The sequence below is a fragment of the Lycium barbarum genome, chromosome 11, assembly GCF_019175385.1.
Source record: "Lycium barbarum isolate Lr01 chromosome 11, ASM1917538v2, whole genome shotgun sequence".
NCBI classification, from domain to species: domain Eukaryota; kingdom Viridiplantae; phylum Streptophyta; class Magnoliopsida; order Solanales; family Solanaceae; genus Lycium; species Lycium barbarum.
Window position 1 is genome coordinate 112,352,835 of NC_083347.1, and position 144,179 is coordinate 112,497,013.

Sequence of the window (144,179 nt, forward strand, 5' to 3'; positions counted from 1 at the left end):
GTTTTGTGTCGTATTACAACTTCTTCTTGTGACTTTTATCGCTTAATTCATGAAGTAACCGTCGTATTTGAACTTATGTCGTTACATTTTCATGTGTATAGGTACGATGACGACAAACGATGGAAAATGTGCTTGAAATGATTGGAAGTCGTAGCAGATGTCGATTGGCTGAGGTGACGAGTCGATGACCGCGAAGGGCGAACTAAAAGGAGAGTAATCGATTGCAGAACCTCGCTTTCCTTCTGCATCGCGGAAGGATCGCGAGAAGCTCCAGAAAGTCAGGCCATCGATCCGCATCGCGTGAAGAAAGCGGAACAACCAAACTCAATCATCAGATTCCGCGATCGATCCGCATCGCGGGCTAAAGGCGAGAAGCTGCAGAACATCGCGCGATCCTTCCGCGATGCGGAAGGAAAGCGGGACTCTGCGGATGTTTCCCCGATTAGACTAGGATTTGGACTCCTTATTTATTATTTTTTTACCCTAGCCTATATATACACGTTTTTATAGCTGAGAACGGTATTCTGGGATTATTGAAGGATTTGTAAGCCACCGTTCTCCTTTTTCTCTCTCTAGGTTATTTTATTTTTCATCTTTTTCAACCCTAGTTTATTCATGGCTTCTATTGTCTATGATCGAACCATGGGTAGCTAAATCTCTTAATTCTAGGGTTGTGGCGAAAGACTTGAAAGTTGATTTGATGACAGTTATTATCTATTGATTTTCCATATTGTGGGTTGCTTATTTATTCTTGGTTTTAATTGTTTGATTATCTGGCCAATAGTTAGACACTATCTGTGGTGCGTGAATTGAACTTGAGAAAGGGAATTCACGTACGTAATAAGAATAAATAGAGTTTGTTCGATTTAATCGTTTCGTTACTGAGGATAGAGATATACCCTTTAGCCCTACTTAGTTGAATACGGAGAAATAAAGGCGTTCTTGTTACATCTAATGACCATAGAGATATAGGCATTAAAGTAACATCTACAGGCTTGTGAGTAGTTCGAGAGAATATCATAAAACATAATTAACCTGTCAACTAGTAACCCCGGAAATAAAATAGGTGGAATTGTCTGAAGATCAACTGGATTGTCAAAAGCCATAACCCTAGATCTTTCTCTCATCTAATAATTCTTACAGTCCTTGTCAACACAGTCCCAGTCATAAAAACACCCATCATAAATTGTTTACTTTTCAAGTTTTAGTTTAGTACAACAAACAATCTTGGTTTTCACTTTCTTGAATAGTTTCATTCGAATTTGAATTAGTTTAACAGTAGAATCTAAGTCTCTGTGAGATCGATATCTGGACTTAACAGTCTATATTACTTGTACGGCCACGTATACTTGCGTGTGCGTTTGGGAGCAACAAGTTTTTGGCGCCGCTGCCGGGGACTTAGAAAAATTTACTGTTTTTCTAATTTGAGTTTGTTTTTCTATTCAAGTCTTTACTTTTTTTCGTTGTTCTACTTGTGATTCTTCAGGCTTCTCTGGTTTATGCCAAGCACTAGAAGTTCAGGACAACCGTTAGTTGATTTTGATCAAGAAATCGAGAGAACCTTCCGACGACAGAGACAAATGGCTAACGAAGCAGCAAGACTTGCTCTTGAACAGGCAGAACGGGATAGAGCATGCAAAGCAGCTGCGAGGGCACAAGAACAATGCTAGGCCAAGTCTGGCGACCATTGCTAAAGCTATTGTTAGGCCTGATATTACTGGAAATTTTGAGCTAAAAGAAGGAACAATGCGGCTGGTGCAACATACGTGCCAGTATATGGGTAAATCTAGTGAAGACCCGCATAAGCACTTGATGCAGTTCGTGGAGTTGAGCGAGAATTTCTAATATAGAGATGTTCCCGATGATTATGTGAAGCTGTCCTTATTTTCATTCTCACTTATTGGCGAAGCGAGGGAATGGTTGACGAATCTACCTGCCGGTTCTATCACTTATTGGGAAATATTATCAAATAAGTTTATCGACAGATTCTTCTCACCCAAGAAGACAAAGGAGTTGCGGGGAAGAATTGCTAACTTCACTCAGAGAGATTCCGAATCTCGACCACACGCTTGGGAAAGGTATAAGGGCTATCTGCGAGATTGCCCCCATCACATGCAGCCAAAGGAGATCATTGGCAACTATTTCGTAGAGGGTCTTAACCATGAATCAAAGGCCCTACTAAATGCGTCAGCTCAAGGTCAGATATTAAACAAAACATATGAAGAGATGGAAGATCTCCTTGAGATGATGTCTCAGGGTCATCATGAGTATAACGAGACCAGCAGGGCGTTACCACAAAAGGCTGCGGGAGTTCTTAAAGTTCATGATGTTGCAGCCATTCAGGCTGATATAGGTACTCTTACTAATGTGATGTTGAGGGTGTTTCCTCAAGCTCAACAGATTCAACCAGTTCAGCACATTCAACAGGCAGCATGTGTAGGTTGCGGTGAACCTCATGATTACAACAATTGTCCATTGAATCCAGAGTCTGTCTATTTTGTGGGGCAGCAGAATCGCATTGGCAATCGGGGAAACTATTATGGGAATAATTACAACACTCCCTTTGGAAAGCAGGATTTCCACAAGCTGAACAATTATCAACAACCTCAAGCTCAGCCAACTAGCAATTTAGAGGAAATGATGAAGCAACTCATAACACAAAATCAGGCGATGCAACAGCAAAATCAGAAAATTCAGAGTGAGATGCAGAAATCGATTCACGAGCTTGAGCGTCAGATGGGGCAGATGGCTCTTATGCAGAATGTCAGACCTCCGGGTGCTCTTCCGAGTGATACTGAAAAGAATCCAAAAGAATGCAAAGCAGTCACCTTGAGAAATGGTAGAAAGCTAGAGGAAGTGCCACCGAAAAAGAAGAACACAGCAGAGGCAGAGCTTATCCCGGCTAAGCGAGCTGAACCAAAGCAAACAGTCGCAGAGCATCATGTAGAGGAAGTGGTGCGACCACCCCCTCCCTTTCCACAGCGACTTCAGAAACAGAAAGCGGACTCGGCTTGCAGAAAATTTCTTGAACTCTTAAAACAGGTACACATCAACATACCTTTGGTGGAGCTTCTGCAAGAAGTCCCAAAATATGCAAAATATATTAAAGATGTGGTCGCGAACAAACGGCGTTGGACAGAGTTTGAGACAGTTGCACTTACTGAGGAGTGCAGTTCTAGAGTGAGGAGTAAAATCCCGCCAAAGATGAAAGATCCGGGCAGCTTCACAATTTCGATTACGATTGGAAACATTGAGGTTGGGCTAGCATTGTGTGATTTGGGTGCTAGTATTAATCTGATGCCCACCTCTGTGTTCCGGACGTTGGGTTTGGGAGAGCCTAGGCCAACCACTATTACTTTGCAGTTGGCTGATCGCTCTCTTGCTTATCCTAATGGTATTATTGAGGACGTTCTTGTGAAGGTAGGCCCATTTATTCTGCCAGTTGATTTTGTGATACTTGATTATGAGGCAGACAAGAGTGTTCCTCTCATCATGGGGAGAGGCTTCTTGGCTACTGTTGATGCTGTGATCCGAGTGAGAGATGGAAGATGTCCATGACAGTTAATGGGCAAGAGGCGACTTTCGATGTGTTTAAAGCCACCAGACTTCCAGCCCATTATGAGGAATTGAAGATGATTTCTGTGGTGGAACCTGAGCTCACAAATGCCGAATTGGATCACTTCCTAGCCTCGCGAGACCCTTTGGAGACAGCTTTGGTGTATGGGGAAGATCTGATGATTGATGCTGAAGTGGAGGAGTGTCTTAGCATTCTTGACACTTCATGTGCGTATCTACGAGCACATATACCGTTTGAGGAGCTAGACAGACCAGAGTCATGGAAGAAGCCGAAACCGTCTATTGAAGAGGCGCCCGTTCTTGAGTTGAAACCATTGCCTCCTCACCTTCGCTATGCTTTCTTGGGTAGTGGAGACACATTTCCCGTAATCCTCTTTGCTTATTTGAATGATGTGCAGGTGGAACGTGTATTTCGAGTGCTAAGAGATCGAATCTGAGCCCTTGGGTGGTCGATAGCTGATATTCGGGATATTAGTAGCTCGTTTTGCATGCACAAGATTTTATTGGAGGAAGGCAGCAAACCCAGTATTGAGTGTCAGAGGCGACTGAACCCGATCATGAAGGAGGTGGTAAAGAAAGAGGTAATCAAGTGGCTTGACAGCTGCATTATTTATCCTATCTCGGACAACAATTGGGTGAGTCCTGTACAATGTGTTCCGAAGAAAGGGGGCATAACTGTGGTGGAAAATGTGAAGAACGAATTGGTGCCCCAACGAACTGTCACGGGCTGGAGGATATGCATCGACTATCGCAAGTTGAACAACGCCACCAGAAAAGATCATTTCCCTTTACCCTTCATGGATCAGATGCTCGACAGATTGGTTGGGCATGATTATTATTGCTTTTTGGATGGTTATTCGGGTTACAACCAGATCATGATCGCGCCCGAGGATCAGGAAAAGACCACATTCACATGTCCATATGGCACGTTTGCATTCCGGAGGATGCCTTTCGGTTTGTGCAATGCTCCAGGTACCTTCCAGCGATGCATGATGGCTATCTTCACCGATATGGTGGAAAATTATGTAGAGGTATTTATGGATGACTTCTCTGTCTTTGGAGATTCCTTTGATGACTGTTTGAACCATCTGGATGCCGTGTTAGCGCGCTGTGAAGAAACAAACTTGGTACTCAACTGGGAAAAATGTCATTTCATGGTTCGAGAGGGAATTGTTCTTGGACACAAAATATCGGGTAAAGGAATAGAAGTCGACAAGGCGAAGATTGAAGCAATTGAAAGATTGCCACCACCCGTTTCAGTTTGGGGAGTGCGCAGTTTTCTTGGGCATGCTGGCTTCTACCGACGGTTCATCAAAGATTTCTCTAAGGTTGCTAACCCACTGTGCAAGCTTTTAGAGAAGGAGGTGAAGTTTGTGTTCAATGAAGCCTGTCTGACGGCTTTTGAGGAGCTGAAACGAAGGTTGGTGTCTGCTCCTATTATCGTAGCACCCGATTGGTCTCTACCATTTATTCTAATGTGTGATGCAAGTGATTTTGCTGTGGGCGTTGTCCTTGGTCAGAAAAAGGAAAAAATCTTTCACCCTATTTATTACGCCAGCAAAACACTTGATGCAGCCCAGATGAACTATACTGTCACAGAAAAGGAGTTATTGGCGGTTGTCTACGCCTTTGACAAATTCCGATCATACCTGGTGGCCACGAAGGCGATTGTTTACACTGATCACACGGCAGTTCGTTACTTGTTTGCAAAGAAGGATGCAAAGCCAAGGCTTATTCGTTGGGTGCTGCTGCTTCAAGAGTTCGACATCGAGATTTTAGATCGAAAGGGCACAGAAAATCAGGTGGCAGATCACTTATCGAGGTTAGAAGATCGGGAATGAGACTTTTCCGGACGAACAGCTTTTTGCTCTTAAATCAGCTGAGGTGTCATGGTATGGAGACATGGTGAACTTTATAGTGAGTGAGCTTTACCCTCCTGGCGCTAATCACGAGAAAAAGAAGCGGATTCTGCATAACAGTCGTTTCTATGTGTGGGATGAGCCCTACCTTTACCGGGTTGGCACAGATCAGTTAATCAGAAGATGTGTTCCAGAGGAAGAGGTCCCAACGATTCTTGAGAAGTGTCATTCATCACCCTATGGAGGACATCATGCTGGGGACAGAACAGCTGCCAAGGTACTTCAGTCCGGATTCTACTGGCCAACTCTGTTCAAAGACGCTCATGAATTTGTTCGGTCATGTGATAGCTGCCAGAGAACCGGAAATATTTCCAAGCGTCATGAAATGCCTTTGAAAGGCATCTTGGAAATCGAGTTGTTTGATGTGTGGGGTATTGACTTCATGGGGCCCTTTATACCATCCAAGGGAAATAAATACATATTGGTGGCTGTAGACTATGTTTCGAAGTGGGTGGAGGCCATTGCACTTCCCACCAATGATGCTAGTGTGGTGGCGCGATTTCTGAAAAAGAACATTTTTACGAGGTTTGGGACCCCGCGGGCCATCATCAGTGATCAAGGTACGCACTTCTGCAATCGGCTCTTTGATAAATTGCTGCTCAATTATGGGGTGAAACATAAGATAGCGACTGCTTATCACCCTCAGACGAGTGGTCAAGTGGAGGTATCGAACAGGGAAATCAAGAGGATTTTGGAGAAGACTGTGAGTGTAAGTAGAAAAGATTGGTCATTGAAGCTTGATGATGCTCTGTGGGCATACAAAACAGCTTACAAAACTCCGATTGGTACATCCCCTTATAAACTCGTTTTTGGAAAGGCATGTCATCTACCAGTCGAGCTTGAGCATAGAGCATATTGGGCGATCAAGAAGCTGAATCTCGACATGGTTCAAGCTGGAGAGAAGAGACTGTTGCAGCTGCACGAGTTGGAGGAATTTCGCTATCATGCTTATGAAAACGCGAAAATGTATAAGGAGCGCACCAAAAGAATTCATGATAGGCGCATCCAATCTCGTGACTTTGAGCCGGGGCAGTTAATATTGCTGTATAACTGCAGGCTGAAGATTTTCGGTGGAAAGCTGAAGAGCAAATGGTTCGGACCATTCGAGGTAGTTCGCGTGACTGCACATGGTGCTGTCGAGCTCAAAAGACCCCACTCAGATGAGACATTCTTGGTGAACGGACAGAGAGTGAAACATTACTACGGGGAGGCCACTGACCGCGCCAAGACCACCATCGATCTAGAAGAGGCTTGAGGAGAGCCTGCGTCGTGCCGCGACGTTAAATCAGGCGCTACTCGGGAGGCAACCCGTGTGTAAAAAAAAAAAAAAGTGTCGTGCCACGACCCTAACTAAGGCGCTTGATGGGAGGCAACCCAACAATTTGTACTGTGACGATCCCCTTTGGGTCCCACTACTCAAGGTATTGTCTATGCCAGGGTACAGCCAGTCCGCACAGGGGCTTGCCCCATTATCCCTCTTCACGCTGCAGCGCTACGGGGTATCGAACCCGGAACCTCTGGCTCCTTTACATTCCCCAAAGGGAATCGCCTCTTACCAATTGAGCTGCAGCTCAATTGGTAAGAGGCGATTCCCTTTGGGGAATGTAAAGGAGCTAGAGGTTCCGCGTTCGACCCCCCGTAGCGCTGCAGCGTGAAGAGGGACGAGGCGAAGGCCTTGGGTGGACGGGCTGTACCCTGGCATAGACAATACCTTGAGTAGTGGGACCCAAAGGGGATCGTCACAAAAAAAATCAGCTCAATTGGTAAGAGGCGATTCCCTTTGGGGAATGTAAAGGAGCCAGAGGTTCCGGGTTCGATACCCCGTAGCGCTGCAACGTGAAGAGGGATAATGGGGCAAGCCCCTGTGCGGACTAGCAGTACCCTGGCATAGACAATACCTTGAGTAGTGGGTCCCCAAAGGGGGTCGTCATAAAAAAGGCGCCTTTTTTGTGACGATCCTCTTTGGGTCCCACTACTCAAGGTATTGTCTATGCCAGGGTACAGCCCGTCCGCCCAAGGCCTTCGCCCCAACCCTCATCACGCTGCAGCGCTACGGGGGGTCGAACGCGGAACCTCTGGCTCCTTTACATTCCCCAAAGGGAATCGCCTCTTACCAATTGAGCTGATCGTCACATGTACGATATAAGTCACGTTTGTTCATGTTGCAGGAATTGAGCGGAAACGAAGAAAACAGACAAAGTGCCCAGTGATTCGCGCAATAGACCCGCGATGCGGTCAAATCGCGCATCACAAACTCAGAAATGCCCAGTGATTTGCGCGATCGACCCGCGATGCGGGCAAATCGCGTGGAGTTCTGCAGCTTCGAGCGATCGACCCGCCATGCGGACTGATAGCGCGGGTCGACCCGGTTTGTAAATTTCTTTTCCGTAATATAGGGTATACACGGCCCCCTCTCCTCACTTTCATTACACAACAATCCCCAACTCTTCCCATTCTCTCTAATCCGAAAAAAAATATCCACCCCCCCCCATTCCCTCTCTCACACCAACAACTTCAAGTTGTAATCCATCCCACATCAACACCACAAGGTAAGTGTCATCTTCTCTATTTTCTCTCTCCTTGTCATTGTGTTGGTATGTGTAAAGTAGGGATATGGGTATGGGCGAATTGTGGGCGGGGATTGGTATTGCTTGTGTAATAGGTGTGAATGTGGATAGAATGTGACTCCCATTGCATAAAGGAGGTTTCTCCAACCCCCTATTGTTACTCAAAGTTAAGGGACGATGTTACGCCCACAAGGTGTTCGATAGAAGTCCTGAACCAAGTTTTTGTGAAATTATGAAGTCTTGAGTAGCAATGGAACATTAACCGAGCCTAAGAACCCTTGTGATAGTCATCTCACCATCAAATTCGAATTGTAAAGGAGGATTGGAAAATAGTGATTCCTGTTTCGTCCTAAGCAACATGACAATCGCGTATTTTGTTTTTGTTTTTGTTTGCTAGGTCTTGTAGGAGTAGTTAACTTCTTTTGATTTTTCTTTTCGCAATATAGTTTGAAGTAAGTGTGGGGTTGTTTCACGACCCCGTCATGACTAACCTAAACCTCTCGTTTGGTAATGCGTTGTTTTGCAGGCAAAATGGTTCACGGCAAATCCAAGGGCAAAGCTGTCGCCTCCTCCTCCTAAGGTACAAAACGAGGGCGAGCACAAAACCCGCCCAAAGAGAAAAAGGGGCAAACATCCGGTAAAGGCAAGCATCCCGCAGTTGTTATTACTCCAACAACTAAAAGGACAACCAACCCCCGTCTCTCGGGGGAAAGAGCAGAGTGGTATGCGGGGTTTGACACCTCGAAAGGGTACTACCATGAGCGGGCAATCAGTCGAGCCCCTTTGAAGAGGAATTTTCGGGATATCCACGACCGTATAGTTGCCATGGGATGGATATCTGTATTCGAACAACCGGGGCCTGTGAACATCAATTTGGTCATGGAACTTTATGCTAGCATACCAACCCGTCTGCCTCGAGAGTCTGTGCACTTTCGGCAAAATTGGGTGCCATTAACGGCATCAACCTTGTGCGGGGCAATCAGAGTCCCGGATGTGCCTGTCGAGCCCTTACTAGAGTTCATCAAAAGGCCGGATTATCGGGCTATCCGGGAAATGCTGTGTGGAGCCAACTCAAAAGCTCAATGGGCCCGATATTCAGGACCTATGCGGAAACACCGAAGTATGAGCATGAGAAACTTTTGTAGAGAGGCCCGAGTGTGGCTGCGCCTCCTAAGTGCGAGAATAATGCCACTTGATCACTTCTCGGAGGTACAACGGGAGAGAGTGTGCATTGTGTACTTCCTGATGACAGGGCAGCCGGTAAACATAGGGTATTGGATGCTACAGGAAATCCGCCGAGTGCGGGCTGGGAAGTCGAAAAGGCTAAGTTATGGGAACACTCTCACTTCCTACCTAATGCGGCTCGACGGTGAGTTAGCGTACTCTACTGATAGAGTACTTGAGGCGCCCAATGAACCTCTTGATATCTCCAATGTCATGGCCCTAGCAAGCGTATCTGGACATCACTTGACCCCGGCGGAGGAGAGGTCTGCCTAGTCAACCGTACTAGCTCAGCTGTACTCGGGGATGATGGTTGCAAGTGAGCACTTTAATGTTGATCTCACCAGGGTCTTTATTGATAACCCATACACTCCACATTCTCGGGCGTTGGTGGGAGAGCTATCTCAGTTACCCGCGGACGAGGACGAGAACTCGGCTGATCGAGTAATGACCGCATTGGAAGAGGAGGAGGAGGCAGAGTCGCTGATGCAAGGCGACGACAATGAGGATGAAGAGGACGCCGAGCCAGATGAGGGTGCGGCCGATGATGAGGACTTCCTTGATGAGGACGACTAGGCCCTAGTGGGCCCCAGGGAGTATTTCTTACCTCGCTTGTGCTTTATTTGTTTTCAAATTTACATGCATTGAGGGCAGTGCATACCTTTAAGTGTGGGGTGGGGAAATACGTCCCTGGTTTGTAACACTATGTTTTGAGGTTGCGGATGATGACTAGAATGCCGTAGGATTTTTTTTATAGGATTTTTTTTTTAATTTTGCATCTTAGTGTCGAAAAAAAAAAACGAAAAAAGTTGGAAAAATTCAAAAAGATTTTATTTTCTTTATTTGTCTTTGTTAACTTCTTAAGCCCCTCATTAGTAGGCATTCATCATCCACCCCCTTTGGTTTTCTTATGGCCTCGGTTCTTTCCCGAGGGGGGGACTTTGAACCGGGCGTAGGTAGATTTTTTTTTTAGTCATAGGAAGGGCTGTTCCTGATGACGGGTGGATGACAACCTGCTTGAGGGAAAATCAGTCCGTATGCTAGGTACATTCAAATGCTAGGTGCACGGGATAGGTAAAGTCTTGGCATATGAGCGATCTTTAAATGTTTTATGAAAGCATGTCGTGAACTTGTATTACTTTTCTTGGAAACACTTGAAAATGGTTTTTGTGTTGACTCGTATGATCCACTTGGCATTGTTGATTTCCATTGTGTTTGATTGTTTTGAGGGACAATCGGATCCTTCTTGCGTTGATTATGTGCCATGTGTGAGTAAGGTTTCGTTTTTGAATCCATGTTTGGTATTGACATCTAGAACTTGCCCTGTGTGTGCACAAAGCGAAATGAAGTTTGGTTGAGCCTAGAAAGTGATAGAGGCGTTTCTTTGATTAGTCACTAAAAAGCCTCAAAAGTTATCCTACCAGCGTGCAAATAACACCCTAGTTAACCCCGTTGAGCCGTTAGCCTTTTCTTTGATAGCAGTTAATTAGCCTTACCCCTTCGTTCTACAACACTCAATGTTTTATTCCTTCATTTACAGTAGAAGGTAGGATAGCTATGAGATATCCGACTTATATCTCATCCCATCAATTAAATGACCCCGATTTAGAACTTTTAATACCTAAAATATTGAGAATTCTTTAATTTGGTCTTTTTGCTTTTGAGTCAATTGGTTTTATAACGCATTACATTTTTTTTTTAGTTTTATATCAGTTTTTTAAAGAGATCTTTATTTTACATGTAAGTAATATGAAAATAAAATACAAAAAAGATCGCATGATTATTTGCTTATATTCCAGGTACAAAGAGTTATGTTGAATTATTTCCCTCGTGATCTTCAGCTAAACACATTCAACCTTTAATTAATTGATATATATACTCTTTTCCAGAATCTATTTTCTTAAATGGTTGAAATATGGTTGTTATATTGCAATATGAATTGTGATCTAGTTTTTTAGAATCTAAGTATTACAAGTATCATTAATTTAATATGTACTTGAGGAAATCGATGAGAGGTATAATAGAGAGAAGCAAAATTCGGTAACTATGATTTCGACTTTGCCCAACTTTAAAACAACATTTTCCAGCAGCTATTTCTGGGACTCCAATTGGTAGGTAGAGTAGTGAACTTGTTTTATCTTTCCAATTTTTGTTTAGGTTTCCCCTCTACGCAATGATGTACTATTGCCATGATCTTGATTGTACGTACCTAAAAATCTTCTGTTGACAAGACTTATGAAATTTCAATTGTTCCATCATTTTATGAAACTTCCTTTTTAGTTATTCTAAGGGATGTCAGTTTCATTAGCTTATAGATACATCAATTCCTTGTTGAAGAAACAAACAAGTAACCAATGTGGATACGCAGCTATAGCTACGCGGGATAAGGTGGGATACCTCACGATTAAGTTTGAGATTAACTTTATATTCTATTTGGTAGAAGGTATATATGCCTTCCACCAAACATAGTATAAAATTAATTTCAAACGTAATCCTAAATATCTCACTTTATATCATCAAACTTGGGATTATTTTATCCTACCTCCCAGATGGGATAAATTAGTCTCAGGACTATAATCCCGAAATAATTTAGTCCGCGTACCAAACTACCTCTAAGACTCAAGGTTATAATATTAGTTCCTTTATTTCAATTTATGAATCTTATTTTACTATTTATTCTGTTTTAAAAAGAATGTCTTTTTTAATATTATATATTTAGTAAGTTTTTAATTTCAACATTCCGGTTATGTTTTTAATGGCACTCTTTTATAAGAAGAACTAACTTAAATGACCGTCTATCCAACAGTGCAAATTTGAAACAGTCGACGGATATAATTTATAGATATTCATGTATAATATATGTATAATGTATGTATACCAGCTAGGAAAGGTAAACACTGAATCCAACCGACTATTTGTGTAACAAAAATTACAGTGATATGATGGCATAATTTAAGATGACGTGATTCAAATTGTATGTGCCGTATATTGCAATTAATCAGCTGATAATTGGCATACCTTCTTCAGGGCCTCGGTGTAAACTATTATATAATGCGTAACTCCCAAAGAAAAGAACATTTTTTTGGCTCCATACAATTTTGATATCCTTATTAAGGCCGCATAAATTTGAATTTGCATCGAGAAATTCAACATTGAGAGTAAAATGTTTCTTAATAAAAGCGATTCGGTGAAGTTGGATGCATGGCTTGTATATATTACCAATAGTGATATTTTTAATTAATTTTTAGGATTTATGTTATAATACTTATACACTAACAGGTATAGTTTATTATAGACATTTATATGCAATCATCTTATAATAAATGATCTGTTTGTACAAAGAGTTTTACCCTTTTATAACTTTATGCTATCACATCACGATTTTAAAAAGGGAAAAAGTTGCTTTTTGTGATTGTGGGTACGTAAACCACTAATGAATTTGTTTCTCCACAAAAAGGAAGAACATTAGCATTTTTTTTTTGTGGCTTTTCTGAATATCCATGGGGTAATATTCTGACTCAACAAAAAAAAAAAGAGAACCTTTGGCTTGAAATGGGGAAGAATAAAAAAAAGAATTCCGTCTAGACTACAATGGATTCATGCCAAAGTAGTCATGCTATGATAAATGAGCATAATCGAAATTTTAGCCTACTGAATATAAGTACCAGATAAAAAATGCACAGCATATATAGATCTTCCACTCTACTGAGATCGAGAAAAAAAAAAAAAAACTACTCTTGGAAAAATCATAAATAGTTACTCTCTCCGTCCCAATTTAACTATTTTAGTTTGTCAGGACATGAAGTTTAAGAAATAAAGAGAAACTTCTAAATTTTGTAGTCTTTTAAATCTTCTGGCCCTAAGCTTGCCATGCAGAATGTTAAAATTAGAAAACTTACTAAATATAGAAAGCGATACTCTTTTTAGGACAGTCTAAAAAGAAAAAATAAGACACTTATTGAGATGGAGGGGGTCCTAACGAAATTGAAGAAAAGTGAAAAGAGAGGATGAAATAGAAACTTTAATTGCAAGCTCATGTGGGTGAACATTTCTTCCCATGCTGTATGTAATTAACCTTTTTTAACACACATTCCCATAAGCATACGCCTACTCTTGATATGCATAAGTTACAAACTTATACATCATATATTATAGGAAAATGGGCCAAAAAATATATACCTTTGAACAATTTGAAATAAAATAACTTTGTCCTCCATTTCACTTTTGGAACAAAAATGCCTTTGTTGTTAGTATATGCATATGGGAATGTGTGGGAAAAGGTTAATTATATACGAGCATGGGAAGAAATGATGTATGTAGTCGTGAATCGTGAAAAATACATAAACTTGCAAGTAATGTTTTATGTCTCATCTTCTCTTTTCACTTTTCTTCAATATCTTTTGAAGTAACAACTTGTGATTTTCGTGTAAGTAGTTTTTTTCTCGATATCAGTAGAGTGGAAAATCCATATATTTGCAGAACATTTATGATCTGGCAGGTAGGCTAAAATTTCGATTCTGCAATTGCATGCTAAAGGTCTAATAGTTATTTGATGTTTGGGGAACGTTTACACATATCCGTTGTAGTCTAGTTGGTTAGGATACTCGGCTCTCACCCGAGAGACCCGGGTTGAAGTCCCGGCAACGGAAAATTTACTTTTTCCCCGTTTCAAGCCATAGGTCTTTAGGTGTCAGATTATAGTCCTGGATTATAATTCTCGGACTAATTGAGATAAAATGACGGGGTGGGTATAAATTTATCCTCGATATCCCATGAACAGGGTGGGTATAAATTTATCCTTGATATCCCATGAACCAAACGACCCCTTAGTATATGCATGCGCCTACTGTCATCTGAATCAAACTTCACACATGTTCACGATGAAACTTGTGATGTAGCCAAGGCCGACTGCATAATAGTAGTTTATAATTCCTCAAGAATGGTTTGTCCTTATAACATGTAGGGGTCGTTTGGTTAAATGTTAAGAGATGGAACGACGTACAAAATTTGGATTAAAAACTGGACTGACTACTGCTATTGTAGAGATACAAAGATGTTCGTCAATTCAAGAAATAGGAGGTTGTGGAGGACACGAATTAGGGTAGAAGATTAGTCGTTTATCATATTAGTTTGTTACTGTTACTTTTCTTCATAATGCTTATTTATAGTATTGTGCCATGGCTCCTTTACTTTCGTCGATTCTTATCTGACCTTTTGTCCTACTTTTTCTTGAGCCGAGGATCTTTTGGCTTCCCTACCTTCCAAGGTAGGGGTAAGGTCTGCGTACTCTATACCCTCCCCCGATCCCCCTTGCGGAATTACACTGGATGTGTTGTTGTAATCTCAGTTCTACAGTACACCAGTACTGATAATTATCACAGCAAATTCAGAGAAGCTAACTCAGATTTATCGCCACTCGAAAAATCACTAAGTTATAAGACCAAGCCTGTATATAGTTGCCATTCATTTCCTTTTTCCTAGGCAAAACTTGATTTCAACTTTAGCATATAGATCATACATGTTAAAAGAACTTATTTCAAAGCACCAGTCAATTCCGCTTTGGGGCCACCCCCGACTCTACAATTATTTTAGGGGTATGGAGTTTGAGAAAAGAAAGAACTCAGACATTCCAAATAGCCAAATAGGTGAAAAGTTGGATATTCTAAATCAATGCTTGCCTTTGGATAATAAAAGGGCTATATTTACCATTTCAAAACAAGCCATTTTACAAAAATTTCCCAGTAAACTTATATACAAGCAACCTGACAAAGATCCTGCTTATATATGTCAAACGAGACAGTTTTGTACAAGAACAAACTTCTATGATGCCATGTGAACAACAATCATGGTCAAACTGCGAGCCATAGTTCTGCTAACGCAACATTACATGATGCAAGAGCTTTTAAGAAAGGAAACTCGAGAATAATTATACATTATTTATTAGTAAGTCACAGTACACGAGATACACGATGACATCGTTCATGGATGAGCAACTATACATCTGCCCACGACGAGATACATTATTTAGTGGTTAGTTAAAAGGACATAAAGTAGTACTTCTATGTGTGTAGTACAATGCTGAGATGATTTTTTCACATTGAACTCCTACCTGAAACCTGGCACTGGGACAGCCACAAATCTATATGTTCAACAATCTTTTCCCTTACTTTCCGAACTGCATCAGGGGAACTGCAGTTTTTGGCGTCACCTGTGATATCAAAGTATTGTCATGAAATGTGTCACGGTTCATTGTTTCATAAGGAGGAACTTCACAAAGCATCATGTCTAAGACAAGTTGAAGATTAATACACAAAGCCATGCTGGACATTGCTGGTAAACTTTGTGAAATGATGTGCAAAGAAGCTTTCTAATATTGGAATGACAATATGATACCACAGCTAATCAGATTGATGTTCTTATAATGTGTGGAGACTGGAGGCTATATTCAGACAATTGTCCCATTTGATGCTAACTTTGACTAATTTTATTTGGTTAGCAAACTAACACTATCCAGCTATTGTTGTGAGATTGTTCAAGTACAGTCTTACAAAAGTGTGGATATTCTGCCATCACTAACTAAGAAAGTTGCAGAAATTAGAACCCTCAGGATCAGTAAAAACTCTTCTTGTACAGTGCTGATATGATCAAACAAATTACAAACTTATGAAAAAACATAAAAATTGGAATTTTGATCATTTGAGTTTTTTTAAAGAGTCAAAATGCTTTACTAATGAGCAAATACGGATCAAAATTTACAATACGGGTATCTGAACTAATCACATTTTACAAGCAAACCTCTACCAGTTATTTATACTAAATATCTTTTAGTATGGTATGATGCAACAAGAGCGATCTTTTTGTGTTCCTCAAACCCCTTTCAATGCCTAAAACATTCTCCTATTCCTCCCAAATTGCCAAAAAGATAACAAAGTCACTTTCCACACTGCTTTTTTTGAAACCTTTCCAATTCCCTTTAGCCTCTACATTGCAATTACTCTGACACCATCTCTAATAACACCCAATTATATGTCAAATAACAAAAAGACATGGTCAAAGCTGTGAAGAAATTCACGATTGCACTTAAATACGGCTTGCATCTTCCCCACACTCGTTACACAAAATCTGCTTGCTCCTTCTAAGATTAACCACACTAAAAATTTCCTTCTCTTGTCATCCGCTTAGGATAATCTTACGTGATAGGATTTTACATTTCTTCCATTGAAATTCACAATTCATTTCTCATTGTATTGAAAGTGCTACCTATGTATGCAGTAGTTCAGAGTCACAGTTGAGAACATAATTAGAGTTTAAAGAAAATAAGAACAATAATTGCTGTAAGAATATTCATGTCCATCATACTAGTGGATATGCCAAACCAGTAAATTCTACACGGTTAACATCGAGATCGGATACATGCATACCTTCAGGGACTAAGGGAGATTGGGGGCAGCCCCGCATGTCAGTTCCATGGCCACAGTTATGGCAAGAGATTATGTATGAAGGCACTGAAAGTTGAAAACAGGTCTCAGAAACAAGAAAAATACTTGCAGTACAACAATTTAAAGTGAGTGGTCTAGCCTCAACAAAATTGTCACTTTCAGAAGTACTTTTAGCATAAGCCATTTTGTTTCTGAGAGAATCATATGACACAGTCATTATACATAAGCCAGCCCCGTTGATACTAAAATCAAGAGGCAGATAAATGAATTATCAATTGTTGCAGACGAGTTCATAGTAATAAGTATGAAGTTATGAATCACATTAGCAGATGAATTTTCAATAAGGGTAACAGCTTCCAAACCTTAATTTTTAAAACTGGACTGTGTTTCATTTTACTTTCCAAACCTTTACTCCTTACATGTTTATTTATTTATTGAAAGGTGCATGGTCCATTTTACTTTAAAGGAATTAAAACAAGCATTAATAAAGGCTGAGCATCTGTCATGGTACAATACACTGCCATCTAGTTTCACTATTAGAGCAGCCTAAAACTTACTCTCTAGGGAAGAAGTCTGTTTGGATGCATGTCGCCAGGGGTCCTGTGATCCATTTGTGAAGATAATCTTTGACCCTGCCAAAATAAATTTTTAACATAATGAAGTTTGTAATTCCATAAATATTCCACATTGAAGAAAAGATTAAATGAAGAACTAAATGACTGTTCATCCAACTAGAGCTCACACCCTCTCCGACATTGTTTTTCTTTTAAGAAAAAGTCTAAGCCAAAGGGAAAATGGCGTGACAAAATACCTATGGAAACAAAGACAGGTCAAAGAAATGTTCTATTCTTTGATTGAAACAGGATAATACTGTTCTACAATCACGAAACCCACCAGCACATGCAGATCAAGTTTAGAGCCTAGAGGACATAAACAACATAGGATAGAATGAGAGGTTATAGGGACCCTAAGAACTAGGTGTTACTCGTATGAGGGAAAATCCCAAATGCCAGACATTGCGTCCAATTAGATATTGAGTCCAATCTGAGAGTAATCAACCCCAAAAAACAATGTTTTAATATTTTCAAAGATAAAACATACACCTTCCTTTAAATGGTTAAAGAGACTGACCATACTCTAGAACACAACCATTAATATATCAAGTATTTACGCCCCCCCCCCCCCCCCCCCCCCCAAAAAAAAGTTGGGTTGAGGTGGTTATTTGCTTTTCTTTAACCAATAAGACAAGTAATAAACTTAAGCCCATAGTAATGTCATGTCATCACTTTGTAAAATGATCAGGGTTTGCTGTGAATGTTAGGACCGTTGGTTTAGCTATCTAATGTTTACAGCAAAGCACGACTGATTTACATAAAACAACAAGGGTAATGAATATAAGATGCACCCGAGTGGACAGCTGATTCTTCCTTCTTTTTCTTTTAAATAACTCAAGCATATCCAATTAACATATATATCAAATCAGGAGGGGAAAAAAAGGCAGAAATGAGACCGCTAGAAATAACTAGCGACTGATTACCAGCAATTTTGGTGCCTCCATAGTACAAGTTAGTTGCATCAACATCAGGATAGATACCGGCTCCAAAGACATTCCGGCACAGGTCCAAATGGTATCTGCACGGATCAATTATTGAATTATGAAGTCAGCTCACCAGAGGGTCACACTGGACTAAACAAGTGGAAATGGCTTAGTGAACAAAGCAAAGAAATATTGGATAGAGACGTTCAAGAGTAAGATACGTGCCTGGTATCAACTTTAGAAGAGCGAATACTATCATTCGAGGGTGCAACCTGAAAATATGCAACTTCTGTGCAGACCTGGAACCACCACAAGCGGTCAGAAGTATCACCATTTACAGCAGTGCTTTTCAGATTTTCCTGATCGTATGTTTTGACGCTGACCCCAAAAGTCTTAACATAGTACTCCTTCACATAGGTGGCATATGCATTCTGCAGATAAGAAATACAACAAACACTCAAACATCCATGTGAATATCTACTTATGCTGTCTCCAATATAGGAAATATACACTGTCAGAACCTAATCAAGTGTTCTTTTGTTTAACTACTGGTTCTAAGAAAATACAAAAGCATATCGTATAAATATGGGTATCTAAACAAAACTTCTGTTCCTTGCTGAAGAATTCTCTTCATGAATATTTCTGACAGGCTTCCTAAAGAAATATGTCTATGAATTTTATTTTGTTTGTTCAAGCCAGTATCTCCAAAAGCTGAGTTACAATGCCAGTGCAAGTTCTATTTTTGTCTTTGTATTGTATACAAGATCAGCTTGTGTAAAATTATGAACAAAGGTTCTCCTTTCTACCAAAATGAATGCGCTGTTTCACTTTAGACAAGTGAAATTTGATAATGTTTACCACAACTACCTAAACAACTTTTAAATTTAACCCTGGAATGCAGAAAGTTTGAATATTGAATCTTATTTTACCTTTCCCTAGTTAGTAGATTAATCAGTCCTGATTTCACTTTAAATAATGGTCAAAATAATGGTCAAGTCAGCTTTTGGAGAAAAATAATCAGTCGGGGTCGGGTCGGGGGGTTGCAACAAACAAAACCATACCACTAAATCTTTCCCAGACTTCTTTGCTTCAAGTAGCGGGATGCATAGTCTGTCTGGACTTCCATATTGAATCTAAAACGTCGAAAACTTTCAATTAGGAAATGTACGAACTCATTCAATAGAGAATATCGTATGAGTGTTTCATACATACTGCTGTAACTGCAGCATCTGCCACAAAGTACAGGAAGTCTCCATCATTTCTCAGCTGCAAGAAAACAGAAGTTCGTCTGTTAGACTAATAAAATAGAGCAAAATAACTATGTATCCTCTCCTTAATTGAGAACATGATGTAACATGTTTATTACTGGGTCACCAATTAGATCATACCTTGAAAGCATAAAAATATTTGGTTGAACAAAATTGTTTCTTTCGACGACAAAAATAAAAGGACTATCTATTATAGCGGTTCACATGACATATTTAACTCCATATGATTCAAAGAGTAATTTGTTTTATTTCTTACACACATCTGGTGCAAGACGCAAGATTCAAAAGTTCTCTTTATATTCTTCTTCATGTCTAATCAAATTAAGATACAAAAACACAAGGAATATAATGAAAAGAGCAATGCAGTGTGATAATTAGTTTCCAGGGTTAACAAAGATATCATCACCCATATGCTGCTTTAGGTGATCGAGAATACGATATCAGAGAACTCTTCTAGAAGAAAGTAAAGAAATCATAGAAAAAACCACAACCAACATGGAAAACACAAACAAAAAGTTAGAAGTTTGATACCTCATCAGCCTCAAACAACGCTTTAAGGTCTTTGCGATTTGATGCAAGTCTTGATTCTACTAGTTGGGTAATTTCTTGCAACACTGCTTTACATTCTGGACCAGCAGATTCACCAACCTATAGTAGGACGATCAGGAGTCAAATTTACTGATCCTTAAGAAATTGTGTCCGAAAAATCCAAAACAGAGCCACAAAAGCAAACATTCTAAAGTCACAGTGTCTCAATTTCATGGTGTTTGGGTCTATTCTCTTGTAAGCTTTCTTTTGGGACATATTCTCTTGAAAGTCTTTCCTTTTCTAGCTTATCCAGCCTAATGTTTAGACATTTCTTGTAGGCTCCTTCCATCAGGAGCATTAAAGTTCCGCCTGAAATTTGAAGGCTTTTGAATGATTTACGTAATTTTAATACTGACAATAGCGAAAGTGCTCTTTTGGAATAAGCAATTATCGAAAATATTTTGGTATTAAGGAGGAATATAGGCTATACGTGTTATAAAGTACATAACCTTATTATATAGCCTGTCACTTTCAGACTTGTATAGGAATTAGAGGGCTTTATTCTCAATGATCGTCTTCCTCCTTTGGTGATTGAGGACAGCTTGTGGTTCCCCCCCCCCCCCCCCCCCCCCCGTTTATTTTATTTCTCTCCCTTATATTAGTATCATTAATTTTTTAAGGAATATTCTAGTAAGCCTGTTTGTCCGGAAAACAAAACAATTACTACAAACTAAAGTAATTCTTTCTGGAAAACAAAACATAACCATAAGCACAAAATCGACCTTGGGCCTAACTCAACCCCAAAAGCACGAGGTGATGATTCTCCAATACCACATAAAGAGCCAAATCACCCATCCACAACCAATGAGGTAGTTTTGGACACCCCCACCGCCCCCCCCCCCCCCCCAGACACACCCAGGCCTGCCAACTGGAGCGTTGATAACATAATATGGGCTCGGGTAGCAAAGTATTGGAATGGGGTTTGAGGCTCGGCTGAGGGCTTGGCTCTGATAACCACGTAAAGAAATGAACCTTGGGCCTAACTCAACCCCAAAAGCTAGCTTGCTCATTTAGTGAGAATTGCCCGAGACCATATAAGGAAACCAAGTCCCCCGTCCAAAAACAGAATAAGACAAAAAGAAGGGCAGCCCGGTGCACCCAGCTCCCGCTATGCACGGGATCCGGGAAAGGGCTGGACCAAAAACAAAATGTTTTACAATCCAAAAGACCACCTAAGAAAGATAGAAATATAATAAAGAACATCCAAAAAGCTTTCCGTTGTATAACCACCTGATCCTAATAAGAAGAAAACATCCATAAATATAAACAATCACAGAAGCACAATTTTACCTGTTTGTCAAACTCTGAAAAGCTGTAAACTGCTTGAACTACTGCAGAGCTTGCAAGGCTTCCACAAGTTAGGTGAGGAAACTTCAAGCGGAACCATGCACTGAGGGCTCCTGAGTATGAAACACCAAAGACAAACCATGGGTTTTCAATATTGGATCTGTTGAGCTTCACGTTCAACGACTCCTGCAACATATCAGAAATATTATCCACCGAAAACTAATCATGCAAAGGGGTAAAAAGCGGAGTTGGGAAGTGGAAAATAAATCAGGGATGTAACATAGACTTATATGTACGCATCTAGATACGATGTGGTTAGCTTTACGGTGCCAACTAAAGGCTCATCAATTCACGTGCCCCTAAAATAAATTATTTTGTTGTCATTTTGAACATACATAAGATGCATTCACCAACAAGAACCAGACTACCCCCCTAAAATATGGGTCTTCAGATGTTAAGTAAGTTCTAGGCCAAGTTCTATAATCCCAAGGCATGTTATCCATGGCGCCGCAAAATTTGGAGGTTGGCTTATCCCAATAATATCATGCTATCAGATTAGAGATAGTAGTTAGAAGTGGAAAACAGTCAGGTTGGATATGGCGGGTCGAAAACGGGTTAAACAAAAAGGGATAAAGTATCCGGCGCGCCCATATTTAACACGGATTAAAAATGGGTTAACCGATGGATAATCAGGTGAGAACACAAGGTAAAAGCCAAAATAAGCTTAAGACTCCCAAAGCAAGAACTCATGAAAAATAAAAAACCAGACAAATGGGTATTGATAAAATGGATATCCATATTATCTATCTGGATGTCCATTTTTAGTGGATAATATCTATATTTGATCCTTTTTTAAAAAGTCAGTAATCCAACCCATGTCTAATGGATCGGATGGTTACTTTTTTTCTTAACCATTTTGACAGCCCTATCGAGGTAATCCCACGAGCTATCGAGCTGGATGGTAAGAAGTGACAGGCTTCGGATTGATGAATATTACCACAGGCTTCGGATTGAAGAATATTACCACAGATAAAGGAAATAGGATTAAGTTGCCGACCTGATAGAAATTCCTGAAAGCTGCCAAGTCAAAAAGTGCCTGTTTTGATGACAAATATTTCAGATTCCCAGTTGTTAAGGATTTGAAGGGTGAACTCTTCCCATAATACCGATGCTCAAGAGTAACGACAGCAGCTCCAAACTTCTTCGCTAAAACCTGTTAGACATGCAAGGTTCAGAAGTTTCAGGCGGAGTACAAATTACCGTCCAGTCCTCAAACCAAACGTAAAAGTAAGTCAGCTTATGGTTTTAGGCTTTTAGCCTTCCATTGCTCTACACGACAAGTCATTGTCACAGCCAGAAGTTGTTTGGATTCAAAATAACCTCAGTATAAAATCTGCATTCTTACGTGGGTGCTCGGTTACCATTTTTGTTTCTAATATAAATAAAATCATGTTCCACATCACTCATGTGGGAAATCCTGTAGTATTTTACACGGGACATGATGCGGAATACGAATACTTGTATTAGCAATAAAGATATGAGCATCTGAAATGACAAATTTACCCCTACACCTTACTTTAATTACAAAAACTGAAAACATGATTGTGTTAGATAATAAGAATTCCTAATAATTTTAGATTTACAGTAACTTAAAACTTGTAGAATGGCACTTCTTGAATTTGGTTTCACAAAGATTATTATTTTAGAAGTATTTCAGAAACTGAATGGACCATTTGGTTAACACTTTGATAACCAACCGATGCTTACAAGCTTTTTAGTGGTGATTTCAGAAAGGGCCAATCTTCGTTCTCAATTTTCAAAACCTTATCAAAAGTTTCATTTGACAAAAAGAAAAAAGTGTGAAGAGGGTTACTATTACACCTTCACTGAGTAAGATTTTATCCGACCATAATATACTTTAAAATAACAAGGAAGTGATGTATTATATGAGACTGTTTTTTTTTTTTTCTTTTTTTTTGAAAGACAAACTGCAAAATGCACAAAATATATGGGAATGGTTGCCAGTAAACGCCTCCTTGAAAAAAGAGACATGGATTATCAGCAAAACATCCACTTGTGATTTTGATTTAAGTCTCTCATGACTCAAACAAGCACTAATCTTTCTCCAGTTTAAAACTATGGACACACCCAACAAAAACCAAACGCACATTTTACATCCAGCATTAAAATTATGAACCGAAAGTCCAACCAACATTTCATATGCACCAATAATCCAATTATTACTACACTCCTTGTATTATAAATTTATATTCCCTACACAACCTAACATTGAACCAAAAGAGGGGAAGGGACATGACAAAAACTGATGGTCCTGAGAAACAAAATAAAGGGATAAAACAAGAATTTTAAGAATGCCATCACTAGGAATAGAGTAGAGTATCAGAAGTAAAGACTATCAACTTACACTGAGGTAATCGTTCGGTATCCCGCTGCATGCAGTTTCTCCACAAATTTTCAAAAATATCGGTCCATCAGGAATCCGGAAATAGTCAAGAAACTCATAGTACCTCTGTCCAAATTTACGATGATCCTACAAATTGCAGCAGCAAGTTATAGCTATACAATGGACCGATCTACTGTAACAAATGCAACTTTATGCTTTAGCCATCTTTTTATCTTAAACTATCTAGTAAATACCCAAAGAAAAAAAAAAAAAAACATCATTGTACAAAATCCCCTGCCCCAGGCTCCCTCTCTCGCTTATTTTCCACATTGTTTGTCCCTCAATCAGTACAAAATCATAACTTCTTACAGCAAAAACAAAAATTTATCTAAAGAACACATTTTTATTACTAAAAACTACAATTTCCAGTATATCTCACGACTTTTCCCAAGAAAAATGATGAACCCAATTATGAAACAAAATATTTCAAATTCAACTTAACAAACTCTCTTTCCTAAAATTACAAACAGATGTCATAAAAGGGTTCGCTGTGCAAAAGCGATACACAATACAGCTCCAGATGAAGGAAAAAAAATAAAAAAGGAAGAGGAATATTACGTAAGAAGACAGACGATCAAGAGTCTGATTGAATCCAGAAAAAAAGATTCTATCTAGCAATGCACACAATTATGAAACAAAATTCAATATAACCCAAGAAAATTTCCATAAATCAAATTCAACGTTGTATATAAGCTAATCATTCTTAACAAACTATCTTTCCTATGAATACAAATCGATTTAACAAAAGGGTTCCCTGTCCAAAATCTATACAAAAAATTACAGTTCCTACATCAGTACAAAATCGTAGCTTCTTGTTACAGCAAAAGCAAGAATTCGTCTAAAACAAACATTTTTATCACTTAAAACTACAATTTCAACGGTATACCATGGCTTTTTCCACTTTCAAAAATGCACAAAATTCAATACAACACAAGAAAATTTCCAGATATCTAACTAAGAGCCCGTTTGGATTGGCTTATAAGTTGCTTAGAAGCTGTTTTCAGCCTTTTTGAGTGTTTGGCTGGCCAGCTTAAAGTCATTTTGTGCTTAAAATAACTCAAAAAAATAATTGGGCACATTTGACTAAGCAAAAAAAAAAGTAAGTTAGACTACCAACTTATTTTTTTTAGCTTGCAGCTTATAAGCATAAGCCCATCCAAACAGGCTCTAAAAGGTTGTCTATAACATATAAGCTAATCATCCTTAACAAACTCTCTCTCTCCTAAGAATACAAACACATTTCACAAAAAGGGTTCCCTTTACAAAAGGGATGTCAAATTAAACGTTGTATATAAGCTAATCATACTTAACAAACTTTTATTTCCAAGGAATACAAATATCAAATTAACCCTTCTATATAAACTAATCATACTTAACAAATAAAATACAAATAGATTTCACAAAAGGGTTTACACACACAAAAAAAAAAAAAAAAAAAAAAAAAAATACGTAAGGAGAACAGAGATCAAGAGTCTGATTACGTAACCCAAAATCATAACTTGTTGTTACAGCAAAAAAAAAAAAAAATTAGTCGAAAGCAAACATTTTTATAACTTAAAACATGGATATCATGACTTTTTCCAAGAAAAAAAAAAATTCTCAATATGCACATAATTAAGACAGAAAATTTCAATACAACACAAGAATTTTTCACTATATCAAATTAATAAAAGGTGTATATAAGCTAATCATACTTAACAAACTTTTTCCCCCAAAAATAGATAACAAAAAGATAGGTCTAGATGAACAAAAAAAAAAAAAAAAGAAGAAGAAGAAGAGGAATATTATTATTACGTAAGGGGAAAAGTGATCAAGAGTTTGATTGAACCAGTGTTCTTCTTTTGTCAAGTACTTGCTTTTTTGTTGAAGAAACTGAGAGGTTGAGATTGCGTTTGAGATTGTAAGAAAGCTTGAGAAGAAAGCAACAACTAGTGCTAAGGTTGTTAACTTCATCATTTGGTTTTGTTTACTCTGGTCGTTTTGGGGCAACAAATTGAGGTAGCTTATACTTATTACATATCAAACCAATTTTGAGGATGACAAGTCTGATACATAAAATGGAAAAGGGCCTAAAATATACTTCTAACTAGTAAATTTGATCCATCCACTTTTTGGAACCTAATATATTTCGGACATTAATTTTTGGGACCTAAAATACCCTTAACATTAACTTTTAGAGTCTAAAATACCTCAGATGTTAACCTTTGGGACCTAAAATACCCCTAACATTAACCGTTAGGGCTTAAAATATCCCTATTTTTAACGGACTCATTTTAAAACCTAATTAACAATTTCATTTATTGCGTGGCAGCTTCTCATTGGTCGCATATGGATTTTTATTTAGTTGGGTCGCTGGAGCGAGTTTAAAAATGAAATCGGGTTATTATTGGGATTTCCGTTAAGACAGATATATATTTGAAAACTTTAATGACGGGAGAGGTATTTTTAACCCAAATTTATAATGGAGGTTATTTTTAGCCTTTTTTCTCAAAGTAGAGAGATATTTTTGACCCTTTTCTTAAAACTACGTGCACATTAATATAGTTTTTTCTTTTTCTTTTTAAAGTGACAATGAGGTTAAAGTGACAATGAGAGTTCAGATATGTCTTATGCGCAGGTATAACTTTTTTAATAACTAGTAAATATGTCCGCGCAAATCGCGAATGACTTATTAATTTACCAATGATCCTTCTCTAATGTTTGAAAATTACAAATAACAAACAATAGATTCTTGTAAAATTTAGAAAAATTGAGAATATTCCAACTTAAAGTTAAAAGTAAAAATAATAAAAGATAGATTATCATAAAAATCATAAATTTTGAGGATATTCCAACTTAAATTGAAAGCTAATGAACGATATAAAGTACAACAATTTTTTTTTAAATCTTCTATAATTATCTCAGGGTAAAATGTGTCCTAGATGTATATATGTATACATTGTTGCTTTTACTACTATTCATAGGCGGCAGGCAGCTGGTCCTTGACATGCCTGCTTCGTGCCGAGGGTATTTCCGAAAATTCAAGGTTTACATACTTTAAAGGTGATGTATTATATTGCCTTATCACCTGTACATGCATTGTACCATTTGCTGACAGTCTAGGGGCCATTTCACATTTTAATGCCACGCGCCTGATTTGTAGCAGCAGAAATTTCTGCTTCCTCATCAAGCAGGTCCCACATTGAAGTAACTTTTTTGTTTTCATTTTATAATGGATTACTACTATTTTGTATCTCCATTTGCAGATTTTCCATATTATTAGTATCTTTGTCCGCGATTCGCGCGGTTCTTTTATGAAAAATACAAGTGCATTTATAAAAAAAAATTGTGGTTAAATTTAATTTGATATAAAAGACGAAAATTTTTACTAACTGCGTTAATCTATTGCTTTTTCGCTTTAAATAAAAAATATTAAATTGAATTGACTCCTCAATTATTTTTTCTTATTTCCCTTTGCTCCCTCTTCTCTATTGTCACTTTCTTCTATAATATTTTCTTCTTGATTTCCTTTTCATCCCTCCTTATTACTCCTTCAATTTACCTCATTTAATTTAATTAATTTTAATTTTGTCAATTGTGTGAAAATTTACATCATTCTATTAAATTTGACAGTTACTATATAAGCATTTTAAATAGGAGATGAGAAAGTTCAAATATGAGGGAAAATGCAAGAAAAAAAACCATAATTATAATATAATTAATACAGTTCTTATAATTGACTCACAACTTTTGTAGGTAAAAGGGAACCTGATGTAATACAAAACCATTATTCTAATATAATGTATACTACAATCTTATACTCTAACCCAAATATGCTAACTCATTAAATTATAGGACGCTATAGGCTCGATTAGTAACTAAAAGTAGGTAAAATGAGAAAAGTCTGTTACAATTTGGATGTCCTAATTTCTCTCGTTTGTCCAATTATCTCCGCATCAAAAGCTATTTACTTCTCCTATTGATACTCGAATAAGAACTCAAATTGTAAGAGGAAGAGATTCGCAGATGCAATATTCAGTATTTTACTTGAAGCAATTTGCATCCAAAATAGTCTTTCCCTCGAAAGGCTCGTGCCCTTTAAAATGAGTTACAAAGACATAATAGAGAATTTCTCATCTTCTTGAAACATTTAGAATACTAAAACATATCTGTGAAGTCAAGAATTTGCATAACTCATAGTTCAAAAGGAAGAAAAATATTAGCTAGCAATAATCATGCCACTATGAAAAGTTACATCACCCTTTTAGTTCAGTCACCGATCTCAAAGAAAAGATACTGCTTTAAGCTTAATTATACTCATTCGCAGATATAGAATTCAAATGCAGACACTTGTATGGCCAGGTTGAAAATCCAACTTAGTGTGTTTCTATTTAGACAAAGGCATTATTCTTGAATATGATAAATTCTGAGATGTGTTGACATACCTTTAAGTAGTTGTATATCACTTTTGAAATATAGGAAGCAAAACTCACCTATAGCATATCAATGACATCTAATAATGGTTGATTGAATGGATTAATTAAACAAAGATAGAACGAAAGCCCATATAATCATTTACCGTCTTCTCCACCAAATACATAGTCTTCTCCACCAAATACAACCCCACGACTATCTAGCACAAAGCTAATGCATCAACATTTCTGCTATAATAGGCATAATTTTTTTTATGACAAAATTGAAGAGTGTAATAACTTTGAATGACCCAAAACATAATATTCTATAGACAAAAATCTGCCATATACGTAGCACATACACAAATCCCATTGAATTGTTAGTGTTCAAATGATAATTGTAACAAATGATAAATGAATTAGAATTTACATAAAACACTCAAACGTTTTTCGGAGCAAATGAGGCAAATGTGTACAAAACTTAATGAGAAGATAAAACTACTCCTGTGTTTTTTCTCAATATGTAGGGTGTTGCTTACTAAAAATTAATATCGTCAGTATTTTTAAAAACTAACAATAAATAGTCAATTTAGCAACATCACTTACCTCTAATAAGTGACATATTATAAGGGGAAGGGAAAAGTTCAATTAATATTACTAAGAGGAAGGAAAAGTTGAGTAATAATTATGAATTTTCATTACAGTAAAATAGAAATAAATAGGAGAAGCGGAGAAAAAAGAATACAATCATTGGCTAAAGAAATGTGCTAAGTCATTTTGTTGAGAGTAAAAAATGAGAAAACTGACAAATGAGATGAATTCCTCACATTTTAAGAATCATCACTTAAACGGGATGCATACTTCAATTGAAGATCAAAGGAAACAAAGTCAAGAACTTTAAGAGTTGTTAACAATTGGACTATGATATTAAAAGTAAATTAAGGATGATGGAAAATAAAGAAGAGAAAACGGGAAGGGGAACAACTTACAAAGTGCGTAATTCGTAACTTCCGATAGTGTTGCCATGAAATTCAAGAACCAAAAAACGTATTCACATACTATGTTTTAGACATAATTACAGAAAGCTTTTAACATAATTTCTAACCAAGGAAAAAGAAGAAGGAAAAGACAACGAAATGAAAAAAAGTAAAACTACTTCGACATCTTTTTCAAATTGAATTGCACTGTTCACAATTCATTTGTGAAATATTCAAATGCTTCCACTTATTTGGAAAGTTTACAAAATCTTTATGATCAATTCTTTTATACCCTTTATCATCTCTATTCCTTTCTCCTTTAACATATATACAATATCAAACCCAAAATATCATAATATCATAAGTTAAAGGCAAAAAGAGTTGAAAATTCTTACAATAAAAATGACCTGAAAATTAAATAACAACAATAATAATACTTAATATTATTATAAAAAGAGTTCTTTGCTTACCCCTTCATGTCGAAAATTTCCATATTCATTAGTGTGGAGGAAAATTTGATACCTGGAAAATGAAGATGACGCAATAGTTTAAAAAGAGGAACATACTATTTATGACAAAATTAAGTATTTGAATTTTTTTCTCAATCAATCAACTCTATCTAGAAGAGAATATAATTTTATCGACAATATTTTTCAAATAAGATCAAACCTTTTGGTATTTAGATGCTTTGAGAAATAGTGTTAATGAAAGCTAAACACCTTAATTATAAGAAGAAAAAGAAGATACCTTTAAATGTGGTAAATTCTAGCAAGCCATGTATTATATTTTTGGGATGCGAGTCAAGTATAGTCGAAGGAGTACCAAAACACATCAATTTCTGTATGTAAATCACGAAGCAACTCATATCCTATAATCATAGCATTACATGGATAAGAGCTCTCTTTTAGAAGTCTAAATAAAAAGGAAAGAAAAAGAAAAGACACTATTCCTGATTTGTTATTCTTTTCTCTTTTTTGTAAGCTGCTCATCATCCTTGTGCTTCAGTTGTATATGACAAACTTGTATATGAAATCAAAGGAGGGAACGACCCATAGCCTCAAATGATAAGAGAAGCATTCATTTTGGGCAACAGTTTGCAGGCAAGCTGTAAAAAAAGTGACTAAGCTGTAGAAATTGTTAAAATTAGTACATATATCAAAGGTCCAGTATCAATTAGTACATTGTGTTAATTATTGATAATGTTAATTAGAGGGAGGAGGAAGAGGTATACGTTTTTTTTTTGGGGCCAGAATTGCACGTCTTGCTACATTATTTTATCTATTAATACATAATGAATACTTATTAAAGGGAAGTAAATGCTAATTATAGGAAAGGTAAGAGATAATAGTCTTTGATCTAACCTTTTCTGTGACGGTTATGATAGATTTATATTATTATGAAAATTAATAAGGTGGTTTTTTGGACTTCTTAAGAGGGATATAATTTCAATAAAAGGGATTAAAAGCAAGAAAAATTCAAAAAAAAAAAAGGAGAAAATAAATAAATGTGTTTCTAGGTCATAGAGAGGTGCCACATCACCTTGTCTATGCCTAGCTTTATATTATATATAGATTATTTATTACATGTCATAGTCCTATTGAATGAAATTAATTTTTTTTTCTCTTTAATTAAATTTGTCCCGACCCAACATACACAATTTTGTCATAAAAGATACAAATTATTTTATTTGTTCACCACAAAAACAACAAAAAAAATATTGTTTTATTTGTTCAAGTACTGCTCTGTGAAGTGTGTAACGGATTTGCTGAAGAAGTTGAGTAGTTGAGATTCCGTTTGTGATTGTAAGCAAATTTGAGAGGAAAGCAACAACTAGAGCTAAACCAATTAACTTCATTCTGTCGTTTTGGGGCAACAAATTGAGGTAGCTTACTTAGATATGTATCAAACCAAATGAACTAATTTTGAGGATGATGATAAGAGAAAAATACCATGAATAAATTAAATTGTTATTTAATTTGAATTCTAATATTTTTATATTTCTTTGTAGAAAATGCCATGATTTTGATAAGAAGATCAATATCTCATCAATTTCCTTTCTGGTATATAGAAGAGCCCTAAAGCAGCTGGAGGTCGTCATTCCTGCTTTAGGGGCTCTTTCGAAATATCAATAATTAACAACTTTAAGGCTGTTGTACCAAATGGTGTTGTTCATGTACCTTTTCTCCGTTGGACGGAACATCTAACTAACACTTGCTTAATGACATGTATGTCCCCTAAAAGAATGTATATCGTATATGATGTCATCTTTTCAGAGGTCTATTTTTGCCCCTAATTTGGGCTTTTATAACTTTTCTTACCTTGTGCGTTTTGACTCAGACAAATAATTTCCTAGCTCTTTTTCGTAATTTAAAAAATTCTTCATAACTATGTTCACTGCAAAGATTTGTTCCTGTGGGCCCCACTACCTACTCTTACCCGATGTCATCTTTACATATGTAATGTCTCTAACTTTCTTTTATGTTTTTTCCTATTACACCTCGTCTTTGGTATACGTTAAAGTTTCGCTTTAAGTCGGGCACCGTAGATTCAATTGGAAATCATTGGAGGATTATGTACAAGGACTATGGGTGTATCTCGGAGATGTATAAGTCCTTAAACATGTTTGAATAATATTACAAAGGTTAGACGTTAAAAGAATCGAAGAGAATATGTTTCCTCGGAAAATTGGATGAAGACCATTGAACGGCCCGTGAAAATGCTGGTTGGCCACCGTGAATTGGAGGCAGTGGAGAGGAGCCACTAGGCCGCTTTCACGGCCAGTGAAATTTTTCACGGTCCATGAAAGTGACCGTGAAATTGAGGCAGTGGAAAATTTCTCTTTTGTTATAATTAAAGGGCCACAACCTTGGGTTCATTTATCACCAAAAACAGATCCTTCTAGACCCTCTAAGCTCTCTCAAACACCCATAAACATTTCAAATCATCCCAAGCTATTTCCAAAGAAGATCAAACATTGAAACCCTAAGCTAGTTCATGGAGGAGATGTGTTCTTGCTTCTAGTTGAGATTGTGGTGGATAAGCTTTGGAGTAAATTGTGTGAGGTAAAGTTCTTCAAGTGATAAGGAATGATTCTCACTTTATTTCTTATTTTTGGTTGATATGAAGGCTTAGCAAGTCTTGAATGTGAAAATAGTTATGGAAGAAAGGTTATAAGGTGTTGGGTTGTAGTTGTTGGCTATGGATGGAATTTGAAAGGAGGATTTGGGATTAATTTGAGTCTAGTTTGCATATAATCTCTTGGCTATGATATTGTTGATATTGTTAGTGATGTTTGAGTGTTGTTTGAAGATTGGTAGAAGTAAGTAATATAGGGGAAATGCTGCCAAATTTTTGTTAGCTCACCTACTAGTTTTGTTTGACCTTATAAGCATTTCAACAACTTAACCTTAGTATGAATCGTCTTGAATATAGATTTTCAAGCTCGGGAGGAAAGACATTGAGTAGTTAAGGAGACGAGAAGGTATGTTAAGGTTGTCCCTTTCTTTCTTATGGCATGATCTCATTGATACAAACCTATACGAATGATACCCATAATGTCCTTAGTCCTAGAAATGCTAAAAGCTCATGGTTCTCGATGTTCTTGTGATACTGTTGATATTGTCTCATGATTATGGATCTTTATCTTATGATTACTGATCTTACTCATTGATGTTAATCTCATCTTATGGTCCTTGTTCCTTCAAGGTGAGATATGATGATGATGATAGTTCCATAATGATAATCGGAGGTTTACCGCCTACTCTTGATATGCATAAGTTACAAACTTATACATCATATATTATAGGAAATTGGGCAAAATTTATATACCTTTGAACAATTTGAAATAAAATAACTTTGTCCTCCATTTCACTTTTGGAACAAAATGTTGGAAAAATATGAATAAAGAACACTGGATTGGAGGCTTAAAACACGTACGAAACGCTTTCCTAAAAATGATATTTGCTCCCTCTTCTCTGCGAGATTGCTATGAGATTTATGCAAATAGTTTTAGTGGATATGACAAACCTTTAAATTTCTGCACTAAGCAAATAGTGAAGAAATTCTATAGGAAAGCAAAAACTTGAACTTGATCTTTTGGAATTGGAGAGAAGAAATATTTGCAAAAGGTTTGAGAAGAAGAAAAAGTTACTTTGCAGAGAAAGAAAAGTAATTTCTGCAAAGTAACGTTTAGGTCTTTTTATAGATAAAGTATTTAATAACCAACACACCCTTTGATAAAAGCCACATCCTTTCACTTAATTTTTTAAATTTAAAATAATAATAATTATATTTAAACAAATCCCAACACAAAGATGCCTTCGTTGTTAGTATATGCATATGGGAATGTGTGGGAAAAGGCTAATTATATACGAGCATGGGAAGAAATGATGTATGTAGTCGTGAATCGTGACTCAAAGCATATGAACTTGCAAGTAATGTTTTATGTTTCATCTTCTCTTTTCACTTTTCTTCAATATCTTTTGAAGTAACAACTTGTGATTTTCGTGTAAGTAGTTTTTTTTTATCGATATCAGTAGAGTGGAAAATCCATATATTTGCAGAACATTTATGATCTGGCAGGTAGGCTAAAATTTCGATTCTGCAATTGCATGCTAAAGGTCTAATAGTTATTTGATGGATGGGGAATGTTTAAACATATCCGTTGTAGTCTAGTTGGTTAGGATACTCGGCTCTCACCCGAAACCCGGGTTCAAGTCCCGGCAATGGAAAATTTACTTTTTCCCCGTTTCAAGCCGTAGGTCTTTAGTCCTGGGATTATAATCCTCGGACTAATTGAGATAAATGACGGGGTGGGTATAAAGTTATCATCGATATCCCATGAATAGGGTGGGTATAAATTTATCCTCGATATCCCATGAACCAAACGACCCCTTAGTATATGCATGCGCCTACTGTCATCTGAACCAAACTTCACACATGTTCACGATGAAACTTGTGATGTAGCCAAGGCCGACGCATAATAGTAGTTTATAATTCCTCAAGAATGGTTTGTCCTTATGACATGTAGGGGTCGTTTGGTTAAATGTTAAGAGATGGAACGACGTACAAAATTTGGATTAAGAACTGGACTGACTACTGCTATTGTAGAGATACAAAGATGTTCGTCAATTCAAGAAATAGGAGGTTGTGGAGGACACGGATTAAGGTAGAAGATTAGTCGTTTATTGTATTAGTTTGTTACAGTTACTTGTTACTTTTCTTCATAATGCTTATTTATAGTATTGTGCCATGACTCCTTTACTTTTGTCGATTCTTATCTGACCTTTTGTCCTACTTTTTCTTGAGCCGAGGATCTTTTGGCCTCCCTACCTTGGATCCAAGGTAGGGGTAAGGTCTGCGTACTCTATACCCTCCCCCGATCCCCCTTGCGGAATTACACTGGATGTGTTGTTGTAATCTCAGTTCTACAGTACACCAGTGCTGATAAGTATCACAGCAAATTCAGAGAAGCTAACTCAGATTTATCGCCACTCGAAAAATCACTAAGTTATAAGACCAAGCATGTATATATGCATGCGCCTACTGTCATCTGAACCAAACTTCACACATGTTCACGATGAAACTTGTGATGTAGCCAAGGCCGACGCATAATAGTAGTTTATAATTCCTCAAGAATGGTTTGTCCTTATGACATGTAGGGGTCGTTTGGTTAAATGTTAAGAGATGGAACGACGTACAAAATTTGGATTAAGAACTGGACTGACTACTGCTATTGTAGAGATACAAAGATGTTCGTCAATTCAAGAAATAGGAGGTTGTGGAGGACACGGATTAAGGTAGAAGATTAGTCGTTTATTGTATTAGTTTGTTACAGTTACTTGTTACTTTTCTTCATAATGCTTATTTATAGTATTGTGCCATGGCTCCTTTACTTTTGTCGATTCTTATCTGACCTTTTGTCCTACTTTTTCTTGAGCCGAGGATCTTTTGGCCTCCCTACCTTGGATCCAAGGTAGGGGTAAGGTCTGCGTACTCTATACCCTCCCCCGATCCCCCTTGCGGAATTACACTGGATGTGTTGTTGTAATCTCAGTTCTACAGTACACCAGTGCTGATAAGTATCACAGCAAATTCAGAGAAGCTAACTCAGATTTATCGCCACTCGAAAAATCACTAAGTTATAAGACCAAGCATGTATATATGCATGCGCCTACTGTCATCTGAACCAAACTTCACACATGTTCACGATGAAACTTGTGATGTAGCCAAGGCCGACGCATAATAGTAGTTTATAATTCCTCAAGAATGGTTTGTCCTTATGACATGTAGGGGTCGTTTGGTTAAATGTTAAGAGATGGAACGACGTACAAAATTTGGATTAAGAACTGGACTGACTACTGCTATTGTAGAGATACAAAGATGTTCGTCAATTCAAGAAATAGGAGGTTGTGGAGGACACGGATTAAGGTAGAAGATTAGTCGTTTATTGTATTAGTTTGTTACAGTTACTTGTTACTTTTCTTCATAATGCTTATTTATAGTATTGTGCCATGGCTCCTTTACTTTTGTCGATTCTTATCTGACCTTTTGTCCTACTTTTTCTTGAGCCGAGGATCTTTTGGCCTCCCTACCTTGGATCCAAGGTAGGGGTAAGGTCTGCGTACTCTATACCCTCCCCCGATCCCCCTTGCGGAATTACACTGGATGTGTTGTTGTAATCTCAGTTCTACAGTACACCAGTGCTGATAAGTATCACAGCAAATTCAGAGAAGCTAACTCAGATTTATCGCCACTCGAAAAATCACTAAGTTATAAGACCAAGCCTGTATATAGTTGCCATTCATTTCCTTTTTCCTAGGCAAAACTTGATTGTCAACTTTAGCATATAGATCATACATGTTACAAGAACTTATTTGAAAGCACCAGTCAATTCCGCTTTGGGGCCACCCACGACTCTACAATTATTTTAGGGGTATGGAGTTTGAGAAAAGAAAGAACTCAGACATTCCAAATAGCCAAATAGGTGAAAAGTTGGATATTCTAAATCAATGCTTGCCTTTGGATAATAAAAGGGCTATATTTACCATTTCAAAACAAGCCATTTTACAAAAATTTCCCAGTAACTTATATACAAGCAACCTGACAAAGATCCTGCTTATATATGTTAAACGAGACAGTTTTGTACAAGAATGAACTTCTATGATGCCATGTGAACAACAATCATGGTCAAACTGCGAGCCATAGTTCTGCTAACGCAACATTACATAATGCAAGAGCTTTTAAGAAAGGAAACTCGAGAATAATTATTCATATTCATTACTAAGTCACAGTACACGAGATACACGATGACATCGTTCATGGATGAGCAACTATACATCGCAACTATACATCTGCCCACGACGAGATACATTATTTAGTGGTTAGTTAAAAGGACATAAAGTAATACTTCTATGTGTGTAGTACAATGCTGAGATGATTTTTTCACATTGAACTCCTACCTGAAACCTGGCACTGGGACAGCCACAAATCTATATGTTCAACAATCTTTTCCCTTACTTTCCGAACTGCATCAGGGGAACTGCAGTTTTTGGCGTCACCTGTGATATCAAAGTATTGTCATGAAATGTGTCACGGTTCATTGTTTCATAAGGAGGAACTTCACAAAGCATCACGTCTAAGACAAGTTGAAGATTAATACACAAAGCCATGCTGGACATTGCTGGTAAACTTTGTGAAATGATGTGCAAAGAAGCTTTCTAATATTGGAATGACAATATGATACCACAGCTAATCAGATTGATGTTCTTATAATGTGTGGAGACCGGAGGCTATATTCAGACAATTGTCCCATTTGATGCTAACTTTGACTAATTTTATTTGGTTAGCAAGCTAACACTATCCAACTATTGTTGTGAGATTGTTCAAGTACACTCTTACAAAAGTGTGGATATTCTGCCATCACTAACTAAGAAAGTTGCAGAAATTAGAACCCTCAGGATCAGTAAAAACTCTTCTTGTACAGTACTGATATGATCAAACAAATTACAAACTTAAGAAAAAACATAAAAATTGGAATTTTGATCATTTGAGTTTTTTTAAAGAGTCAAAATGCTTTATTAATGAGCAAATAAAGTCACTTTCCACACTGCTTTTTTTGAAACCTTTCCAATTCTCTTTAGCCTCTACATTGCAACTACTCTGACACCATCTCTAATAACACCCAATTATATGTCAAATAACAAAAAGACATGGTCAAAGCTGTGAAAAAATTCACGATTGCACTTAAATACGGCTTGCATCTTCCCCACACTCGTTACACAAAATCTGCTTGCTCCTTCTAAGATTAACCACACTAAAAATTTCCTTCTCTTGTCATCCCCTTAGGATAATCTTATGTGATAGGATTTTACATTTCTTCCATTGAAATTCACAATTCATTTCTCATTGTATTGAAAGTGCTACCTATGTATGCAGTAGTTCAGAGTCACAGTTGAGAACATAATTAGAGTTTAAAGAAAATAAGAACAATAATTGCTGTAAGAATATTCATGTCCATCATACTAGTGGATATGCCAAACCAGTAAATTCTACACAGTTAACATCGAGATCGGATACATGCATACCTTCAGGGACTAAGGGAGATTGGGGGCAGCCCCGCATGTCAGTTCCATGGCCACAGTTATGGCAAGAGATTATGTATGAAGGCACTGAAAGTTGAAAAGAGGTCTCAGAAACAAGAAAAATACTTGCAGTACAACAATTTAAAGTGAGTGGCCTCAACAAAATTGTCACTTTCAGAAGTACTTTTAGCATAAGCCATTTTGTTTCTGAGAGAATCATATGACACAGTCATTATACATAAGCCAGCCCCGTTGATACTAAAATCAAAAGGCAGATAAATGAATTATCAATTGTTGCAGACGAGTTCATAGTAATATGTATGAAGTTATGGATCACATTAGCAGATGAATTTTCAATAAGGGTAACAGCTTCCAAACCTTAATTTTTAAAACTGGACTGTGTTTCATTTTACTTTCCAAACCTTTACTCCTTACATGCTTATTTATTTATTGAAAGGTGCATGGTCCATTTTACTTTAAAGGAATTAAAACAAGCATTAATAAAGGCTGTGCATCTGTCATGGTACAATACACTACCATCTAGTTTCACTATTAAAGCAGCCTAAAACTTACTCTCTAGGGAAGAAGTCTGTTTGGATGCATGTCGCCAGGGGTCCTGTGATCCATTTGTGAAGATAATCTTTGACCCTGCCAAAATAAATTTTTAACATAATGAAGTTTGTAATTCCATAAATATTCCACATTGAAGAAAAGATTAAGTGAAGAACTAAATGACTGTTCATCCAACTAGAGCTCACACCCTCTCCGACATTGTTTTTCTTTTAAGAAAAAGTCTAAGCCAAAGGGAAAATGGCGTGACAAAATACCTATGGAAACAAAGACAAGTCAAAGAAATGTTCTATTCTTTGATTGAAACAGGATAATACTGTTCTACAATCACGAAACATGCGGATCAAGTTTAGAGCCTAGAGGACATAAACAACATAGGATAGAATGAGAGGTTATAGGGACCCTAAGAACTAGGTGTTACTCGTATGAGGGCAAATTCCAAATGCCAGACATTGCGTCCAATTAGATATTGAGTCCAATCTGCTTCATCAAAAAAAGATATTGAGTCCAATCTGAGAGTCATCAACCCCAAAAAACAATGTTTTAACATTTTCAAAGATAAAACATACACCTTCCTTTAAATGGTTAAAGAGACTGACCATACTCTAGAACACAACCATTAATATATCAAGTATTTACCCCCCCCCCCCCCCCCCCCCCCAAAGTTGGGTTGAGGTGGTTATTTGCTTTTCTTTAACCAATAAGACAAGTTTAAGCCTATAGTAATGTCGTGTCATCACTTTGTAAAATGATCAGGGTTTGCTGTGAATGTTAGGACCGTTGGTTTAGCTATCTAATGTTTACAGCAAAGCACGACTGATTTACATAAAACAACAAGGGTAATGAATATAAGATGCACCCGAGTGGACAGCTGATTCTTCCTTCTTTTTCTTTTAAATAACTCAAGCATATCCAATTAACATATATATCAAATCAGGAGGGGAAAAAAAGGCAGAAATGAGACCGCTAGAAATAACTAGCGAATGATTACCAGCAATTTTGGTGCCTCCATAGTACAAGTTAGTTGCATCAACATCAGGATAGATACCGGCTCCAAAGACATTCCGGCACAGGTCCAAATGGTATCTGCACGGATCAATTATTGAATTATGAAGTCAGCTCACCAGAGGGTCACACTGGACTAAACAAGTGGAAATGGCTTAGTGAACAAAGCAAAGAAATATTGGTTATAGACGTTCAAGAGTAAGATACGTGCCTGGTATCAACTTTAGAAGAGCGAATACTATCATTCGAGGGTGCAACCTGAAAATATGCAACTTCTGTGCAGACCTGGAACCACCACAAGCGGTCAGAAGTATCACCATTTACAGCAGTGCTTTTCAGATTTTCCTGATCGTATGTTTTGACGCTGACCCCAAAAGTCTTAACATAGTACTCCTTCACATAGGTGGCATATGCATTCTGCAGATAAGAAATACAACAAACACTCAAACATCCATGTGAATATCTACTTATGCTGTCTCCAATATAGGAAATATACACTGTCAGAACCTAATCAAGTGTTCTTTTGTTTAACTACTGGTTCTAAGAAAATACAAAAGCATATCGTATAAATCTGGGTATCTAAACAAAACTTCTGTTCCTTGCTGAAGAATTCTCTTCATGAATATTTCTGACAGGCTTCCAAAAGAAGTATGTCTATGAATTTTACTTTCTTTGTTCAAGCCAGTATCTCCAAAAGCTGAGTTACAATGCCAGTGCAAGTTCTATTTTTGTCTTTGCATTGTATACAAGATCAGCTTGTGTAAAATTATGAACAAAGGTTCTCCTTTCTACCAAAATGAATGCGCTGTTTCACTTTAGACAAGTGAAATTTGATAATGTTTACCACAACTACCTAAACAACTTTTAAATTTAACCCTGGAATGCAGAAAGTTTGAATATTGAATCTTATTTTACCTTTCCCTAGTTAGTAGATTAATCAGTCCTGATTTCACTTTAAATAATGGTCAAGTCAGCTTTTGGAGAAAAATAATCAGTCGGGGTCAGGTCGGGGGGTTGCAACAAACAAAACCATACCACTAAATCTTTCCCAGACTTCTTTGCTTCAAGTAGCGGGATGCATAGTCTGTCTGGACTTCCATATTGAATCTAAAACGTCGAAAACTTTCAATTAGGAAATGTACGAACTCATTCAATAGAGAATATTGTATGAGTGTTTTATACATACTGCTGTAACTGCAGCATTTGCCACAAAGTACAGGAAGTCTCCATCATTTCTCAGCTGCAAGAAAACAGAAGTTCGTCTGTTAGACTAATAAAATAGAGCAAAATAACTATGTATCCTCTCCTTAATTGAGAACATGATGTAACATGTTTATTACTGGTCACCAATTAGATCATACCTTGAAAGCATAAAAATATTTGGTTGAACAAAATTTTTTCTTTCGACGACAAAAATAAAAGGACTATCTATTATAGCGGTTCACATGACATATTTAACACCATATGATTCAAAGAGTAATTTGTTTTATTTCTTACACACATTTGGTGCAAGACGCAAGATTCAGAAGTTCTCTTTATATTCTTCTTCATGTCTAATCAAATTAAGATACAAAAACATAAGGAATATAATGAAAAGAGCAATGCAGTGTGATAATTAGTTTCCAGAGTTAACAAAGATATCATCACCCATATGCTGCTTTAGGTGATCGAGAATACGATATCAGAGAACTCTTCTAGAAGACAGTAAAGAATTCATAGAAAAAACCACAACCAACATGGAAAACACAAACAAAAAGTTAGAAGTTTGATACCTCATCAGCCTCAAACAACGCTTTAAGGTCCTTGCGATTTGATGCAAGTCTTGATTCTACTAGTTGGGTAATTTCTTGCAACACTGCTTTACATTCTGGACCAGCAGATTCACCAACCTATAGTAGGACGATCAGGAGTCAAATTTACTGATCCTTAAGAAATTGTGTCCGAAAAATCCAAAACAGAGCCACAAAAGCAAACATTCTAAAGTCACAGTGTCTCAATTTCATGGTGTTTGGGTCTATTCTCTTGTAAGCTTTCTTTTGGGACATATTCTCTTGAAAGTCTTTCCTTTTCTAGCTTATCCAGCCTAACGTTTAGACATTTCTTGTAGGCTCCTTCCATCTGGAGCATTAAAGTTCCGCCTGAAACTTGAAGGCTTTTGAATGATTTACGTAATTTTAATACTGACAATAGCTAAAGTGCTCTTTTGGAATAAGCAATTATCGAAAATATTTTGGTATTAAGGAGGAATATAGGCTTTACGTGTTATAAAGTACATAACCTTATTATATAGCCTGTCACTTTCAGACTTGTATAGGAATTAGAGGGCTTTATTCTCAATGATCGTCTTCCTCCTTTGGTGATTGAGGACAGCTTGTGGTCCCCCCCCCCCCCGCGTTTATTTTATTTCTCTCATCATTAATTTTTTAAGGAATATTCTAGTAAGCCTGTTTGTCCGGAAAACAAAACAATTACTACAAACTAAAGTAATTCTTTCTGGAAAACAAAACATAACCATAAGCACAAAATCGACCTTGGGCTTAACTCAACCCCAAAAGCACGAGGTGATGATTCTCCAATACCACATAAAGAGCCAAATCACCCATCCACAACCACAACCAATGAGGTAGTTTTGGACACCCCCCCCCACCCCCCACCCCCCCACACACACACACCCAGGCCTGCCAACTGGAGCGTTGATAAAATAATATGGGCTCGGGTAGCAAAGTATAGGAATGGGGTTTGAGGCTCGGCTGAGGGCTTGGCTCTGATAACCACGTAAAGAAATGGACCTTGGGCCTAACTCAACCCCAAAAGCTAGCTTGCTCATTTAGTGAGAATTGCCCAAGACCATATAAGGAAACCAAGTCCCCCGTCCAAAAACAGAATAAGACAAAAATAAGGGCAGCCCGGTGCTCCCAGCTCCCGCTATGCACGGGATCCGGGAAAGGGCTGGACCAAAAACAAAATGTTTTACAATCCAAAAGACCACCTAAGAAAGATAGAAATATAATAAAGAATATCCAAAAAGCTTTCCGTTGTATAACCACCTGATCCTGACAAGAAGAAAATATCCATAAATATAAACAATCACAGAAGCACAATTTTACCTGTTTGTCAAACTCTGAAAAGCTGTAAACTGCTTGAACTACTGCAGAGCTTGCAAGGCTTCCACAAGTTAGGTGAGGAAACTTCAAGCGGAACCATGCACTGAGGGCTCCTGAGTATGAAGCACCAAAGACAAACCATGGGTTTTCAATATTGGATCTGTTGAGCTTCACGTTCAACGACTCCTGCAACATATCAGAAATATTATCCACCGAAAACTAATCATGCAAAGGGGTAAAAAGCGGAGTTGGGAAGTGGAAAATAAATCAGGGATGTAACATAGACTTATATGTACGCATCTAGATACGATGTGGTTAGCTTTACGGTGCCAACTAAAGGCTCATCAATTCACGTGCCCCTAAAATAAATTATTTTATTGTCATTTTGAACATACATAAGATGCATTCACCAACAAGAACCAGACTACCCCCCTAAAATATGGGTCTTCAGATGTTAAGTAAGTTCTAGGCCAAGTTCTATAATTCCAAGGCATGTTATCCATGGCGCCGCAAAATTTGGAGGTTGGCTTATCCCAATAATATCATGCTATCAGATTAGAGATAGCAGTTAGGAGTGGAAAACAGTCAGGTTGGATATGGCGGGTCGAAAACGGGTTAAACAAAAAGGGATAAAGTATCCGGCGCGCCCATATTTAACACGGATTAAAAATGGGTTAACCGATCAGGTGAGAACACAAGGTAAAAGCCAAAATAAGCTTAAGACTCCCAAAGCAAGAACTCATGAAAAATAAAAAACCAGACAAATGGGTATTGATAAAATGGACATCCATATTATCTATCTGGATGTCCATTTTTAGTGGATAATATCTATATTTGATCCTTTTTTAAAAAGTCAGTAATCCAACCCATGTCTAATGGATCGGATGGTTACTTTTTTTCTTAACCATTTTGACAGCCCTATCGAGGTAATCCCACGAGCTATCGAGCTGGATGGTAAGAAGTGACAGGCTTTGGATTGATGAATATTACCACAGGCTTCGGATTGATGAATATTACCACAGATAAAGGAAATAGGATTAAGATGCCGACCTGATAGAAATTCCTGAAAGCTGCCAAGTCAAAAAGTGCCTGTTTTGATGACAAATATTTCAGATTCCCAGTTGTTAAGGATTTGAAGGGTGAACTCTTCCCATAATACCGATGCTCAAGAGTAACGACAGCAGCTCCAAACTTCTTCGCTAAAACCTGTTAGACATGCAAGGTTCAGAAGTTTCAGGCGGAGTACAAATTACCGTCCAGTCCTCAAACCAAACGTAAAAGTAAGTCAGCTTATGGTTTTAGGCTTTTAGCCTTCCATTGCTCTACACGACAAGTCATTGTCACAGCCAGAAGTTGTTTGGATTCAAAATAACCTCAGTATAAAATCTGCATTCTTACGTGGGTGCTCGGTTACCATTTTTGTTTCTAATATAATAAATCATGTTCCACATCACTCATGTGGGAAATCCTGTAGTATTTTACACGGGACATGATGCGGAATATGAATACTTGTATTAGCAATAAAGATATGAGCATCTGAAATGACAAATTTACCCCTACACCTTAATTTAATTACAAAAACTGAAAACATGATTGTGTTAGATAATAAGAATTCCTAATAATTTTAGATTTACAGTAACTTAAAACTTGTAGAATGGCACTTCTTGAATTTGGTTTCACAAAGATTATTATTTTAGAAGTATTTCAGAAACTGAATGGACCATTTGGTTAACACTTTGATAACCAACCGATGCTTACAAGCTTTTTAGTGGTGATTTCAGAAAGGGCCAATCTTCGTTCTCAATTTTCAAAACCTTATCAAAAGTTTCATTTGACAAAAAGAAAAAAGTGTGAAGAGGGTTACTATTACACCTTCACTGAGTAAGATTTTATCCGACCATAATATACTTTAAAATAACAAGGAAGTGATGTATTATATGAGACTGTTTTTTTCTTTTTTTTTTTTTTTGAAAGACAAACTGCAAAATGCACAAAATATATGGGAATGGTTGCCAGTAAACGCCTCCTTGAAAAAAGACACATGGATTATCAGCAAAACATCCACTTGTGATTTTGATTTAAGTCTCTCATGACTCAAACAAGCACTAATCTTTCTCCAGTTTAAAACTATGGACACACCCAACAAAAACCAAACGCACATTTTACATCCAGCATTAAAATTATGAACCGAAAGTCCAACCAACATTTCATATGCACCAATAATCCAATTATTACTACACTCCTTGTATTATAAATTTATATTCCCTACATAACCTAACATTGAACCAAAAGAGGGGAAGGGACATGACAAAAACTGATGGTCCTGAGAAACAAAATAAAAGGATAAAACAAGAATTTTAAGAATGCCATCACTAGGAATAGAGTAGAGTATCAGAAGTAAAGACTATCAACTTACACTGAGGTAATCGTTCGGTATCCCGCTGCATGCAGTTTCTCCACAAATTTTCAAAAATATCGGTCCATCAGGAATCCGGAAATAGTCAAGAAACTCATAGTACCTCTGTCCAAATTTACGATGATCCTACAAATTGCAGCAGCAAGTTATAGCTATACAATGGACCGATCTACTGTAACAAATGCAACTTTATGCTTTAGCCATCTTTTTATCTTGAACTAGTTTAATCATTCTTAACAAACTATCTTTCCTATGAATACAAATCGATTTAACAAAAGGGTTCCCCCAAAAATAAATAACAAAAAGATAGGTCTAGATGAACAAAAAAAAAAAAAAAAGAAGAAGAAGAGGAATATTATTATTACGTAAGGGGAAAAGTGATCAAGAGTTTGATTGAACCAGTGTTCTTCTTTTGTCAAGTACTTGCTTTTTTGTTGAAGAAACTGAGAGGTTGAGATTGCGTTTGAGATTGTAAGAAAGCTTGACAAGAAAGCTACAACTAGTGCTAAGGTTGTTAACTTCATCATTTGGTTTTGTTTACTCTGGTCGTTTTGGGGCAACAAATTGAGGTAGCTTATACTTATTACATATCAAACCAATTTTGAGGATGACAAGTCTGATACATAAAATGGAAAAGGGCCTAAAATATCCTTCAACTAGTAAATTTGATCCATCCACTTTTTGGAACCTAATATATTTCGGACATTAATTTTTGGGGCCTAAAATATCCTTAACATTAACTTTTGGAGTCTAAAATATCTCAGATGTTAACCTTTGGGACCTAAAATACCCCTAACATTAACCTTTAGGGCTTAAAATATTCCTATTTTTAACGGACTCATTTTAAAACCCAATTAATAATTTCATTTATTACATGACAGCTTCTCATTGGTCGCATATAGATTTTTATTTAGTTGGGTCGCTGGAGCGAGTTTAAAAATGAAATCGGGTTATTATCGGGATTTCCGTTAAGACAGATATATATTTGAAAACTTTAATGACGGGAGAGGTATTTTTAACCCAAATTTATAATGGAGGTTATTTTTAGCCTTTTTTCCCAAAATAGAGGGGTATTTTTGACCTTTTCTTAAAACTACGTGCACATTAATATATTTTTTTTCTTTTTCTTTTTAAAGTGACAATGAGAGTTCAGATATGTCTTATGCGCAGGTATAACTTTTTTAATAATTACTAGATGGCCTATAGCACGGGCTCAACACTTCGGATTATAGTGTATCTATGTATATGTAGTTGTGTTTAGATAGTGATAATATATATATATATATACACACTGCGTTCAAAATACGATTAATATAACATTGTAGTTTGTGCTCCGTATCTAAAACTTTATTATATTCATGTTTGCTACGAAAATTTCTTAATACTTTTTAAAAGAGAAGAATCGTTTAAAAGAAAACTATTTTCCTCTCTTTGAAATAAAATAATAGCAATATTTAAGCATCAGTTGATACTTTCAATTTTAATTCGATTAATTTAAAGGTGTATAATACTTATTATTTTTTTATCAAATTTTGACTTGGATAATTCTAATTCAAATTATTAAATTAATTTTACATGTTTAAAACGAAACAAAGTAGAAATTGATTTTCTATTTAAACGAAGAAATGCTATTTTTTAATCTTTGGTAAATATTCTCGGTTTAACTCATTTTACTTGTCATGTTGTCTTTTGCATGGTTTTTTAAGGAAACGTGAATTAGAATTATAATTTGACTAATTTACCTTATTCATTATTTGATCTTCATTTGATATTAATATCTTTTCACATTTATTAGAGTAAGAATGAAAAAAAAAAGTAATTAAATTGTATCTTATTTTTTAAATATATAAATTTTAAGTATATTTATTTTAGTAAACATAACAAATAAATGATATGGCGGAATAGCAAATACAGCAATTAAATATTTTGAAGAAAAGTAATAATACGGGATTCATGTTTTTTGCTTGCAATAATTTCATTTGCTCCCACTAATGGGTTGATATGCATGTGGCAATGAATCCACTATTATTGACTTGATGAGGATACTTTGGGAATTATATGAATATTGTTTGATTTTTTAATATATAAGGTGCACCTTTTTTTTTTTGACGTTGCCTTTTTTTTTTTTAATATGGGATTCACTTTTTTTTTCATGAGTTTGGAGAGGGTGGGGTCCACCTTTTTTTCATAAGTTTGGAGAGGGTGGGGTCCACCCTTTTTTTTTTTTTAAGAGTGACTGACGACGAAGCATGGGTAAACCGATACTTCTATATAATAGAAAAATAGAAATATAATAAAGTATTTATATCTACCTTTTAGAAGAGTTGGTAATATAAACTATAAAATGTCATTTTTTTACCCTTAAATAAAAAAGTGGGTGTGACCACAAAGGATTTTTTTGCCCTTAAATAAAAATGTAGGACTGAACACGGACGACGATCTTGCCTCTATAAACCGGCTCTTCTATATAGTAGTAATAGTAAAGTAATACATATAATTTTTTTTATCAAATTTTGATTTGGATAATTCTAATTCAAATTATTATATTAACTTTACATGTTTAAAATGAAATAAAGTAGAAATTTGATTTTCTATTTAAATGAAGAACTATTATTTTTTAATTTTTAGTAAATATTTTTTGTTTAACCCATTTTACTCGTCATGTTATTTTTTACACGATTTTTTAAGGAAACGTTAATTAGAATTATAATTTCATTAATTTACGTTATTAATTATTTGATCTCCATTTAATATTATTTTTTCTTTTATGACATTAATCTCTTTTCACATTTATTAGAGTAAGGGAAAAATGAAAAAGTAACTAAATTCTATGTTATTTTAATATATAAGTATTTTACGTATGTTATTGTACAATAATTTCATTTGCTCCCACTAATGGGTTGATACGCACGTGGCAATGAATCCATCATTATTGATTTAATTGTTTGATTTTCTAAGCACTTTTTTTTTAACATTGTTTGTTTTATTAATATGGGATTCACTTTTTTTTTTTTAATCTTGCTTGATTTTGTTAATATGGGGTTCACTTTTTTTTCCCCATGAGTTTGGATGTGGTGGGTTCTACTTTTTTTTTTTCTCTTTTTGTTTTTTAATACTGGTTGATGTTTAATATGGGTCCATGAAGAACTTCTATTTTTTAATTTTTAATAAATATTTTTTGTTTAACTCATTTTACCTGTCATGTTGTTTTTTACAAGATTTTTTAAGGAAACGTCAATTAGAATTATAATTTCACTAATTTACCTTATTAATTATTTGATCTCCATTTAATAGTATTTTTTCTTTTATGACATTAATCTCTTTTCACATTTATTAGAGTAAGGAAAAAATGAAAAAGTAATTAAATTCTATCTTATTTTAATATATAAGTATTTTAAGTATGTTGCTGTACAATAATTTCATTTGCTCCCACTAATGGGTTGATACGCATGTGACAATGAATCCATCATTATTGATTTAATTATTTGATTTTCTAAGCACTTTTTTTTTAACATTGTTTGTTTTTTTAATATGGGATTCACTTTTTTATTTTTATTTTTAATATTGCTTGATTTTGTTAATATGGGGTCCACATATAAGTATTTTAAGTATGTTGCTGTACAATAATTTCATTTGCTCCCACTAATGGGTTGATACACATGTGACAATGAATCCATCATTATTGATTTAAAAAAAATATTGCTTGATTTTGTTAATATGGGGTCCACATATAAGTATTTTAAGTATATTGTTGTACAATAATTTCATTTGCTCGCACTAATGGGTTGATACGCATGTGGCAATGAATCCATCATTATTGATTTAAAAAAAAATATTGCTTGATTTTGTTAATATGGGGTCCACATATAAGTATTTTAAGTATGTTGTTGTACAATAATTTCATTTGCTCCCACTAATGGGTTGATACGCATGTGGCAATGAATCCATCATTATTGATTTAAAAAAAAATATTGCTTGATTTTGTTAATATGGGGTCCACATATAAGTATTTTAAGTATGTTGTTGTACAATAATTTCATTTGCTCCCACTAATAGGTTGATACGCATGTGGCAATGAATCCATCATTATTGATTTAATTGTTTGATTTTCTAAGCACTTTTTTTTTTAACATTGTTTGTTTTTTTAATATGAGATTCACTTTTTTTTTTTTAATATTGCTTGATTTTGTTAATATGGGGTGCACTTTTTTTTCCCGTGAGTTTGGATCTGGTGGGTTTCACTTTTTTTTTTTTTTTTTTAATACTGGTTGGTGTTTAATATGGAGCCCAATTTTTTTTTTTTTTAATATTAGTTGTTTTTAATATATATGGGGCCCATAATTTATTTATTTTTAACTTGGAAGGGACGACGAAAAAGGAGCCGGTTGGACGATGAAAAAGGAGCCCAACCGGCTCTTCTAAATAGTTAGAATTTATTACATGTCATAGTCCTATTGAATGAAATTAAATTTTTTTCTCTTTAATTAAATTTGTCCCGACCCAACATACACAATTTTGTCATAAAAGATACAAATTATTTTATTTGTTCACCACAAAAACAACAAAAAAATATTGTTTTATTTGTTCAAGTACTGCTCTGTGAAGTGTGTAACGGATTTGCTGAAGAAGTTGAGTAGTTGAGATTCCGTTTGTGATTGTAAGCAAATTTGAGAGGAAAGCAACAACTAGAGCTAAACCAATTAACTTCATTATGTCGTTTTGGGGCAACAAATTGAGGTAGCTAACTTAGATATGTATCAAACCAAATGAACTAATTTTGAGGATGATGATAAGAGAAAAATACCATGTATGAATTAAGTTGTTATTTAATTTGAATTCTAATATTTTTATATTTCTTTGTAGAAAATGCCATGATTTTGAAAAGAAGATCAATATCTCATCAATTTCCTTCCTAGTATATATAGAAGAGCCCTAAAGCAGCTGGAGGTCGTCATGCCTGCTTTAGGGGCTCTTTCGGAATATCAATAATTAACAGCTTTAAGGCTGATGTACCAAATGGTGCTGTTCATGTACCTTTTCTCCGTTGGACGGAACATCCAACTAACACTTGCTTAATGACATGTATGTCCCCTAAAAGAATGTATATTGTATGTGATGTCATCTTTTCAGAGGTCTATTTTTGCCCCAAATCAGGGCTTTTATAACTTTTCTTACCTTGTGCGTTTTGACTCAGGCAAACAATTTCCCAGCTCTTTTTCGTAATTTAAAAAATTCTTCATAACTGTGTTCACTGCAAAGATCTGTTCCTGTGGGCCCCACTACCTACTCCTACCTGATGTCATCTTTACACATGTAATGTCTCTGAATTTCTTTTATGTTTTTTCCTATTACACCTCGTCTTTGGTATACGTTAAAGTTTCGCTTTAAGTTGGTCACCGTAGATTCAATTGGAAATCATTGGAGGGTTATGTACAAGGAGTATGGGTGTATCTCGGAGATGTATAAGTCCTTAAACATGTTTGAATAATATTACAAAGGTTAGACGTTAAAAGAATCGAAGAGAATATGTTTCGTTGGAAAATTGGATGAAGACCATTTTCACGGGCCGTGAAAATGCTAGTTGGCCACCGTGAATTGGAGGCAATGGAGAGGAGCCACTAGGCCACTTTCACGGCCAGTGAAATTTTTCACGGTCCATGAAAGTGACCGTGAAATTGAGGCAGTGGAAAATTTCTCTTTTGTTATAATTAAAGGGCCACAACCTTGGATTCATTTATCACCAAAAACAGATCCTTCTAGACCCTCTAAGCTCTCTCAAACACCCATAAACATTTCAAATCATCCCAAGCTATTTCCAAAGAAGATCAAACCTTGAAACCCTAAGCTAGTTCATGGAGGAGGTGTGTTGTTGCTTCTAGTTGAGATTGTGGTGGATAAGCTTTGGAGTAAATTGTGTGAGGTAAAGTTCTTCAAGTGATAAGGAATGATTCTCACTTTATTTCTTATTTTTGGTTGATATGAAGGCTTAGCAAGTCTTGAATGTGAAAATAGTTATGGAAGAAACATTATAAGGTAAGGTTATAAGGTGTTGGGTTGTAGTTGTTGGCTATGGATGGAATTTGAATCTAGTTTGCATATAATCTCTTGCCTATGATATTGTTGATATTGTTAGTGATGTTTGGGTGTTGTTTGAAGATTGGTGGAAGTAAGTAATATAGGGGAAATGCTGCCAAATTTTTGTTAGCTCACCTACTAGTTTTGTTTGACCTTATAAGCGTTTCAACAACTTAACCTTAGTATGAATCGTCTTGAATGTAGATTTTCAAGCTCGGGAGGATAGACGTTGAGTAGTTAAGGAGACGAGAAGGTATGTTAAGGCTGTCCCTTTCTTTCTTATGGCATGATCTCATTGATACAAACCTATACGAATGATACCCATAATGTCCTTAATCCTAGAAATGCTAAAAGCTCATGGTTCTCGATGTTCTTGTGATATTGTTGATATTGTCTCATGATTATGGATCTTTATCTTATGGTTATTGATCTTACTCATTGATGTTAATCTCATCTTATGGTCATTGTTCCTTCAAGGTGAGATATGATGATGATGATAGTTCCATAATGATAATCGGAGGTTTACCGACCTTACGTCACTCCGATAGAGTTATAGTTTTTCTTTGGGCTCTCAAGCATGCTTATATATATATATATATATATATATATATATATATATATATATATATATATTTTATTTTATTTTCTCACACCAAGCCGGGCTATAGTCGGCCGGGTACGACTATATATATATATATATATATATATATATATATATATATATGTATTTATTTTCTCACACCAAGCCGGGCTATAGTCGGCCGGGTACGACACCTATTGTGCACACCACTGCAGTTGGGTACAAATAACACCGAGCCTTGTTATGACCGAGTACGGATGACGAGCCTATATGGCCGGGTACGGTATTATGATATATGTATATGTATGAAAATGTTTTTTTTAAAAGGAAAGCATGCATGTTATCCGCCTTAAAAGGCATGCAGATGTACAGGTTCTTTTATCTCATATTTCTTTCATATCTTTATTATGTTGTTATTTATGTCTTACATACTCAATACATTATTCGTACTGACGCCTTTTTTGTTTGTGGACGCTGCGTTCATGCCCGCAGGTAGGCAGGTAGACAGATCAGACCCTTAGGCTGCTTCCTTAGCGTTTGTATAGGAGCACTCCACTTGTTTCGAAGTTGTAGTTCAGTTGGTACGATTCTTTTGTGTATATATGGGCATGGCGGGGTCTTGTCCCGTCCTTATTATATTATGCACTCTATGTAGAGGCTCGTAGACAGATTCGTCCAGTAAGATGTCTTGTGATCTTCTCAGTCCATATTTTGTTATATCATTTTGACAACCTTGTCGGCTTATATATATGGGCATAGTTTGATGACCTATATACGTGCATATATCTCTTGGGCTCATGTCCCTTATAGTTTATGATATCACTTAGTTAGTCTTATGGCCCACTCAGGTATGATTATGTGATGTATGTATGTCATGAGGTGCTTAGTAGGTTAGCTCCGGTGCCCGTCATGGCCCTCTAATTGGGTCATGGGATTTCCGTTCTCCATATTGTTCTTTTATAGCTAGGCAACAGGGATAACTTATTCCAATTAACCAATTTTCACTTTTAAAACATAATGATCTGATAAGTGATAATCATGTGTTTGATTCATTATCTTTTTTATTAATATTAAAATATCTTGTTGCTAATTACTCCCTTCGGATAAAAAAAAGTGTCCACTTAGCCTTTTTTTCTTGTATCAAAAATAGTGTCCACTTATCAAATCAAGAAAGAATTAACCTTATTTTTTCAGATTTGCCCCTATTAAGTGCTATGTGATCAAATCCAATACATATTTAATTCGTAGCAGTTTAGTCAATTACTATTTTTTTCTAGGAGTTAATATTTTCTTAAGAGGTGTGCAAATGGCTAAGTGGACACTCTTTTTTATCCGGAGGGAGTATTGTTTAGTCTTTGTAATTTAACAAAGGTTTGATTAGATTAATCATTAGTCGTTAAAAAGATTTATTTGAATTTATATAAGAAATTTAGCATAATGTAAGTTTCATTAATCATTAAGCTTTATTTGAATTTAAGAAATTTAGCCTAATGTTATTTTCATTAAAACATACTACTCCCTCCATTCACTTTTACTTGTCCACTATGGACTTTGCACACCCCTTAAGAAATAATATTGAAGTGCATATTTTACCATGATACCCATATTAATTAGTATATAATTGTATTGGAGTTGGAAAATTATTTGGAATGAGTATTTAATGCTAAAGGTAAACACAGGAAAAATAAATTACTTTTCTCTTGATATGCGAAAGTGGACAAGTAAAAGTGAAAATCTATTTTTGGAATAGTGGACAAGTATAAGTTAACGGAGAGAGTATTTGGTTTAAACCAAAAACAGAGATGTGTAATTTCACCATGTTAAAAAAAAAAAGTGTAGTAGAATCCTATATATTGACATGTATATTCTATTATTATTTATCATGAATTCTTTTAGAGCTAAATTCAGAGTGCTATAACTTTTTTGTTAAAACATAAAATAAATGAAGATCTTAATCAAAATTTATTTATTTGACTCTTGAATAGTAAATTGGACTATTATAATTTTGGAGTAGATGTAAAATTTTAGAGAATAGATGATGTTTTAGTGATGTTGTCTGGATTATTAAAAATAAAGGACTTCTGTTTTAACTAACTATAAAGTTGTGGTCTGAGATCTTTTTAAAATGTGGCCCTTGAATAAGTAACAACAAATGTTCAATGTTTGTTCATTTAATTTATCTTTTGTTTCCTTAATAACATATTAAAACAGATGTTGAGACGGTAGTAGGTATTTAGGTTCTTGAGATTAATGTATATTTAAGATTTATATTTAAAAATCCAAAAAATAATTATATTTTTCTTCATGTGGATACTGATGAAAGATAAATTTGATTGGATAATGATGTAAGCTTAAAATAAAAAGTGTTCAATCCCTCTTTCAATTCAAGCATTTCAGACGGTTTTTAAAAAGAAAAAATTAGAACTATTTTTGTGTTTGGACATGTATTTAACTCGGAAAAAAGTTGAATTTTCATGAGTAGGAAAAAAATTCACTTCAAAAGCTCATCAAAATCACTTTCTTAAACTTGAAATTCCTCTTCAAATTCTATTAGTTTTTCTAAAAAAATCAGTCATATGATCAAAATGATGCTTTGAATTTATATGAAAAAAGGGTAGCTAAATTGTTGGGCTGGTGCTATCACGAGCTAATGCCATCTAGTAAAGAGAGATGTGGCAAAAGAGATTGGGCAATTCGCAGGAATGCCCTTATTTTGGGGTGATCTTTAATTTTAGTCCTTCGCCTAATACCATGAGGTTTGAAGTTTGAACTCCAGTTCAGTTAAAAAAAAAATTATAAGGCAGAGTTTTGTAGTAAAGTTAGGCCTACAGGCAGAATTTTACCTTCACGCAAAATTAAGGCAGAGTTTTGAAGGCAAAATTCTGCCTTTCGAATCCAAACCGTTGCCTTGTGATTTTTTTTTATTGAATTGGGATTCAAACTCAGAATCTCGAGATATTAGACGAAGGATTAAAATTAAAGACCACCAATCTGAGGGACAAAAATTAAAGACCAAAGACCACCCCAGAAGAAGATCAATCCGCGCAAAAAAAAATAAAAGGGGGTTCAAGTACATTTTATAAAGGAAAATATCCCACAAAAACAAAATGCTAAAAGAAAAGAAGAATGAGAAAAACGAAGTGCTGCAATGATTGAAATAATTGTGCAAATTTTTCTTAAGCGTGGGACCCACCAAATTGAAACAAAACTTTAAAAATTAAAAAGGAAAGACTCAAATGGTAGAGAATAGAATGGAGATGCAGTGAATCTACACCCATGTCAAAATCAAATCCAACTTGTCAACTTGGAAAGATTTGCTGTGACTTGTGAGCACAACCTTAAAATGAAAATAAAAAAATTGCCAGATTTAGAGGAAGCCTTAAGTTACACGGAAGATTTAACTAATAGTGACCTTTTAGTTGTGAAATTAGTATAGATGACTTGTGGGAATCACATCAAATTAAAATCTAATTAAATTTGGGATTAAGAAGATTGAGTTCAAAATGTATTTTTTTCAAACTTCTTAATCTTTTATAAAATAGAAAAAGATCTCAACTTAATCAAAAAAAAAAAACCCACCAGCCCCCCTTCTTCTCCTCCTACCCCTCCGCAGCCCCACCCTCGCCGCCCTCTCCCACCCCCACCAAAAAATTTTTTTAAAAGAAAAATTTTGATATTTTTTATTTGTTTTTTCACCAGCACCCCCTCCTCCTCCTCCACCCCCACACCCCCCACCATCCTGGCCCAATTTTTTTTTTTTTTAAAATTAATTTCTTTATTTGTTTTTTCACCCCCCTCCTCCTCCCAACCCTCGCTCCGCGCAATCACCCCCTCCCTCTCCCCACCCCCAATTTTTTTTTATCAGTCCCCACTCTTCTTCCTTCCACCCCTCGCCCCCCCCCCCCCCCCCGGCCCAATTTTTTTTTTTAAATTTTGTTATTTTATTTGCTTTTTCACCAGCAACCCCCCCCCCCCCCCCAAATTTTTTGTTTTAAAAGTATTGATTTTTCTTTATTTGTATTTTCAGCCCCCCCCCCCCCATCACACCCCCACCCACAAAAAAAATTTGATTTTTTTTACCGGTCCCCACTCCTCCTCCCACCCCTCCCCCCTCCCCACCCCCACCCCCTCCCCCCATAAAAAAAAATTGAAAAGTTTTTCTTTTTGTTTTTTTGCACCCCTCACCCTTCAAAAAAAAAATTGTTTTAAAAAAAGAAGTATTGCTTTTTTTTTTTATTTTTTTGCACCACCAACCGCCCCCCCACCAACCCCCCCCCCCCCCCCCCCCCAAAAAAAATGTTTTTTTCTTGAAAAGAAGTTTTGAATTTTTTTTTTTTTTGGTTTCTTACTTCTCCCACCCACAACAAAATGAAGTTTTGATTTTTTTTTTTTTTTTTGGTTTCTTGCTTCCCCCACCCACCCCCAAAAAAATTAATTTTGTTTAAATGAAAAGTATTGGAAAGTTTTTATTTTTGGTTTTTTTCCCCCCCCTCCCCCCCCATATCCCCCTCCAAAAAAAATTTTGAAAGGAAGTTTTGATTTTTTTTATTTTTTTTTTGGGTTTAGGAAAAGTTTGCCCTCCTTTTAGGGGGTTGGCTTCTACATTACCAAAAAAGCTCTCGTAATAGCAAAATATATAAATCTCTCTTTCAATAAACGGATTCGATCCACATTTCTTGTGCCGAATTCTTACGTTACCTAAATCAAATATCGTTTATGTATTAATAGATACACGAGTACATAGCTAACCAGTGATCATCAATTGCTCCTTTATATAACATATTCATATATTTTTTCCCTTTATCACACAAGCACAAAGATATAGCCACATATCCTATACCTCATCCACAAATTTAATTGATTATCCGAAACCGGGGTAGACAATCGTGTTTCATGATACTCATGTAATAATTTTAAAACTCATTGAACCTAAATTACATAAATCAGTTATGGTGTCGAAGCGAATTCAATGAATTTGTGGATAGATATACAGAGTTAATTCCTTGGATGGTCACCCAAGTTTAGAGATTTCCTACAAAAGTCACTTTTGTTTCATTTAGGACATTAAAGTCATTGAAGTATCACTATTCTCCTCAAAAAATACTAAACTCAAAAGCCTCATTCTCTCCTAGTTGGCATGCCACGTCATTAGAGCCCCATATATTTTTTAATAATAGACTTATTTAACTCATTAAACTCATTTAATCAAATTCATATTTTATATCTAATCAACTATGACCCGGTTAAAAAGCGGTAAAGGAACAAACAAGCATGTAATCTATATGAATTAGAATTAAAAGAGAGAATTTTTCTAAAACTATAGATAAGTATTAAAATTTAAAATAAAAAAATTGTTTAGAGCTTTATTTTAATATATTGCTAGGTATTAACATGATTAACATGACAAGTTGGAATAGCTATATCATAACATGAAATAAATTAAGAATATTTTATATTTCATATAAGAATAATAATATAATATTTCAAAAGAAAAAAATAAGAGTTATAATAAAATATTTTAAAATAAGTATTATAGTAATGAAAATTCTATATCTTTTGCATGAGAAATAAAAAGAACTCGATGGTATGAAAAAAAAAATGCCAAAAATTGCACACTACATATATAAGAATAGATAGCTAAAAATAAAGAGAAAAAATTTACACTAACTTTATTTTTTAAATATACGATTTAATTAGATGTTTTAAAAGTTAAACCAATACGAATGTAATTTTGTGTTATCTGTGTAATTATATTTTAATGTGGAAAGAATATGTTGTTTAATGTGGAAAAAAATATGCTATTTAAAAAAACTTGAATTTGAATAGAAAGATTAAATTACTTGAACTTTAATTTAAATTGAAAGATAATATATTTGAATCGAGATTAAAAAGAATTTAGATTTGAAAAAGTGGCTTAATAAAAAGTATGGTTTGATTCTTTTGCCGCTTCTTAACCATGTGATATTTAATTGGGTATAAAATATGAATTTGATTAAATGAGTTTGATGAGTTACATATGTCTATTATTAAAATAAAAAAATGAAGCTTTAGTGACATGGCATGCCAACTAGGAGAGAATGAGGCTTTTGTGGTGTTTAGGTACTTTTTGAGAAAAATAACGATACTTGAGTGACATTATTGTCCTAAATGAAACAAAAGTGATTTTTGTAGGAAATTTCCTAAACTTGGGTGACCATCCAAGGAATTAACTCATTTCTTTAGTTATTCGGTGTAGGAAATTATTCTAGTTCCTATTTTTATTTAAATAGCGAAATTCTTCTTCTTGAATATTTCTTCTATTTTCTTATTAATGGATAAGAATATTTCCATGAGTTGTACTAACAATATGGAGTAACTTTGAGAATGACAGATCTTGAAATTTCTATATAATAGTATGGAGTAACTTTGAGAATGACGGATCTTGAAATTTCTATATAATAGTAGTAGATATTATTTTTCAATTTCACATGATAGAGCTGAGGCTTTATATTTAATTTTTATCCACTTTACAGTTAGATGTTATTTCATATGTTAACATCTATCTATTTTATACTACATATTAACGTATTACTAATTTTGTAATCGAGAGAGGCGTAAGAGGTAATAACATTAATATTGATATGGATAGATGTTAATATTTATTTAGTAACATCTATCTCGTTTATGTTATAATTAATTTTACACTTATTTGTAATCAAGAGAGGCGGATAGTGTAGTAATTAGTTATAGCAAATAAAGTAACCGAAAGGGACTTACTATAAATAACATGTTTTAGTTCAAGCATATATTTATGGTTCTTTAATATTACTACTTTTTAAATTAATTTGTATAACCGAAAGGAGTGCAATTGATTGTTCAACTTAAGTAATAATATATAAATGTAATCGTGAGAGGCATTTATACATTTATGAGAAATAGAAATTGAAGATTAAAGAATTTACTTTATAATAGAAATATCAAGTGTAGTCAAGATCCCAACACCTTTTATTCTATTTGTGAAAAACTAAAATATATCTCCATTGCTCTATTTACGTATTTTTAGTTAATTAACTCACAACTCAACTCTTTTTTATTCTTTCAAATAGTAATTAAACCAAGAAATGTCTGTAGAATAGATAATCAATCTCTGTGGGTTCGACATCTTTCTATACTATTATTTGACAGAGTACGAGTTAAAATATATATACGCCATGTTAGGTTCAAGGTTTCACCTATTAATTTTGATGATAACAAACCAACATAATTATTAATAAAAGAACATTTACTTGTGGTAAATTTATTTTTGGTATAGGTTTATTTGATGAAGAAGGATTTGGTGAAGATCTAATCAAATATGGAAAATAAGATATTACGAGATGGAATTATGGAAGAAGATGTGAAAGAAAAATACTTACTCAAATCAAGGTGCAAGAATTATGGAAAGAATATTTACTACGATCCTATGGAAGAAAAATATTCTAGAAAAGGAAAAGATCGAGATCAATTTGTTACTTAAGGAAGGTCCACAATCTATGGAGTATCAAGATATGCCAAAAGTCTTAAGTGCACAAAAGTGTTCATGTTCGGAGTGATCAAAGTCCAAATGCTAGAAGACGAATGTGATTACATTCAAATTAATATAAATCAAGATCCAAGGTGAAATGAAGAGGATCTTGAAATTCTCTTGGGTTGCTTAAATAAGATCTCGTATTTGTACAAGCTAGAAGAAGAGTTCAGAGAAATTAATTGGAAGAATGTTCATTATGTTGGAAAGAAGATATTTTATAAAAAGGAAGAGATATTATAAAGATATTCAAATTTGAATATTGTTGACACCCAATTTTATCCCACTTTTCCTCTAAATAATTTCTTTACGCTTCCTAGTCATTAATAATTAATTTTTACTTATTAGCGTAATTATTTCCATTTCTAATATAGCTATTTATATTGGTAGTACCATTATTACTACTCTTATTAGTAGTATTAGTATTATTATAATTACATCTCGTTATTATTTTAATATTACTAAGACGTTATTGTCGTTATGCGAATTAGTACATTTATAGTCTATGTTACCACTATTATTAATTCATTAGTAGTTTTATATGTAAATTTTCTAGTTTATAATTTTATTTTTTGCCATATTACATGTGGACACCCAATTTTCACCTAATAAACCGAGTCTTTTAAATTTTAAATTTTTCGAGTCCAAGGCGGAGTAAGGATGCCCTTAAAAAAAACAATTATGAGAAATTTGCAAAAATTGATGTTTAATTATTTTTTTTTTATACAAAATTAACAATTACAAGAAATTACAAGTTATTTACTTTTACAAACGTGATTTGAAAAGAAGATACGTATCCCGCCCCGTCTAACTCGGAAAAATTATTAATTAACATGATATATGAATTACGACCCATTTTGACCGCATTTCTTTATATATTTTTAAATATTGCTCGGAGGTATATCAATATTGGACTCATTTTGAAGCTCGTATTTTAAAACGTCGTGTTATAATTTTTATTTCGTCAAAATATTATTTTACAAGGGGCAAATTCTTGATAATTCTATCTACCCTTTTTCCCTATTCAAAAAAAAAAAAATCCTTTTCAAAGTCCAGCTTTCCATCTGATTTCTTTCTCCTTTTTCTTTTTTGGGGCTCCACATGTTCCAACTTTCCATATGATTTCTTCCTCCTTTTCTTTTTGGGGCTTACACGTTTTTGACTGCATTTGCTCCTTCTTCCCCAATTTCAACGACACAATCCTTTTGTTTTCTACTACCAAATCACCTCTCTCTCTCCTCATTATTTTCCCGAACAGTAGTTGACTAGATTTTTTGACAGGCTTACAATTCACCCCCCCCCCCCCCCTCTTGTACTTTCAATTGGTATCAGAGCCTCATTTCACATTTGTGTTTTTTTGCTTAACAGCAAGTGAGAAAAGATCCATGGCAGGGCATCAAATAACAAAAGCCATATTTCAAGAGGGACTCTCAACAAGTAGGCCACCCTACTTCAATAGTTTATATTACAGTCAGTGGAAGGCCAGAATGAAGATCTATGTTCAATCGACAGATTATAGAGCCTGGCTAGTTATTCAGAATGGGCCACGACCTATTCCAAATAATAGTGATGGAAAGAAGATTGAAAAAGAGACATCAATGTTTGACTACACAAAAGAATATTTGGATATTATGGAAACAAATGCTAGAGCAACGTACCTACTCTATTGTGCTCTTGGTGAAGAAGAATATGAGAAAATATCCTCTTGTAAAACTGCTAAAGCAATATGGGAAAAATTGGAAGCTATCCATGAGGGCACCATAAAAGATAAGGTATATCAAGAAAACTTGGATAAGGCATCCAACAACGTCAAAAGGAAAAGAAGAAAGAAGCAGAGAGCTCAATCCATCCAGAATCAAAAGGTCCAACAAAGAGAGAACATACACTGCTACGAATGTGGTAAACTTGGACATATTAAATTAAAGTGTCCTAACAACAAGAAGAAGAATTCCAAAACTTCAACTTGGAGCGACGAGGATGAATCTGATAAAGAGAGTAATCACGGAGAAATGGCGTTCATGTGCTTCCTGGAAGGAAAAGAAACAGACAAAAATCACAGAACCTCTTCTTCGAGTGACGAGGAAGAAATCGATGAGGTATGCCATACTCCTATCATGACTTGTAATAATTGTGATGATTTGCAGGAAACTCTAGATCTAGCTTTGAAAGATTTGCAAAGAATTCTTGGTGCATTCAAGAAAGTCCAACGAGAAAAGAAAGACTTAGATATTCGACTTAAGGAATGTCAGACTAAATATGACTTACTTCAAGAAGAAAATTCTGAGTTGCACAAGCAAATGAAGACTTTGCACAAATCTTGTAGTCACCACTTTGATCAATGAAAGTCGACTCATCTCCTTAAGAACTACCAGTTTACTGAAAAGGGATCCACTAGTAGATGCCCTACTTCAACTAAGTCAACTCAGGTAAGGTTCAAGTCGACTAATAAGGAAACTGCAGGTGAACACTCTTATTCTCATATTACATGTCATTACTGTGGTAATTCTGGACATAAAGCATTTATGTGCAATTATGCTAGAAATCATGTAAGATCTAAATATGTTTGGAGACCCAAACACTTACATGCATCTCCAACTACACAATTTACTAACCATGAAGGACCCAAAAACACTTGGGTACCAAAAGCAAACTAATTTGTTTTGCAGGAATTCCTTGAGTCTAGCTATAAACAGAATGATTCATATTTGCATATAGGCTGATCAAGGAACAACATATGCTCTAAAGGTCATATGTATTCTACAATAATGAAGGAGCTAGAACATATGATGGTAAAGCTGAAATGATTGGTACTGAAGTTTATTCAAGTCTTTCTACTGCATTAGGTGATGTATATTGAGCCATTGATTTAAGCTTAGTCTGATAGTAGTCAACTGTAGATGGTTTGAGTCGACTAATTGCATCATGCTACTATTTTGTTGATACTGGTTATAACCTTGAACTAGAGTCTTTGAATGACTAGAATACATGGCTTGCACTTTTTTAATATATATATATGTTACAAGTAATTAGGACAAGTAAGCATGCAATCGTTATTGATATTATACAAATTTAATTCACATATATGTGGGTATGAGATCATTCTTGAAGGAATCGCATGTATGATATTCTCTCTCTTGGTAAGAATAATAACTCCTCATTCAAAGCCCAAGAACGGTGTATAACTCGAGGCCTTCATAACCTCCTCATATGGACATATTCAAAATCTTGAAGGCAAGAGGTATGTATTCACAAGTTACATGAGTTATGATTTTGGTCTATCTTAACGAACTCTTTATATGAGATATGAAAAGGAAGAAAAATCATTTCTTGATTATTCTCATCCTTTTGGTTGCAAATGTCTATCGTCATGGTAAGGACCAAGTGGTAAAATTCATGGCATATTCTGTAATCTTTATTACTGATAATTCTTATGGCTTTTAAACAATTAGTTATAAAGATCTTTATGCACGTTCTCTTTAGACTAATGTTTGTTGAAGTGAAATTGAGCATGAAAATGAAGAGCGTACTCTGGACAACAAGCAATCGATTGATATGAATATGTATGTACAAGCTTAACCAGATATGAAACATTGAAATAAATGAAAGATTCCGGCAACGCAAGAATAGTTGAATGCAAATGGAGGAAATAACATATGGGAACTTATAGCCAAGGAAAATGATCTACAATTATGAATATTTAGATGAACCTCATGAAAATGGTAAGGTTGTAAGAACTAAGGGTAAACTTGTAGCCCAAGATTTCACAACAAGAAGATTTTACAAGGTATTCGAACTTGAGATGATTACGAGGGAGAATTAACATCCTTCTTCAAGTTTCAAATAATGCAAAGTTAGATGAGAAGTTTTTCAGCGAAGCCAAGTATTCAAAGGGAGTACTCAAGAGATTTTGTATGAAAAATTCATTGTACACGAATACTGTAGTAAGCTCATCATATCTCTCTCGCAAAGAAGAAAAACGGTAAGTACACAAATCAAAAGTGCCAAGGTATGATTAACTCTCTATTGTAATTCAATAATGATTAGATTTCGTGTTTAAGCCACCCTATTCTTTTATAAAAAGATTATTGAGATTTCTGGTTGGCACTCAAAAATTTGATTTTTGTATCCAAGAACTAACAGTTTTGATCTAGCGGGATACCCTCAGATGCAAACCTTGCAGGAGACAAAGTTGACTGGCATAAATCATGTTTTGATCATGTATATCATGAAGAGTCAAGAGCAAGGATTCGCAACTTTATCTAGCTGATAAAAGATTATATGGAAGCTTGGATTGAAGACATTGCATATTAAGATGCAGATATTTTCTCACTTTGAGGAAAGAAATTGATATGGCAATGAAGTACAAATTTATATCCTTTCATGATACAAATTGGTTCATTATTCTCTTAACTACTATATGTTTATCATTTGTGATTTTGCAAGACATTGAAAATATTTTTGAAGATTGAGTCAATCACAAATTTTCTAAAAATGGACTCAAAATATTTCCTACAGTGCTACATTTTTGTAAGACCAAAATATCTCACTTGTTCTGAATTGGTCTTTGGTCAACCCATTATAACTGTGCAATGACTTTGATATTGAATTAATGATTTAGACATTTTGATCAAAATTAATTTTGGGTTACTTGAGATTCTACATGTGATAATTGTGATTTAAATATTTGTATGACTCTTAATGCTTATTAGTTCATATTGTAAACTAGATATGAGAATTTGAAATTATTTGTAAGTATATGCTCAAAAGTACTTTGGGAAAATTAAGCATCCTGTGAGTTTTTTGCTTTAAATCTTTGCTGAGGTGCAGCTATACGTTCCACCCTTTTGATGATGCCAAAAGGGGGAGAAGTTTTCCTGTACAAAACGTTTGCTTTGTTAGTATTTTCAGACAGGAAATGCACAAGAAGAGCGATAAAGTATAAAGTGAGGGGGAGCCACTCCTTCAAGTTGTGCTTCAAGAATCAAGGAACATACATTCAGGGGGAGCTCACTAATTCGGGGAAGTTCACATCCTTCTTATCATCTTTGATTCTATCTTTTATTAGAATTGAAATTTTTGTACTCAATGGTTTGCCATCATCAAAAAGGGAGAGATTGTTAGGTCTAAGGTTTCACCTATTAATTTTGATGATAACAAACCAACATAATTATTAATAAAAGAACATTTACTTGTGGTAAATTTATTTTTGGTATAGGTTTATTTGATGAAGAAGGATTTGGTGAAGATCTAATCAAATATGAAAAAGAAGATATTACGAGATGGAATTACGGAAGAAGATGTGGAAGAAAAAAACTTACTCAAATCAAGGTGCAAGAATTATGGAAAGAATATTTACTACGATCCTATGGAAGAAAAATATTCTAGAAAAGGAAAAGATCGAGATCAATTTGTTACTTAAGGAAGGTCCACAATCCATGGAGTATCAAGATATGCCAAAAGTCTTAAGTGCACAAAAGTGTTCATGTTCGGAGTGATCAAAGTCCAAATGCTAGAAGACGAATGTGATTACATTCAAATTAATATAAATCAAGATCTAAGGTGAAATGAAGAGGATCTTGAAATTCTCTTTGGTTGCTTAAATAAGATCTCGTATTTGTACAAGCTAGAAGAAGAGTTCAGAGAAATTAATGGGAAGAATGTTCATTATGTTGGAAAGAAGATATTTTATAAAAGGGAAGAGATATTATAAAGATATTCAAATTTGAATATATTTGCTACAAGTTTGCAAGGAAGGTGATGGATTTTACACACTATTACGGAAAGAATATTGTGTAGATTTGGTAAATGTTACAAGCTTTTTTATGGAAATAAATTATATTTCCAGGATCTATGTACGGAAGGAAAGCGCCTATGGAATCAATAATTAGGCAGAAGATTTATACAAGGTATGAAAATGAAAACATGCCTAGTCTATTGGACTCTTACACAGCAACAAGGAAAGGAATATGTTTAACATATGAATTGAAGGAAGACCTCATAAATGCTTCACGATTCATACGTTATGGAAGGATCTGCCAAATATCATCAAAGACTGAAGGAGGTCCAAATGGGTTATTTAAGGAATTAATTTATTCCCTGCAAACACCAAGAAGATTCATTAGACCAATTAAGGAAAAGATTTCTACAATCTTCAAGGAGCATGTGCTGCCTCATACAGTTGTGAAAAGAATTTACATCAAGGAGTAACGAGAAGCTACAACATGCACTAAAAGGAAAAGTTCAAGAAAATCTTCAAAGAGAATATTCAGTCACGGTCATGCGAAATTAACTATCCAAGATTAGAAGACTACTACATTGGGAAGAGCAACGACTAGAAGGCCAAGTATAAAAGAGAAGACATCTGCAACAATTAGACTTACGCAGCCACTTATACTTTCGTCTCAACCTTCTCAAGTTCTTTGCTCTACTTTTCATAAGCATTGTAATCTTGAGTGACTTACTGTGTAAACAAAAAAGAGGGGAAAGATATAGTATAGTTGGTGAGGCTTTATATTTAGAGGTTGTGTCATGTTCGTTTCTTTGGTCAACAAGTGAAAATCAAAGAGTCGTTATTGGTGATTGAGTGAAAAACCAACTTTCTGCGTTGTTGGTGAACGTGTCAAAACCAACCCTTGTTCGTTGTTGGTGAGTGAGTGAAAACCAATCTTGTAAAAGTTGGTGGTGAACGAGGAAAACCACAAAGGCTGTACTCAACTCAAACTACAAAGAGCTGAAAGAAATGACCTCCTTGCAACCCAAGGGCACTAGATTAGGATACCACATTGGTTCCGAACCAGTATAAAAATTCCTTATGTCATATATTTTATTACTCTCATATTATATTCTGCACCGTTACTATTTATTGTGGTTTATACTTGTGCAAATCGAAGGACTAATAATTTTGTGCAGGCTGTCTCGCTATCAGTCGACTGACACCGAACAGTAGTTGGCTAGATTTTTTAACAGGCTTACAATTCACCCCCCGCCCCTCTCGTACTTTCACGCCAGACACTCGTCAGATGACAAGTGTGATACATAAAACGGAAAAGGGCCAAAAATGTCCTTCATTCGCATATTTTGCTAAAAATATCTCTCCGCTTACTTTTGTGGCTTATGTATAATTTTTTTAATTTTTTTTTTTTTTACATATCATATTGTTATTGGACTAAATTAATTTTTTTCCCCTTCAATTAAACCCGTCCCAACCTAACATACTCTTCTTTATTATAAAATATACAAATTATTTTAATTGTTCATGACAAATTATTCTATTTGTTCACCAAAAAAACATCGAGAAAAATTATTATTTTTATTTATTCAAGTACTTGTTCTGGGAACTGATTTGCTGAAGAAACAACTGAGAAGTTGAGATTCCAATCGAAATTGTAAGAAAGTTTGAGAAGAAAGCAACAACTAGAGCTAAGTTTTTTAAACTTCATTCTGTCGTTTTGTGGCAACAAATTGAGGTAGCTTAGCTTGCTTGGATAAATTTAGATTGTCAATTTGTCATCCTCGGATTTCTTATTTGTTAAAACTTAAAACGTCAATTTGTACCATTTTTCCACCTAAGGCACGCATCTTCTAGGATATTGCGGTAATAAAAAAACGAAAGGATAATTTCACTTTTTGTCTTCAATTGAATTCAATCAATTCAAATGTGATTGAATTATATATATTATATTAATTTAATTTAGAATTTTAATTAGAATATAATTAATTTAAAATTTTCAAGAGAATATATAAATAAATTCAAAATTTTTATACTAAATTGGATTTTAAACATTTGAATTTTAATTACATTTCACCACCCATAAAGTGGTCTTAAATCTTAATTACAACTCGTTTAAAATAAAGTATAAAATTATAAATTTATTGAATAATTATTAATAATAAAATTAATGAAGTTACTAATTTCTTAGCTTAATAAATGACTGTTACTGGTTTTAAGGTAACTCAAGCGAGGCAACAAATTGGGTCAATATGGTCTTAGTAGAGTCCAAGTTTTGATAGAGCTTTAATCGAGTAAGTTAAACTTTGATCTAAACCTTAACAAGCCAAACTAAAATACAAATAAGCTGAGTCGAGCCAAATAAGTGCTCAACTCTATGCCCTACCCTAATCATAATAGTTGGTGAAGAACATTTAGTCCTAGAAATTACGTACATTTGTATTTTTATTATATCCTCCTAAAATATAGAGAAAATTTACCAAGTTGATAACTGGGTAATTACATGAATTGGCAGTTCATAATCAATCTTGGCAATCTTGGCAATCTTCAACACGGATAGTTGAGCTTAATGATACATATGAACCAAATAGATACTCATTTCATTTCACACATAGGCCTTCTTCAAAAGTAGAAGAAAGATACAAAGCTTTAGTAATTTCTATTTTCTAACAATTTTGTGTGTGCTACAGTCAAAGGCCTTAAATAGCAAATTCTAACCTCTTTCATGTTCCTTAATTGGAAATCCAATTAAGATCCATTTTATATCATAAGAGTTCAAAAGTTGGCTACTGATGTTGTCTAATTTAAGGGGCAAGGCCAAAGGATGAAGCCGCCATTGGTATAACAACAAAACGTTAGGGGTCGTTTGGTAGGGGAATTAGATGAGTTATCCCGATTTGAATTTGGGGTTAAATTTATCCCATGTTTGTTGAAGGTATGATTAGATGAAATCAGTAACAAAATCAAGACTATAGTATGGATAACTTATCCCATATAAAAAGTAGCATATTTTCATCTCTTTCTTCGGGTAGGGGGTGGATATCGGGATAGACAAACTCAAAAGGCAAAGAACCAAAAAAAAAAAAAAAAAAAAAAAAAGAACAATAGTTGCTGCACATATGACCCAAAAAACAGAAATATAATTAAACAACTTTCTTATACTTTATTCATGACATAATAGTTGCACATATATCCAAACTATTAAGTTTGAAAATGCAAATACACATCTTTTTGCATGTAAGAATGAACAAACCTTATATGTAAACAATGACATCTCCAGTTTTTCCCCTTCGATATTCAAAGATTCAAATTAAAATAGTAATATTTTAGAAGGAAAAGTTGAGCATGTCCATGCTTAACTTCTCCATCATGAGAGTCTCCATAAAGCCACAACTATAATTTGGGGTGGCAATAGGCATCATCTTCTTATTGTAGGTTCCAAATTTTGGCTTAAGGGCACAGCTTGAAGAAATAGCCACAATTGGAATGTTGTCACAATTGCACATCTCAATCATATATCCATCTGGATCATGGAAAAATACTTGATCCACTTTGATCCCTTCTTCTTCTACCACTGCAGTCACATACCTCATTTCCATCTCATCTAACCTCTTCTTCACCAAATTAACATCAGTGCACTGCTCAATACAAAAAAAAAAAAAAAAAAAAAAAAACCAAAAATAGAAATAAAATAGTAGGATCAGCGTGTGGCTTAGTGATCGATAAAGTGGTCCGAGAGCCACGAGAACCCAAGGTTCCAATTCCAATAAAAGCAAAAAAATTAGTATAGTAGAGGATTTCTTCTAATCTGTCTAAGTGCAAGAGTTCATTTATACCACCATTATAAAAAATAAAAAGAAATTGCATATTCCTCTGTTCAATTTATATGGTCACGGTTGACTGAACAGAGAAAATTCATTAAAGAAAGATTTTCTAGGTTTTAATTTATATGCCAATGTTTGATTGGACAAAGATAATTTAAAAATAAAGACTTTTAGCAAATAGCAAAAGTACCACAAAAACTAGTGGGACGAAACCCACGGCGCCAGGGCTCAAATTAAATTCTGCCAGAAGCAAAAAATGCTAGAAATGATTTCTTTCCATCTATCGAAGAGCAAGAGTTATGCAGTACTAGTGTTGCTGGGAAGCGACAAGTAACTAGCTAGAAGAATAGTTCAAGAGCACGCTAGCTAGCTCGAACACTACAATTATAAATATATATTTTTTTAATAAATTTGCATACTCCCTTTCTATTTATCACTAATATTTTACCTGAAAGGAAATGTGGTTATCCTTTGGATTAATGGGTCGTGGTTCAACATCCAAGTTCTCCATGGCTTTATTCTCAAGCAAGTGAATCCCAATGCCATAATTGTACAGCCTTCAAAATTTCAAAGGCAAAATTTTATCAAACTCTTGCACAGATCAAAGTTTATTAATATGCATTAGTATTTAATCTCTTATGTCGAAAAGTTTATGAATATGCCTTAACATTAGCCCATGACAAATGTATTGTATTCCGAGGCGAACGGAGTATATAATCAACCGGTTCAACTGAATTTAGTATTTTTTTATAGGAAACACTTAAGTGTGTGTGTTTCATATTAAAAATACCGAATTCAGTTGAACCCATTAATTAATTATATACTCCATTCGCCTCGGAATAAAATAAGAACCTAAAAATTAAAAGAATCAAATTTAAATTTTGAATCCACACTAACCAGGCTCCATGGAAATTGAAAGAAGAAGGGCGTTTGATAAGACAAAAGCCCAAGACATCTTCATAGAACCTCACAGAATTCCACACATCTTTCACCAACAAAGAAACATGGTTCAATGAAAGTAAAGGCAATGCTTGGTAACTCACTTCCTCAATCTCCATATTCATCTTAATTATCTCTTTTTCTTTTTCTTTCACTATATAACTGAATTCGTGTTTGGATGATCAGTTTAGGCTAGAGATGTTGCTTATTTATATTGCATGCAGGGGTTAGCTTCCATCCCACTACTTACAACTTATATAATAGGAACCTTCCTAGCAAATTCTTGTCATGAAGTACGTACAATAGGACAAACATTTGTAAGCTGTTTAACATCTTCTTATGGAATTGAGTTGTGTACTGAAAGTGTATATAAAGGAATTAAGTTATATATACGGATAATGAAAAGAATTTCTTCATCATCAATTTAATTAGTTGTAGCAAGTCATTACTTTATTTTTCAGGTTACTGTATTAAGCTTGCTACAAAGACATAATTACCAGTTGTTATAAGTTAATTTAACCTGATGGTATAGAATTTTTATATATCGACAATGCAGAAAACTTAAACTCGAATGTAATTAAGCATATTTACATCTGCCATGCAAAGACACTAATGTTGTTGTGCTCCGCGTTATTCTAACAATTGAGTCCTTGATAGATACGTATTTCGCTCATGTTGACGGGGAGAAATACTCTTACAATCGTTTATTATGAGAAGCTTTTAAGCCACATAAATATTGTGACATGTTTAGATTCGTTAGTTTCAAAAGTCTTATTGGCCCACAAATATTATGATATATTAGGACCTTAAAATGTCAAAAATCTTCTTTTTTTTCTTAAATTTCGCATAAAATCAAACTACACAAACAAATTGAAAAGCATGGAGTGACACAGTAATTTGTATCTTTGTTTTCCTTCTTGACGGAACCCCTATAACATAACCTAGATTAAGAATATCAAAAGAATTAGGTATAATACCTCGAGACCTCTTGAACTTAGCATTTTATTCGGTGCACAAGTAAATTATTTTTTCTGTCTCAATGACCCTCTTAACTTGGTAGTTTTATCTCTTTTAGGTGGTAAAAACTTAACCACACCTGGTGTTTATACCAAATCAATAGATGCATGACATATGTTTGGATATATAAAACTATCACTTGACCATGGTTAATTAATGTATATATTAACTTCATTAAATCACTTAACCATGATAAATTGTATTGGTTTGGTGTAAATATCCAGTGTGTAAGTTTTTATTCTTTTAGGGGTTAAGACAGCCAGATAATGAAGTATTTGAAAATATTTTTTTTTTGTGTGCATCAAATAAATAATGGAGTAGATCAATTTTCTCAATCCATGCTATAACGAAGCAGTCGAAGTTTGTCCAAAGCGCGTTGGGAATTCGTACTAGATTTTCTTATTGGAGGATACGAAGAAATGTAAAATATAGCGGGCAAAGGACTCTTTTCTCCATTCTCATTTTTTTTCCCTATTAGGATTTCGATACTTGTATTGAAGTCTGATTAAATTCATATTTGCATAAAAAAGTCACACATTGAGATAAAATGATCCCTAAAAATGTGATTTCATACCTAGAGTTCAAACCCAAAACCTCTTATTAATGATGAAGAAATAGTTACTACTCTATCACAACTCTGATCGGTCTCTATCCTGATTCAATTGGCGATGAGTAGTTGCAAAAGTGCCTTCAAGAATGTGGTGTCTATTTTCTCTCCGTGATCATCCAAATTACCAGAATTAAACTAATCAATACTGTACTTCTTTAATTTAATTTTCAGAAACGTTTGATATATTTTAGTTGAAAAAGAGGCGGATTCAAAATTTTAATTTTATGGGTTTGAAATTTTTTGTAGTCACTCAATTTCTACTTTCAGAACATATATAGTATACTAGCAAAATATGCCCGTGCAACATGTTTATATACTTTAATTAGCCAGTTATTAAAATTTGTATTTCGTAAATAACTTTTAATAACATTCTAATTGTTATTATATATAGCAACATATACAAAATGTATTTTACGTACCATCACTTTAGTTATAATTAAAAAATAGAGTTTTAAAATTCAAAACATATGATGGAATTAAGTCTTTTAGATGAAAAGAGTCGCACTTTTTTCTCATTGTCATGACAATGAAATTTGTTCATCGATGTGAAAAAGAAAATTAGTAAGAATATGAGGGAAAATTAATTTTTGATTCTAGATTTTTTTTCTTTTAAATTCTTTAATATCTTATATGTATACCGACAGGTTGATATCCATCACAATTAACTAACTGTTCAGATCTAAACATAAGAACCATTGTTGTATATATTAAATTTTTTAAAAGCAAAACTAATAAAATATTTTTATTAAATTAATTAAAATATATGTTAATAAGGGGTAAATAGTTACATTATAATTTTTATATTCAATTATAGATAAAAAGAATTGTTACAAAAAAAATCAAAATTAGAAGAATATATGTTATATCGTAAATCACTAGATTTTAATTCCGAAATGAAAATATAAAGTAATACATTTTATAAAAGTAAAGAAACAATAATCAGAGAATACAAAGAAGAGCAAAATAAGTAAAATTTTGACAAAAAAGGAAAATGGGGATAAAAATCACTCTCTTCCTTCACTTTTATTTGTCCACGTTAACATATTGTAGACAATAAAATTCGCGTCGAGAAAATAATAATCAAGACAGGAAAATATCGCAACAATCTTTGTATTTGATTTCAGAATATGAGTGTTACAATCTCTATGATTCCTCTGATTCGTCTTTTCAACAATAAATTCAAGGGCTTTTGAGCTTGATCTTGAACTTGATGGATTTGATCTTGACTTGTACTTGAATTCAAGGGATTTTGAGCTTGATCTTGAATCTGGTTGTCTTGATCTTGAACTTGTACTTGGATTCAAGGGCTTGAAGTTTGATCTTGAATCTTCGTCTGGATCTCTAGAACTTCTAGAGAAATACTTGAATACTTGAATGCTTTTAGCTTGTAGAGAAATCTGCAGCGTTTGATCCGCGAGCTCTCTCTTGCTTCTTGTTAGAATTTCTGTCCTTTTTCTGAATTATGAGACCCCTATTTATAGTTGTAGGATGGAGGAGTTGTGATAAGGGCATACTTCTTTCGACCAATCAGAATTAAGCTGACAAGCCGATATTCGATTGGCCGGAACATGTCATTTGTACACGTGGCGTATCTTCATTAGCCTTTGATTTGACTAGGCATGCTGCATCATTTTGACACGTGGCATGATCCTATTAGCTCTCTTTGTTTGACTTGGCATGCCACGTCATTTGACATGTGGCACCACTTTGGGCCTCTTGAATAAGATGTCATCTTGGGCTTGACAAAGTGGGTTCATCATATGTAGCCCAATTAAATGGACTAGCCCAATGAAATTGGATCATTACTTAAATCCATATTTATTGACTTAAATAATTAACCCAATTATATTAGCCCACAATTTATTTATTCGGACTAATATATCTTGAATTTAATATAATCCGAATTTCTTACGAGTTTAAATTCAATAAAATTTCGTTGTCTACAAATGCCCCCTACTTCGAGACTTGTCGGGTTTGCTTGTCAATTTTAGAGACTAGGCTTGAAGTATAACAAAATAATGATTGTCCAGTACATATCTTAAAGTGCACCATGGATATATTGATGTACTACTTCATGGAGTAACATGATTCTGCTAAGTAAAGCTTTCAATTTATCCATCTTAAAAGATTCACGTGGGGCCTTTAGTATGCCAAAACTTCCGCTAGCAGTGGCCAATTAAATTAGAGAAAAGGTTGAAGCCTTATTCCACTTAAGAGTCATAGCAGGAAAAACAATTGTACTCCGCCTAGGAGACGGAACACCCACCGCCGCCTTGTAGCATCTATAAATATCTGCGTAATTTTCATTCCTATAGCACCAGCTTGTAAGCTCTTCCAGAACACGGTTGGAGCCGGACTTGCAAGGCATCAAATCGAGGTAATTTTTTTTTCTTCGTTCGTTTTGCACTTTCCTTTCGTCATCTTTTTTTTTTTCTTCCCCCCCCCCCCCCCCCCCCCTTTTTTTTTTTGTCCAAACGACAATGATGAGTTCTTGTTCAAGAGAATGACCCATGCATGAAGAAGATAATTTTGAGGCGCAAAGGGATGGATTCTCGTCCCCGCCTTAAGAACGGTAAGGTAATCTTAAGGCGCAAAGGGATGGTTACTCGTCCCCGCCCTAAGAACGGTAAGGTAATCTTATGGCGCAAAGGGATGGTTTCTCGTCCCCGCCCTAAGAACGGTAAGGTAATCTTACGGCGCAAAGGGATGGTTACTCGTCCCCGCCCTAAGAATGGTAAGGTAATCTTACGGCGCAAAGGGATGGTTACTCGTCCCCGCCCTAAGAACGGTAAGGTAATCTTACGGCGCAAAGGGATGGACACTCGTCCCCGCCCTAAGAACGGTAAGGTAATCTTACGGCGCAAAGGGATGGTTTCTCGTCCCCGCCCTAAGAACGGTAAGGTAATCTTACGACGCAAAGGGATGGACACTCGTCCCCGCCTTAAGAATTTAGGGAGTTCATTTGTCAAGGTCTTTGTACCTATGGATATACGTCCAAGTCTGCTACTAATAACTTCTCTTGTCCTTTGCAGCTTGAAGAGATGGTTTACTTCAGACACTACACTTCCCCATCCACCAAACTAAGGTATCTCGTAGTTGAGACTGAAGATGGCACAGACCAAACTAGATTCTTGACTCATACCATACTAGCTGGGCGATATGCTAGTCCATGGACTTCTTTGAGGAATCCGCTTCATATGGCAAATTGGACGTCGGAGAAAACCCAAAATTCTAATCGATCATCCAAGATGTGGTCACTCCAAGCACCAAACCATCATCATGCCAACATTGCGTCTGCACTACCATGCTTAGCTCGTCGTATAATTCAAGGAGAGGTATGCTGGGGAGGCACCGTAATGATTGAGGGAGAGTATCGTCACATTCCAGGGTATTGGGAATGGGCTGAAGATATACTTGGGAGGAGTCAAGAAATCTTGGGCATGGCTCAGATTTATGACGCGGTTTACGCTTCACTTTTCACTTACGATCGTAATTCAGATATTCTGCAAGCATTTTGTGAAGCTTGGTGCCCCAAGACGAATACACTCCTTACATCTGTTGGCGAATTATCCATTTCCCTTTGGGACTTACATGTTCTTGGAGGCTTACCTATCGGGGGTTCTCTTTATGAAGAAGTGGTTCCTGAGGCCAAGGAACTTACAGGATTAGACTAGAGAAGAACAAGATATGTTTCTCGAGCTTGTGAATATCTATTCGCAGCCTTCCATCATCTCCGGGGTGTCGACCAAGAAGTCTCATTGAGCAAGTGGATAAAATTTTGGTGCAAGAAACCTTTAAGGTATGAACCTGCTCCACCAAGGAAGGAAAAGAAATCTGCTCGTCTCAAATCGACACATAATCCTTCTGGGACTTTACCCGATACGACAACATGGTCAAACACAGAAGACGCGGTATTTTCCAAGCTTGGGGTGACTTATGACAAAAGAGACGATACATATTTGGCAGCTTTCTTGTCCTGTTGGTTATGCGCTTTCGTCTTCCCAAATAAGAAAGGTGATTTCATTCGTCCAGGGACTTTCAAGATGGCAAGCATGATGGCGAGTGGACGGAAGGTCGGCTTTGCTATTCCAGTTTTGGCAAGTATCTACAATGGCTTGAATAAGATTTCATCTTCCTCACAACTTGATCAAATTAAAGTTTGCTTTCCTATTCATTATGTTTATGGCTGGCTTGCCCATTATTTTAAAACTCATTATCCACTTACCCGTGGAGCATCTATTCCCAAGATGGTGGTCTACTCAGGGGAAGGTGGTGCCAAGTATTTTGACAAAAGTGACGCGAGAAGACGCATTCATATTGGGGAAAGCGCGATTTGGACACCAACCATGCTAAATAATTCTCACCCTTACTATTATGTAGATGGTGGTAGAGCGCCAGAGCTGGAGTCAAGTTATTTTATGAATATCCGTTTTAACTGTCTCCCTCTGCGGTGCGATAATTCATTCATCGTTGAGCCATATAGTCCACATCGCTTCAGTCGTCAATTTGGGTTTTATCAAAACAAGCCTGGTATTTTGGGGAATGATGTCCGCGATGTATCTTTAGATGAAGGGCTCATGTTTTGGAGGATTTGCACGATGGATTGATCTATGTCACGAGCAGTTTTTCCTTCAATCACTTCCAATGTAAAGAAACTCTCTTCAGCTGACTACCAGACCTGGTGGAAGAAGACGCACGGGGATTTCCTTGACAAACACTTGCAGACTTTAATGAATGTTGTTGGGCCAATTGTTGCCGCACTCTTGGAAGAATCAGATGAAGTATGTGCAAATGAAGTCCCCAATACTGACATCCCTTGTGCTTCAAATGCTAAGTTGTCTGGGCAGCACCAAGGAAAGGAAGCTTAATTGCCTTCAAATGTTTTAGGAGAAGAGTGTCCTGCTCAAGTCGTCTATTCTTCCAAAAGACTATCCCAAGAAAGGAGCGAGAGTAGAAATGGAGATCGTAACTTTAAGAGAGTGAAAGCACGTCCAAGCAGCTTGGAAGATACTAAAACTCTTGTGGTTGAAATCTCTGACAACATTGGTAGCCCTTCGAAGACTATAACAACTCCCATTAAAGAGGTATGATAAGATAAACTTTTAGTTTACCAGGTATACCTCAGTGACCTTTACTAATTTCTTGTCTTTCTTGCGCAGCCAAGTGGTCTCAGAGTATTGCAAAGAGAGGGGTCACAAGATAGTACTGAGTTTGTATCTGGTCCGGACTTAATGCAACCACCTTTTACAGCCAGAGTAGGAAAAGATTCAACCTCCCTTCCTCGTGATGAAGTTAGAGAAAGATTGAGTTCTGATATACACAAGCGTCCAGCAGTTTCGGTGTCCGTGTTCGATGGAAAGAAGGTTGTCCTAAACCATCGAAAGAAGTTTATCTCTACTCTTTGGGATGTGATTCAGGGTAAGCTCTCGAGAAGTGATGTAGATTGCGCTTCGTCCCTTGAAGATGAGATCCGAGTGATCCTCGAAGAGATGGATGGCAAGGATGTGGATGTTTCACCTTTGATAAAATTATTGAACTCCTTCTTTGAGTTTGCTGCTTCATATGACCAGGCACGATCAACTCTGCATGATAAGGATGTGGAAGCTGCAAGAAAAGAGTCGTTTATAGCAGCTGGAGAGCGTCTTTCGAATGCCATGCTTGAAGAGTACGAAAAGGTTGCAGAGGTATCCTCTATCCATCAATCCCTAGATAAGGTGAAGGAGAAGATAGAGAAGCTGCGAAAAAAGGAGAGAGATTTAGAAGCCCTCTTAGAAGTCACCGAGAAAGAAGTTGAAGAAGCCAAATTAGGAGCCTCGACTGCTAGCAATGAGTTCGATGCATGCTTTGACGTAGACTTATCGAGTGCTGACGACTTGATTGATTTGGAGCAGAAGAAGGAGCGTCTAGAAGCGATGCGCCAAGACTTAATCAATTATAAATTGTGTTTAGATTAGTCTATAGGAACATTTTTTTTTGCTCTCCTTTTATTTTCCTGCCTTTGATTAGTTGATGTTCTCGATAGTAATAAAAGCTTCTTGCGTTTTGGTTTATACTGCAGTTCTCATTGATATCTCTTTCGTGCTTAAACATCAAGGACCATTTACTTGTTTCATTGCACATTGCTATTGTATTGGGCTTTGCTTTATCTTTGTTGTTCATGTCTCGAAGTTCTTGCGGGCGGCTTTAGATGCTGAAACGCCGATAGTTTCAGATTCGCGCAGTTTTGCCAAGAAAAAATTCATATCTCGATGTAGGAGCGTTGAACCCATGAGCCGCAAAATTCTCAAGAAACTAGACTTAGGAATCTATCATGTATCCAAAAATCAAAGTCAACGAACATATAGATCATCCCAGATAAATCCAAGAATTTGGCTCTACATGCTGAAACGCCAATATTTCTCAGATTCGAGCACTCTCGCCAAACAATTCATATCTCGACGTAGGGGAGTTGAAATCACGAGCCGTAAAATTCTCAAGAAACTCGACTCATAAATATAGCATGTACCCAAAAATCAAAGTCAACAAACATATAGATCATCCCAGATAAATCCAAGAATTTGGATCTACATGCTGAAACGCCAATATTTCTCAGATTCGAGCAGTCTGGCCAAATAAATTATATGTCGATGTAGGGGCGCTGAAATCACGAGCCGCAAAATTCTAAAGAAACTATACTCATACATCTAGCATGATTCCAAAAATCAATTTCAAAAAACATATATATCATCCCAGATAAATCCAAGAATTTGGCTCTATATGCTGAAACGCCAGTATTTCTCAGATTCGAGCAGTCGCGCCAAACAATTCACATCTCGACGTAGGGGCGTTGAAATCACGATTCGCAAAATTCCCAAGAAACTAGACTCATAAATCTAGCATGTGTCCAAAAATCAAAGTCAATAACAATCTGAATAGTTCCAGATAAATTCAAGAAGTTGACAATACATGCTAAAACGTTGATAGTTTCAGATTTGCGCAGTTTCGTCGAGAAAATTCATATCTCGATGTAGGAACATCAAAATCATGAGCCGCCAAATTCTCAGGAAACTAGACTTACTAATATAATATGTATACAAAAATCAAAGTTGGAAACCCTCTGGATCATCCCAGATAAATTCGGGAAATCCACCTTAGATTTTTTATTCCAACTTGAAGACTTGACGGATTTGAAGGATTGAATTTGAAGGCTTGCTGGATTCTAAGACTTCAACTTGCAGATATGATGAATTTAAAACTTTAGCTTGAAGACTAACATATTGGAAGGCTTCGCCGTGCAGTTGCGATGGCTTTGGACTCCAACTCAAAGAGTTGCCAGATTTGAGGCCTTCAATTTGGAGACCAATGATTTTGCAGACTTTAATTCCTTGATTTAACCACTTGCTAAGAGATTACAGTCATTCCATTGGAGAAACCCATTTGTCATGGAGATTTGCCTTCGTTGGACTACTGATATTTAGTGAAAGTCCAAATTGAAACAAGTGTACGATCTCCATGCGCCTGGTCAGGTGAACTTCATTTTGAACAACGCATAGGGGGATGCGTTTTTTTTTTTTGACTCATGCGACTGAACTTAGAATAAAACTCTAAGCGCCTACGTACCTCGGTGAAGAGGATCAAATCATATCGTAGTTCAGAAAAATGAGTTTTTTTTTTTTGCGTCCTAACTTTTGCCTAGGCTGCCCTTTGCGGGGTTTTCAACCTAGCGGACATTTGTTTTTTTTGTGTCCTAACTTTTACCTAGGCCGCCTCTTGTGAGATTTTTAACCTAGTGGACATTTTCTTGGGTCGTGCACAGTTTATACTCTTGCGGGCCAGGAGTTGCATGCAGTTTATGCTCGTGCCTTAAGGAGCGTCATCTCGCTTCAAGGATAGTACTTTTTCAAGAACTTTGCGTTGATAGGACCGATCCTCAAGCCATCCGCATCAACAAGCTTGTAAGCGCCACTTGAATATGCTTCTTGTACGACATATGGTCCATCCCATTTTGAGGTGAATTTGCCCCCAGACTTATGGGAAACTATAATGGGTCTTCTTACTGCAAGAACTTGATCTCCCACTTGGAAGGACCTCAATCGAACCTTTTTGTTGAAGGCACGAGATAGACGGGCTTGATAACATTCAAGATTTTGTTGAGCCTCCAGCCTTTTCTCACCAAGTGCTTCTAACTCTGCAAGACGCAATCGAGCATTTTCCTCTTCGGTGAGTCCTTCTTGAATAGCAAGTCGTAAAGAAGGTATTTGGCGCTCAAGTGGTAGGACCGCTTCAACTCCATAAGCAAGCGAGTACGGGGTTGCTTGCGTTGGTGTGCGGTAAGTTGTCCTATATGCCCACAAGGCTTCTTCCATTCGTTCATGCCAATCCCTTTTGGACTTGGAGACAACCTTTTTCAATAAGTTACACAAAGTCTTATTGAACGCTTCAGCTAGACCGTTGGCGGCAGCATGATACATAGAAGATTTACGCTGCTTGAAGCCGAAGAGATCACAAATCTTGTTCATCAATTTGTTATCAAATGGCTTGCCATTGTCCGTTATTATGTAACGAGGAATGCCGAAGCAGTAGATGATGTTTACTCGGATGAAGTTCGCAACATTCTCCTTCTTCACTTCTTTAAGAGCGACAGCTTCGGCCCATTTTGAGAAGTAATCAGTTGCAGCCAAGATGTACAAGTGTCCACCAGAAGATTTCGGCAAAGGACCAACGACATCCAACCCCCAAGCGTCAAATGGCCAAGATGCGACAGTCGGGTGTAATGCTTCGGGAGGCTGATGTATAAAATTCGCATGAAACTGACAAGCCTTGCATCTTCGAGCATAGTCCAAGCAATCTTTCACCATCGTTGGCCAATAATATCCCATCCTTTTATGTGGAAATGGAGTTTTGGTCCAGATTGATGTGATCCACATACTCCTGAATGTGCTTCTTGCAAAGCTTGGACTGCTTCATCCTCCCCCAAACATCGCAAGAGTATCCCTTCAAAAGATCTTCTATATAAGGTATCCTTGTAGTAAAGGAATCGAGGTGCACGACGACGAATCTCAGTTCTTCTTTTTGAGTCTTCTGGCAATATCCCATAATTTAGGTAATCAATGATGGGTTGTCGCCAGTCTTCGTTTGCAGCTTCAGAAACAGCTACGAGATGCTCAAGCTCACTTTCCGCGCCTTCGTCCTCATTTGGTGGAGGTACTACCCATTTTTGGCAGATAGTCACTTGAGTTTGATCTGGCAGAGTTAGTGTTGAAGCTAGAGCAGCTAAAGCATCGGCTTTCTTATTTTCCCTCCTAGGAACATGCTGAAGAGTCACATCACCAAGCCATCCTATCAATTTCTGAGCATAACCATGATAGGGGAGTAATTCAGGCTTCTTGACTTCGTAGCTTCCCAAGAGTTGATTGTTCACCAGCTGAGAGTCACCAAAGACTTGCAACTGCAACTGCTTCATGTCGACGGCCATTTCAAGTCCAAGTATTAGTGCTTGATATTCAGCGACATTGTTGGAGCAACGTTGTGTCAAAGTAAAGGAGTATGGTAGAACTTCACCCTGTGGAGTAACAAACACCACACCAGCACCAGCTCCATCACGTTGTGCAGCACCATCAAAGTACATTTTCCACGGAGGTTGAATTTCAACGACCATTGCATCTTCGTCGGGAAGTTCATCGGTTAGCTCCCAGTCATCAGGTATCAGGTGATCTACTAGGAAGTCTGCCAATGCCTGTCCTTTTACAGCCTTTTGAGGGATGTATGTAATTTCAAATTGTTGAAACTGGAGGTACCACCTTGCTAGTCGATCACTGAGGACTGGTTTTGACATCACAAACTTGATGGGATTTGCTCTGGAAATGAGGTTAACACTATGAGCTTGAAAGTAGTGCTTCAGCTTTTGAATCGAGAAGACTAGTGCCAAACACAACTTTTCAATTGGCGTGTAATTCAGCTCATTAGGTGTCATCATTCTGCTCAAGTAGTAAAGAGAATTTTCTTTCCCTTCACTATTCTCTTGGGCCAACAACGCTCCAACCGACCTTTCTTGTGCTGAAATGTACAGTATCAATGGTTTTCCAGGTACAGGGGCTACTAGAACTGGAGGCTTCATTAAATATGACTTGATATTCTCGAAGGCATTAGTACATGCTTCGTCCCACTTGAAAGGGGCGCCCTTCTTCATGAGATGACTGAATGGTTGGCACCTCCCAGCTAAATTCGAAATGAATCTCCTAATATAAGCTAGCTTCCCTTGCAGACTTTTTAACTCATGAATATTTCGAGGCTCGGGCATTTTCAAAATCGCATCAACTTTGGCTTGATCAATTTCGATTCCTCGATGTCGAACAATGAACCCAAGGAATTTTCCAGAAGTAACTCCAAAGGCACATTTCAATGGATTCATTCGAAGTTGATATCTCCGAAGTCGCTCGAACACCATTCTCAGGTCTTGCAAGTGGTCGCTCCTCTTTCTTGATTTTACCACCATGTCATCCACATAACATTCAACATTTTACTGGAGAAAATCATCAAAGATATTCTGCATAGCCCTTTGATATGTGGCACCAGCATTTTTTAAACCAAAAGGCATCACTTTGTTACAACAAATACCCTTGGGTGTACGAAATGCAGTAAGCTCTTCATCTTTTGGTGCCATGCGAATTTGGTTATAGCCGGATGAACCATCCATGAAAGACATCGCCTCGTAACCAGTGGTAGCATCAATCATCAATTCTGGGATGGGAAGCGGGAAATCATCTTTAGGGCATGCGTTGTTAAGATCCCTGAAGTCAACACAAACTCGAATTTGGCCAGTCTTCTTTTTTATGGGAACGATACTCGAAATCCATGTAGGATATTTAACTTCACGAATAAAGCCAGCTTCAATGAGTTTGTTGACTTCATTTTCGATTGAAGGAACCAAATCTGGTCTGAAATGCCTTTGGGCTTGCTTAACAGGACGGGCACCATTCTTGACTGCCAGATGATGGACTGCTACTTTGGGATCTAATCCAGGCATCTCTTTATAACTCCAAGCAAAAACATCCCTATATTCTTTGAGTATTTCCATGTAAATGTCTTCTTCATCACCTGTTAGAAAAGCACTTAGGTAGGTGGGTCTTGGGTCTTCATCAGTACCAAGATTAACTTCTTTCAAAGAGTCTACTGTGGTCTTCACCCCTTCTTCAAGTTCTGGAGGAGCATCTCTGGCATCTTCATCCTCTCGAGGATCTCCATCACTGAAAGATATGTGGTAACACAAAGAGATGTCTTCTAACTTCTCGGCAACCTCTATCTGAAATGAAGTATCTTGATCACTTTGTGCAGTAATATGATATGAAGAACCTACACTCTCCTCATCTTCGTCACGCTCCTTGGTATACACTACAGTGTGAGACTTTGCTTTTAGCACCTCCCCACATGAAACCACAAGCTTTGTTTGTCGTCTCATTCTACAAGGAATCCAACTTTGTATATCCCTCTGGGTTCCAGGCAAAGCAAACGTTTTCACGCTTTGATAATCTCTGTGGAACTTGTTCTTCCTTTTCTTCTTCAGTTTTAAAGGCCCTAATCTCTCAAATACAGAAGCTTTTGTGGCCGACTTTCCAAGACGATCAAACACTGAAGGCCTTTTATTGGAAGCAACAGACTCATCTTCCACAGTGATATAGTTGATACTTGCCCTTCTTATGGATATGCGAACTGGCGGAGGTTGTTTGTATCCCAAACCTTCACGTGATTGCATCATGCTAGCTCCTGATGGAAGCTTCCCTAACTTTGACGGCTCGTTAGGGTTGTACCCAGCCTTGACAAATAACTTGTAAGCATTTGGATCAAAGCCTTCATTTGTACGTTTTGTAGGGAGTGCCATATTTTGTGGCGGATTCTGAGCCACAAAGTCTCCAAGTAACTTTGAGGATAAATTTATCGCATCAATTCGTCTGATGGGAAGAGTTAGCCCTCCTAGCGTATTTTCTTGAGCTTCAGATGATTGACCTTCCTTTTTCTTCAACTTTGGGACATAGCAGAGCACAGGGGTTGTCTTCTTCTTTTTCAAAGACACGGTGTTCCCTTTATTGGGACTGGAGTGCGACACCTCAGCACCAACTTCAACTTTTTCAATAGTCTCATCAGCTCTTTCAGTTGCAATCTTATCACTCTTGGTCGTTGCGATGTCATCGACTTTTACTTCTCTCACCATGTAGTTCTTCAAGTAGAACTTCGCATCGACGAAGTGTGACTCTGCTTCAGTAAATGGCTTATCATCAGCAACTATCGTTTTTTCGACCCTGCCTTCGAGATACTTCAAACACTGATAGTAGGAGGATGGGACAACTTTGTTCTCGTGTATCCATGGCATGCCAAGCAACATATTATACGAAGTCTTCACGTCGATGACATGCATCCATGCACTTGATCGCAAATCTTCGATGGTGATATCTACTTTGACAGCACCTATGGCTCGTTGCCCCCCTTGATTGAACCCTTGTATCATCAAGCGACTTTCAGAAAGTTCTTCAGTTGTGATGCCAAGTTCCTTCATTGTACGAATAGGAAGAATGTTAACTCCAGATCCACCATCTATCAATATTCTGTTTATCCTCTTCTCGAGGCCATAACCCACCATATACAATGGGCGATTATGTAGTGTTTCACCAAGTAGAAGATCGTCATTTGTGAATGTGATTCTTGTATCACATGTGTGTACCTCTTTCAAAGAAGATTCAATAGGCTTTTCAGATGATGACAGAGACAATGTTGATAGGTTTTCATCATTTGCTTTCTCTTTATCAGTATTGAAGCATGATGCCTCAATGTTGTCTCGAGCAGTCTTATTGTGGAACCAGCTTGGTAGGAATTCCCCCAAAGTCACAGGACGTCGTGGTTCTTGGTGGTAGTTCTCCTCCACTTTTGCTTTCCTCGGACGCTCAACTGATTTCTGCTTCCTTGGTCTTCTAACCATCCTTTTCCTTGTTGGTTGTTTAGATGATTCTTTTCGTGGACTTGTTTTACAGCGTCTCCGCCTAGTCACCGGAATCCAACCTTCATCATTGGCTTCATTAACTTGGGTTCCATCTTCCTTCAATGGTCCTCCCTCATGTCCTTCAAAGTTGTATATCTGGACCGGATCGAAAGAGCCAAAGGTGATAGAGACCTGATTCAAACTTGCCTTCTCATCATCAAGCAGAATCTTGTTTTCATTAGCCAACTGCATAACTTTGTCCTTGAAGACAAAGCACTTCTCAAGAGGGTGACCCACAAGTCGATGATACTTGCAATAGTTCGGGTCGTTTGTTCTTCCAGCTTCATTGGGCCGCTTCATCTCTGGTAACTCAATGAGCTTCAACTCAAGTAGTTCATCAAAAATTTCAGGGACATCAGAATCCAGGAAGGGGTATTCTCTTTCTTGCATCTCCTTCAAGGTAGACTTTCGGCTTTTGTTGTCTTGGAAGGAAGTTGCTTTCATACTTTGCTTCTTGCTCACCTTCGTAGTAAACTTTATAGGCGCGGCGTTGACGTTCATGGATTCTTTATTATCACTCTTAGGGACGAACTTGCTCCATTTCTTGGGTTCCTGCTTGTCCTTTCCTTTGCGAGGGTCGTAGACAGGCATTCCTTCATTCCCAATGGAAGACATGCTCAACTCCATGTCATGAGCACGAGTAGCTAGTTCTTCAAAAGACTTTGGCTTAATTCCTTGCAATATGTAGTGAAGCCCCCAATGCATTCCTTAGATACACATCTCTATCGCAGAAGCTTCGCTGAGCCTATCTTTGCAGTTTAGACTCGCATTTCTCCATCGGTTGATGAAATCGATAACTGGTTCGCCCTTCCTCTGGCGAGTGCTTGTAAGCTCGACCATGCTCTTGGTACGCCTTGTGCTATAAAAGCGATTGAGGAACTCCTGCTCTAGTTTTTCCCAACTATCGATAGAATTAGGCTCGAGATCAGTGTACCAGTCGAAGGCATTCCCCTTGAGAGAGCGGACGAACTGCTTGACAAGATAGTCTCCATAAGTCCCAGCGTTATTAGATGTTTCAACAAAATGTGCAACATGTTGCTTTGGATTTCCCTTGCCTTCAAATTGTTGAAATTTGGGAGGTTGATAACCGGCGGGCATCTTGAAGCTATCAATTCTTGTAGTGTACGGCTTTCCGTAAGTAAACGAAGACTTAGCAGCAACTTCGTACTTATCCTTGATAGTACCTTCGATGAACTCCTTTAGTCGGTCAAGCGGAATCATTCCTTCAGAAGAAATAGGAATTTCCTTGGTAGGTCGTACTTGCTTTGCACGAGGTTCAGTCTCTTGTACTTCTGGACCCTTCCCAGGTGCGTGGCTGGATTCTCCTTCCATTAATCCATCCATCTTGTCCATCAACTTCTCAATCCGAGCGTCTTGATTTTGCACATGCTTGGCCAAGCCATCAATCACCTTTGCCAAATTTGCCAGTGTCTCCTCCATTGACGAAGCGTTGGTTACCATTGCTTGCATGATTGTTGGGGATGTTGGAGAATAGCATGGATTATCGCATAAGTTGATCTTTGACTGGCCTACTTCATGTGGTGTGAGTGGATAGGATCTGTCACTTGAAGTATCATCATCTTCCTTCATAGCAGAGTTCTTGGATCCAGAGAGATCAAGTAGGGCTAAAGTCTTCTTAATCTTCTCAGCAATGTTGCTTCCTTCCTCCAATGCATCAGTAGAGGATCTCGCTCCTTTAGGAGATGAAGATCCAAAAACAAGAGTTGTTACGGATGAGACTTGGAGTGCTTGTTGTCCCAACATGCTTGCTTTGCTCCTCGTAACTGGTCCAATGCTACCAAAGGTAATGTCGAGGATGCTTTCCACATCAGCAGAGAACTTGGAGCTAGCGACCTTGGAGGAAATTGATTTGGAGTTGATCTTCTCTGATGTCACCTCGATGTTGTTAAACTTTGATGATTGAAAAGTTGAGATGAGAGGTAGAGATTGTCCCACTGGGCGTGCCAGAATTTGTAGACAATAAAATTCGCGTCGAGAAAATAATAATCAAGACAGGAAAATATCGCAACAATCTTTGTATTTGATTTCAGAATATGAGTGTTACAATCTCTATGATTCCTCTGATTCGTCTTTTTAACAATAAATTCAAGGGCATTTGAGCTTGATCTTGAACTTGATGGATTTGATATTGACTTGTACTTGAATTCAAGGGCTTTTGAGCTTGATCTTGAATCTGGTTGTCTTGATCTTGAACTTGTACTTGGATTCAAGGGCTTGAAGCTTGATCTTGAATCTTCGTCTGGATCTCTAGAACTTCTAGAGAAATACTTGAATGCTTTTAGCTTGTAGAGAAATCTGCAGCGTTTGATCCGCGAGCTCTCTCTTGCTTCTTGTTAGAATTTCTGTCCTTTTTCTGAATTATGAGACCCCTATTTATAGTTGTAGGATGGAGGAGTTGTGATAAGGGCATACTTCTTTCGACCAATCAGAATTAAGCTGACAAGCCGATATTCGATTGGCCGGAACATGTCATGTGTACACGTGGCGTATCTTCATTAGCCTTTGATTTGACTAGGCATGCTGCATCATTTTGACACGTGGCATGATCCTATTGGCTCTCTTTGTTTGACTTGGCATGCCACGTCATTTGACATGTGGCACCACTTTGGGCCTCTTGAATAAGATGTCATCTTGGGCTTGACAAAGTGGGTTCATCATATGTAGCCCAATTAAATGGACTAGCCCAATGAAATTGGATCATTACTTAAATCCATATTTATTGACTTAAATAATTAACCCAATTATATTAGCCCACAATTTATTTATTCGGACTAATATATCTTGAATTTAATATAATCCGAATTTCTTACGAGTTTAAATTCAATAAAATTTCGTTGTCTACACATATTAAGAGAAAGAAAATTTTATTCTCCTTATTTTACCCTTCACATCAATTACTCATTTTCAAATCATCTTTTAAGGCTATTGAGACTATACACCAATATATATGAATATTATAATAAAATATATACTTCATTTATTAATTCTTAAAGGACACAAAAAGTCAAAAGTGGACAAGTAAAAGTGCACGGAGGGAATAAATATGTATATATGTATAGAAAAATTAAAATTTAAGTACATACGTGTATACATGAGAAGAGAATAAATATTCAGTACTGTGATGTATGTCCAAGTGGGATAAAAAAGTAGTTGGTTAAAGTGTACAATTTATATAACTTTTGATACAAATTACATTGTTATTGTTCGTCCTCTCTTCACCCTTAAAGTATTGACAAAGAAGGAAAACAGGGATAAAAGTCACTCCTCGGTTCACTTTTACTTGTCCACATTAACATATCAAGAGAAAGAAATTTTTCTTCGTATTATTAATTTTAACCTTCACATTAATTATTCATTTTCAAATCATTTTCCAAGATTATTGAGATTATACACCAATAAATATGAATATTATGGTAAAATATATACTCCCTCCGTCCCATATTACTTGTCCAATTTTTCTTTTGCATGTCCCTTAAGAAATCATAAATAAAAGATGTATTTTACTATCTTACGTCTATATCTCTTCAATAAATACATTCTAATCAAAATTGACTATTTTCAAGAACATTTAATACTAAGGGTAAGATGGAAAATAATTAATTAATTTTATATTAATTTTGTAAATGAATAAGTAATTTAAATAAATATTAGTAATATGGCCAAGTAATATGAAAAGGAGGGGATACTTCATTTATTAATCCTTAAAGAACTTAAAAAGTCAAAAGTGAACAAGTAAAAGTGCACAGAGAAAATAAATACGTGTTGAAGAATTAAAATTAAAATGCATACGTGTATATATAAAAAAAGAATAAATATTTAATATTATGATATTTATTCACATGAGATAACAAAGTAGTTGGTTAAAGTGTACAATTTATATAATTTTTGATACAAATTTTCTGAAAAAAAAGAAGCCTACACACACCTGTTAAGTGGCTAATTAAATAGGTCCACCCACAAAAGCAAAAGCCAACAAAAATGGCCCCACATTATATAGTACAATTTTAAATGCTATTTGTACAACAAATTATAGCAGTTTTCGTACCCTCTTCACATTTATATTTATACTAGCCATATATGTCCGTGCGATGCATGAGCCGAATATGTTTATTCACTTTAATTAGCCTGTCTTTAAGGTTTATATTTTGCAAATAATTTTTAAAAATTTGTCATAATCATGACAATGAAAGTTTTTCATCAATGTGAAAAAGAAAATTAGTAAAAAGGTGAGGGAAAATTAATATTTTGATTTTAGATTTTTTCTTTAAATTGTGTAATATCTTATATGTATACTGACAAGTTGATATCCATCTCAATCAATTAACTGTTCAGATCCAAACATAAGAACCATTGTTGTATATATTGGTTTTTTTAAAAGCAAAACTAATAAAATATTTTTATTAAATTAATTAAAAAATATGAGGAAATAAATGTGTCGGATAATTAAAATTGAAGTGCATACATCTATGGAATAAAGATTAAGTATTATGACATATTAGAAATGCAATATGTTATATCTTAATCACCAAATTTTAATTCCGAAATGAAAATATAAACTAATGTTGTAAATATTAATATTAGTTAATTGTGGATGTTCATAACTCTTAGGTGCAATTCCACCATTAAGTGTAGTAACACCACACATCCACTACCTCCTCAATCATCTCCCACAACCTCATAATCTTCCCCACCTTTTCAAGGGTAAATGTCATGTTTATGACACCTTTTCATGTTACTCAATATAGCCTTATAAATAGAGGCATTGAGAATGATGTTGTACACACTTGAACATATTTGGATGAATAATAAAGCTCTCTTCTCTTGTCTCTCTTTATCTCTTTATTGTTCTTGCTTTCATCTTTTGATATATTGTATTAGCTCTTTTAGGTTGATTTTACAACAACTAATACATTTTATAAATGTAAAGAAACAATAATCAGAGAATGCAAAAGAGAGTAAGATAAGTAAAGTATTGACAAAGAGTTTTCCTTCTTTCTTAATACTTTAAACGTGAAAAGAGGACGAACAATAGCAATGCAAATTTGTACCAAAATTTACATAAATTGCACATTTTAACCAACTACTTTTTTATCCACTTAGACATTTGTCATAGTCTCTCTCCAATAGACTATTTTCAAGAATATTGATTAGAAAGGATTAATTTTATTTTGGTTTTATAAATGAACAAGTAATTTGGACACACACATATTATATTTTTCAAGAATGTGAAAAGTCAAGAGTGAACAAGTAAAAGTGTACGGAGGAAATAAATGTATCGGAGAATTAAAATTGAAATGCATACGTCTATGGAATAAATATTAAGTACTATGACATATTAGAAATGTCCACGTGGGATTACAAAATAGTTGGGTAGAGTGTATGATACGCCCAAATTACACCTTTAATATCAGGAGTAAGCGGTCGTTGTCAAATATAGAACCCAACGAGGTTGGGGTCGAATCCCACAGAGAATACAATGAAATAATATACTTGTCAAGTGTAACATCCGACTATTAGTCTATATTTCAAGGGACAGGAGAGTATAATAGTAGTTTGGTTGTTGTTTGTTCATTAAAGACTAAGAGTGGTTATAAAATGTAAACTATTGGTAAATGGGACCAAAGTTGAGGTTCCAATGGAAAGTAATGCGCTTGGGTATCAATTCAACTTATTTATATGCCTAACTGCATTAAACCAAGGGTCACGCGAATCTTGCCAAAAGTTTTCCAACCAAATTAGCAAATTTCATCCTAGGCTTTTCCAAGCCCTAGAATGTTTTATAAGAGAACACCCATGTAGCCTCAACTAGCTTTCCTATTCCTAGCTCAAGCTATTAGATGGATTTAATGACCCAAATTGTCGCTATTAACTCTTTTCCTAACCTCTACTTTCTTTTCCAAGCAAAGTAATGGTATTAAGGCACAAGTAATGTTGTACACCATTACAAGACATTAATGCTTGAAGAGTTTATAGAAAACACCATTAGCATATAAATGAAGTATGTGTATGAAACTCAATCACATAACTAACACATTTGGTCCCACAACCTTAGCTAAAAAGATTAGCTACTAATATTCATTAAAGGTAAAGCAATAAAGTAAAGTGTATTCATAAAGCTTACAAAAGTATTGAATGGAGAAGATGACAAAAGCAAAAGGAATCTCTTAAAAGCTTCACCAATCAATAATAAATGAGCTCCACGAAAATATCAACTAAAAATCTGTGGAATAATGAGTCCAAAACCCTAGAAAATCTATTTATAGAATGTCCAAAACGGGAACAATTTTCAGACAAAAATACCCCTGCGCATCTGGTGCGAATCGCACTTGGTGTCGCATGTGCAACCTGCGACTCGCAGGTTGCACCAAATCTTCGCAGGTACTGCATCTTCAATCAGCTGTGGTGCAGCATCTGCGGCATCATATGCGACTCGCATGTGGGGCTCGCATGTGTTGCACCACTGTCTTGCTTTTTTGCCATCTCTGTCAATAGATGTTGCAGAACCTGCGACTCGCATGCAGTACATGCGATTCGCAGGTGGTGTTCTGGTTCATTTCAGCTGGTTTTTGCTTCATTTTGCCTCAAGTCGCTTCCAGCACATGTTATTTTACAATTAACACAAAAACACGAGAAACGATATCAAAAGTACTTGGGGATTTACAAAAGACTAAGCAGTTAGCGTCGAATTTGCCGTAATTTCACGGCACATCATTGTACAAGTTATATAGCTTATTGTACAAGCATTCATTGTATGTACAATTTGTTAAGTTTTTGGTACAAGTTTGGGCAGCTGTGTTCGTACCCCCAAGCCACTTATGAGTCGTGTTCGCCCCCCCCCCCCCCCCCCCCCCAGTCGCTTATTAAATATTAAGTACTATGACACATGTCTACGTTAATATGGACGAAGGGAGTACTTCATTTTTATTAATTCTTAAAGAACGTAAAAAGTCAAGTATAGTAATGTGACCAAGTAATATGGGACGGAAGGAGTACTTCATTTATTAATTCTTAAATAACGTAAAAAGTCAAAATGAACAAGTAAAAGTGCAGGGAAGAAATAAATATGTGTTAGAGAATTAAAATAGAAGTGTACATGTGTATAAATGAGAAGAGAATAAATATTCAGTACTATGACATATATCCACGTGGGATTTATTAATTCTCAAAGAGTGTGAAAAGTCAAAAGTGAACAAATTAAAGTGCATGGAGAAAATAAATTTGTGTAGGAGAATTAAAATTGAACTGCATATGTCTATAAATGAGAAGAGAATAAATATTTAGCTAGAACACGAAAAGTCAAAAGTGAACAAGTAAAAGTACATGGAGGAAATAAATATGTCGGAGAATTAAATTTAAAGTGCATACGTCTATACATGAGAAGGGAATAAATATTAAGTACTATGACACATGTCTACATGGGATATAAAAATAGTTGGATAAAATGTACAAATATATAGCTCATGGTACAAGAATTTAATGTTGGTACAATTCGTGAAGCTGTTGGTACAAGCTTGGGGAGCCGTGTTCGTCCCCCCCAAGCCGCTTATTATATATAGAAATATAATATAGATAGAAATATAAAAAGCCAAAAGTGAACAAGTATAAGTGCATGGAGGAAATAAATTTGTGTAGGAGAATTAAAATTGAACTGCATATGTCTATACATGAGAAGAGAATAAATATTCAGCCAGAACATGAAAAGTTAAAAGTGAATAAGTAAAAGTGCACGGAGGAAATAAATATGTTAAGAATGTAAAAAGTCAAAAGTGAACAAGTAAAAGTGCATGGAGGAAATAAATTTGTATAGGAGAATTAAAATTGAACTGCATATGTCTATAAATGAGAAGAGAATAAATATTCAGCTAGAACATGAAAAGTTAAAAGTGAACAAGTAAAAGTGCACGGAGGAAATAAATATATCGGAGAATTAAATTTGAAGTGCATACGTCTATACATGAGAAGAGAATAAATATTAAGTATTATGACATATGTCTATGTGGGATATAAAAATAATTAAATAAAGTGTACAAGTTATATAGCTTTTGGTACTTTTTCTATAAGAATGTAAAAAGCCAAAAGTGAACAAGTAAAAGTGCATGGAGGAAATAAATTTGTGTAGAAGAATTAAAATTGAACTGCATATGTCTATACATGAGAAGAGAATAAATATTCAGTTAGAACACGAAAAGTCAAAAGTGAACAAGTAAAAGTGTACAGAGGAAATAAATATATCGGAGAATTAAATTTGAAGTGTATATGTCTATACATTAGAAGGGAATAAATATTAAGTATTATGACCTATGTCTATGTGGGATATAAAAATAATTCAATAAAATGTACAAGTTATATAGCTTTTGGTACAAATATTCACTATGGATACAATTTGAAAAGCAGTGGGTACAAGGAGGACTGCTGTGTTCGTCCCTCCTTGGCACTTATTATATATAAAAAAACTAGACGGCTTATGCCCGTGCTGTGCACGAGCCCAACACTTTAGATTATAGTGCATCTATGTGTATGTAGTTGTCTTTGAATATATATATATATATATATATATATATATATATATATATATATATATATATATATATATATATAGAGAGAGAGAGAGAGAGAGAGAGAGAGAGAGAGTATATGTTATGTTTAAAACATGATTAATATAACATTGTAGTTTGTGCTCCGTATCTAAAATTTTATTATATTAATGTTTGCTACGAATACAAAATCGGCAAATTTATTAATATTTTTTAAAAGAGAAGACTTGTTGTAGAAATTGATTTTCTATCTAAACGAAGAAATACTATTTTTTAATTGTTGGTAAATATTCTCGGTTTAACTCATTTTACTTGTCATGTTGTCTTTTGCATTAAATTTTATCTTATTTTAAAATATAAATATTTTAAGTATATTTAGTGAACATAATAACTTGATTTTGTCAATATGAGATACTATGTTCAAAACACGATTAATATAACATTGTAGTTTGTGTTCCGTATTTAAAACTTTATTATATTAGTGTTTGCTACGAATACGCATGGTGTTTAATATGGGGCCCACATTTTTTTTTTAATATTGTTTGTTTTTTAAATATGGGATTCACTTTTTTTTTTCAATATTGCTTGATTTTGTTAATATGGGGTCCATTTTTTTTTTCCCGTGAGATTGGATGTGGTGGGTTCCACTTTTTTTTTTAATATTGGATGGCGTTTAATATGGGGCCCACAATGTGGAATTCATTTTTTTTTTATATATATTGCTTGATTTTGTCAATGTGGGATACTATGTTCAAAACACGATTAATATAACATTGTAATTTGTGCTCTGTATTTAAAACTTTATTATATTAGTGTTTGCTACGAATACGCACGGTGTTTAATATGGGGCCCATAATTTCTTTTTTTTTAATATTGCTTGATTTTGTTAATATGAGATTCACTTTTTTTTTCCCGTGAGTTTGGATGTGGTGGGTTCCACTTTTTTTTTTAATACTGGATGGTGTTTAATATGGGGCCCACATTTTTTTTAATATTAGTTGTTGTTTAATATATATAGGGCCCACAATTTTTTTTAATGGGCCTGTTTAATATGGGGCCCATTTGTTTTTTATATATATATTATGTTCAAAACACGATTGATATAACATTGTAATTTGTGCTCCGTATCTAAAAATTTATTATATTAGTGTTTGCTAAGAATACAAAGTCTGCACTTTTTTTTTTTTTTTGACATTGTTTATTTTTTTAATATGTGATTCATTTTTTTTTTATTTTATATATGGCTTGATTTTGTCAATATGGGATACTATGTTCAAAACACGATTAATATAACATTGTAGTTTGTACTCCGTATTTAAAACTTTATTATATTAGTGTTTGCTACGAATACGCACATTTAATATGGGGCCCACAATTTTTTTTAACATTGTTTGTTTTTTTAATATGGGATTCACTTTTTTTTTTTTAATATTACTTGATTTTGTTAATATGGGGTTCACTTTTTTTATTTCCCGTGAGTTTGGATGTGGTGGGTTCCACCTTTTTTTTTAATACTGGATGGTGTTTAATATGGGACCCAATTTTTTATTTTTTTTTATATGTACTATGTTCAAAACACGATTGATATAACATTGTAATTTGTGTTCCGTATCTAAAACTTTATTATATTAGTGTTTGCTACGAATACGCATGGTGTTTAATATGGGGCCCACTTTTTTTTAAATATTGTTTGTTTTTTAAATATGGGATTCACTTTTTTTTTTATATAATACTGGTTGGTATTTAATATGGGGCCCACAATTTTTTTTAAATATTAGTTGTTGTTTCATATATATGGGATCCAAATTTTTTTTTTACAATTGTTTTTAGGGCCTGTTTAATATAGGGCCTAATTTTTATTTATTTTTAATGGGGCCCATCAACGGACGACGAAGAGGGACGACCAAACTCCCTCTTCTAAGTAGTAGTAATTTAATATGAGATTCACTTTTTTTTTTTAATATTACTTGATTTTGTTAATATGAGGTTCACTTTTTTTTTTCCCGTGAGTTTGGATATGGTGGGTTCCACCTTTTTTTTTAATACTGGATGGTGTTTAATATGGGGCCCAATTTTTTTTTTATATGTACTATGTTCAAAACACATTGATATAACATTGTAATTTGTGCTCCGAATCTAAAATTTTATTATATTAGTGTTTGCTACGAATACGCGTGGTGTTTAATATGGGCCCACTTTTTTTTTTAACATTGTTTGTTTTTTAAATATGGGATTCACTTTTTTTTTATAATACTGGTTGGTATTTAATATGGGGCCCACAATTTTTTTAAATATTAGTTGTTGTTTCATATATATGGGATCCAAAATTTTTTTTTTACAATTTTTTTTTTTTAGGGCCTGTTTAATATAGGGCCTAATTTTATTTTTTTTAATGGGCCCATCAACGGACGACGAAGAGGGACGACCAAACTCCCTCTTCTAAGTAGTAGTAAAGTAAAGTAATAATAGTAAGAGAAAAGACATGTTTTAACCCCTGAACTTGGCACGAAAACTCACTTTTTCAATTAAACTTAACTTCTATTTATTTACCCTCCTTAACAACTTACATTTCAATTGTTTTCCATCCTAAAAAAATAATATCACTCTCACAATGGGAGGTGTATTACACTCGCGCCACGTCATTGCCACATCATTGCCACATCGTTGCCACATCATTGTCATGTCAAAATTACCAACACATCATTTTTTGTTTTTCTTTTATTATTATTTTTCTTTCTCTTTCTTCTTCTTTCTCCTCATTCTCACCCTACTTTTATCAACCATCATGCCGCTGCTACCGCCACCGTCGCCGCTTCCGCCGTCACCGCCTCAAAAAATTGGACGAACTGGCCTTAAAAACAAATTCATCACCATCATCTTTACCCACACCCACCACCACCACCATCATCTCCCCACCAAATTTCATCAAATTTCTTAAAAGAAAAAAAAATCACCACCACCATCTTTAACCCACATCCACAACCACCACCATTTCTAGCAAACTCATTTCTTCCACCACCATTATTAGCAAACTCATTTCTTCCATAACTTTATTTTTGAAAGAAAATCAAAATACCCACATCCACAATCACCACCATTTCTAGCAAACCCATTTCTTCTACCACCATTATTAGCAAACTCATTTCTTCCATAACTTTATTTTTGAAAGAAAATCAAAATACCCACATCCACAACCACCACCATTTCTAGCAAACCCATTTCTTCCACTACCATTATTAGCAAACTCATTTCTTCCATAACTTTATTTTTTAAAGAAAATCAAAATCAAAATCAAGAAATCAAAAAATGGTGAAAATGAAAAGAAGAAGAAGCAGCTTGGGGAGGGGGGGGCTGTGGCGGGGGCGGGGGGTGGGGTTGTGGAGTGAAGTAAAAGAAGAAGAAGCAACTGGGGGAGGGGGGCTGTGGCGGGGACAGAAGCAGCTGGGGGGGGGGGCTGTGGAATAGGAAGAAAAATAGCTGGGGGAGGGGCTGTGGTGGGGGGCAGGGTTGTGGTGGGGGAAGAAGATGGTGGGTGGGGTTGTCGAGTGGGAGGGGGATTGTGAAGAAGATGGTGATGATTTTTATTTTTATTTTATTTTTTAATTGTATAATGTTTATTTTATTTTTTAATTGTATAAGTTTTATTTTATTTTTTAATTTATAAATATATATATATATATATATATATATGAGCGGGTCCACTTTTTTTTATTTTTCACTCTCTTAATTATTATTTTTTATTTATTTTTGTCACGTCAGCATTTAGAGTGGAAAACAATTGAAACGTAAGTTGTTAAGGGGTAAATAAATAGAAGTTAAGTTTAGTTGCTAAAGTGAGTTTTCGTGCCAAGTTCAGGGGTTAAACCATGTCTTTTATCTGATAGTAATAATTTCTACTATATACAAGCATAGGTGAACACGCAGGATCGTCATCCATCCAAGGGTAAATCCATCATTTAGCTCAAGGCCAAAAGAGATATTTAGCTTTTCTCAACATAATTCCAGAAGAATCATCCAGTTATTTCATCTTTCGTTCCAACTATGGAGAAACATGGGTTGGACTTCAGAATTCTTTTTTTTTTTTTCCCAAACTTTCAAGGACTGCTCTTCAACTTCATCTTCTCAACTGGAAGTGCAATTTTAGGTCAGTTTTTGTCTCAATCTTTACCCTAATCAGATTTTTCAATTTCATACCTAATGTTTAAAAATGGGCTCAATTTAATTTTCTCTTTCTCATTCACCTTCTACTCTCTGATTTCGATCACTGGACCATTTTCTGCACACAAACTCTCACTAAACCATAGAGATAATAGATCTGAAGAACAAGAAACTTGGGTGAATCAAAGATGTTGTGGCAAACATATGTTGATGATCACTTGCTTTGTGAGATTGAAGGTAATCATCTCACTTCTGCTGCTATTATCGGTCAAGACGGCACGGTTTGGGCCCAATCTGCTAATTTCCCTCAGGTTTCTTTCTATATCCACCTCTTTTTTTTTTTTTTAATGATTAAGCTATACCCACTTCCAGTTTTGCTAGATTTCATCTGGGTTACTTTTGTTTTTTGCTTTTACTTAGATTCAAGAGGTTCAGAATTTTCTTGATGGTGGTTTGTTGTTTTACTTTATTAGTTCACTATTATGAAGTGGGGGTAATTTGGTTTGTTATGTAGATTTTTTGGGTGTTTTATTGAATTATTGCTTATTTGGTGGACTATCATGAAAACAAAAAATTGAGATGCCTACGTGAGGAGCTTTTGGTGCTTTAGCTTAGACAGATGGGAGTAATACTTGCATAGCTTTGTTATTTGGAAATGTGACGCACAATTTTTATGGAGCTAAATCCTTTTAAAATTGCAAGAGATTTAGTTATGCCCACACTCAAATTAAGAAAGGCACAACTGCTTGACCATTATAAGGCTGTTTAAGCCGAAAATGTATCCTCTATTTTGTAACGATAGTTGTTACATTTCTTTGTCTCACTACTTACTAAATAGTAACTACTATGTTATAATTTTGAGTCAAAATAAGTAAGAAACAGATCAGAAGAAAATCTTTTAAAGTCAGCTTTCTTTATTTTAGAACTTCTGAGATTGACATAAAAAAACATTGGTTCTTTACGCATTAGTGATGGTTTAAGTGATAAAGAGAAGACAATTTAGAGGAACATCATAATGATATTTTATAAGGCTAATGAAACTGAAGTATAGTCTTTGTTTCAGAACTTTAATGTTTGCCAACTCAAGATTCATATTTGTATTTCTCTTTTCCATGACAAATTTCATTAGCTTAATAGTACAGTTCCTTTGTTGGTAATCAATATTTGTTGGGTATTTATATTAGTGTTCAGTACTTTTAGTAAGTAATATTACTTAATCTTTTTGTTGTTGGATTTTCTACAGGTTGCTTGTGCATGTTTGAAACTAGATGCATAGGTGCAACCTTTTGAGAAGTACCGAAAATTTGATTCAAATAAATTATGTTTATGGACAGGGTGACACTTGGCTAAAATAAGAAGCTTAAATGACTTGGTTGACAAGTGACAACTATATGAAAATGGCCATTCACAGTGTAAGTTTCCAATCTTTTTTTGTGTGATGTTGAGCTTAAGTTGTCTCATGCTCTGTAGTTGAGGTTTCTCATCATGCATGGTCGCGAAGATATTCTGTTTTGCTAACTCCATTTTATGTTTTATCCCGGTGTCGAGAAAGGGTTACCAGTTTAGTGTTTCTAGAATTACCTTTATCTTATTGCTCTTTGGCAATGGTATTTCATTTGCTTACATGTGTAATCCTACAGTACCATTACTACTATTTCAACTTTTTTGTCAACAAGAAGAATTAGATATAACTTATAGTTTTTCAGAATGAGTAGATATTTTTCCATGTGATATCTTTTCTCAATTAGTAGTTAACCCGTTATGGAGCATTGGCTACAGATTGTTATTTAGATGACTTTATTTTATTTTTTTACTCTCAAGTTGTTCGAGGGACGAGGGGATAAAATACAGTAAACAACCATATGAATAGTGGAATAATATGAATGACAGCTATCTCATGTAACAATTTCTTAAGAGCACGATTCTGGTCGTGCTACAATTACTAATGTTATTTGGTCAAGAATTATCATTAGCAAAAATATTTCTTTCTATTTCTTTGTCTAGACAATCTATTTGAACACTAAGGTATAAATGATTAATATCATCGATTATTTCTTCTTTTTATTTGATATTTAGGTCAGTAGAAATGTGTATCTGTACAATCCTTCTAATGTGTTTCTCAATCTAATGATGATTAAATACATTACTTTGATATCTGATCTCCATGCTAGCCTCTCCATTTTCATTGTATAAATGAAATTTAATTTTTCTGTTTTAATCCTTACAAGAACACAATGTCAATGTGTTTTTTTATTTTAACTATATAGAAGCGTGGGTTAGGAGAATGGATCGACATGGTGCCTTATGTGTCAATAAAATTACAATCAAGGGCAATTTAGAGATTCAAGGCAGGCTTATTTAGGTTAGTTTACGTGTCAACAACCCTCCAGCTGTCACTTTCTTCTCACAGAACTCATCTCTGTGCCGACTGCCTCTCCGATGTTCAAAAACCCGAACACCACACTCCTTTTCACCTTACACACTCCCATTCCACCTTCCCACAAAGGCGTTCGAGGTATTCACAAAATCTGGCAAAACGGAGAAGCCAGGTTTGTCTCAAAGGGTACCAAAGGAGATTCCAACCATTGATATTCCTCTCAGGGTAAGTTCACTGTTTTCCATATCCTTTAAACTTGGGTACATCATTCATGTTCTTTGATTGTTGTTTATCTCGACTCTTTTATGACATTTTGATCAATGAATTTTGTTATGTTAGTTTGTTGGAGAGATTGCACAAGCAATGTGTTTTTTATTTTAACTATATAGAAGCGTGGGTTAGGAGAATGGATCGACATGGTACCCTATGTGTCAAAAAAATTACAATCAAGGGCAATTTAGAGATTCAAGGCAGGCTTATTTAGGTTAGTTTACGTGTCAACAACCCTCCAACTGTCACTTTCTTCTCACAGAACTCATCTCTGTGCCGACTGCCTCTCCCATGTTCAAAAACCCGAACACCACACTCCTTTTCACCTCACACACTCCCATTCCACCTTCCCACAAAGGCGTTCAGGGTATTCACAAAATCCGGCAAAACGGAGAAGCCAGGTTTGTCTCAAGGGGTACCAAAGGAGATTCCAACCATTGATATTCCTCTCAGGGTAAGTTCACAGTTTTCCATATCCTTTAAACTTGGGTACATCATTCATGTTCTTTGATTGTCGTTTATCTCGACTCTTTTGTGACATTTTGATCCATGAATTTTGTTCTGTTAGTTTGTTGGAGAGATTGCACAAGATATTACACATGTTGGATAGGATAAATAAAGCTTATGTGGATGAGAACCATAAGCCATGGTGGCCTCTGCTGCCTCACTCACTTTTGGTAAGTTTTTGCCTCATGTTCTTTTCTTAATGGTAAGTTTTTGCCTCATGTTCTTTTCTTTCTCGCGCTGATTCTGGCTTTACTTGCTGATTTCTGCGAAAATTTGTCCACTTTTTCTTTGATGTTAGTTTTTCTAATCTTTTGAACAATATATTGAATACAGTTGTATCAGGATGAAGCATCTCTGAAAGGTCGCAAGTGAATCAAATACTGTAAAAGAAAGTAATGTAATGAATAGCTCTTTTAGATTACTTGAAATGAATAATTCAGTTAAATCCCGAAGCATCTCCATTATGTAATTGTAAATTAAGTTTCTCATTTAATCAGAATCAAGTTACTAAGAATATAACAAAGACATGAACTTAATTGAGAAAATAAGTGAAGAGAAATTAGTTTAATTTGCCTCATGAAATTGATTCTTTGAAAACCTGCAATTGGATCTGCTTCAGGGAAATTAGTAGTCTCCATTGTGATTTTTAATTATCTGCTTTTGATCATCTAAAATACTTATGATCTATAAGTTGTATAAATGTGACTCTAAGCTACTATTAAAGTATTGTGTACTTTATCCAGGTAAAAGTAACAGGTGATGCTCGCTCTGCAGTAGAAATATGTCAACAAGTTGTAATACTTGGGATTATCACGAAACATTCTCTGAATTAAGCAAGCATGAAACTTCCCTGTCAGGGAACTATATTGCTTGACTATCATATTCCTATATTGCGATATATTTACATGTTCATCCTCTTATGGTATTGGTTTGAGAGACGCTTTGTGTACTTCTGCCACTGACATACTAAAGTTGTCCATTATCACATTCATTCTTTTGTTTCTTTAGTGTGATCTTCATCCAAGATTATTAATTTGGTATTTCCAGGAAGTTTTTGAACCAAATTAAACATCAAACTGCTATCTTTTTGCAAAATTACACTGCCTGTTTTGAAAGCTGGATTCCCGAAGAACAAAGAATATATGCAAACGCACAATACTTTAACAAGGTATGTCACACAACTAACTCAACTCTACTGCTGCTACACGCTCTACTCCCTCCATTACACACTTCTATTTTAACTAGAAAGCCATCGTTAATAGCCTCTCCAGGTATTTTGTCAACCACGCATCACACAGCTACAACGTTAACTGCGAAGAACAAGATGACTGCCAGCGGCATAGTCGGTGGTTGTGTTACTATATTGCCTTTTGCCGCTACCGGCTTCTATCAATATATAAGTAATGTGTGTTTGCATAGACATGCCATCATCAATGTGTATATAAACATTATGCTTTGGTTGTGCAATACCTTCTTCTGTCAAACTGTTAATAATGTGTATGTTTATATATATATATATATATATATATATATATATATATATATATATATATATATATATATATATATAAACATAAACCGTTTAAACGATATGCTTCAATTGCCCCGTACATATGTCACCATAACTTTTACATCAGATGTGTGTTTATATAGGTAACTATCGGGCCCGTGCGTGCACGGGCAAAAACCATCTAGTAATATAGTAGAAAAATGAGTTGAAACTTGTATATTCGATTGAACCTGCTCGTTACACTATCAATCTGCGCCCCTGGTCACTGCAATGACTATTAACGTCAAAATACTAATAGCAAGGTGCCACCTTAACTATATATGAAGTGGATAAATCAATTATTATAATTAAAAAATCCTTATGATCTTTCATATATCAAGTGGATAAATCAATTATAATTAAAATCCATATGATATTTCTAGTAAGGAAATCCCCAATTAAAGATTTCTTCAGAGCTTAATTACACGTTGCCTTATAAAACGTAGTACTTCCCTTGAAATTGCTTTGCCGTTATGGTAACAATTTGTAACCAATTATACATTGTTTCTTCTTGTTTTTCTTCTTCTTCTAGTACACCATTCTAAGTAATACTTTTTGAAAATTTCCAAATTAATTACAAATGAAGATGGAGAATAATGAAAAAAGAGAGAACAGGCCTTGCCATTATGCCTTCAAGTTCATATGCAGAGCTACACTCACTTTACTTTCTGGGACAATCACAGGTTTATTGATTAAGTTTTTTATTAAGATTTTTTCACATGTGAAAACAGGCCATTTAGAGAACATTGACAAAATAAACATAGTTTTAGGCTTGTTATTTTTTGTTGTTTGTGTAATTCTAACAGCTTCTTTGATAGTTTTTACGTTAATTGATTTGAAAAACATGTTTAGAGCACTTTGGGGTTGGATTAAGGAACCAGGATCTTCTGTTTTTACAACTTTATCGGAGTCTGAGGAGATTCAACGAAGAAATGTTATCGAGGAAGTTTTGTAATATTTTCAGAAGATTGAACATTGGCTATAACGTTATCATCTTAATTACCTTACTTTTATTTATTTTAGATCATGAATGAAATATTGTCCTATTGCATTCCCTATTATAAAGAAATCAACCTTGTTATTTGGTAGTCTGTTTGTTCCATTTTATGTGATTTTTTTTATTCGTTCCCTTAAAAAAGAATGTAACTTTTTGTATGTTTAAAAATAATTTAACTTTTTTTTCCATTTTACCCTTAATTGCATGGTCTTAGACACAAAAATTTCATAACATGTTTAGGACTGCAAATCTTAAATCTCTCGTCTGATTCAACTGCGGTTAAAACTTAAAACAATGACAGGAGTTCAACCTATTTGTGCAATATAGCACTATGAGCCCGTTTGGATTGGCTTATAAGTTGCTTATAAGCTGTTTTCAGCTTTTTTGAGTGTTTGGCTGGCCAGCTTAAAATCATTTTGTGCTTAAAATAAGCTCAAAAAAATAATTGGGCCCATTTGACTTAGTTTATCTAAAGCAGCTTATAAGCTGAAAACAACTTATAAGCCAAAAAAAATAAGTTAGACTACCCCAACTTATTTTTTTTAGCTTATAAGCTGCAAACAGCTTATAGGCATAAGCCCATCCAAACAGGCTCTATATATGTTCCGTGCTGCCGCTAACTTAAATGTAGAAATAGTATTTATTGGCCATTTCTCGTTCTTGTTATTGAAAAATAATTATTGACATAGACTTTTACTTTTAAAATTTCAAACTGTATGATCATAAATATCTTTTCAATTGCAATAATCACAAGTGGCTATTTGTGAAATTTATCCAACTTAAATACGGTTATGTAAAGTTTACAGGCCCAACTTCTGAACTAATAGAACTTTATCAGGCAACACAAAGAAGGCAATATATGATGAGTGAATGACATATAAATACATAATAAGAAAAGTATTTACAATATGACGAAACTTTTTAATTTACAGAACATAACAAATTTTGTCTTTCATACAAACTTTTTTTTAAAAGGAAAAATATTTTTTATTTTTTAAAAAAAATAATTTTTAAATTTTTTAAATGATTATTTTTTTTATTTTTTTTACTTTTTGTTTTTAGAAAAATAATTTTTAATTTTTTTAAAAAACATTAATTAAAAATTTATTTTTGCTAATTTTTTTAAAAATATTTTTTTAAAATAAAAAATACTTTTTCTACTTAAGACTTAAAAGATTTGCTCAAAATTTTGTGTATGAAATGTGCATATGTCTCTCAAAACTTAAAAAGTTTGCTCAAAATTTAGTGTATGAAATGTGTATATCTCGCTAAAGATTTAAAAAGTTCGCTCAAAATTTAGTGCATGAGAAATGGATGAAATGTGTATCTCGTTCAAGACTTAAAAAATTCGCTCAAAATTTTGTGTATGAAAATGGTATGAAATTTATATCTCGCTCAATAGAATTTTGCTCACATTTTCTTGTATAAAGTTCATATTAGGTTTATGAAAAATTAATACACCTACAACAACATTGTACACAACTTTCATACAATATTTAAGGCTTAAAATTTCGCTCACAATTTTGTGTATGATAACTATATAAAAAATTTCCCTCACATATACACATTTCATACTTAAAAATTTGAGTTAACTTTTTAAGCCTTAAATATTTTTTATTAAAAATTAACAGAATAAAAAAATTAATTGTTTTAAAAAAATTAAAGTATTGTTTTAAAAAATTAAAAATTAAAAAAAAAATAAAAAAATATGAAGATCCGTCATGTTTCATAAAATATTGTTATGTTTTGTAAATAAGAAAAACTATCTATATATTTTGTAATAAAAAGTCTTAAGTAGGTACCATATGTCATTTTCCCATATATGATATCATGAACTAATCATTTGCGTTCCGAAATATTTAAATATTCTGATCATTTAATTGCACGTTTGGCCTTCAAATGGACTGGTCTTTAACTTTTACCCTTCAAATGAGCTGATCTTTAATTTTTGTCCTTCACAACCGAACTTATATCTAGCGGGGCGTAAGTTCTTTGAGAGTGTTGACATAACATGCGAATATTATGATGTGTAACTGAGTTTTGGGTTAAAATTGCCCCTTATCTATGGGAGTAGGTTCATTTTGGTCCCTCAAATATAACGCTAAGCATATTTAATCCCTTAACTATGCTAAAGTGGGGCATTTTTGGTTCCCCTAATAGAACCCGTTTAAAAAGTAACGGTGCTAAACTCATGTGACACTCACGTGACTAGTAAAAGGCTAAGCCCATCGGACAAAATGCAAAGCAGAGTAATGACATTTCTCTAAAAAATGCAACTCATATAAGATATTAGCAAAGCAACTCATAATATTTGGATCATATGGTTGGTAACCAACTCTTAAACGGTAATCTGGCAAGACACATGGAACCGTTCCATTATTTTGGAAGCATGTGAATATAAAGTTTTTTTTTGTTAAATATTAAAAAAATCAAAATTCATTTTAACAACTGTTATAAATTATCTTAATTGGTGGAACCGCTCCAATTTTTTTCGGAAGCATGTGAATGCAAATTTCAATATATTAGATAAAGTTTCTGCCTGTTTTAAAGAATCAACTTCTTCTTCTTCCAGCCAATTGAAGCTTTCTACAGAGAGGCTAGGGCTTTTTCCGGTGAAGGGTTTCTTCATATGAAGTTGGGGAGAAAGGCGAATGAGTTTAGTATTTTTGTCCGATCGGTTTAGCCTCTTACAAGTCATGTGAGTGTCACATGGGTTTAGCACCGTACTTTTTACATGAGTTCTATTAGGGGAACCAAAAGTGCCCACTTTAGCATTGTTAAGGGATTAAATATGCTCAGCGTTATATTTGAGGGACCAAAATGAACCTATTCTCATAGATAAGGGATCAAATATGCTCAGGGTAATATTTGAGGGACCAAAATGAACCTACTCCCATAGATAAGGGACACTTTTAACCCAAAACTCATGCGTAACTTATGCCCCTCTAGACATAAATCGATTCTAATGGACAAAAATTAAAGACCAACCCATTTGAAGGACTAAAATTAAAGACCAACGCAAAATAGAGACCAAAGTGCAAATGGTCCTATTTAGTAGTCTTGTTGGTTAAAAGTTCAGGAAAATAACCTAATAATACTACTTAAGACTCTATATTACAAAATATAAGGATATTTTTCCTTATTTACAGAACATATTAACTTAATTACACAACATACCAGATCTAGAAAAATTTAAAGCCCACATTTCCCTTCCCCTTCTCATTGTTCTCTTTTTCCTCCCAAACAGAGCCGTCTCACCCTCCCTTCCCCTTCTACCCATTTTCTGTTTCCTCTGATAACAGAGCCGCTCCACCATTCCCTTCCCCAATCTGACCCATTTATCACTTTGCCGCACCCACTTGCAGGAGTCAGATCCGGCTTTTGGAAGTCGGTTTAGTGGGGTGAATTCAGGAACGACGGGAAGGGATAAGGAATTCGATGGCCACCACTATCCATCAGATTTTCCGGCATGTCTGTTGTTAAGAATTGATGCTAAGCTTTGGTTATGGCTATTAGCATCGGATAATGATTTGGAAAATTTTGGTTTCTTGCTACTTTCGAACCTTTTCGGCTATGCGGAAGGCTTTTAATCCATCCTTTTGTAAAGTTATGGTAATTCGAGAATATACGTAGATCTGAAGACAATAACCGTTGATTATGAAGAATTTTGTGTGGCTGAAACATTTTTAACCAAGAAATGCCCATAAACTGCTCATGAACGTAGCAGTTTTTGCCATGACTGCACTGCTGTTGTTGAAATTTGTATGCACAGCCTAACTGTATGTTATCCAATATTGCAAAAGTAGACTGATGCAAACATAGCCTGATATGTTGGTTGCTGCTCCTCTGCATAACTAACTCTACCTGGTTTGTGGGCCGAATTATTTGAAAGTTGCATACATTGTTGTTGTAATTGTATTAATTTCATTCGAATTTCGAAGCGAGATTCAAATTTGTATTAATATTGTATGAAAGTTGTATACAATGATGTTGTAGTTGTATTAAATTTTCAAAAACCTAACATAAACTTTATACAAATTTTATATAGTTAAATACATATTTCATATCGTTTTTATACAGTTTTCATACACGTAAAATGTGAAAAACCTAAGCCTTGAGCGAGATATACATATTTCATACAGTTTTTATACCCAAAATTTTGAGCGAAAATTTTAAGCCTTGAGTGAGATATACACATTTCATATAGTTTTCATACACAAAATTTTGAGTGATCTTTAAGCCTTGAGCGAAACTTTTCATATATATTTTGTAAGAAATCTGTTGCTAAGTTTTGTAAACTAAAAAGTATCGTCATATTTTGTAAATATACCTTATTTTTAGGTATATATACGTTATTCTCCCTAAAAATTCACCAGGCATCTTAATTGTTCGCCTCCATTTAATCTGTACGAACTTTTTTCAAGAAGTTTAACTGGTATCCAAAATATAGATAACTTCATAAATTGCTTGGTTCCCAAGGAGGCACAAAAGTGCAAACTAATTGCTTATGTTCTCATTCTTATTGAACTGTTCCTCCTCCTCATTCTTATTGAAGTATAACGTTTGAAGAAGTCGTCTCAAATTTCGAATATGAAAAGTAAATTTAAATCAAATGTGTTATAATATATATATATATATATATATATATATATGAATGTCCATAGCCTAGGTTTTCCACATGTCCTAAATAAGAATAGGTACATGTACATTTAGTGGCATGTATGAAATGAAGAAAATGAAGCTAACACAAGTTTGATTTTAACTCTTGGTGTTGTCATTGATTACTTCATCAAGAGATTTACCATCTCTATAAATAGATGGTTAAGTTCTCAATTTGTAAAGGGATATCAACAAGAAGTGAAATACAATCTCTCCCTCCTTTCTACAAAGTTCTTAGTTTGCTTCTCTTGTTTATTTCCAAATATATAGTTTTATAACACGTTATCAGCACGAGTCTCTAATCTTTTATTTGAGTTTAGCCCATATCGGTACTACCGTCTTTGTGTCATCCATGCCTTAATGAAAATCAAGGTATTGTCCTACCCATCTAAAATAATATACTTATGCTGAAGTTTTTTGTTATTTAAGGGGTTGCAATTATAAATCATCCGGGAAACGGTTCACGACGGTGTATGTAATCAAGTATTGTTTGGAATTCTTCATGAGGTTTGGGTATCTAGTAAGTTATACTAGTATCTTATAATGAAAACAGTTTCCATCACAGGTAAAGTGATTTGAGCCTTTTGCTTATTATTGTTGGTTTAATATTTTTAATTCACTTCTAATGTTACATGCTATGTTTATATATGCGTATGTCGTGGTTAATTTGGTACTTGTTTTTAGAATGATCCCAGAAGTGACGTTCATACTTCACAAGTCTAATGTATCACTACATTTATTTGTATTTATGGATCAGGATCACTGGAAGTGATGATTCATATATAGGCCTCCATATTGTGATTTATATTAAAAATATGTTAGAGAAAAATCTCTACATTATATGCATATCTCGATTTGCTCCTGAAATAGCAATATCTTAAAAGAAATTTTAAGCTATCACAATTTGATATGCTTAAGGCCTGCACGTTCAGATGATTGTGTTCCATTTTTGAAGAATGAGAACTTTTGATATAAGCTATAAATATAGATCCATTCCCTAAAGTGAATGTGATAATATGTAGTAAAGCCTATAAATATAAACGTGCATTTGATTGTGAAAATATCATGATCCATCTCCAGAAGAGGTAGAATAATTGAAAAGAAATATTCTGAATATTATATGTTTTTCTCCCGAAGTACTAAACTCATAATTTTGCTCCACGAGTAGCAAACTTTGAATTCTACTCCAGAAGTAGTAAGCCTATGTATTTTACTCCTGAAGTAGTAAGGTTTTTAATTCTACTCCTGAAGTAGTACAACTCTGAAATCTACTCCCGAAGTAGTAGAATTCAGAAATTTACTCCTGAATTAGTCAACCTTTAAACTTTACTTCCGAAGTGGTAAAACTTGAAACTTTACTCCCGAAGTAGTAAAACTCTGAAACTTTACTCCTGAAGCAGAAAGAATTACCAAAATATCTGAGAAATACTCTGAAGCAATGTTTTCTTGTGTTTGAGCAAAATAACGAGCTATTGATGAGCGTCGTATTTCAAGCACATTTAAATAATCAGGTTTCATTCCCCGAAGTGAATGAACAAATACCACAACTTATCTCCTAGAGGGATAAAATACAAGGAATGTAGATGTTATATTTTTGTGGTATGAAATTCAGACATTGCTACACGTACATGTCGTGCGTCGAAACATATTAAAGCATCATTCTAAGGAAAAAGGAAGCAGAGTAGAATGCTTTCTCCTATAACCACATTAATACATTATGGTTAGTTGTTATTGATTTCCTTGAAGGAAATAACAATTAATGTATCTCTTTATGAAGGATTTGATTATTATGTATTTGAGTTTAGATACAAAATACTAAGTTAATGATGAATCTCCCTGAAGGAGATGTTTGAAATATTGAAGTTTAGAATTCAATGTTTATTTCGTGACACCAGTAGTGTCGAAATTTGCTTTCATGGTACTAGAAGTATTTAAGAAATATTTGGTAATAGAAATTAATGATCAAAGGCTCCAGAAGAGATACTTATTTATTTACAAGTATCATGACACTAGCAATGTCCAAATAATATCTGATTATGATAAATAAATTGAAGTCTCTTGAAGATGTTATATATGATAATACCATTCATCGTAGATCATAATTGGTACGATCGGACACTGTAGTAGACCTGAAGTTTACTAACAATAAAAATGGTTATCATATTGAGACTACAAATGATCGGAATATTAAATATCTTCAAGTTACTATGGGTAAGAAATACACAAGTGAAATGTTATCCGAGCATGATGAGATCATATACCACGATAAACCAGAAGTTTATTGATATACAATTTCATGAAATAGTAAACCAGAAGTTTATTAAAAGAAATAGCACTCGTCATAGTAAACTTGAAGTTTACGGGTACAGATAATTTTATCAGTTGACAAGACCATTTTGATCGTCCTGATTTAAATCTGATGTGCTAATTGAGTATTAAAAATATATTGAAGAACTAGAAGATTCTTCAAGAATTTGTTTGTGTTGCTAGTTGTCATGATAAGTTGATTACACCAGCTAATGTTGGGACTGAATCCCCAAAATTCTGAAAAATATAAAAGGTGAATGTGGTCCCCTTCACCTGCAAATGTGATGTCTTAAATAGATGCATCTATGAGACAGTCACATGCATGTTTATTGTCAACTGCAGTTTGACATTTACGAAGTTGCTTGCTCAAAATGATTGAGTTGGAAGCACAATTTTCAGAATATGTAATCAAGACAATCATCTTGATAATGCTGGTTTATATCTAAGTTGGTTTGGCATTAGATGCCTCCATAATACAGCCAAACCATTGCTTATGAGAACAGAGTTTCAGATGTTGGTCTGAGATATGATATATTGCATACAACAGCACTTGTGTGCTTCAGATCAATAAATTTTGATAAATGCTCCCCTCATATTTGGTTCAGGGTCAGGAACTAGATATTTTCATCTTTTAGCATTTGATGTGCGGTACATGATTAATGGATATACCATGATGCACACAGATGGATTTTCCCAAAGAAAATGGGGATATATGTCACTAAAATAAGGGGTGGAGAATAAGCATCTAAGAAATATGTTGTGAATTATCATCAGTATGATCCTCAGATAATTGAAGTCAAATGCTGGATGCATTTGCTGACCCAACTATTTCATATTTCATCTACAAAATGTTCCTAATGTCTCTGAAGGACAGAGTCTACAACATGCATGGAGCATGATAGACCAATCGGTTCCAAATATAATAATCCTTGAAAAAAGGGAGGAGCAAATGATCATAATAAGGAGGCAAAGTTCTCTTGAAGAGCCGACGACATAACACTTCATGAAACCTTATGCGAGGTTCAGGTACCTGAAAATAATGAAGTGATGAGATCTCAGTAAGTTATTTCGAATTGCGAACCGATATAACATGATATCTTGTCGACAATATTTTGATACAATATAGCGCACAATATTGTATAAGGTTGTGAGGATTTGATTTCTACGTCTCTTAAAGCATGTTGTTGTGGAAATAATTACCAAGTAAAATGATGCATCTTGGTAAACGTAATGTTTATTGGGCCAGTAGTCCAAACATCAGAAAATGTCACATTATTTATAATGATGGAAGTTGTCACAGCCTATATGGCTTACTTGACAAAATTTATATGAAAATTTCTGAAGGATTCAAAATGCCTGAAGCATATACAAATTCTTGGGAAACTTGTTTAAAATCCTTAAATAGATTAAATGAATCAAGGCTGATGTACTGAAATCGCCTTAATGAATATTTATTGACGAAGGGTACAAATAAGATCATGTTTACCCTTGTCTCTATATGATAATGAGAACCTTTCAAATTATTATGCAAGTTGATGACTTGAATATTATTGAAGCTCTTGAAGAGTTTCCAAAAGCACTTGATTATATCTGCTGAAATGAGAAAATTGAAATGGTCCTGAAGTACCATATATTTGTGCAGTTGATGCATTTATATATCTTGCTATAACTACAGGCATGATATAATTTACTCCAATATGGAGTTATTGAAATAGATCAACTGCATATTGCAAATGAAAGCCCTAACATGAATGTATTTGTCCTAACCAATACTGTCAAGTGTTTTGGACATACAGGGCATTCATCTAATCGACATAAGAATTCAATCCAGATGTGTTATCTATTTCCATGAAGGATTATTGTCATGACAATCAAATCATAGAAAGACAACAATAGATTATGAAGCAAGTCATGATGTACTTGTCCTGATTGCAACAATATTATACGGCGATGATGCTACTCTATCTGAGAAAGGAAGATGCAGATTATCAACCAGTTCGTCAAATGATAATGTAACAGATCTAATAAAAGCTCTGTCAATCTCAAGATATGATAAGTTGGTATACAAGATTCGTTACATCATCGTCAAGAATTATGTGATGCTTTAATCAGGGGGAGCAAATACGCACTGTACTCTTTTTTCCCTTGACCAAGGTTTTGTCCCATTTGGGTTTTCCTGGCAAGGTTTTTAATGATGCAGCTCTCAAAGCGTATTACTAGATATGTGTACTCTTTTTCCTTCATTAGGACATTTTCCCACGGGGTTTTTTCCTAATAAGGTTTTAACGAGGCACGTCATCTATTAATGTTTTAAAGCAATCCGGGCGCATGTGGGATAACCGCCTTAGTGAATATTTATTAAAGGAATGCTACACAAATGATGCAATTTGCCCATGTGTTTTTATAAAGAAAGTAATATCGGAGTTTGTTGTACTTGTTGTATATGTTGACGACATAAACCTTATTGGAACTCCTGCAGAGCTCAAAAAGGCAATTGATTATTTAAAGAAGGAATTTGAGATGAAAGATCTTGGAAAGACAAAATTATGCCTTGGTTTGCAAATTGAACATTTGACAAATGGCATTTTTGTCCATCAATCTACCTATACAGAAAAAGTGTTGAAACGATTTTATATGGATGAAGCACATCCATTATGTACTCCGATGGTTGTTCGATCACTTGATGCGATTAAAGATCCGTTCCGACCTCAAGAAAAGAATGAGGAAATTCTTGGTCCAGAAGTACCATATCTTAGTGCAATTGGTGCACTAATGTATCTTGCCAATACCACAAGGCCTGACATAGCATTTTCAGCTAATGTGTTAGCGAGACATAGTTGTGCTCCTACAAGGAGACACTGGAACAGAATTAAACACGTATTGAGGTATCTAAAGGAGACTATCGATTTGGGCTTATTTTATTCTAGCAATTGCAGTCCTGATCTTGTTGGTTATGCCGATGCAGGGTATTTATCTGACCCACACAAAGCTAGATCTCAAACAAGCTATGTATTTATTTGTGGGGGGGCTGCCATAGCTTGGCGATCTACAAAGCAGTCTATTGTGGCTACCTCATCAAATCATGTTGAGATAATAGCTATTCATGAAGCGAGCCGTGAAGTTGTGTGGCTGAGGTCAATGATACATCTCATTCGAGAAAAGTGTGGTTTGAAATGTGATAAAATACCCACTATTTTATATGAAGATAATGTAGCATGTATTGCCTAATTGAAAGGAGGATTCATAAAAGGAGATAGGACAAAGCACATTTCACCAAAGTTGTTCTTCACACACGAGCTCCAAAAGAATAGTGATATCAACGTGCAACAGATTCGTTCAAGTGATAATATGGCTGATTTGTTCACCAAGTCTCTACCAACCGCAACTTTCGAGAACATGGTGCACAAGATTGGAATGCGAAGACTCAAATACTTGGACTGAAGTTCTCATCAGGGGGAGTTAATACATGTTGTATTCTTTTTTCCATACAAGGTTTTGTCCCACTGGGTTTTTCTTGTAAGGTTTTTAATGATGCAACCAAAATGTATATTATTAGAAATATGTACTCTTTTTCCTTCACTAGAATTTTTCCCACTGAGTTTTTTTCTAGTAAGGTTTTAACGAGGCATATTATCTATCAATGGACATTCAAGGGGGAGTGTTATAAAATATATATATATATATATATATATATATATATATATATATATATATATATATATATATATATATATGAATGTCCATAGCCTAGGTTTTCCACATGTCCTAAATAAGAATAGGTACATTTAGTGGCATGTATGAAATGAAGAAAATGAAGCTAACACAAGTTTGATTTTAACTCTTGGTATTGTCATTGATGACTTCATCAAGAGATTTACCATCTCTATAAATAGATGGTTAAGTTCTCAATTTGTAAAGGGATATCAACAAGAAGTGAAATACAATCTCTCCCCCCTTTCTACAAAGTTCTTAGTTTGCTTCTCTTGTTTATTTCCAAATATATAGTTTTATAACAAAATGAGTGTTATAGATTTTTTTTTTAAAATAAAGGTAAATCACCTACTGCAAATTGAGTTTATTAGATTTGTTGTTGTCTTGACAAGATAATTGGGATTAGTTCTTTATAATATATGTAATTTATGTTTAAATTTGAGCTCATTTGAGGCAGATCCGAGTGTTGGATTGTTGAAATTCGAACAATAAGTTACTAGTTCTGGCCAAAAAGTTGTTCACATGAACTTCATGCCAAAATGTCTGAAGTGCATCCAGATATATGTCTGGCCTCATTCCAAAATATCTGAAGTGCAACATTATATGTCTGAAGTTTGGCCATGTCAAGCCACAACTTTAGTAAAAAATATTCGAAGTTGACCTTGACAAGTCATTATATATATGTGTGTAAAGCACAGCTAATATGTGTTTAAAGTTAGATTTTGTCAAGGCCCCAACTTCAGTAAAAAAATGTTTGTAGTTAGCATGGGCAAGCTAGGCCAAACTTCTAGTGAAAATGTCCAATGTTTGGCCTTGACAAGGCTACACTTCAAGCAAAAGTTATCTGATGTTTGCCAAACTTTAGAAACGCAAAAATTATCTGATACTACTCGAATTTCAGACACAAATTTTTGCAATTTCAATTCTGATGTCTGAAGTGGTTGGAACTTTACCTAATTAATGAAGGTCCCAAAATCAGGTATTTGTGCATTTTGGCCGTCTAGTTGCTGTCTCTTGGTCTTTTGACAAGGAGATGTCATAGCCAGGAAAACACGTTGAGATGTACTAATCTGGGACATGTGAAAGGTACTATGTAAGCTGGGCAACGAACATGCCAAGTGATTTTTTATTTTTTACATTTTCATATTCCAAATAGACTTTTTATATCTTATATTATCCAGGTGTTAAATGGGCCAGTTTATTTAAGTTTAGGTTGCTTTAAATGGATAAAGTCGATGAATAGGTCATGTCCAATTAATTAGGTAAAAAATAATGGAAGCAAGATACTTTAGGTAACATGTAATGATCCCACTCCTACAACATCAAAATAAGTACGGAAAAGGGTCAAATATACCCCTGTACTATCAGAAAAGAGTTAAATATACCTCTCGGTATATTTGGATCCAAATATACCCTTTTCGTTATACTTTGGGTTTAAATATACCCTTGTTTTATACTTTGAGTCCAAATATACACTTTCTTCGTTAAAATTGTCCAGATATGACGTGGCACTGACAACTCGATGAGGTGGATACCACATGACATGCCACCTCACCACCCCAACCCATTTACCCCTCTCTTCCCTTTCTTCTTCCACCACTACCATCTCCTTCCCTCCAGAACCTTTGCAACTATTAGCACCACCACACGACCACTTTTTAAGGTCCTAATTAGGAGAACTCTTAAAACGTGATGAGTGTTGCCCTGTTATATGTTAACCAAACATTAAAGCCTAATCTTGTGAACAAAAGATTGCCTTTGTCTCTGCTTCTTTCTATTTGCTTCTTTTTCCCTTTTTATTTTTGACTTAAATCTGCAAAAGTTTATAAAGCTAATTCATGGGGCCATTTTATTTATTTCCATACTAGTCAAAAGTTTTACTGAGAAAATCCATTTGACAGCTTGGTGCAAAGAGAAAATTCACTTGTAATGATGCAGCAAATTATCTCCTACCATCAATAAAATTCTTAAGGCAAAATAATTATTTTGAAAAAAAGACAAGTAAAAGGTAGAAGTTCTGTTAATTTTTAAATCATTGAATATGTTAGTAGATTAAACCAAAAAAGTTAAACTCAGAGATTGTGACACAGCACGTTGGTTACTTTGTCTTATTGAGAAAATAGTCGTTATTATCAGGCTAATCAAAAGTTTTATCTTCCTCACCACGTGTAGCAATTCATTGGTGCTTATCAAAATTCCTGAGGAGGTTCATTAGATTAAAACCTAAACTCCCTCTTGAAGTATAATAAAATCATTTCATTATTAATGGTCGCAAAGGTTGTGGAGGGGATGAGATGATAATGGTGGAAGAAAAGGGGAAGAGAGGGGTAAACGGGTTGGGGTGGTGAGGTGGTATGCCATGTGGTGTCCACCTCACCGAGTTGTCAGTGACACGTCATATCTCATATTCACCTTGGATAATTTTAAAGAAGAAAGGATATATTTGGACTCAAAGTATAAAAGAAGGGTATATTTGAACCCAAAGTATAACGGAAAGGGTATATTTCACCCTTTTCTGATAATACAGGGGTATATTTGACCCTTTTCTGAAATAAGTATGGGGTATCAAGTTTGAATATGTTAAAACGTGTTAAGGCAATAAACACGTCTTGTGTTACATTTCCTTAGATCAAAATGGATAGGGTGAAAATGAGTTATCTGGGGTCATGACCCGACTTATCAAAATTAGTTGACTCAAGCTGACTTGAGTAATGCTTCATTTTTTGTTTTTGAAAATGGTAAAGGGAGACTGGATCAGTAATGCTTCATAATTCGACGACCCATCCAAATTTGTATTACACTTTTGGGAATAAAATTGAGAATTTTGTTACACCTTAAAGGTTAATTGGTCTCAACTGTTTGCACTTAATGAAACTCTGAATCTTAATCATTAAATGCGTTTATTTCTTAGGTTTTAATCTTAATCATTCAAACCTCAATAGTTACGTACATTCATTTTTTTTCTTTTACAACCACTTACCGAGTCTGACTAGATCTGAATGATTACGACCTATAAAAACTGTTAATATTATTAAAATGTTATTATTTTTAGAATTTCTGTAAAGATAATATTTCACCACTACCTCATCTGCCCTCATTGCTAACAGTTATCCTCGCCAACCATACCACAACCAACACCGCCAATAATTACCACAATCAGTTGTCACCACTAGCTACTATACCCACATCCACACCACCCTTAGTCGGTATCCACACCTGGCCACCATTAATCATCACCATCACCAACCACCATATAACTTTTTAAGAATATTGTTGAGAAAAACAAATTATCTTAGTCATTTAATATTTGAATCTTATTACAATATTCAGATTCAGACTTTTTGATCTTAATAACTACAAATGAGGAGTTAATCCAATACCAAGCTAATCTTGAAGTTTGATAGAATGCTTTGTATAAACTCCCGCCAAAAATATATATATATATATTGAAAAAACCTCCCGCCAAAATAAAAACTGAAAACGATATTCAATGTATCTTGATAGTTGGTACCCATCACATTAACTAACCAGCCAATTGACTTTAAGAGAGGAAGATAGTAAATGGTGAATACAGAATATAATGCCATCAGCTAATGGGTGTGTACTAGTGTATATGAGTTTTTGTCGCCCTTCTCAAGTACCATGTTATATTTTGACATTATTACCTCTCAATTAATTTAGGGAAAAGGTGCAAATATATTCCTCAACTTTACGATTTAAACCAGATATATCTTGTTATAAAATTGATGTAAATATACTATGCAGTTACAAAATGGTGCAAATATACCCTTTTTGCTGATGGAATTTTTTAAAAAGTCATTTAGTTTATTTTATCACGTGGCTTTAAAAAAAAGTCTACCCATTTTTTAAATAGACATATTTTTCTAAAGCCACATGATAATTTTTTTCTGGTGGGTCGGGTCTTGTTCGTTTAAAAAAATGGGTAGACTTATTTTTTTTTAAGCCACAGAGATATTTTTTTAAATGAACCAGACCCGAACCACCAGAAAAAAATTATCATATGGCGTTAGAAAAATATGCCTACTAAAAAAAATGGGTGTACTTTTTTCTAAAGCCACATGGCATTTTTTTAATTAAAAAATAAGCCAATTTTTTTTTTGTAAGAAAACCATTAGCGAGAAGGGTATATTTGCACTATTTGTGTAACGGCAGGGGTATATTTGCACCATTTTGTAACGACAAGGGTATATACACCACTTTTTTAACGGGAGATATATCTGCTCTAAATTGCAAAGTTGATGGGGGTATATTTGCACCTTTGTCCTTTAATTTATATGAACCCATTTCTACAACGGATCTAGAATTTAAAATTTATGAATTCGTACAACGACCTCAAGTTAATACTACAATAGTAACTAGGTTCACAGTTAAATATTTATACACATTTAGTAGATTTTTTTATATACATGCAGTGTGTGCGAAAGCTACGTACTAGGTTCATGTGAACTCGTTACCGTGCCTCTAGATCTGCCCCTGCCTATTTGGTTGGGTACGAAGTTTAAGAAGGAAAAAATCTTTTGAAACTTGTAATTTTAAACTTTCGTTTTTAGCATGTCATAACATTTGTGGTTATAAGACTTTTAAATTTTCATTTTTAGCATGTCATAACATTTGTGTGTCTATAAAACTTTCAAAACTTGTGGTATTTATAAACGTGTCATAACATTTGTATGATTGTACAACTTTTTAAAACATGTTTTGTGTTGGCTAATAAAGCTTCTCATTAAGGGTAAAATGAAATTTACATTAAGCTAGCATTTGACCATAGATTTTGTGAAACTTGAAACAAAAAAAAAAAAGAACTTTTAAAGTTGTGTAAAAAAATAATTTTTGCACTTGAAGTTGTGTTTGGACATTCATTTTACTTGGAACATTGGAAGTTTCGTGAATGGAAGAAAAATTTCACCCAAAAACTGATTCAAACCAATTTTTGAAACATAAAATTTTTTCTTTAATTTTTTTTCTTTCAAAAACTGATGTTTCCTGGACAAACAATATTTTCAATTTTTTTTATAAAAAGCTTCCAAAATCTATGCCAAGTAAGTTATTTGACCCTGCCACTAAGAGATCAAAACAGGCATCCGCGAGAAGAGATTTTTGTCTACCTTTCTCCCCCTTTTGTTCACCTTTATTTGGCCACCCACATCTTAAAAAAGAAAAGCAAAAGGAAATAGTAATAAATCTAAAGTACCAAAAGCAAAAAAGTCAACAAATTTGGTGGAAAAGATTAAAAGCGGAAGAGAGACCAATGAAAGAGCAAAAAAGTAGTATTCTAATGATTTTCTCCCATCTTTTCAATCTCTTTTAAAAAGAATATAACCTTTTTAAATTTAATAAAATTTTAATTTTATTCTAAATGATACTCTATCATAAGTTTAAAGCAGAGCCTCGACGTAACTGGTAAAGTTGCTGCTATGTGACCACGAGATTACAAGTTCGAGCCGTGTAAACAACATCTTCCAAAATGCAGGATAAGACTCCGTATAATAGACTCTTGTGATTCGGCCCTTCCCCGATCCATCGCATAGCGGGAGCTTAGTGCATCAAACTACCCTTTTTTAACTCTGTCATAAGAATGATATTACATGTTTAAAATTATAAAATTCAAAAAATACTATTAGTGTATTACAGACACTTCTAATTATAAACCACAAGATTCCAAAATTTATTTTACATTTTCAAACTTTATGTGCAGACAAACTAAATACTATACAGGAGGGATGAGTGCTAGTTTTAGACAGTTAGTAGAGATGATGAAAAAAGAAATAAGGATCAAAAGTTAGATTGCTCACAATATTTTTTTTTTCTACATATAAAAGAACCATGAAAAGTAGCTATCAGAAAAAGAAAAAGAATAATGTAACATCAAAACTCTTCCCTCCTTTGTTTTCATCCCCACTATTTATAAATCTGTGATATATTATAAATAAATATTATTTTAGTTATATAATCTTTTTATAACATTATTTTTCTATTTAAATCTAAATTACAAGTGGACACATGGGATTATTAATTTTCTCCTATTTAGGCTCATTGAACCAAAATAGACACATAAGCACCCGTTACAATGTATGACAAACCTTACGGAACCAAAATGTCCCAAAAAACTCACTTTGAACCAAAATACTCCAATAAAAAAAAAATTATCAAAGTACCTTTAGCGCAGTAAAATACTGCGCTATAGCACTTCACGGAGACGGAGCCGTTAAGTGCTATAGCGCAGTATTTTACTGCGTTATAGAATTTTTTTTTTCTATAACGCAGTAAAATACTGCGTTATAGAAACAGTACCAAAAAAAAAAAATTCTATAACGCAGTAAAATACTGTGTTATAGAAAAGAGTACCAATTTTTTTTTTTCTATAACGCAGTAAAATACTGTGTTATAGAAACAGTACCAAAAAAAAAATTGGCCAACAATTAGTCGTATGTCAAGACTCCGAAACGTTAATATTTTATAAAGAACATGATATTTTTTTCTGCGTACAATAATGTAGGCCCAATACATCAAGGATACGTAGACGTTCGGATCGTCATTTTAGGGGAGGTGCCCGAAATAAGTTTTGTTTGAAAAAACTTAGTGTTTTTTCCATACTTTGATCAACGATTAGTCGTGTGTCAAGACTTCGAAACGTCAATATTTTATAAAGAACCTGATATTTTTTTCTGCGTACAATAATGTAGGCTCAATACATCAAGGATACGTATACAGACGGATCGTCATTTTATGGGTTCATAGTAGCAAATCTTAATCGAAGATTTTTGTAGGGTTGTTTTAATCGAGTTGTACGCCGCTTTTTTTCAAAATTCGAGCTTAGAATCTTGCTCCTTGACTTGAATATACCGAGAATCTAAACTTTTCCAACGAAAATTAATAGAAAATGACGTTATTTGAAGTGAGGACCACCTTAAAAACGCCTCCAATGGCGTTTTGGATTATTTTTTTTTTGGTCGTGTAGGGACCAGTGGTGGAACCCGTTGGGGATTTATGTTGTTTCCTATAGCGCAGTAAAGGAGAGAGAAAAATATACTTTAGCGCAGTAAAATATCGCATTAAAGGTACTTTTGTACCAAATTTTTTTTCTGGGGTATTTTAATTCAATTGAATTTTTATTAGGTCATTTTGATTCCGGATTCAAGGATAAGACCCCAATAGGACACCAATGATTTCAGCACATAACAGGTTAAAATTTGCCAACCCACACTAAACCATAGAGTCCATAGGTTTTATGACATGAAATTCCAGATCACAATGCTTCGTATGGCATGAATGCACTGTTGGGACAAATTACATCATTTTTTGTTGTTATATAATGGAGTATCAACAATCCAAAGAATGGACTTATCATATGATATGATTACAATGTACTCCCTCTTTCCCAATTAGACATTTTTATTTTTTGAGATTCAAACTTTTTAATTTTGATCATACATTTAAATATAGAATTTTTTAGTTTTTTGAAAAAATATTAAGTACATATTTGAAAACTACGTAAAAAATACTACTTATACTCCCTCCGTTTCACTTTATGTGAATCTATTTGATTGAGCACAAAGTTTTAAAAAGAAGAGAAAACTTTAAACTTGTAATATTATATGAATCACATATATTCTGTGTGACTATAAATCATTGAATAAAAATAAATTATTTCCAACTATAAAAAGCGATCATTCTTTTAGCACGAACTAATAAAAAAATAAATTTACATAAATTGAAACGGAGGAAGTAATAATTAATAATTCAAATATTGAATATAAAAAATATAAGAAAATATTATGTTAAGAAAATAATTCGTTTGACTCGAGGGTAATAGTGGTAACAACCATCCAATCAAAGCTGTAATAACACTCTTAAATTTAGGGCTGACATAAATATCAAAAATTGAAAAATCGGACTGAATCAAACTTCAAGAAACCGAAACCGAAAGAACCGAACCGAACTAGTTTGGTATGGTGTTTGGTGTTCACCTTCAAAAAACCGAAATCGAAATAGCCGAACCGAACTTTGATGAAACCGAACCGAAGAACCGAAATTTATACATTACCCAAAAAAATTAAAATAGTCTAGACCCATTAAGTTTAAGCAAAAAAAACCCAATTATAATAAGTTCTCTTTTGCTTTTGTATCCCTAATTTTCCACTTCAGTTGAGAAAATCAAATATTCTTAACAAAGAAAGGTGACTAGGATGTGTCTTTAGTATTAATTTATGTCCTTTATGTATTTTCTTAATTATTCTTAGTGTATGTATATAACACCTAGTAATCCTATATTATGGTTATGATTTTCTGTTCTTGTGTATCCTGTTTGTTTGATTTTGATTTTAATTTATTAGTTTTATGTTTTGTTGCTTTTGAGAATATGAATTAGTATAAATAGAATCACTTCTCATATCATATCAAAAAAATTGAATTGAAAAAATCAAAATCAAATCGAACTAAACTTTAAAAATTCGAAACTGAAAGAACCGAACGGAACTAGTTGGGTTTGGTGTTCAGTGTCCACCCTCAAAAAACTAAAATCAAAATAGCCAAACTAAAATTTGATAAAATCGAACTGAAGAACTGAACTCACCCCTACTTAAATCTCCACCTATATATACTTGACACTGCACACTCACTGTGAAGTCTCTGCAAAAATCAGAGCAGCATATGGCCATCACCATTAACACTCTTCTACTCTATCTCAACACACAATAATGATACCCTTTTTCTCCATGGCTACTTCATCTTCTCTACTTGTCTTCATTCTTTTTCTCTTCACCCACTCATTTGCCCAAGAAATCCAAGAAATCCAAGCACTCCAATCCTTCAAACTCAGCATCCACGACCCACTTGGAGCACTCATAACTTGGGACCCTTCTTCACCTTCCGCTCCATGTGATTGGCGTGGAGTTGTTTGTTTAAATACCAAAGTAACTGAACTACGCTTACCACGTCTTCAGCTTAGTGGTCCCCTCACTTCCCAGATTGCTAACTTGCGCATGTTGCGTAAGTTAAGCCTTCGCTCAAATTTCTTCAATGGTACTATACCAATTTCAATATCCAAATGTGCCTTTTTGGATACTGTTTACTTGCAGTATAACTCCTTTTCTGGTGAGATTCCGATGGAAATCTCCAACTTGACAGAGTTGGAAACTTTTAATGTTGCTGGAAATCAGATGTACGGTGAAATTCCCCGCGAGTTGCCCGTGAATCTCAGGTATTTTATTACTCCCCTTGCCGAGATTCAAACAAGTTTTTCTTTGACCTTAATTTTTTCAAATATATTTTAAAAGTTTCCTGACCGAATTGATGGTCAAAATTAAACTATTTGACTCTTAAATTTAAACTGTGCCACGTGAATTAGGATAGAGGGAGTATCTCGGAAAACTTGTTCTCCGAAGAAGATATCAGACCTATCTCACTTTAAATATATTGAGTTTGATCTAAATTAATTTAGTTTTAAAGATTATTGAATTTGACTCTTGAAAATAAAAGAAATACGACAGAGAAAAGATATGTACTCCTTCTGTCCAATTGATGTGACAACTTTTGTGATTCAAACAATTCTTTCATTTGTCATAATTTTTTCATTTACTTTTTAAATTTTAAATTAGAGATAAGACACTATTATCCCTGAATTATATTTGAAGTTGTACTTGTTACGACACACTTAAATTTTCTCTGAGTCCTGTTAACTCCTAAACTTATTGAAAACATAATATTTTTCCTCCTAAGCGCTGATGTGACAAGAAGATTGTGTTGAGAGAGAGAAACATATAAAATTTAATTTTTTTTCTTAAAAATCTGTATTTTATTAAAATATGAAAAATTAAATTTTAGGGGGGGGGGGTGTAAATATTCCCTTTTAAGTAAGTTTAGGGGTAATAGGATACAGAAAAAGGTAAATTGTGTCGTAGTAACTTCGGGTATAGTTCAGGGTAATAGTGCTTTATCCCTTTAAATTATTATGACTTATAATATTTTATACTAGTTTCTTGTAAATTTTATTTCCAAAAACTTAGGACTCGTTTGGTCATGAGAATTATTCACTTTATTCTAAAATAAATTCACTTCATTTGAATATCCGCGTTGTAGTTGTATTTGAAATTTGGAAAATACCTCACTTTTTTTCTCACTTTTTTCAATCTCAGTACATTCAAACAACTAAAACCAAACACATCCAACTTTGAAAGTTCCAAATAAATTGAAATATATTTGGTTTCTATTGCCAAATGCCTACTTAAAGATTTCATGTTTGAATTCACGATCAAAATTAAACTGTTTGAACCAAACCTCCATTTCTCCTACCCGCTGTCCCCCTGTTTGGCTCTTACTCTAAGGGGTAGTTGTGTAACAAGCGCATAATGTCCACTGGAACGCCCATCGATTCCGTAAAAGATGAGATAAGTAAATGAACAATTCACTGAAATTGCATAAGACCTATTCACTTATATAGAAGAAGAATCGAAAAAGGGGTGGATGGTTCATGTAGCAGTGGAAGAGTCGATCACCTTTTATTTTATGATCTCAAAATTTGTACCGTGTTACATAAATTAGGATAGAGTGTGTATTAAAAGATTTACTAAATATTTGACAACTCAATTATTACTTATAATTCCCTGGCGAGCTGCCGTTGAATCTCAGGTACTTTGATATCTCCTCCAACTTGTTTTCCGGTAGCATACCGAAGAAGATATCTGATTTATCTCAACTTATTCTACTCAACCTATCATACAATCACTTCTCCAGTGAGATTCCCGCGAGTCTTGGTTGGCTTCAGCAACTTCAGTATATTGTCCTTGATTACAATGATATACAAGGAACATTGCCTTCTGCAATTTCAAACTGTTCGTCGTTAGTGCATTTGAGTGCAGAAGGAAATACCATCACTGGTGTTATACCCGCGGCAATTGCTGCTCTTCCGAAGATTCAGGTAACTAGATTTTGCACTTTTATAAATGAGTAACTTATGTAAATGTACCCTATGGCCATCTAGTTTACCAAACATGGCAGAAGTATACACTGCCTATACACTTTTGTTGTATAGGTAGTGTGTAGGTATGTATATTATACGTATATGTATGTATATTATATCTATAGGTATGTATAGTATATGTATATATTGTAGAAACTATACACTACCTATACACTAGGTACATATATTGTAAACTAGATGGCCGAATGGTATTTGGTTACCCATTGATTAATTGAGGTGCTTTTACTTATTTTCTTGTAGTGGAGAATTCTGAGTAAGTTATTTTCCTTCATTCAGGTGATAAATTTATCGCATAATAAGCTTTCTGGATACTTAGCATCTTCAATATTCTGCAATGGTTCTGTATATCCTCCGTCCCTTCAGATTGTTCAATTGGGTTTCAATTCTTTCATGGAGATTCTCCCGCCACAATCGTCTAAATGTTTTAGTTCATTGCGAGTTTTGGATCTTCAACACAATCAAATACACGGTAATTTCCCTCTTTTCTTAACAACCAATTCCTCATTGACGTCCCTGGACTTGTCAGGGAATTTGTTTTCCGGTACAATCCCCGGTTCCATTGGGAATTTGTCAAGATTGGAGCAACTGAGAATGGCAAATAATTCGTTTGGAGGTGCTATACCGTTTGGGATCACGAAATGTAGTAATTTGAATGTTCTTGATCTTGAAGGGAACAGACTGATTGGGGAAATCCCGGTTTTTTTAGGTGAGCTTAAAAGCTTGAAGATATTCTCAATGGGAAGAAATCAGTTTTCGGGTTCAATCCCTTCTAAGTTTGGGAATATCACGAGTCTTGAAAGTTTGAATTTGGAAGGAAACCATCTTACTGGAAATTTGCCTGAGGAGTTAATGTTTTTGAGCAATTTAGGTACATTGAATCTCAGTGGAAACAAGTTTTCGGGTAGTATTCCATCTAGCATTGGAAATCTTCAGCAGTTATCGGTTTTAAATCTGAGTAAAAATGGCTTCTCGGGGACTATTCCGTCCAGCATTGGAACTTTATATAAGCTAATAGCTCTTGATTTGAGTGGACAGCATTTATCAGGGGAATTGCCGTCTGTTCTTGGTGGTTTGCCTAATTTACAGGTGATTGCTTTGCAAGAAAACAAGTTGTCTGGAAATGTTCCCGAAGGTTTTAGTAGCTTAACGGGTTTGCAGTATTTGAATCTATCTTCCAATTCATTTTCAGGTCATATACCATCTACATTCGGCTTCTTGATCTCGTTAGTTGTCCTTTCATTGGCCAACAATCACATATCTGGTTCAGTTCCTCCAGATTTGGGTAATTCCTCTGATTTGGAGATTTTGAATCTTCGGTCAAATTCATTGAGTGGCCAAATTCCTTCTGATCTTGCACGTCTCTCCCGCTTGAGTGTCCTTGATTTGAGTAGAAATGACCTGACTGGTGAAATTCCGGACGTTCTTTCCAATTGTTCAAGCTTAATTACCCTTGATCTCTCTAGAAACAACTTGAATGGAGAAATCCCGGAAAATCTTACAGTGCTTCCGAATTTGGTGAACTTCAATGTATCAAACAATAAGTTGGAAGGCCAGATACCGATGATGCTTGGCTCTCGTTTTAATGATCCGTCGGATTACAGTGGCAACCAGGGTTTGTGTGGGGGCCCTTTGAATAGAAAATGTGAGAGCCATGCTAAGGGTAAGAATAATAGACTGATTATGTTAATTGCGGTGGCTGCAAGTGGCGGTCTTCTCCTTGCATCGTGCTGCTGCTTTTACATATTCGCCCTGCTGAGGTGGCGCAAGAAGCTCAAAGATAGAGCAACGGGAGAGAAGAAGCATAGCCCTGCAAGGGTTAGTTCAAGGACCAGCGGTTCTCGTGGCAGTAATGGTGGACCGAGACTCGTAATGTTCAACAACAAAATAACAGTCGCTGAAACAATTGAAGCAACGAGGGATTTCGATGAGGAAAATGTGCTAAGCAGAACACGTCACGGATTGCTATTCAAGGCTTGTTACAGTGACGGAATGCTGCTTTCGATTTGTAGACTACCGGATGGATCACTAGATGAGAACAAGTTCAGGAAAGAGGCTGAATCACTTGGCAGAGTGAAGCACAGAAACCTAACTGTTCTCCGCGGGTACTATGCAGGCCCACCGGACCTTAGACTACTTGCATATGATTACATGCCAAATGGGAACCTTGCAACGCTCCTTCAAGAAGCGTCCCACCAAGACGGTGGACATGTCCTCAATTGGCCAATGCGACACCTCGTTGCACTTGGCATTGCCCGTGGGCTTGCTTTCCTCCACGCAGCCTCTATCATTCATGGCGATATTAAACCACAAAACATTCTATTCGATGCAGACTTTGAAGCCCATCTTTCAGACTTCGGCCTAGACAAGCTAACAGTAGCCGAGACTTCCACACCAGCCGAGCCTTCCACACCAGCCGAGCCTTCCACTTCAACATCAGTTGGGACTATAGGCTATGTAGCGCCAGAAATAGCATTAACAGGAGAGGCCACGAGACAATCAGATGTTTATAGCTTTGGCATTGTATTACTGGAACTGCTAACAGGAAAAAAGTCGTTAATGTTCACGCAGGACGAGGACATTGTGAAATGGGTAAAGAGGCAATTACAGAGAGGGCAAATTTCGGAATTGTTAGAACCAGGATTGCTTGAACTGGACCCTGAATCATCAGAATGGGAGGAGTTCTTATTAGGAGTAAAAGTAGGCTTGCTTTGCACAGCACCAGACCCCACTGATCGACCCACCATGACCGATACTGTGTTCATGCTCGAAGGTTGCCGGGTTAGCTCCAATTCGGGCCAAATTACACTCGCCTGAAGAACCAAGACCGGCAACTATGGCGCGTAAAAACCCAAGGTCTCATTCTAATTCTTTGCCCTTCGGGGAAGTTGCATTACAATGCAACAGTAGCTAGTATTAGAACTCAAGTTTCCGCTGTTTTTTTTGTTTTCATTTTAAGGAAAGAATCAAAAAGAAAAATTCTCAATTTTTTTAGTTGTAGCCATTTTATTGATTTTGGTTTTCTATTACAAAATGCTATCTTAAGTTAAAAAAGCGTAGCTCGGTGCACAATTCCACATTTATGCAAGTTCGGAGAAGGGCCGCACCCTAAGAGGTGTAATGTAGATAACCTATCCTTAGTGGTTGCTTTCATGACTCGAACCTGTGACCTATAGATCACAAGAACAACTTTACGCTTCAGGCTCCCCTTCAAAAGGCCCTCTTAAGTTGAAAAAATGAAATGTATTCTTTTAAGCTTTTAAGTTGGTGGTTAAACAATTCAAAAAAATACTTTTTGAAACAATTGTTAGGGAGTCACTGATATGGACAGGCAAATAGCTAGGAGCAAGTAAGAAAGTGATTTAAACGGGAAACTGTAAATTTAGCCAATTAAGTTAATGGTATACATAGGGAGACACGTTGGCAAAAAGGAAGAAAAAGATAAGTGAAAGTTGTATTTTCTTTGTGAATCTAAGTTCTTTGCATTATGAATGTATTTAGATTATAACATTAACATTGATCGATAATTACACGTAACTCTTTGTAAAAAGCATGACACGATAACCTAGAAAGTGGACCACTAACATATCATAACCAATTGAAATTGCAAGATTATTTACTAATTTACATTATCAAGAATGCATTAAAGGTTAGAGTCAAAGGTTGTGGTGATGGGGAACAAAGAAAAAGAACTCTTTTTTTGAAGAAGACAGTGAGAGAGACTTAAGGGCAAGATGATTTTGATGGTGACACACCACTGGAAGAATTCCAAACATTTTGTGGGTTGAGACATTATGTTATTTTTCCTTTTGTTGTCTTAGTTTTGTGATACACGTGCAGCATCCTTATAAGCATTTTGTCTGTGTCCATTTGATTGGAATACAACAAAATTGAAATATACTTATTCATACTTTGGTGCTTCCATCAATATATATATATATATATATATATATATATATATATATATATATATATATATCAACTGGCCGGTTTACATTATTTTTGTCCCTTCAGAATGGTCAATAGAAATGATAATATTTTTACGTATGGAAGTTAAGGAAAAACAAAATGAGAAAAATCTGTCAAGATCTATTCAATTAAGTAAATATGGTGTGTCACGTATCATGGATATCATACATTAAAAACTCGAAATGTTATTAAAATAAAACGCTTTAAATCCATTAAAAAACATTCACAGTTCGTATCTGTCACGACTCAACCCGCCATGACTGAACACCCATCTAAATCCTAGTGGGCGAACCAACATACAAGATACCTATCCATTCAATCCGGTTTTATATTAACCAAGCTAAACAATTATTACTCATTTAACATCAAAAGAACAAAGTAAATCATGCCATAAATGCTGAAATAAGTGCGGAAGTTCTAACTATTACAATCCCCAAAATCCGAAAGTCATCGTACAGGACTCTAATCTAAAACATGTCTAAGAATTGAAGTCTAACAAATAAGTAATCCATAATGTTCAGAGTACGAAAAGACATCATAGCAAGAAGATCTTCGGGCAGCCTGGCATGGGAAGAAGCTCACCCAAAAATCTGTCAACAAATATCCTCCACGCTAGATGTGAGGACGAGCAGCGGTCTCTGTATCACAATCTGCACTCAAAAGAATGCAGTAAGATAGTATCAGTACAAACACTATGTACTGGTAGATATCATAGGCCGACTAAGATTAGTATTATGCATATTTCGTAAAATCAATAGAATAAAACAAGCCAGTCAACAGACATGAATATCAATAAATCACAGCAAGTCAACCAATGACAATCACAATCAAATCACCAAGAATGTCAAGCAATCACAATCACGTAAGCCATAACGGAAATAAATTTACCACAATAACCTCACTCGCTGTACATACATGCTAGCTGATGTCTTAGCTCAGTAGTCATGACCTGAGGACCCATGGTCTCTATGTACCACTCGTTCCGGATCCACTCCTCGGACCCGAGCACAAACCTCCGCTCCGGAACGAACCTCAGACGCGGGACATATCAATATACCTCTCGTTTCCGGAACTATCCTCGGACCACGAGCCCATAATCTAGGTCACATGAGGGCCTTTCCATACCTCTTACAGAACAGTGTTTCTTACCTTCCCAATATCAATACTCAACTCATCATTTCATGTCACAATACCCTTGAGAAGATTATATTAGCTTCTCATCACAACACATCCATTGCAGATTCAATCACATAGGAATAATGGCACGAAGCCTACACAATCACCCAATCAGATTCGCCTAGGAGTTTTGCCATACAATATCATGCACGAAAACTAGACATGCTTTCTCCTAAGGAAATTACAAAACATACAATCAACTAACCAAAGTCTAACTCAAGTAGACCGTAACCTACCTCAAAGTAGAGCTGGAATACACAGGTTTCTATGCTACAGCCTTTCCTTTCCTCAAAGCCTCAATACGTTCAATGTCTAAAAATAGAAGGCTCAATGAGTCACATTGCTCAATTCATAAGTGCCCTACCCCATTCCAAGGGGTGGATGATTTTCTAAGTGATAAACAATCTATCAAGGCCCCTAGTATTCATTTACCATCAATTTTTACAACATTCTATCAAATATCCCCATTACAAACAGTTTTCTATGGCAAAGACACCATTTTTATAGAACCCTAGGTCTCCAATCACTTAGTTTATGATTCTAAATGTTCAATTTATGACAAATAGCAACTAATCAATACATTTAAATGATAAATAAGCGATAATAATCCTAACCCATCAAGTTTAGAAGGTTTATTGACATTCTAGGGTTTCTACTTCACTTCCACCATTAAAGACCCATGAAGATGATTACAATAATGAAGGAGAAGGGAATGATAAAATGAAAAACAATGGAACTTACCTCTCAAGGTTATCTTGCCCTAGCTTGAAAATTCTCTCTAGGTGTTTGTTGGGAAGTGTGTTGGGGTTTTGTGAAAAGAGAAAATAAAACTGAGTATATAAAATTCGGGCTACTGTTTTACGTCGACCGCTGCAGCGGTCATCACGCCGCTGCAGCGGTACCGCTATAGCGGCCCACCACAAAATCGCTGTGACCGCCATGGCGGTCCATCTACCGCTATGGCGGTACCGCCATAGCAGTACATTGCCCGCTATAGCAGCCACCAAGGAAAATAGATGGTCGTTGGCAGCGGTACCACCGCAGCGGTACTCCTACCGCCATAGCGGCTCGTTTTGGGCAGTGAGCTCGATTTTGTCCAGTTTCTCCCCCTATCACCCCACATTTAATCCAAGGCCTTAAAAACATTAAAAAAAAAAAAACATGCACACATACAAAAAGATGTTCTGCGAATCCACCCGCGGCCTCGGAATTCCCAACGGAGTCCTAATTTCCCATAACGACCGAAAGGGTCATTACACCAGATACTAATTAAAACACCGTTCGTCCCCGAACGGACAAGGGTGAGAAAAATAGGGAGGAGTTACCTGACTCGGCGAAAAGCAGAGGGTATTTGCTACGCATATCGGAGTCTGTCTCCCAAGTAGCTTCTTCTACTAGTCGATTCTTCCACTGAACTTTCACATGAGCTATTTCCTTGGACCTCAACTTGCAATCATCCTTGTCTAAGATAGCAACGGGCTCTTCCTCATACGACAAATTTTCATCTAACAAAACCGAATCCCAATGGATGATATAGGAACCATCGCCATGGTACCTCTTCAACATCGCCACATGAAACACCGGATGAACGCCTGATAAACTCGGAGGTAAAGCCAACTAGTAAGCCACCTCTCCCACACGTTTGAGAATCTCAAATGGACCAATATACCTCGGGCTAAGCTTGCCCTCTTCCCAAACCTTATCACACCCTTCATAGGTGAGACCTTTAACAACACTTGCTCTCTTTCCTCAAACTCAAGATCTCGGACCTTGCGATCCGCGTACTCCTTCTGCCTACTCTGCGCTGCCAAAAGCTTGGCTTGAATCACCTTCACCTTCTCTAGGGACTCTCTCAGAAGGTTAGTACCCCACGGCCTCACCTCGAACGCATCAAACCATCCAATAGGAGACCTACACCTCCTTCTGTACAATGCCTCAAATGGGGCCATATTAACACTCGAGTGATAGCTATTATTGTAAGCAAATTCGGCTAAGGGCAAGAACTGGTCCCAGTGTCTACCAAAATCTATCACACACGCACGAAATATATCCTTAAGAACCTGAATAGTCCGCTCAGACTGGCCGTTAGTCTGAGAATGGAAGGCTGTGCTAAGATCTAACTTCGTACCCAACTCCTCATGTAAACACTCCCAAAACCTGGATGTGAACGTGGTGCCTCTGTCGGACACGATAGAGATAGGAACCCCGTGGAGTCTAAGCACCTCCCGAATGTAAACCTTAGCCAATTTTTCCGCATCATAAGTTATCTTCACCGGAATAAAGTGGGCAGACTTAGTCAACCTGTCAACAATAACCCAGATAGAGTCAAACCTCCCTAGCGTCTTCGGAAGACCCACCACAAAATCCATGGCTATTCTTTCCCACTTTCACTTAGGAATGGGCATCCTCTGCAATGTACCCCCAGGTTTATGATGTTCATACTTCACCTGTTGGCAATTCAGACACTGAGCAACGAACTCTACTATATCACGCTTCATCCTAGTCCACCAGTAGTGTTGCCTCAAATCACGATACATCTTAGTGGCACCCAGATGGATAGAATACCTCGAACTATGAGCCTCTGTCAAAATGGTCTTAATCAAGTCGCCCACACATGGCACGCACACTCGCCCTTTGATTCGCAGCACGCCCTCTTCATCAATCACGACCTCCTGGCCTCGCCACGCAACACCTTATCTCGTATTTTACATAACTTAGCATCTTCAAACTGCTTAACCTCAATTTGCTCTAAAAATGATGACCGAACCTCAACACAAGCCAACACCTTGTCTGTGTTAGAAATATCCAGTCTCATAAAACTGTTATCCAGAGTCTGAACCTCTCTAGCCAACGGACGCTCAGAATAAATCAAACGACCTAGACTTCCCATACTAGCCGACTCCTTGCTCAATGCATCAGCTACCACATTTGCCTTACCAGGGTGGTACAAAATGGTGATGTCATAGTCTTTCAGCAGTTCCATCCATCTCCGCTGTCTAGAGTTCAGATCCTTCTGAGTGAACACATGCTGCAAACTGCGATGGTCTGTGTACACCTCACAATGGACACCATACAAGTAGTGCCTCCAGATTTTCAACGCAAACACCACTGCTGCCAACTCTAGATTATGAGTAGGATAGTTCTTCTTATGCACCTTCAACTGCCGAGAAGCATAAGCAATCACCTTCTTTTCCTGCATCAAAATAGCACCCAAACCAGAGCGTGAAACATCACAGTAAACAACAAAATCCTTGCCCTCAACGGGCAATGCCAGAATTGGTGTTGTAGTCAATAATGTTTTGAATTTTTTAAAGCTCTGCTCACACTCGTCGAACCACTGAAACGGTACCTCTTTCTGAGTCAAACGGGTCAAATGAGAAGCAATAGAGGCAAACCCTTTCACAAACCGTCGATAGTAGCTAGCCAGACCCACAAAACTAAGGATCTCAGTCACTGATGTGGGCCTAACCCATTCCTTGACTGCCTGAGTTTTCTGAGGATCCACCATAATACCCTCTTTCGAAATAACATGTCCCAAGAAAGACACAGAAGACAACCAGAATTCGCACTTGGAGAATTTAGCATACAACTCCTTCTCTCGCAATACCCCAAGAGCAATTCTCAAATGTTTCTCATGCTCTTCCTTACTCCTACAGTACACCAGGATATCATCAATGAACATTATTATGAATGAGTCTAAATAGGGCTTAAACACACTGTTCATCAAATCCATGAACGCAGCTGGGGCGTTTGTAAGCCCAAAAGACATATACAAGAACTCATAGTGCCCATAACTGGTTCGAAAAGTAGTTTTTGGAACATCCTCTTCCCGAATCTTCAACTGATGGTACCCTGATCTTAAATCGATTTTGGAAAACACAGAAGCTCCCTGTAACTGATCAAACAAGTCATCAATACAGGGCATGGGATACTTGTTTCGGGCAGTTACCTTATTCAACTGATGGTAATCAATACACATGCGCATAGACCCATCCTTCTTCTTAACAAACAGTATAGAAGCACCCCACGGAGAGGCACTCGGGCAAATAAACCCCTTACTCAGAAGATCTTGCAACTGGTCTTTCAGTTCCCTGAGTTCTGCTGGTGCCATCCTATAAGGTGGGATAGAGATGGGACAAGTCCCTGGGTCTAAGTTAATCCTGAAGTCAATGTCACGATCCGGTGACATTCCAGGCAAGTCCGCGGGGAATACATCCGCAAACTCGCCTACCACTGGGACCGAATCAAGGGATGGAGTATCTGCACTGGTATCACGGATATGTGCTAGATAGGTTAAATAACCATTGTATACTAGCTTATTAGCACGAACAAAGGATATTACTTTCTTAGGGAGGGGACTAAGGTTACCCTTCTACTCGAGTCTAGGCGCCCCGGGCATGGCTAATGTAACAGTCTTAGCATGGAAATCAAGAATAGCATAATGCGGGGACAACCAGCTCATACCCAAAATAACATCGAAGTCTACCATGTCTAATATCATCAAATCCGCCCAAGTACTATACCCCATGAACGAAATCGCACACGAAGGGTAGACGCTATCTACCACCACAGAATTCCCTACAGGAGTAGATACATAAATAGGGGTGTCAAGGGTATCACACATCATATCCAGACCCACAGCAAAATAGGTAGATACATAGGAAACAATGGAGCCCGGATCAAACAAAACAGAAGCCATACAGTCATAAACGAACATAGTACTTGTGATAACTGCATCGGAGGCCTCAGCCTCGGGTCTACCTGGAAAAGCATACAAATGATCGCGCCTTCCTGTCACCTGTAAATCATCGTGATTACCATTACCAGTCTGAGCCCCGCCCCTGCCGGGCTGCTGTCCGCCTCTATCTGCCTGAGGACCGCCTCTGTTAGGCAGGGCACCACCCCTACCCGCGGTGTGGCTGTCTAAGTCTGGGGCAATACCTCTTGATATCGAAGCAAGCACGATCCAGTGTAGGCTGTTGAACAGAAGCCTGATGAGGCAGTGTAGCCCTCAACTAATACCTGCATCGCGGACTGAACCGGACGCCCTGAATATACCTGCGAACTCTGACCCCTCGAGAAGGAGTTACTGAACATCCCACCCTTACGAGCCTTCTTCTCAACCTGCTTTGAATAACTCTCCTGCCTAATCCCCTCAACGATACGGACATGCTCCACTATCTCCTAAAATGAAGCACCAGTGGCTACAAGCTGAAGAGCCGACAACTGAAGTCCAGTATTTAACCCCTTTACAAACCGCCGTATCCTCTCCCCCTCAGTGGGCAGCAACTGAAGAGCATAACAGGAAAATGAGTGAAAACGGGACTCATATACAACAACCGACGAGTCCTCATGACCAATAGTAGCGAACTCATCCTTCCTTCGGTCCCTCAGAGTACGCGGGACGTACTTGTCCAGAAACACAGAGTAAAACTGAAACCCAGTCAACGGAGGAGACCCAGCTAGCCTACACTCCACATAAGCCCTCCACCAAAGCGTGGCATCACCCAAGAACTGTAAGGTCACAAACTCTACCCTGTACTTATCCATGGCCCCCATGTTATGGAGCCTCTCATGATAGTCGATGATGAACTCATATGCGTCCTCCGACTCAGTACCATAGAACACATGAGGCTTCATTTTAGTGAACCTCCAAAACAGATCATGTTCTTCACCAGTCATCACTGGCCCTACAACTGGCCTCGGGAAGGCCTCAAAACCCGGAACCTGATCCAAGCGAGGTGCCACCGCTGCTGCATGCTGAACCCTGGAGCCTGTGCTCTGTCCGGATCTGGGGCTACTACTCCTGCGCCCCTACCTGCTGGGCCCGCTGGTATAGCTACGGCCTGTGCTAGCCCATGCAACCAATGCAACACCTGTGCCATAGCATCTGGTATACCCCGAGCAGCTGCAGCTCCTAGTGGAACTGGTACTGCTGCTGGCTGGGCTGGTGCAGCGGCATCTCCCGCTGCCTCATTAGGAACCACTGGAGGCACAGGGTCAACCACTAGGATGCAGCCCCCAGCTGGGCCGCCCATCTGCTAGCTCCTCTGCCTCCACCTCTACCTTTAGCTGCTGCCGCGCGTGTTCTCGCCATCTACAAGAGAATGAAGGATAGTCAGATACTAATTTAAATCAGCAGATACCAATTGGAATCAAGTAGCACGAAAGAAGAAAGAAAAAGGAGTTTTTCTAATGTCCGGCAGCCTCTCGAAGATAAGTACAGACGTCTCCGTACCGATCTACAAGACTCTGCTAGACATGTCCTTGTACGATCAGATCGACGAACCTAAAACTCTGATACCAACTCTGTCACGACCCAACCCGCCATGACTGGCACCCATCTAAATCCTAGCGGGTGAACCAACATACAAGACACCTATGCATTCAATCCAGTTTTATATTAACCAAGCTAAACAATTATTACTCATTTAACATCAAAAGAACAAAGTAAATCATGCCAAAAATGCTGAAATAAGTGCGGAAGTTCTAACTATTACAATCCCCCAAATTCGAAAGTCATCGTACAGGACTCTAATCTAAAACATGTCTAAGAACTAAAGTCTAACAAATAAGTAATCCATAAAGTTCAGAGTACGAAAAGACATCATAGCAAGAAGATCTTCGGGCAGCCTGGCATGGGAAGAAGCTCACCCAAAAATCTGTCAACAAATATCCTCCACGCTAGATGTAAGGACGAGCAGCGGTCTCTGTATCACAATCTGCACTCAAAAGAATGCAGTAAGGTAGTATCAGTACAAACACTATGTACCGGTAGATATCATAGGCCGACAAAGATTAGTATCATGCATATTTCGTAAATCAATAGAATAAAACAAGCCAGTCAACAGACATGCATATCAATAAATCATAGCAAGTCAACCAAGGACAATCACAATCAAATCACCAAGAATGTCAAGCGATCACAATCACGTAAGCCATAACGGAAATAAATTAACCACAATAACCTCACTCGCTGTACATACATGCTAGCTGATGTCTTAGCTCAGTAGTCATGACCTGAGGACCCATGTTGTCCATGTACCACTCGTTCCGGATTCACTCCTCGGACCCGAGCACAAACCTCCGCTCAGAAACGAACCTCGGACGCGGGACATATCAATATACCTCTCTTTTTTGGAACTATCCTCAGACCACGAGCCCATAATCTAGATCACATGAGGGCCTCTCCATACCTCTTACAGAACAGTGTTTTTTACCTTTCCAATATCAATATTCAACTTATCATTTCGTGTCACAATACCCTTGAGAAGATTATATTAGCTTCTCATCACAGCACATCCACTGCAGATTCAATCACACAGGAATAATGACACGAAACCTACACAATCACCCAATCAGATTCGCAGAGGAGTTTTGCCACACAATATCATGTATGAAAACTAGACATGCTTTCTCCTAAGGAAATCACAAAACATAAAATCAACTAACCAAAGTCTAACTCAAGTAGACCGTAACCTACCTCAAAGTAGAGTTGGAATACGCAGGTTTCTATGCTACAGCCTTTCCTTTCCACAAAGCCTCAATACGTTCACAGTTTAAAAATAGAAGGCTCAATGAGTCACATTGCTCAATTCACAAGTGCCCTACCCCATTCCAAGGGGTGGATGATTTTCTAAGTGATAAATAATCTATCAAGGCTCCTAGTATTCATTTACCATTAATTATACAATATTCTATCAAATATCTCCATTACAAACAGTTTTCTATGGCAAAGACACCATTTTTATAGAACCCTAGGTCTCCAATCACTTAGTTTATGATTCTAAATGTTCAATTTATGACAAATAGCAACTAATCAATCCATTTAAATGATAAATAAGCAATAATAACCCTAACCCATCATGTTTAGAAGGTTTATTGACATTCTAGGGTTTCTACTTCACTTCCACCATTAAAAACCCATGAAGATGACTGCAATAATGAAGGGGAAGGGGATGATAAAATGAAAAGCAATGAAACTTACCTGTCAAGGTTATCTTGCCCTAGCTTGAAAATTCTCTCTAGGTGCTTGTTGGGAAGTGTGTTGGGGTTTAGTGAAAAGAGAAAATAAAATTGAGTATATAAAATTCAGGTTACTGTTTTACATCGACCGCTACAACGGTCATCACGCCGCTGCAGAGGTACAGCTATAGCGGTCAAGTGATCGCTATAGCGGCCCATCACAAAATCGCTGTGATCGCTATGGCGGTCCATCTACCGCCATAGAGGTACATTTCCCGCTATAGTGGCCACCAAGGAAAATAGATGGCCGCTGGCAGTGGTCCGAGTACCGCCACAGCGGTACTGCTGCAACGGTACTCCTACCGTCACAGCGGCTCGTTTTGGATAGTGAGCTTGATTTTGTCCAGTTTTTCCCCATATCACCCCACATTTCATCCAAGGTCTCAAAAACACAACACAAAACATGCACACATACAAAAAGACGCCCTACGAAGCTACTCGCGGTCTCGGAATTCCCAACGGAGTCCTAACTTCCCATAATGACCGGAAGGGTCGTTACAATATCAATTTATCAATTATGACTTAGCTTCTTTTACAAGAAATTTCACCCGACAGACTATTGCTTAACTTTTGTTCTAATTCTTTAAAACTCTATGAATTTAGATTAGAACTTCTCTTCATCCTTTCTTCTCTTTTCCATCTTTTTCATATGCACTGTAGAATATTAATTATGGTTGATTTGAGACTTGACGAATGCTAATTTTTTTTATAACTGTAATGTCCATGTGAGTTTGCCGGCATTTCGATTAATTTCACGGGATATGTGATACCTTTCAAGCAAGCTTGCACATATTTCGAATAATCACGAGGTATGTGCTACCTTTCAAGTAAGCTTGCACATTAATTTTACTGAGGTATGTGCTACCTTTCAAGCAAGCTTGCGAACATTTCTACTAATTTCACGAGGTATGTGCCCCCTTCCACCAGCATAGGTATTGGATAACTTTGTCCACCAAGGCTTGACAGATAGGAAAACATCACATAAAATTTTTGTCGCCACTGAGAATTGAACCTGAAACCTCATCGTTCTCAATCCAGTTCATTGACCACTGGGCCACAACCTTAGCTGCCGAAACTTGAAATATGATTGTTGAGCTTGATTGTTAGAGAAATACAAAGCGAGTCTATTGAGTTTGAAGGTTTCATTTGAATCTAACCATTTAAATTATTGGGGTTGGTATTAGAAGATTGGATATCAAACTTAGAGTTGTTTTGAATCATTTGGAATAGTTTTAAAGCAAAAATGTGTGGTGAAATTTTTGTGTAAGTCATGACGATCCGTCAGAATTTGCGAATAATTTGTACAAAAGTTGTAACACATTTTGTACTGAATTTCTGACGATCCATCAGGATTCGTGGCAAAGTAAGTCTTTGCCCATCCATTATATCCTCTTGCGATTCGCCAGGACAGTGAACAATTAGTCTAAAGTTATAACACAATTTATACTAAAGACCTGACGATAGCAAGACAAAGCTCTATCCATCCATCAGAACTTTTGATTGTACGTCAACACTTGAGTCTAAGTTGGACCAACAAACTTCAAATTCTGATCAGCCTATTTTTGCAAAACTTCTTAAATTAAACAGTATCACGGAAATAGCCTATTTGTGCAAATTACCCCTATCAGATCCCTAGGTTCATTGGTCTCATGAGTACAAGAGCAATGTATAGTACAGTCTTGAGGATCGATACAATGACGTCCGTACCTATCTATCATACCCTGAACCATGGCCTGGGCGTAACACGGCACTCGGTGCCTTGCTGCATGTGACCGAGCGAACCACATGGCTTGCTGAATCAACATGGGGGCATAAGCTAATGCAGAATATAATATAAACATGCATGAATTGAGATAAACATGGGAATCAATAGTCATAAGTCTAAAAATAATAATATATCACGAATGCGAAATAGTCTGAAAACATAGTAAGTAATGAGCCAATACCGGCTATACAACTCTGAATATCTGACATGACATAACTGACTAGTCTATGAAACCTCTGACATGAGTCTGACTGCTAAACTGTTTACCAGGACAACGCCCCTGGCGTATAACTAACATAAAAGTAAAGTAAAGATGACACCCCAAATGGAATGGGGCTTACCAATAGCTGATATAAGCACAATCCTAACGAGCTGATTCATCGTTATGTAAATCTGCATCGTGAAATACAGGCCCCCAGGCAAATAAATGGGGACGTCAGTACATTCGAATTGTATTGGTATGTAAAATAACTGAATGAAATATACATGGCACATGAAATAATAGAACTGAAACTGAAACTGTATCTGTAAGTTGAACATGAACCTGAGTATCATCTGACATGAATATGTATATATAACATGAGTAAAACAATTTAAGTGGGAAAGCCTTAGTATAACCGAGATGTAACCACCATGTAAGTACGTGGCGTCTGATCTCTACCCGACCAGCTAAGCTATCCTGTACCTTGTCGGGGTACAAGACATGAACATGAATGGATCCAATAACCTGCAATGGGTAAACATGAAGGTATCGTCCTAACTGGGCGGAGCGATCCTTATCCTACGCTGGCTTACGTAGTTTCAGGCTTTCTGAGTCCTCTCGGTAATCTGTCCAACTCCCAAAAACGTGAACATGGATATATTTGGCTTAGTAGCCCATGAAGTATATAAACATGATTCGTGATTGTATTATAACATGAAGATAAATATATAGTATGACTTGTAGGAAAACATGGAAACATGTAGAAGTTCATGAAAATAAACATAAAAATTCATATCTTGCATTTCAGAACCCATGGAATGCAAAGTATGAGTTTTCATGGATTACAGACAGATTCTCAATAACCAAAATCGAATATTAAGAACACAATAACGAATTATTGATACAACATGGTATATCATGGTATATGTACTTAGGGTTATCATGAACATGGCTGGAAACCCAGGTTTTGGTGAAATTCTGTATAATCATGGAAGAACGTTACGTGGGGAAGAATAGTGATGTTCCCACACGTAGATAGAAACTCTACATACTTGTAATCACTTTAATCTAACGAACTAAACTGCTTCTCTGACAAAGAACACCAAAACCTTAACTTTGAATCGCTTGTGAAGGATTTACCATGGAAATCCTATGTTTTCGTTGAAGAATCATGTTACTAATAGTGAATTAATGTTAGAATTACTTAGGAATTGTTGAGCCAGCTTACCTTGACGTAGAAGGATGAGCAGAGGAGGAAAACAGCTTAGCGCTTTAAAGTTAAAATGTCTGATAAATGAAATTTTGAAATAAAGTGTTGAATTTATAGCACGGGGCATTTTGGACCCCGGAATCGCCGAGCGCGCTCCAAAGCGAGGGGTGACCTCGCTGTGGGCCGCGCTCAGCGAGCTCTCCTGACATTTTGGACTTAGTCAATTTTCTTAAATTTTTTCCACTTTTGGACCCCTGCCTCACTTCTAGGGCGAGCCCTTGCCTCACTTTAGGGCGAGCTCAGCGAGCTCCCCAGTCCATTTCACACTTCGTCAAAATTTCACGTTTTCTACTTTGCCAACAATGTTCAGTAAAATGGGCATAACTTTTTGTACAGAGCTCCGTTTGGGCTCCACAATATAACTTTGGAAAGGTATTTCAAAGAGCTACAACTTTCATGTTTTAGGTTTTCTTAAATTCCAAATAGATTTTCACGAAATCAGGCTATAATACAGACCTTTCAACTTAGTCGATTCCATCGAATCTTATGCACTCACTATCCGTTTTGATTCCGAAACAACTATTTCCACCCAAACTCATCCCGATGGGACTTCATATGGCTAAAATTTCACGTTAACACTCATTTAACACATGCACACTTAATCTGAATTTACAAAGTGTTACACTATCTTTGAGAGGCTATAAGACATTTAAGAAATTTCTATTCTTTCATTCTAACATCTGTTCTCAACTTTATTGAATTCTAAATCTCTTGTTTCACTCTTTCTCACAGATGGTGTGGACTTGATCAACCGCAGTCGGAGAGCAGGAGCCAGCACCAATACCCGTTGTCAGGGTTGCTATACGGGACATGGATAGAGGGCGAGGCAGGGGTAGAGCTCGAATGGTAGCACCGGCTGGGGGCCGAGCACTGACAGCTACTTAGGATCGTTCCAGGGCAGTATCTCCTGAGCAGGATATTACTCAGGAGGATGAGCACGTTCAATCCGATGAGATGGGATCAGCACAGGCACCTGCGGGTTTCATCGCCACTCTGTGCGTCAGGATACTTTGGTTCACATGTTGGGATTTCTCGAGAGTATGGCATAGGCGGGCACTCTACCGATCACTTCTGATGATTCTCAGACCCGGGTCAGGGGACAAACTCTTGATTATATGTTTGCTCCCTAATTTCAGACACCAGGGGCTCAGCCAACACCTATCGGGGCTCCCCCTTTCTTGGGCGTGCCAATGCCTGGCATTCCTTCACCCCTATCTACTCAGCCCATGATGACCGTGGAGGAATATAAAATATTCGATCGATTCAAGAAAATGGTTCCTCTTAGATATGATGGGAACCCGAATGATGATGCTTATGAGGTCTTGATTAGCTGTCATGTGAGGTTGCACAACCTTGGGTTACTGGAGACTCGTGGAGTAGACTACACCACTTTTCAGATGATTGGACCCGCCAAGCAGTGATGGATACCGTATGTTAGGACCAAACCAATATGGGTCCCCTCATTTTACTTGGGCTTCGTTCACTGAGGCGTTGGGCTTCGTTCACTGAGGCGTTCTTGGAGAAATCCGTTTCTCGTAGTGTGAGAGAGAGGAGGAGAATTCAGTTTGAGGGGCTACATCAGGAGGGCATGACAGTGGCCGAGTACGAGGCACAGTTCCATGCATTGTCACGCCATGCTTTGATGGTTCTCTAGATGAGGCTAAGAGGGTGAGTAGATTCACCAATGGATTGATTTGTCCACTTCGTTTGGTTGTAGCTCAGATGGCTGCCTCATGAGCTTCTTTTCAGAAGATAGTGGATGCGGTCAAGGAGACCGAGTTTATTAGGGGCGAGGATTATAAGGAGCGGGTGAGCAAGAAGCCGTGTTTCAACAGTTAAGGTACCTCGTATGGAGGTAGGGGTTATCCTGATAGGAGTTACCACCGTCAGTTCAGTAGACCCATTTATGCAGCCATGCCGGTATCTGAGGGAGGTAGTCTGGACATACTTCTTATGGTTCGGGACAGATGTCCCAGAGTTCTTATAGGCCTTCAGGTTGTGGTGGACATTCGGGCAACGGACCTTCTTGACGGTCCGTGACTCTCAGAGGGTGTCATGGGTGTGGTGAGCTCGGGCTCTTTTAAAGTTTAGATTATTTTTGGTTGGTAAAATTAAATATAATCCTCGAGGTAATCTCATTTATTTGCTCCTAGTGACATGAAATTAACACTTTAGTCCCTACATCTGCGGTGATCAAGATCTAACTTAATTTTGGAATATTGTTGACCATATCACGAGATTATGCTCGAAACAGACAAGGCCAGCAACATGAAATGATTCTCCATACATAAACAGCAGAAAATTCTTTTACTACAGTAGCATGATCTAGCCTTATGAGGATGAGATCTGGGCTAATAATTCTTCTTTTTTTGTTCTATAGCAAAATCAGCTGCCATGACATGACATTAATTTATATAGGGCCTGCACCTATTTGTCTGAATGCATTGCATATTATTTCTCAGCTAGAGACAGGAAAGTAAAACACTGCTCCCTCCGTTTTACTTTACGTGATACATTTATCATTTGGAAAGTTAAAAGAATTTTTCTTTAACCTTAATTTTTTCATATAGTACCTTTTATATATTTTGAATTGTTAAATTTAATTATTGTGATTTATAGTAGTACTTTTATGTAGATTTTAAATATATAAATTTTATTTTAAAAATTAAAAATTTATTCTATGCCTGAAATCTGAATTCATACAGAAAATTAAATAATTTGACTGTGACAAAAGGACTAGTTTTTCTTTTTTCGGTGCAAGTGCTGCACATTGCAATAATGTGGTAGCCTTATCATTATTGATGTTCCAAGGAGACAACCCCACACTTGGAATCTTGGATAAATTTACCATTGTTGACGAAGGTGAATTAACTTAATAGTAAAAGCACGTGCAAATTACTACACAGGTTTTTTCTTTTTTCTTTTTGGTTTCCCACCCGATGTTCAGTATCCACATTAAGCCCGATTATATCCGGATTCACACTATGTAGGGCTCATTTGTGAAAGCGCCTCCTACCAAGGGTTTTTTCAGATTTCTGGCCAAGGGAGGAGTAGCCCATCCGCTAATTAGTAAGCTACTCAAAAGTTAAAGAAGAGTCCTCTAAATTATAGTACTGGTAGATGAGAAGATTAGGATGACTCGAAAAAAAATTAGTGGCTTAAAAATAAAATTACTAAGATATCATAATCTTTTTTAATAGAATTCGAATATAATTTTGTTTAAAATTCACTCTTCTAAGCTCTAACATTTTGATATAAAAAGCTATAAATTAATTATTTCAAGAATCAATTCCTTCTTTTAATGAGAAATAGAAATAATTGAATACAAAATATTGAGTTAAAATTGGACAATGAAATTGCCATAAAGGGAAGAAAAAATTAGAACGAAATGTATGCAAGAAGGAAAACTAAAACTAACAAGATACGTATATGCATTGATTGAGTAACTTG

The 144,179-nt window shown here is 35.9% G+C and overlaps 4 protein-coding genes, 1 long non-coding RNA gene and 2 other non-coding genes across 19 annotated transcripts; 4 read left to right on the forward strand and 3 right to left on the reverse strand.

Annotated features, from left to right (window-relative positions):
- Positions 1-13,859: 13,859 nt before the first annotated feature.
- On the forward strand, positions 13,860-13,932 carry TRNAE-CUC (transfer RNA glutamic acid (anticodon CUC)). The gene has a single exon. It is a non-coding gene; the product is annotated as a tRNA-Glu (tRNA).
- Positions 13,933-15,199: 1,267 nt separating this feature from the next.
- Positions 15,200-25,922, reverse strand: LOC132616655 (probable serine protease EDA2). 2 transcript variants are annotated; one of them, XM_060331208.1, is made up of 13 exons: positions 25,661-25,922; positions 23,828-23,953; positions 22,460-22,615; positions 21,406-21,588; positions 20,059-20,175; positions 19,472-19,525; positions 19,321-19,392; positions 18,485-18,690; positions 18,260-18,354; positions 17,280-17,354; positions 16,705-16,788; positions 15,393-15,491; positions 15,200-15,284 (listed from the first exon to the last, which is right to left on the reverse strand). In XM_060331208.1, the coding sequence occupies exons 1-13, from the start codon at positions 25,820-25,822 to the stop codon at positions 15,277-15,279; spliced, it is 1,437 nt and encodes a 478-aa protein (XP_060187191.1). In that variant the 5' UTR covers positions 25,823-25,922; the 3' UTR covers positions 15,200-15,276. The 2 variants fall into 2 exon arrangements, with proteins under 2 accessions (XP_060187191.1, XP_060187190.1); XM_060331207.1 differs by having other exon boundaries at positions 15,200-15,491; positions 25,661-25,921.
- Positions 25,923-33,893: 7,971 nt separating this feature from the next.
- Positions 33,894-33,964, forward strand: TRNAE-CUC (transfer RNA glutamic acid (anticodon CUC)). Its single transcript has one exon. It is a non-coding gene; the product is annotated as a tRNA-Glu (tRNA).
- A 2,509-nt stretch (positions 33,965-36,473) lies between these two features.
- On the reverse strand, positions 36,474-45,506 carry LOC132617619 (probable serine protease EDA2). Of its 2 annotated transcripts, XM_060332666.1 has the most exons (13): positions 45,277-45,506; positions 44,912-45,037; positions 43,546-43,701; positions 42,499-42,681; positions 41,164-41,280; positions 40,578-40,631; positions 40,427-40,498; positions 39,603-39,808; positions 39,378-39,472; positions 38,390-38,464; positions 37,820-37,903; positions 36,695-36,793; positions 36,474-36,586 (listed from the first exon to the last, which is right to left on the reverse strand). In XM_060332666.1, exons 1-13 carry the CDS (start codon positions 45,436-45,438, stop codon positions 36,579-36,581), a joined length of 1,437 nt encoding a protein of 478 aa, XP_060188649.1. In that variant the 5' UTR covers positions 45,439-45,506; the 3' UTR covers positions 36,474-36,578. The 2 variants fall into 2 exon arrangements, with proteins under 2 accessions (XP_060188649.1, XP_060188648.1); XM_060332665.1 differs by lacking the exon at positions 36,474-36,586 and having other exon boundaries at positions 36,593-36,793; positions 45,277-45,505.
- Positions 45,507-67,957: 22,451 nt separating this feature from the next.
- Positions 67,958-69,778, reverse strand: LOC132617165 (glyoxylase I 4-like). Its single transcript, XM_060332112.1, has 3 exons — positions 69,559-69,778; positions 69,110-69,218; positions 67,958-68,475 (listed from the first exon to the last, which is right to left on the reverse strand). Exons 1-3 carry the CDS (start codon positions 69,723-69,725, stop codon positions 68,164-68,166), a joined length of 588 nt encoding a protein of 195 aa, XP_060188095.1. The 5' UTR covers positions 69,726-69,778; the 3' UTR covers positions 67,958-68,163.
- A 27,010-nt stretch (positions 69,779-96,788) lies between these two features.
- LOC132616741 (uncharacterized) lies at positions 96,789-102,740 on the forward strand. 11 transcript variants are annotated; one of them, XR_009573385.1, is made up of 6 exons: positions 96,789-96,935; positions 97,096-97,260; positions 98,193-98,361; positions 99,217-100,050; positions 100,165-100,273; positions 101,151-102,740. It is a non-coding gene; the product is annotated as an uncharacterized LOC132616741 (long non-coding RNA). The 11 variants fall into 11 exon arrangements; XR_009573382.1 differs by having other exon boundaries at positions 98,284-100,050; positions 100,847-101,271; positions 101,366-102,740; XR_009573387.1 differs by having other exon boundaries at positions 98,284-100,050; positions 100,847-101,271; positions 101,375-102,740.
- A 19,166-nt stretch (positions 102,741-121,906) lies between these two features.
- LOC132618396 (probable LRR receptor-like serine/threonine-protein kinase At4g36180) lies at positions 121,907-127,376 on the forward strand. The gene is made up of 3 exons (XM_060333456.1): positions 121,907-122,546; positions 123,974-124,262; positions 124,602-127,376. Exons 1-3 carry the CDS (start codon positions 122,044-122,046, stop codon positions 127,137-127,139), a joined length of 3,330 nt encoding a protein of 1,109 aa, XP_060189439.1. The 5' UTR covers positions 121,907-122,043; the 3' UTR covers positions 127,140-127,376.
- The last annotated feature ends 16,803 nt before the right edge of the window (positions 127,377-144,179 follow it).

Bases quoted from the DNA above. Each gene is read 5' to 3' on its own strand.
- LOC132616655 (XM_060331207.1), bottom strand. From the start codon at position 25,822: ATGATGAAGTTAACAACCTTAGCACTAGTTGTTGCTTTCTTCTCAAGC. The intron at 20,176-21,405 runs GTAAAATTGTGC...GTCCTACTATAG, and splicing joins TTTCAGAGTTTGACAAACAG to GTTGGTGAATCTGCTGGTCC. The intron at 18,355-18,484 runs GCACGTATCTTA...TGATCCGTGCAG, and splicing joins TCTTCTAAAGTTGATACCAG to ATACCATTTGGACCTGTGCC.
- LOC132617619 (XM_060332665.1), bottom strand. From the start codon at position 45,438: ATGATGAAGTTAACAACCTTAGCACTAGTTGTAGCTTTCTTGTCAAGC. The intron at 40,499-40,577 runs GTATGTATAAAA...TCGACGTTTTAG, and splicing joins CAAATGCTGCAGTTACAGCA to ATTCAATATGGAAGTCCAGA. The intron at 39,473-39,602 runs GCACGTATCTTA...TGATCCGTGCAG, and splicing joins TCTTCTAAAGTTGATACCAG to ATACCATTTGGACCTGTGCC.
- LOC132617165 (XM_060332112.1), bottom strand. From the start codon at position 69,725: ATGAATATGGAGATTGAGGAAGTGAGTTACCAAGCATTGCCTTTACTT. The intron at 69,219-69,558 runs GTTAGTGTGGAT...GAAATTTTGAAG, and splicing joins TTCAATTTCCATGGAGCCTG to GCTGTACAATTATGGCATTG. The intron at 68,476-69,109 runs GTAAAATATTAG...TGTATTGAGCAG, and splicing joins ATAACCACATTTCCTTTCAG to TGCACTGATGTTAATTTGGT.
- LOC132618396 (XM_060333456.1), top strand. From the start codon at position 122,044: ATGATACCCTTTTTCTCCATGGCTACTTCATCTTCTCTACTTGTCTTC. The intron at 122,547-123,973 runs GTATTTTATTAC...GTTGAATCTCAG, and splicing joins GAGTTGCCCGTGAATCTCAG to GTACTTTGATATCTCCTCCA. The intron at 124,263-124,601 runs GTAACTAGATTT...TCCTTCATTCAG, and splicing joins CTGCTCTTCCGAAGATTCAG to GTGATAAATTTATCGCATAA.